General features: G+C 35.4%; 4 protein-coding genes across 4 annotated transcripts in view; 1 reads left to right on the top strand and 3 right to left on the bottom strand.

Annotated features, from left to right (window-relative positions):
• LOC132551616 (uncharacterized) overlaps nt 1–59 on the bottom strand; it is a 24,323-nt gene extending 24,264 nt beyond the window's left edge. Inside the window, exon 1 of the mRNA XM_060215793.1 lies at nt 1–59. This exon is cut by the window's left edge and continues 1 nt beyond it. The gene's annotated coding sequence lies outside the window, so the exon portion shown is untranslated.
• A 25,468-nt stretch (nt 60–25,527) lies between these two features.
• LOC132551612 (interferon regulatory factor 1-like) lies at nt 25,528–30,531 on the bottom strand. Its single transcript, XM_060215787.1, has 10 exons — nt 30,450–30,531; nt 29,295–29,537; nt 28,496–28,666; nt 28,203–28,357; nt 27,787–27,934; nt 27,394–27,444; nt 27,101–27,147; nt 26,833–26,923; nt 26,426–26,553; nt 25,528–26,241 (listed from the first exon to the last, which is right to left on the bottom strand). Exons 2-10 carry the CDS (start codon nt 29,521–29,523, stop codon nt 26,215–26,217), a joined length of 1,047 nt encoding a protein of 348 aa, XP_060071770.1. The 5' UTR covers nt 29,524–29,537; nt 30,450–30,531; the 3' UTR covers nt 25,528–26,214.
• A 27,846-nt stretch (nt 30,532–58,377) lies between these two features.
• LOC132551591 (E3 ubiquitin-protein ligase RBBP6-like) lies at nt 58,378–91,686 on the bottom strand. The gene is made up of 19 exons (XM_060215746.1): nt 91,623–91,686; nt 89,477–89,740; nt 88,994–89,093; nt 88,307–88,337; nt 74,568–74,618; nt 71,543–71,631; nt 71,120–71,222; nt 70,552–70,721; nt 70,057–70,226; nt 68,749–69,133; nt 68,133–68,211; nt 67,765–67,840; nt 67,340–67,376; nt 66,860–66,993; nt 66,479–66,680; nt 65,892–65,975; nt 64,237–64,968; nt 62,216–63,919; nt 58,378–61,897 (listed from the first exon to the last, which is right to left on the bottom strand). Exons 2-19 carry the CDS (start codon nt 89,640–89,642, stop codon nt 60,949–60,951), a joined length of 5,262 nt encoding a protein of 1,753 aa, XP_060071729.1. The 5' UTR covers nt 89,643–89,740; nt 91,623–91,686; the 3' UTR covers nt 58,378–60,948.
• A 7,366-nt stretch (nt 91,687–99,052) lies between these two features.
• On the top strand, nt 99,053–119,446 carry LOC132551664 (probable helicase with zinc finger domain). The gene is made up of 23 exons (XM_060215843.1): nt 99,053–99,160; nt 101,899–101,935; nt 102,266–102,387; nt 102,960–103,022; nt 103,297–103,498; nt 105,439–105,616; nt 106,045–106,243; nt 106,524–106,631; nt 106,995–107,174; nt 107,578–107,777; nt 108,216–108,392; nt 108,794–109,019; nt 109,175–109,285; nt 109,619–109,743; nt 110,234–110,443; nt 110,775–111,034; nt 111,651–111,769; nt 112,354–112,647; nt 113,223–113,333; nt 114,030–114,105; nt 115,421–115,616; nt 116,906–117,182; nt 117,962–119,446. Exons 1-23 carry the CDS (start codon nt 99,053–99,055, stop codon nt 119,444–119,446), a joined length of 5,064 nt encoding a protein of 1,687 aa, XP_060071826.1.
• The last annotated feature ends 8,037 nt before the right edge of the window (nt 119,447–127,483 follow it).

Here is a 127,483-nt window from a genome sequence, read left to right as displayed (position 1 = left end):
TGATCAGTATTGTTTCAGGTCGACTAATCACAAGAAATATTAGCTTCTGTATACGATAATGTATATTTTGTAGTCCAAAACCATCCCGCGTTTGGAGTTATCTCCCCTCTTCCGAGAAAACGTCTCTATTTTTAGATCTGCCAGCTTTCAAAATGCACCGTCGCTGATTTTTGTAAGCAGCTACGTTTACAGGAAGTGTCATCAATATACGCAGTCGGCTTTACGCATGGTGCCTTTGCGACATAATACAGACTGTTAATGACTGGAGGTTCCCGACGGGTTTGGAGACGAGACTTATTTTTTGTAAGACTAGAAACGGCCATATCTGTACTTCTTAATCATACTTGGATACTGGTTATTAGCTAACTAGAATAATAATAAATTAGTGTCCCGAGTCGGATAGGCCTATTCTTTGTATTAATGTGATCGATAAGGTAAGCTTTTTAGTAAGTATATCTAGACAATATTCATGTATGGATTGTCGTTACAAGGCCTTTATATGATATATCGGTTCACAACAAATTGCACTATTCTTATTGACATGTCATTCGGTGCGATAGGCCTACACGTATACAAAGTGGTTAAAACATGCATATAGTCTAACGGTTTAAAAAACAAAATGAATAACTTATTGCAAGTAAACCCACTCTCCTCAGTTCTATAATCTTAGAGTTATTAGTTGACAAAATGGTAACAATACATACTTATAATTTCATTTGTCGCGATGCATTTGTCTAGGAATTACCGTAGACAAAGCGCTTTTCTATTTCAATAACAATACAAACTTTACAGATTCTGAAGGGATTTTTTTGTGTGTGTGTTATTTTTAGAAGTCGTGTACAGAATCTTATCTTGGTACATTGTCGAGAAGAATTGCTGTCGCTGATGCTATGTAAAACATGGTTCTTGTTTAAATTCCTGTTCCATATGTAAATCTTTTTATAGTATATTAGTATTTGCATTCAGACATCGAAATTTATCAGCGAATAAAATTGTTTTAGGGGAACTGAATCCTCAGCTAATTTAATGTGTTATTAGTATGAATAAAGTCTTTTCCAGATAATATATTTAATATATTTGCATATTAGTGAGTGGGCCAATAGGTTATTGTCTTCGTTCAGGTCTCGATTTCTCGTTTTCTGCTTTTCTTCTAATTCCCGAAGTTTGTTTCGAAAATATTAAGTGTACTTACTCTAATGGCGATTAGTTAGTGAAGGAAAGATACTCATTTCTCTTCCCATTCAGTAACTTTTAAAGAGATGCATATCCTCTATTTCAGAGTTATTTGTAAAATTAACAGTGGACTGACTACAGGTTTAAAAAGTTTGAACCGAGCCAATGTTACGAGCTACACTTTGTATCTATACAATGGTAAGTGGAGCTACCACATAGTACATTTAAGTAGAACAGTAGCGAAATATTAGTTGTCATTCGTTAATAAGAATTTATCCTTAACAGAAGTACATTAAATGGAATACATAGATTCCTTATTCTTTCGGTTTAAAAATATTGCTGTGAACATTGGATGGTTGTATTATTGGTGAGATAAAGAGTTTAGAAAAACTACAGCTATCCCCGTACACAAGCAGTCAATCTCTTTATACGGAATGGGAACCCTTATCCCATCGAATAATTGGCTTCTTTTTCCGGACCCAAATCTTTCTAAACAGGAAAATGAATGAATTTTTCACCGGAGCTGTGGGCACACCCATTTCCAATAGCAATATCATATATATGGTAGTGGCAAGTGTTATCACTCCTCAACCCAACCTAAACTCTCCTGAAAAAAGTACTGTGTATACATCTTTTCTGAGGCGATAATTCCTATTGATTGGGGAAGATAAACAACGGTGTTGGTGAATGAAGTGAGGGATAAAAAAGGGATAAATTGTACATGTGAAGATGAAAAAATGGTTTAAAAATAATCAGATTTTTTTCGACAAACTGTCAGAATTTATCAATTTGTGCACATTTTTACTGGATCTTCAGCTGAAAATAAGTTTTGAAATGTATGAGAGAGTCACATTTTCAAATCCAGCCTAATGAATGTGTCCGTATCAAATTCAGTCAGAAGAATATTGTTGATTTATGGAGCGTTTTGTTCTTGATCTCCATTATTGAACGTTTTGTAAGGTATGTGACCGGGTTTTTGTACGGGAATTTTGAAGACTGAAGTATAAAAGAGATTTCTTTAAAGTTTCCAATAGTCTTTATTCTGGAGTGCTGCGTTCAGAGTGACGCAATAAAATATACACTTTAAATTACAATTTCGAATATACCTAAAATGCTAATAAATGTACATACATAAATGCATAACGCTTAGATGATATCGAACATAGATCTAGGATCGTTTTGCATGCGGCCCTTAGGCTAATACAAAGTTTACACGATCACTCCGATCACCAGCCAGTGGCTCGTTCTCGGGCGAACAACTGTGTAGTAATGATTGATAGTAAACATTATTTCGAATCATATACTCCCTTATAATTCAAAACGAGTATTTCTTGAGCTGTAAAAATAACACATTTGTATGTTTTCTTATAGTCGCGGCAATTGATCCGGAAGTAAAAGAAGTATATATAAAATTAAAACCAATTCCGGACATGATCGAGATTTCCGAATAGAGTGAGATAATAATGTTAGAAATTATATATGGGAATAGAAACGGAATAATCAAATTAAAAATACAATTTTAAATTTGACTTTCTTGATAATAAAACATTTACAATAACCCAAAAATCAATAATTATTTACATTATAATATATCAAAAATCAATAATTATTTACATAAACATACTGCATAAGTAGACTACAATCTATTTCGACTTGAGACTTCATAATAAGAAATATATGATTTTGCTAGAAAAATATCACAAGTAAACTTGACTCACCTGAAGTATAAAAGAGATTTCTTTAAAGTTTCCAATAGTCTTTATTCTGGAGTGCTGCGTTCAGAGTGACGCAGCTCTACCCTGGAAACTTGGTGAGCTGTTTGATTGACCAATCAAATTAAGATGTACGATACTTTAGCCTATAAAAAGTTACGTATCTGGTCAGGTATCAAGAACTAATATACTGCGCATGACAAGCGCCCCTTACATGTCATAAGTCGCTCTACGTTAAATCCTAGGTAAACGTACACAGCGTTGAACTAAATAGGTATAAGAACACTCTTGTAATTTTGAATAGAAACGAATTTTTGACGGGACATCTCAATTGACTTTTACCTGCCATGTCTTGTTCCAAAACTTGTAGTACAAGTTTGCAGCAAATTCTAACCAATTATAAGATTAGGATATTTTCTACTCTTCGTTAATGCTAAGTAATTTTAAGGTATATTTCTAAATTATAGTCTCATTTTGAACAAATAAATATTTTATATAAAGTTTCAAATTTTAATAAATTTGTTTACTTCATTATCGAAATAAGTTTAATAAAAGCCGTGATAGGTATACCGAGTGAAGAAATGATTCAGGGGTGATAGGATGCTCCGCTCTCGATGTTTACGTTAGAAGATTGTCGAGTTTTTAAGATACCTTCCATTCCTTGATGGTATTTGGGCAGGTTTGAAATTAATTTACAATGCGTTCCATCTTTTATTCTGGGTGTGTATATTATCAATCGTTTTATAGTTTGTGTAAAACGAAACGTAGGTCATATTACATAACGCTCAATCACCGACCTCGACTAAAATTCAGTTATCAGAAACAGAGAATCATTATCTCTTCCCGTCAATTTGAGATATCCTCTATCACATATTTTGTTATAATGTTGTTGTTTTTAATCTTTTAATCTTTCAATCGTGTGAATGATATTAATTACAAAGTTTACATCTTATAACAGGGCTTCAAAACACTTTCAGAGGCGTAGCTTCCATAGAAAGAAAAAGCCCGGGCTTACACATAAAAAAAATCCGTGCATAGAGTATGTCGGACAAAATTACAAAACTAAGGTTGAAAATAGATATCAGGGGTTGAAGTTTGTTGTTAGATAAATAAAAAAAAAAACTGTCTCAGAAAACGATTCAAAACATCTTTGAAATCATGAAATTCAGACCCCTCGCCTGGGCTTACACATTTCTGCTGGGCTTGCTACGCCCCTGACTTTACTGGTCAAGATATCTGAAATGTATTCAAAACGAAAACAAGTATGAAGCAATTTTCTTTTTCATTTTTCACATATTAGGCAAGAATTGTGTAAACAAGGTACTGATGACTAGCTTTGATCGGCCTCACCGATTGCCACACGCTTCATTGGCGATGTACGTATCGTGCCCCGATGATCAGCTTTACGGGTGTTTAATACTTCGATCATCGATAAATGCAAATGTAAACATTGTAAGAACACATTATAAACCAGGTATACTAACCCCGACATAGATACAACACACCTTTGTCGTATAACTTTCAACTTTAACAATTTACTTAATGCAAAGGATGATGTACACAGAAAACATACATGTGTATAGTGTATACAGCATTCAACAAATGAGGACAAATCATAAGACATTTTTAAATACCAAACTTTATAAAAGTTTCATAGCTATATATGTACTATGGGAGATAACTTTATTAACTTTTTTTTTTTATTTTGTTTTTCAAGATTTTACAAAGGTATGCAACACACGATATATACTAGACTCACATACACATACACACCCTAGCACACATCACACTACACCCATGTACACTCACTCAAAACATGCACTCATTATTTCCTACTCTTTCCTCTTTGCTGACATGACATACAATGTGCTACTGTGTTTCATTCACACGCCCCAATAATAATACAAACTCAATGACTGCTGTCATCATCATCATCATCACCATCATCACATAGTTATCATCATGATCATCGTATCATCATCACTTCATTATCATGATCATCACCATATCATCATCATCATCACTATCATATCATCATCAGCAGTAACACATATTCAGCATTGTAATCATCATATCATCATCACCACTTCATCATCAACCTTTCATCCTCATTATCACATCATACACTGATCAACAACAGAGCTGTTTATTATTATTAGTGTTTTGCCTCATCATCATCTATTCACACCTAATCCCCAAACTTTATTCAAAATTATATGTTTTCAATAGTGTAATCCCAAACCAGAAGTGCAAGCATGGATTGGGAGTAGCGAGATACGCCCCACATAACAGCCTTTCCATGTTGCAACTTCTGCTTGTTTGATACAAAGTGTAATTCACGTTAAAAAAAAAACATAAAAAAATAATTGAGGTGTGAATAGCTGGTGATGATTCTTTATTATCTGCCCTTGTTGTCAAAGATTACACAGAGCATAGTACAGCCAGACTAAATGATGGTATAGAGGAAATATCAATAATTAACATTATACATATATTGCTCTCTCTCACTGAATCATTCTCTACAATTAAAGAAACAGACAAAGCGATGAAAACAGAAATAGGAAGATAGGGGATGGGGAGGGGGGAATGACATAAGAAGTCCATGGGATGTTGAAACAAATTTTTAGCTAAAGACAGTGAAACAAAGATATGACAGCACTGTCAAGGATAAAAAGTATTATAATTATTTAAATATTCAATTGGATAAGATTTTCCCATTTTTTCCAATCATTTGTGAAATTTTGTTTGTAAGACGTGTTTTTGATATTTGAAATATATTTTTGAACAGAATAGTGATTTTGTATAATCTTTACAATGGCGTTGATATTGAGAGTAGCATGGAGGCATCTTGTTTTATATATATAATGTTTAATCATAAGAATTACTTCATTGTCAACTCTAAAGCTAGGGCTATTGTTCCTTTTAATTCCAAGTATAAAAGACCTTTTGTTGACTGAGAATGGTATTAATAAAGAATCTGTTAGTGTTTCAAATGATTGTAAAAAGTTTTGCACTTCCTGACATTCCCAAAGGAGATGAGTGATCGATTCTCTTTCTGAGTTGCATAGATTACAAAGTGGACTGGACACAAGTTTTGCCTTAAAAAGCCTACTATTAGTTGTCAGAATGTGATGAGAGATCCTATACTGGAGCCATTGAAGTTTGGTGTTTTTTGTAATTTGAAATGGCATTTTGTAGAAAATTTCCCAATCACTATTTGTTAAATCAAACTGCTCTCCCCATTTAGCTTTACCAGTTGGCTCTGTCCGAGTTGTATTTAAAATATTATAAAATATTTTTGAACCTTTTAAATGCTCGAAAAACATCTTTATATAAAATGGTATTACAGGCCGTTGAGAGTCATTCTTCACAGGTGGATTATCTCTTAGGAATTTTTTAACTGCAGAAATGATACCTTGATAGTTCAAAAAGTTAGTTGTCACATTGTATATTCTCTGAAAGTCTTGAAAACTAAGATAATTATTAGTATTACCAGCTTCTAGTAAGTCTGCTATTGTTCTTATCCCTTTTCTATACCATTGCTTATAAAAAAATGATTTTCCAGATAGAGTGATATTTCTATTAAACCATATAGGTATTTCCAAAACTGATTTTTCCTTTCCTGTACACATTTCAATTGTTGTTTGTAGTTTGTACCATACTCTGAAAACATCTTTCCAAAATTTATTTTTGATTTCATTTTTGCAGTTTTGTATATACTCACCTCCAATATTCAGTAGGATGTCAATGTTTACATTAGTCTGTAATATTGCAGACCACTTACCTGCTCTATGATAAAGCCTCCTTACCCAACTTAGTTTTAATGCTTCTGCAAAAGCTCTTATATTTATCATTTTTAAACCACCATTTATAAGGTCTTGCATCACTACATTTCTCTTGATTTTGTCTATTTTACTACTCCACAAAAATTCAAATATGATAGATTCAATTGTCTTAAATGTTTTTTCATCAGGATTTGGTAAAGCTATAAAGAGGTGGTTGAGCTGAGAAATTAAAAGGGATTTTATTATGTGTATTTTACCTATTGGTGTAAGATTTCTTCTTTTCCATGTATTTATAAGTGCTTTTAGCTTTACTATTTTCTTGTCATAATTAATTTTTGGCATAGCATGAAGATTGACATCAAATTCTACTCCTAGAAGAGTAAACCGCTCTTGCTCCCATTGTAGATTCAAATGTGGTAAAAAAGTATCTTCACTATACTTCTTAGACCCTATCCATATAATCTGGGTCTTATCAATGTTTACTTTAAGACCTGAAATGCTAGCATATGTATTAAGTTCTTTTAAAGATTCTGATAATGATGGTTCAGATCCATCAAGTGTGAAAAAAGTGTCATCAGCGTATTGAGATAGCAAAATAGGAAGCTCACCTGCTTTGATGCCTTTAATTCTATGGTTATTTCTAATTCTAATCGCTAGAGCTTCAGCACAGAGGATGAAAATATAGGGTGCGAGCGGGTCGCCTTGTCTACAGCCCCTTCTAATATCAAAGAAAGCAGATAAGTTACCTCCCTGGTTAATTGAAGCTGATACATTTTTATGTAGCGTTTTACACCATACAATAATATCATTTTTGAATCCAAAATAGATTAAAACCTTTTCAATAAACTTCCAAGAGACAGAGTCAAACGCTTTTTCAAAGTCTACCATTAAAATCATACCTGGTACATCATTTTCTTCTGTATATTGCATTAAATCATATAGTAGTCTAGTGTTTTCTCCTATATAGCGTCCCAATATAAAACCAGTTTGATCCATATTAATTAGCTTGTCTAAAACTGACTTAATTCTATTAGAAATAACCCCTGATGCTATTTTGTATGTAACATTTAATAAGGATATTGGATGCCAGTTTTTAATAAAATGTCTAGGCTTATTCCCTTTAGGAAGGCAGGTGATCACTGCTTGTCTCTGAGTAACTCTGAGAAAGTTCTCTATGTGAATACCCATAATTTAAATACCTGACAACATAAACACCTATCTTATTCCAAAAAAATTTTAAAAATTCTGCAGTGAACCCATCTGACCCAGGACTTTTGTTGTTTTTCATATTCCTTAAACATTTACTGGCTTCTTCTAATGTGATTAAACCTTCTAAATTTTCAGCTTCTGTTTCAGAGAGTTTAGGAATACTGTTAAAATTTAGATATTAATTTAAATTAATGTCTGTAATATTTCCTTCTTCATATAGATTCTCATAAAACAATTTTACTGTTTCTAAAATCTCTTCCTGTTTTATAATTATGTCTCCTTCATCTGTCTGAACTTTCGGAATTATTTTTGATGTAAAGTTTCTATTTTCTAATCCAAAAAAATAGCTTGTTGGTTTTTCCCCTTCCTCTATCCATTGTGCTCCAGATCTCACTAAACTGCCTTTCATTCGAAGTATTCTAATCTGCTCTAATTCTCTTTTCTTAGATTCTATCTGGTTTATATCAATATTATCCTCATTTTCTAAAACCTGTATGCTATCTTTTAATTCATTTTCTCTCATATTTCTCTGTTTTTTCCTGTATAATGAATAGGAAATACTCTTACCTCTTATATTCAGTAAAAGAACCTCTAAAAACAGTTGGTCATTTATAAGTAGTTGCAAATCTGTATCTGAAATAAATTCTAAATTTTCAAGATTATAAATTGGTACACAGTATTCTTTTTTTGTTTCTAAAATGACATTCTTAACCAGTTCTGCATATTCTTGATCATATAGCAATGAGTTGTTAAATTTCCATAGCCCTTTACCTTTTTTAAAATCATTGAACTGAAGAGAAATGTTCGGAAAGGAGTGGTCAGACCTGTAACCTGGTTCGATAGTTGCCCTTTTTATACTAGTTAAAAGGGAGTCTGAAATAAGAAAGAAGTCTAGTCTAGACTGCTTCAGTGGGTTTTTCTTTCTCCAAGTATATCGTCTTTGATTGGGGTAGTACTGTCTGTAAATATCAATAAGGTTTTTGTGCTCTATCATGGGTGACAGACAACATTAAAGTTCTAGGAATTTATATGGGGTACAATATAGATAAAAAACGGGTATGGGAAAATAAAATAAAAAAAAATAGAAAGCATAATTAAAACATGGAGACCAAGACATTTGACACTAGAAGGAAAAACCCTTATAATTAAGTCACTGTTGTGTTCACAGTTGACATATGAATTAGCACAAAACACAATACCAAATGAATATAAGCGTAGAATAAATATATTAATCTATGAATTTCTGTGGGGAAGTAAAATAAACAAAGTTTCAAAAGAAGCTGTTTATCTAGAAAAGAAAGAAGGAGGCTTGAACATGGTAGACCTAGATGTCATTATTGCAATAAACAGAATTAAATTAATATACCGTCTTATTCACTGTGATATCCAATCTTGGAACATAATTGGGAAAAATATGTTGCAAAAATATGATGCAGTATATCATGCAAATTATTTTTTTATGCAGATGTAGTAACATTAAGAATTTAGAAATTAGCAAAATCTCAGAAATATATTTAGAAGGGCTGTTCTATTGGCAAAAGTTGCTGAGAACCACTTCTATTTCCACTTCAGATGATGTACTCAACTAGAACTTATTTGGAAACCACAATCTACTATTTAAAAACAGTCCTATATTTTATAAAGGGTGGGCAAGTAGTGGGATTACCAAGGTTCAAGATATTTGGGATACGGAACAGCATGACTTTATTACATCAGGAGAATTACTTAGAAAATTAAGATTAAAGAATAATTGGATATCAGAGTATACAACTATAAGAAAAGCCTTCTCTTTGGAATGGAAAAATATGCTACAAAATAACAATGGAAACAATAGAGCTAAATTCAAAATTACAGAAGATTTATATTTCATTTATGGTAAAAATTTGCTGGCACTAAATAAACTATTTAATAAAGCTATTAAAAATGTATTGTTTCAAACAGCAAATCAGATAAAATCTATTCAGAAATGGGATACAGACTACAATCTAGAGTGGAAAGCAGTTTGGCATTCATTAAACAGCAGTAGACTAGAAAAAAAAGTAAAAGATTTTCAGTGGAGAAGTATACACAGAATTATAACCACTGAACACAAATTGAAAGAAATGAAGAAATCAAATGGTCTTTGTAATTTTTGTAAGGAAGAACAAGAAACACAACAACATCTCTTTAGTGAGTGCAGATTGAGTGAAGAGGTATGGCTACAAATTGAAAGGTTATTGAATGAGTGTCTCTTTAATGTTTCAGTAGATTATCAGTATATTGTTTTAACTGATAAAGAAAGGATTTTTGGTATATCAGAATATCCAGAGAACATCAACAAACTCTGTAACATTGTAATTTTTCATTCTAAGTGGTTAATCTGGAAGGCCAGAAATTCAAAGAAATTTGAAAATGAAATACAAAATCCACTATCTCTAATTGGTAAGATAAGAAATGAGTTGAGAGACAGAATAGATATGATAATAAGGACAAATAGAGAAGATTTCAGATTCTATCAGTTGTTACATGCATTAAAAATACAGTTATAAATGTTTGTCAACTATGTTATATCCTAGGTGCTGATTCTGTTTCAGAGCAAATTAAATGTGTTTTTACACATGTGCCCTGAAGTAATGATATATGAAAATATATATATATATATAAATCATATTTCTGTACCAGGTACTGAAATATTATGTGTAATAGGTATTATGATAAAGACAAGTGTTGTGAATGGGAAATACAAATATCTGTAATACATTGTACTGTATGAATTGCTAATGGAAATAAAAAATTAGAGAGAAAAAAAAAGGTTTTTGTGCTCTATTATTTCTAAAAGTTTATCTCGTGCTTGGGGATTATGAGTGTTTTTGTAAGTCTTATCATAGTCAATCTCAGGATTTAGAACTAAATTAAAATCACCGCATACCACTATTTTCTCATTACCAAAATACTCTATAGTTTCTAACAAGTTATTGAAAAAATCTGGGTTGTCTGAATTAGTGCCGTATAAGGTAATTAAAGTAAAAGTTACTGACTCATCGTCTACTTCAATTGCCAAGAAGTTTCCATTTACATCTCTTTTTTCTTTCTTGACTTTAAATTCGAAATTGTTATTGAACAGGATAGCAACACCCCTCGAGTTTGACTTATACGAACTAAAAAAGCACTCATATCCCCATTCATTCCTAATTATGTTTTCTTGCGCTTCTACGAAGTGTGTGTCTTGTAAACAAAAAATATTGTATTTCTTTTCTCGGAAAAATGAGAAAACATCTTTCCGTTTAAATTTGTCACCTAAACCTTGACAGTTTACCGACAGAATAGTGATGTCATCCAAACCCATTGCTATACAAGTACTTCAAAACTGAGTCTTTTAAATAATGTTCAACATCCCATGGAGAAAGAGAGAAGATAAGAGAGATACAAAAGAAAGGAAAACATTTTAAAATGGACATGTGAGGTCAAAATCGTTCACAACCACTAACTTTCACACCGTCATCTTGTCTTGTTCCATGACGCCCAAGTGCAACCGGAAGTAGAAACAAAATATGGAAGTAGTATAAGAAAAGAAGATCCGGTAGCCGGACATCAAAGTCCGGAAACTATTACAAAGAGGGATATTTTCGGTATAATATAATCGCAATTAATTTCGTAGCGTGTAACTCTTTTAAGAAATATTAATAAACAAATAAATAGATAGATAAATAAATAATGCACTGTGCTGTGCATCTGCTAACAGAAATAGAGAACGGGAAAAACATAATGCTTTAGCATACGTAACATAACGTTTAAAAATCAGTGATCACGGAAGTGTAACCTTACCTGAGTACAAGAATTCACACCAGTTGCCGTTGCACATACACGTAATCCTCTGAAAACACACATTTATTCTTCAGAAAACACACATACACAATACACAAAAACACTGAGGATATGTCAGGATAAGATATAATTTCTCGACATCCGGGCTCAATGGTCCCGGTTAGTCCAATGCCGAGCTATCATTCAGATCTATTCTAGCCAGCGTATTTGAAATTTGTGTCATTCAGAAGATGTTCTTCGGTGAGTGGCGTATCATAGAATAATCTCCTAATTTTATTCTTGTCTCTGTTGTTTTTCACTTTAAGTACAGCGAACAGTTTTCCGTCCACACTAAAAGTGTTCTTTACACATTCCAGTCCGTATGCTTTACGTAGTCTCTCCTGGTTATATTTCGTTAGGTCCTCTGATACAGAATATTGCGAGTCCTTCAACACCTTCCTGGCACTCAGAATGGCATGTTTTTTCCTCCTTTGGGTAAACTTGACGATTACACTCCTCCTTTTACTAACCTGAAATCTACCTAATCTGTGCGCGATGTCGATATCGTCACTGTGAAGCGGCACTTTCAACTTCGATTTCACGAATTTCACTACCTTTTCCACACATTCTTCCACTGTTTCACCTTCTTTAGGGTCTTCCAGTCCATAAATTCTAATAGAGTTTTTTCTTCCTTGCTGTTCAAGGTCATTATACTTTATTTCGCTTTCTTTTTGCTTTGTTGAAGTTCTGATACTTCATTCTCTAGGAATCCAATAGTTCCTCGAAGACTCTCATTCTCTTCTTCTAACTCGGTAATTCTGTCCTGTAAGGATTCCACTAGTTCCTTATTTTCATGCCGGGTATCTTCTCTAAGTTCTTCTTTGAGATGTAACAGTTTCTTATCAAGAATATCATTAGTGACCATGTTGGTTAGAATTCTAGTAATATCATCCAACCGTTGAGTAATAGATTGCTCACTATTTTTCGCTGAAGAAGTTGAGGTTCTAGTAGGTGGAGCCATCGTGTACTAACATGTAAATCTACTTCACGCGCACCACAGGTATATACCACAGGTAATTCTATATGTGTGTCCGTTAGCAGTTGTCACCGCGTATTGTCCCTAAACCATTGTGTATTTTCAACGTCCAAAGCTCACTTTTCTTCCAGTTTCGTAACCTTCTGGTAAGATATGTTGAATTTTGAAGTTGTTAACCAAGCATTGTCGAAATCTTGTTGTTTTCCGAATTATAAAAAATGCAAAAATTAGGTCTTTTACCGGAGCCAAAATAAGGTGGACGCTATCGGTCCGCGTGACCTTGACCTTTTCAACTTTGTTAACTTAATGTATCGTTGCAACGGTGATGCTGCGGGATCACGTGACTAATTTGTTCCCGCGAATAAAATCATCACGGAAGCATGTGCTGTATTATCTCCTAGGTAAGTGCCATTTAATTTAAAAGTTTTATTTGGTCGATTGTTGGTATTATTATTAGAAAGATTTTGTGATCATGAAAAATGTTTGTGCTTTGAAGTATTTGTTATCTAGCGAGATAGGAGCAGGCGGGGGCCTTTACCACTTGCCCACCCGCGCCAGCGGCCCAGGTGCCCAAGTGAAAATAGATTATTCTGTTTAAAGAAAAATCATTGTTTTACAGACTATTATAGTTATTACGCTTGATAATACATTTGTTCTGTGTATTTCAGGACTCCGATACCATTTAGAAAAAGTAAAACGGTCAAGCATGTAAGCTATAAATAGTGATTGTGTACCCATAATACGGGCGCGACGATTTACCCAAATACACCCAAATATACCCAAATACACCCAAACCTTTCACAAATATACCCAAATAAAGCCAAATCTTACCCAATTATACCCCAATCTACCCAAATATACCCAAATCTTACCCAAATATACCCAATATCTACCCAAATATACCCAAAATCTACCCAAGTATACCCAAATATACTCAAATAAAGCCAAATCGTACCCAAATATACAAAAATCTACACCAAATATCAAATCTACCGCATACCGTCCACTCATCTGAGTTACGATTGTCATCACGGGAGATAAAACGGCCCGACGACTGACAGGAACGGGCCGTAACGGGCCCTGTATTATCAGGGACGTAAATCTGTTATATATACGTTTCTGGTATTATATTTTATGACTAATGAACCGATATACACGTGATCAAATAGATTATCTTTGTCTAATTTTAGCTTCCATTTACTAAGGCAATTCATATAAATTCCGTAATACCATTTGTGTTAGCACGGTAACCCAGCTCAGAGACTACAGCTTGTTATTTGTTGTACATGTCTTATAAACAAAAAACAACAACAGTGAAAAGAAATGTTGTCAAATGGTCATTTATTAAATGACAGGAACATTTCAAATACAACCATAATATCAATCACTGTTGTTATATAATATATAGATCTGAATGACATTAACTTCAGTCTATATGTACAACAAAAAGATGGGGTACAAATTATCGGCATACAAACATAAGTTTGAATTTTATAAAAAAAAAAAAAAAACATGGATATATAAGCTGGCTCAAGACAAAATGTGGGAGTGTGGTATGGGTGGGACTTCGAAAGATATTAAACGTAATCACAGCAGCAGAAAAATTATGAGGAGTAATGAAGATATGACGCGGTCAAAATCACGAAGAGGTGAGCGCCTCGCTGATTGGTCAATCCAGGCCCTGACCGCCTAGCATCACGGCTACTGCCGCTGGTCACGTGAACAGCCCCTCTGACTGGTCAAGCTAAAACCGTGACCGCATAGCGAGTTGCCCTACACGACCCTCTTAGCTAACACGTGCGCACACATAACATCCAAATAACAAGAGATACAAACTACATAGGGTAACAGATGGTCACCAGGTGGTCAGAGTTCAAGATCTTACTCCAAATAACAAAATCATGCAAGAGCCAACTTACATAACATTATAATGTGAAGAACATCTGTAGGATTATGACAATTATACATATATATATACATGAATATATAAAGTAACCATCTAACACAAATGTATTTATTTCATGAAATAAATTTTATATAGGCTAACGTACAAAAATGAAGCGGGAACGGGCGCTCCGTTATAAACTGTGAAATACACTTCTACGCTTTGTTATACGGTGTATATATTGTTGATATATAACATGAAATTATATTGGTTATATGCATCTTTCGTTTTAAGCAAATGACAAACGCAAATCCTATAATGTGTTTAATTATTTACTGTATCAATTTACATATATTTTTTCTAAAGCAGTATCATGGTCCCATTTGCACGAAACCTTCTAAAAATTCTGAATTCTCAGACAAAGTATGCAAGGCATATTCTCCAAAAAGATCGTGAAAGTTGGTGGCATGGATGAAAAAAAGACAACGAGAACAATAGAAAATCCAACGTTTTAATATTTCTGAAAAAGGACACTCAACAATGGATAATATTTTCATCTTACATAATTTGACATCGTTATTCTTGTCTTTCATGAATTTCTTTGTCTTTGTTCATATTTTGAAAGTCGTTGTTTTTGCACTTTTAGTGCGCCTTCTTTGCCCTGGCTTTTTCCCACATGTTTGTTTGGGCTTCGGACAGAGAAAGCACCTATTCGAAGCCCGAACAAACTTGCCCACCGGTTTTGTCTTTTTGCTTTCTAAAAACTTTCTAAAAAAGGTGTCTTTGTCAGCTGGTACTTTATCGTTCCATGACTTCTGTAATTTCCTGTACCATGCAACGCCCGTCGTAAATCTAACATTTGAATCTGTGAAACAAGAAACATTTTTTCTACTAGTTCAGGAAGTTTGTGCTGTTTCCATTCTGCAACCTGTTTGAGTCTGTTATTCATTGACTCCGCGTTGTTATTTGTCCAAAGAGATTTAACAATGTTTTTTTGGATGGGATGAATTACAAATTTTGTCAGTTTTGAGTCCAAATACCTATCCCAGTACTGTCTAAATTTTTGATTCCCTTCCAAATACGGTGCCAAATTCTCCATTCTAGTGCGATACTCAACGTCATTTTGACTAAAGACTATTCCATCTTCAGCAAAAATGATGTTGCGAATCTGATGTCTTGTTTTTATTGGTGTCCCGGATTTTTCAAGGAAGCGATTCAAATTATCTTTGATGTGTTTAGTGCACAATAAGAAGGTTGCATCATGGAAACAGTCATGTAGTGGATCGGTCATGGCTCGTTCTTCATCAGTCCCTATTGTGTATCTATGTGTTCCTATCTTAGTCCTTACATGTGAAAAAAAATATTGATACTTCCCATTTCCCCATCCCAATGGAGTAATAATGGTCCAAGCATAAGAGGGTTTTCATTGGTTGAACGATGAACTACTCCTTGGTGTTTGTAGGTGAATGCAGTTACATAGCATTTCCCAAGATTGAATGTTCTATCGATACCCAGTACACTACCACCCTCCCCTGCACAGTTTGAAATTAAGTCTGAAATTTGTTCGTTTGTGTATACAATAATGTTAGGAAGTTTGTTTTTGCCTATTTCAACCTTCTGAATAACTGGACTGGAATGGACTTGCGATATGATATTGAGTACCTCATCTAAAATAGCGATTAGAAGGCTCTTAGTCTTTTCGATATTTCAGCCATTGAGAAGGCCAGGATCGGTAAATTTTGTCTGAAAGGCCGTCGCAATAGGCTATGCGTACTTTCGTAATGTCATTGTGATGCAACTGATTTTATGATAAAACGTGTATTTCTTTCTATAATTGATAATATTGAACCTTTTATGTTTCGTAATATATTTGCAACGTATGTAAAACTATGTTATGTGATATAATAATATTGTAGAAAGTGTATTTTTAATTTCATAAAATGCTGTTGTTCATGCATTGCAATGGCATATTCGGTATTATAAATTACTTTTCTGTCTACTTCATGCAAATGATTATGCAATTGATTGCAGGGTACGTATAATGTCTAAGATCAATATTTACATGTATGTGAAATCTGTAAAATTTAAATAATCAAAAACAATTATATAATATATTAAATACTGTGACTAATTTTACAAATTAATCTTTAGTGATGTAATTAATGCAATGTCGTGTGATATATGTATATATATATATATATATGGATACCTTGTGCTTACAAGTGAATATTGATGTAAATGCAATGAATCCATGAAGGAAATCGAACAATCCATCATCAGTACGACGAAGTTTGCATATATATGATTCCGGATTCCGAGTGAATTTTTCAAAGTTGGTATCTTCTACATTTTCGCAGGCAGAGTGATACCATTTGTCACAAGATTCGCATAGAAGACTTTGCATGTTATGTGTATCGTTTTGGCAAGAGCCACATGGCCATTTCCTATTGCGACCCATGGTGGATTGAATAATGGCTGTTAACATATATAATTTATATCTACTTGTATACTAACAAATGAATTTCATTGGTAAATTTCGTCTAATTCCTTGTCATATTTGATTGGATACTTGCTAGGAAAACACATTTTGCCTAATTTTAATAAATTATCTAACCGTGTTGTGTCAAGATTGATTCCCGTGCGAAGGTCAGTTAGGCAGGGTGGAATTATCTCCACGTTTATGTACCTTGTTCACATAAACGACCTTCTGAACGATCTAGAATCTACGAATGTCGGCGCTCGTGTTATCTCTGTGAAGTGTTGTTGTCCATGTTTGGCAGATGATATTGCCTTAGTAACCACAAGTTCAAAGGCATTGCAAACTCTTTTAAATGTCGCTAATAATTACTCTGTAAGATGGAAGTTTAACTTTAATTCATCAAAATGCTCTGTACTTACCTTTGGTTTTCGTAGAGATGGCTGCGTCTTCCCATGGCAGCTGAACAGTTCACAGCTAGAAATAGCGGAATCGGAAACGCATTTAGGCGTAACGGTGTCCTCGGACTTGAAATGCTCGACCGCTATAGAGAATGCGTGTAGGAAAGGTCGGAATATGCTTCACGCCATTACACGATTAGGTGCTGGCTGTCATTGTCCAGAAGAATGAATGCTGACCGTGACATTTTACGATTTAAGGATATACATTCTTCTTATTGTAAACCTTACACAGTTTTACGTCAACCAGATATTCCAAATTCAACGAAACTGTTTTTATGTAAGATGCTGACATGTATACCTAGTGAGCATTATCAAACTTGTAGGATTTGTGAACGGCCCATGTGTGACGTCATCAGGCACTTTGTGTCTTATTGTACTATTACTTTTATCCTAAGAGATACTTTTATGTCAAAAGTAGTAGACTATTACGGCGTCCACGCATACGTCATCCTTTCTGGATTGCCGGAGAAGAGTTTGTGAAGACTCTTTTCAGAGGACAGAACACGTTGCTTTCTTATGATAATGAGACGATGGACACGGAATTTATTTCCGACTGTGCATTCTATCTAAGAACATGTGCAAAACTATATTTCAGTGCCGTCAGTGCGATTAACTGAGCCAATTTCCGAGATATGAAATAATGCTAAACTCCTGATTATTTTCACTTTGTAAATTAACTTTATTTATTTATTTTTTTGTACTCTCGTTTATATGAGGAATAAAGATTGATGATGATGATGATGATGATGATGATGATGATGATGCTAGGAAAACACATTTTGCCTAATTTTAATAACCACCTATGATCTTTGTGTTCACAAAGATTAACACCCGATCCGTTAACTACTAGACAAATTAAAACAAAATGTGTAGTAATTAATCGGAGCGTGTATACATGTATTGTACCCATCAGCTTGGTTTAAACTAACAGTGGTCGGCAACAAGAACAGTAAACCAATATAATTGGGTGTGTAATTATCGACACGTGTACAGGTGTGACGACTATCAGGGTGGATTAAAATAACACACGTCAGCCATGACGAAAGGATAAGAAACCAAATGGGGGTAATTACTCAGTAAGTGTGTACAGGTGTGAAATTTTAATTAAGATATGGTTTCCAAATTGATTTCGTAGTTTGAAACTGATCACAAATAAACAATATCCATTGGAAAGATTGTCGATACTGTTCCTTTTCTACCCTTGACAACTGGTTTTGTCTTAACAATACAACGGTAACGGAACATTTCACATGACAAATTTCTTGATTTTTTCCGTTTCTTTCTAAAAAAAATTCTCGAAACCTATTGCTTTGGTGATAAAGAAATAAGGATCAAGGGGTGACAAATTTGGAGGCTCATCCAGGATCCAACAGCACTTGTCATGGACAACATTCAGATATGGAGACTGATGACAACTACATGGACGACAGCAAGAAAACCTCTCTAGGGAAGAGATGCTATTGCTACTTGAAGAGATCCTTGAGATTGTACCTAAGCGGCCGATGGTGGATTGGTTATTTTAACTATATATCCTGAATGAGTTATGAAAACCTGAGAGCTGGATACCCATAAAGGAAGAGGTAGCTGACCCTGAAATAGAGTCCAAGGACACTAAGGTCACATGGAGGAATCAAACTTTTAAAAAAATCAGAAGTTGGTGATACACCAAATTGTATCAGCATTGTAAGCTTGATGAGGCAGATCCAGGTGGGCCAAGAGAAAAAAATACCTGTAGTCTGAAATATTAGAAGGTGTTATCAGGGCAATCCAGCCCTCGTCGAAACAAGTTATCTGGAGGGGAGAGGTGACTTAATTCTCTCAAGATTTGAGTTGTATTGTGAGGGCATTCTACAAAGAACAAACTTCCACAGAACTGTGTAAACTAATGTAAAGACTCAAGGAACCATTTCAAGAATTTCTGTACAGAGCATTGGATTTGAGACAGAAAATAATATTCATTTCGTCTGGTAATAATCCAAAGTATGACCCAGAATTGGTAGAGACTCCATTCTGTCTTGCACTCCTGGACTCCAGGATGATGTGTTGAAACTGGAAGTGGTTTCACTGATCTGGAAATACATGGCTGATATTGACTGATACAAAGTTTGAATACAATCTAACCAACACAGTGAGTGGACACCTAAGTTACAAGGTGCTAGTGCTAGTAGCTTGAAAACCGTGTGGATTCAACTTTGGTTAGTGAAGTTAAAGCATTGAGGGTAGAGATACAGGAAATGCACATGCAAACAAGAGCTTGGTGAGCCGAGAGAGACCAACAAAAATATTCGGTGTGTAGAATGTGCAAAGACTGGGAAACTCTTTATTCACTGATTTAAATGTGAGAGCAGTGGACATTTCCAGAGACAGTGTCAAGCCAGTCAACTACAGGAAAACGGACAGAGGTCTCATCTTGGGGACAAGATGTGGCCTAGGAAACAGAGAGTCCCATAATCTGTATACATTGTAAGAAAGCAACGCTTAGAAAATGTAATGGTTGTCATGTAACTCGTTATTGTTCTTACCGGTGTCAAAGGAAAAGAAAAAATCTGAAAAGATGCAATGACAACTTAATACAAATTGCTGTTAAAGTATTGATGGTTACAATGTAGGAGCAAAAGCAGTCAGTAGTAGTACATTTAGAGTACATATATACAGTATTCATGAAGCATTGCACAAGTCACAGATTCTGGTAGAGGGCATGAATTGTTTTCAAGATTGTGGTAGACAACCTCAGTGAAAGGGATGTGGTAATCCATCGAAGAACAGATTTAGGGTATGTTAAACCACTTTGGGAAAGCTGAAGTTATGTTACCAATGATATTGAAAATTCAAAGTCTAACCCATGTCAAGGTGAGGACCATGGGATTGTCCATGTGGACCCAGACATTGACGTAAACAGCTGTGAGTTGACAAGAGAGCAGCAGTATACAGGGCTAGCTCTGGCTCTAAATTTTGATTCTCCAAAATCTGAATTTTCAGAAAACTAGTTATGGTTTCACACGACACAATTGCCGATTGATTCTTTATTTATATCCTGAGCACTATGCATGTGGTACAATAAGTTTTGATTGGTACAGGACAGTGTGATCAACGTGTCATTTTTATGATTTTATGATAGTCATCATGCTTCATCCGTCGGCCATGTGTAAACTTTGACATTTCAAACTAAAGTTCCACCAGTGGGATTGAGATCAAACTTTTATGAAATGATCCTGAGGTGGTCCTGACCAAGTGTTGTTTTCGGGTTTGTCTGGAATCCAAGATAGCTTTAGATTTTTTTCTTGTGTCTGTGTCGTTTCAGAAACATAGTGACTTGTAGCGGGGGTCGAGTGCTGCCTCATACACAAGCAGTAAAAAAATCACTTCTCTGGTGAGAATCAGTGATGTCAAATTTGGACCGTTCTGCTGTAGGAACTCGCTTATGAACAAAACTATATATATATATATAGGAATTCTTAGCTCTTAACAACTTTTCAATCATGAAAAAATTGGAGTTCCACCTTGTTTGTACATCTTGTACAACATTCAGTTGGAACCTCCCGTTCTTAATATGTTCCTATTTCAGCACCTCTGTGGCAATAAATCAGTGATTGAAATGGCCAACAACACTTTTGGCAGCACTGACAATAATTGCAATAGTTTGTAATTTCAGACTATCATTGATAACCGATTGTAGGGTATGTGCAAAACACCCGGCATGGTCAAATCCAATTTCAGTAGCTGCTTTTGTCATTTCGGACGCATTGTCTGTTACGAGTACCGACACTTCTTTTATTTCAAACTCAGAAGTTATGTGGTGTAGTACTTTGGCAATATTGATGCCTGTGTTCGGTCTTCTATGACACCTGTCGCCATCAGTGTATTAGACAGTGCCAAATTTTTATTCAGATCCTGTGCTATGAGACACAAGTACCATCTGTGGACAGCGATGTCCATATGTTGGTTGTCAAGACAACTGAATTAGTAACTGCTCGTCAATCGGCCCTCTATCTCGTCATAGAGTTTGTCTATGTACTCCATCAAAGTTGTCGTGGAAAGAACTTGTGTAAAGAGGTAACAAAGTTAAGGAATCCTTGATCTGCAATTATGTTTATGGGTTGAAATCCATAGTGCACATAAATGCTTTGAGTTTTTTAAATGAAATTTGGTATATGGCTTCTTGTTGATAGGTTACAGATTAAGATCGATTACTGGCTGACTGTAACCCTTCTTGGCAGAGTTATGCCCCTTTGAACTTAGAAAATTCTCTGTGATTATTGTATTCTGGACTTTCTTTGGTTACGCTTTGAGTTATAGAAATTAAATTTAGGTATATGGCTTCTTGTTGGAAGGGTACAGATTAGTTTTGACATCCAGTTCGATTTCTGGGTGACCGTGACAGTTTATGCAGGTGACACATACAGTTCAGAGGAGCTCTTCTTGTTTACAGTAATAATGAAATGTTTATCCGTTCAAGGTGTCTCAAGGTGTATTGTATGTATACCTTGTGAATATTGAGGAATCCCGATTGTTAGGTTAAAGCTGTTGCATATTTCTTGGCAGGAGAATCTGTCAAGTGTCAACCAAAGTAAAACAATGTAGGCGTTAAACAACATATATATATGTTTTCCTGCATAATAAACATTGTTTCTTATCAACAGAAAGCCTACAAGAGTACATAGGTACTTGAAAACCTCTTTGCAATAGCACAAGATAATACTGACTCAGGTAACAAGGTACACATTTTCCAACCCGGGTTGGGATCAAAACTGACCCGAAACGGGTGGTTCGGTTACTCATTACAGCCCCAATGTTATTGATGTGTTTCAAAAACTTGAAATGGCAGTTACCAAACTCACTTGGCTTGGGAGCCTTCAAAGATTGTCTATGCACAGATATAGGGCCTGATATTACGTATGGTTTACTCAACAATATCTCCATCGGTGTCTGTACTGTTAAAAATTAGGCCCTAGCATGCCGACAAAATTCTTATAGTCCCATGTTATTTCTTTTTAATAACATAAATCCATTCTTATCATAAAAAAGCATGGCAGTCATTCTAGAATTTGACCTGATGACCTATAAATGCACTATCAAGGAATTGCCAAAGTCAATCATACTGTAGTCTGAAATGGAATTACATATTAGTTATTAAAAAGCTATTATTCATAACTCCGATTTTGGATTAACGATAGTGGATTATGTCATTGAATAATTTTCAACAAATAAATTCATACATGGGAATTGTTTAATTGACTCAGTAAGTCATAATAGTATGGACTTGTTTAGTGTTGTGGAAATTATCTTTTTAAAGTTTGAATCAAATGAAAATGCAGGTAGCTACATTAAAGGTTACTAAAAGTTACCATAAGTTACAAACATTGAATCCTAAAATTACTTTATTGAATCACTCAGTGGTTATTTATATTTTGTATACTAGTAGAATAAAAAAGTTTTAAGTTCAGATTCAAACCTGCTTTTTAGGCATTCAATCCTTTTAACATTGCTTTCAGACAAAACATCTTTTGTAAAAAAAAAACATATAAGTACAAACAAAAGAGATAGATTTTTCGCTCGTCTGAATCCAATATCACTCATTTTATGCTCAATCCTTTTAAGATGATTTTTGTCTGTGAATAAAGAGTACTACTTAAGGCAGGATCTGTAGAGAACAAACAGCAGAGGTTAGGTGTTTCTGTCATTATTCTTTGTGGCCAGGGCATGAAGTACCAAATTATAGGGTCACTATAATCTGGTACAATTTTACATACATACCTCAATGTAAATAAACTTTTTTTTTTCATCTAGTTATCTTTATTCATTCCATGTTACATTTTTTTTTTATATTTCTTTTATTTTTCAAAAAGATCATATAGAGCATGACATCATCATCATCATCATCAACATCATCATCATCATCATCATCATCATCATCATCATCATCATCATCATCATCATCATCATCCATATTCAAACATCAACCACAATCACCAGTCATCAGCATCATCATCATCATCATCATCATCATCATCATCATCATCATCATCATCATCCATATTCAAACATCATCATCAACCACAATCACCAGTCATCATCATCATCATCATCATCATCATCATCATCATCATCATCCATATTCAAACATCATCATCAACCACAATCACCAGTTATCAGCATCGTCATCATCATCATCATCATCATCATCATCATCATCATCCATATTCTAAAATCATCATCAACCACAATCACCAGTCATCAGCATCGTCATCATCATCATCATCGTCATCATCATCATCCATATTCAAACATCATCATCAACCACAATCAACAGTCATCATCATCATCACTGTCGTCGTCATCATCATTCATTCCGAAATCATCATCATCCAATATCATCAACAATCATCATCATCATGTTAATAATTGATACTCATCATTTATCATCATCAATCATTCAAACATCTTCATCCACAATCCTCAACAGTCATCATCAACATCATCATCATCATCATCAACACCAACATCGTAGTCATCCATCATTCCATCATCATCATCATTATCAACATTATCGTCATCATCATTATCAATAGCGTCATCATTAACAACATCATCATACTCTTCAATTTATACTTGTCAATCAATATAATCATAATTTTTCATCAATCATATCCTCACACATACATCTTTCACACCCTCACTTCCTCATACACTTTCTCAGCATTAATAAATAAACTTTAGAGTTACAAATTGAATACAATATTTCATGTCCCTGGCAGCCACAGTAACAAGATCTATGAATAAAGTTACCCCCAAAAAGAAGGAAAGAAAGAAAATGTAATTCCAAAACACTCTCCTCTTTTAAATTTTTTACTAATATGATTAAGCATTTCAATTTTACACTATAGCTAGGCTATGATCTGACTATTTACAATTTTGACCACTTCCGGTGTGTGACGGGGAAGGATGCGTGGGTGTGACGTATTTCCACCCAAGGGGGATTACAGTAACAGATGTATATTATATAGCTAGTACACCCCATTAAATAGAAATATCAAGAAAAATGATAATTTTATCGAAAAAAGTTTCAAGAAATGCTTTCAATAACCAATTAACATGCCAACATTAAAGTAAAAATGTCATTACCTTTAGAGGAGAACAAACAGCAGAGGATAGGTTTTTTGGTCTTCATTCCTTGCGGTCAGCACATGAAGTGACCCTAACCCATGTGACACACTCCTATTGACACTGTTTAATCCTTTACTCAGGGGCCGAGTACGCATGTTTCGCGTACGTAATACCTTAAACGATAAGTGTGGACATGCTTGTGGATAAAAAGGAAAGCTCACAACTCCTAAGTCCATTTGTTTCCAAGAGGACTGCCTAATACAGCTTTTGTTACCATATGATACATCTATTATGGATTTGGAAATAACCAATTACTTTCTGATAAAAGGTTTTTTTGTTCTTCATGCCTTAAAATAATGTTTCACATCAGAAAAACAAAATGGCTGACCGATGGCCATTATGGATTTTGACTTTGAAAAGTTTGTTATCATTACTTCTTATGATGTACTGGGCAGATCTTTCTCAATTTTCACATGTATATCCCATTGGTTCCTTATGCCCTTTAGATTTGGGTACGATCAGAACAAAAGAATGGCTGATAGGTGGCAATCTTGGATTTTAACAATGCAAGCTTGTTATTGATATTCCTTGGGAGAAGTGAATAGACCTTTTCAATTTTCACATGTATATTTCCTTTGGTCCCTAGTTGTGCCATTCAGATTTTCAGACTAACCAGTGAAAGAAAACTGCCTACAGCCAACCATCTTGAGTTTGACAATTGAAAAATATTACCAATATCACTGTAGAGGAATTTTCAAATTTCATATAAACAAGAGCAAAAATAGAGGAAAGGAAAGAATGAATAAGATGAAACTTTTGAAGGCACAGATACAATGATGGGGGCACCAAGGTTCCTCTGGGATCTTATGTTAAACATGAAATAACAACACATAACCTCATAACCATGTTTTGTTGTTTATTTTGCAGTTAATCACAATATCAATAACCATATATACAACAAATAAACAATGCACAGGTCCCTGTAAATTGGTACTGTAAATATTGGCTACATCGGACAAACACTGAATATTTATATAATGACTAGTTTGTCCATATCATCATGGTCAGATTTCTCACACATTTGATTGAAATTCTGACTTTTTTAAGTAGATGTAGATGCAATCTTCCAACTAGAAAATAAAACACCAGTGCTACTAAAAAATTAAATGACACATGTTTTACTTATGTTATTGCACCGGTAACAGCATCAGAGATGGAATTCATAATCCACACTTCCACTTAGTCCAGAATTTCCAGGTAACTGATGTAGCACTGTACCCATAAAAAAGGTACTTGTGGTTTACCGGTAATGCACTTTTACGGAAAGTCACGTGATTTATGATTATCGGTTTAGCACTTAAAACGAAAGTATGGTGATCGATCCTTACTGTTTCATCATCTAAACCAGAAGTAAGAGATGACTATCTGTTAATGTTTCAGCACATTAATCGGAAGTAAGTGCCGTTTTAATTGACTTGCCATATCACAAATGAAGGGCTACTAGACCAATGTTTCACCTTGTACTCGGCACAACCAATGAAGTTACCAGGTCAGTTTTGGGACGGGAGCAATGAGGAAAAGCAATGTTGATTATAAGTTCATTATGCTCGTGTACACCTGGAAAATAAAGAAATGGAATTGTGATCGTCTATATAAGTGATTAAAGCTGAATATTATTAACATATTAGGTGTAGCTTTATATAAAAAGGCAACTTGAAACACAGTTTTAGGTGTCTCCTAGCGAGACGACATTTCAAATTTCTTCGCAGTGAATTCCGATTTTTATAAACTTATTACTTACGGTTTCCTGTTGTATCCCAATTGGAATCTGTTCTGTTCTCACAGCGTCGGTCTCGCACACAACCTGGAACTCCATAAGCGATGGGCTGGAGTTTTGGAGGATGGTGTATGTAGTTTCTACGTCTTGTTCTGAGAGGTAAATGTCACACAGTTAATGAGTTTTCATTAAAATGGACATAAAATAACTCTACGTCTTGTTAGCATGTTTTTTAAAACCTCTCTGAAACAGATTTGCAAGCAATACAACATTTAGGTATTGATGAAATAGATTTATTTTGAGAGGGAGCGTGTAATGACTAAGAAATAAAAACACATTTTCAAAGTCTACCACCTTGCCATAAAAAAACTTAAAAGTTTGTGAATTTAGAGTTTGTTCCAAAAATTATTTTCATTTGTAGATAATCTTACCCATGGCAATGTCAGGAACGATTCCAGTCGTCCACAGATTTTCGTTGCATGCTATCTCCTCAGGCTTAATGACATCTTCAAGTAACAGCATCTGATGGAAACAATGAATTGTTTTAAAGATAGGTATCATTCCTGTCAAATACTGTAGAAAAATTGTGTTTTATTTTGGTCAATATTCTTCTGTAACGGTGACAGGTAAAAGTATATTTTTTGTCAAAATTTATATTCTTTTGTTGTAATTGTGCAAATTGAGGGAAAAAATACCTACCTGTACCACTTCTTCGTCTGTTAGTGTGCTGCTTGTGGTTGATGCAGCTGCAAAATTAAAACAAAAGACATTGAGTATCGCGCATCATTACTGTGTTTGATTCACATGGAAAAAGCTATGCAATTAACAGTAACAGAATACACAATGGCCATGATAATGCATTATATATGAGGTGATGTGGAGAACCACACAGAATTTTATAGGACAGTCTAGACTAGTGCTGTATCCATTTTCAGTAGCTTGATTATGTTTGTTTGTTTTTTTCTCAAACAACATTCATGATTTAAACTTACAATCATCTGTTGATTGTTGTGTCTCGAGTCTGACTTTTAGTGGGTCAATTTCTGAAAACAGAACAAACTAATTAACATCGATATCATGCATTATATATCAGATGAACAGGCTATACTCGAGATATGCATTTACCGATGAAATATTGAAAAACAAAATAAAAAACATTGTATTCATTAATTTTTTAAGCAAACGGTCTATATTTGTGAGAGGTCTTTTTCTTACTTTTCCATGCACATTTTGAAAGTTTTGTCATTTATCCCCTGCCGTTCACAAAAAATTGCCCCAAACGCAACAATAAAGCGAGCATTTTCGGTATTCTCCCCCATCTTTGTGTCTAGTTGGAAACCTAGAGACTTAATAACATTACTTTAAAACCCAACGCTTACACCTACCTATGTGGTAGTCTGGGCAAATTTTGTCAAAGTTGGGGAAGTCGCGATGTTCCGATTCCAGTCTGGCTTCCGGAAGTGACTCGGCATCGGATGATGAACATGTAGTTTCGTCACCACCATCAGATCTTACAGAAATAGGCGAGGCAATCTGTCAAACGACAATGAGGGAAACCGGGGTTAGCTCTTTGTAAAACACCACCAGAAGCATCAAAATAATCAATGAGACACAAGTATCGTTTATAGATTCTAAAACTTTTGCCCTTTTCTATTGCAATAAACACTGATGCGGGGAATCATTTTAGAATCGCTTCTGTATAGTTTTAACCGTCACTTTTTTAGTTACACGTTACGAGGCAGTTGTTGTAACAAGTTGTAGCAGAAGGTAACATGTCTACATAATGTATCGCGGACCTTACCCCGCAGGAGGAGGCATCATCGAGAAAGTCCACACTGTCCGCATCACTGTCACTGTCGGAGAAGGTGTACCTCCTGTTGGGGATACGTGTGCGTTGTGGTCTAGAAGACTGTCGGACAGGGGACTTTGTTGTCACCTCAATTTCCTCAATCGGTTCTATTGGTGAAGAAATCAAGTTTTATAATTTAACATACATACAATAAAATAAGGGACATGCGCGATGTTTTTTTCTCTCTCAAATTTTGTGCGGTTTTTTTTTTTCTCAAACTGGTTTAAAATTGTAGATGCACTTACTTATAAATTTAGATTTTTTCTCCTCTAGAAAGCGGTATACTTTGAAGGCGTTTTGGCCTTTACGAACGCCCTGATCCTTGACCTCGGTAACATCAGGAAGGCTGTTCAATGCACACCGGAAGTTGGCTTTCCATCTTTTTGGATCGGGGACGTCGTTGTCCATGTGCTTACCTAAGTTAAGTACATTAAATTTACTATCTTCCTCGTTTATTTCAGGGTGTTTACACATTTAGTGCGACATGAAATTTGTATAACGTTGTATACAGTACGCTTTAGTTCCCCTGTGTTTACATGGGAAACATACCATTTTATGGAGAGGCGATGGGATTTGTTGGTGTTCTCTATTAATGCGATGTTATCGAATTGTAGACAAATTTAATTTTCTTTACTACAATTTATTTTAATTTCCCTTTAGGAGCCTCTTTGAGATCACTTTAATGCTGGCGTAGTACACCTAGATCAGTATCTGTTCTATATAATTACCCTTTGTACTATAATCATAGGACGATTATTTTGAAGTTGAATCGACCATGCGCTGTTTTACAATGACAAAAAAAAATCTGGAAACTCTTTTTGAACTGAAAGAGGGGTATAATGTTTATAGCACTTGTCTTGTTTACGTTGTCGATTGACATATTGCATGCAGTGCAGTCACAACCCACATTTCGACCGAAAATAACTACCTCCAACATGATAATTTCATACTTATCTTCAATTATTTGATAATTGATATTTACGTTGTATTGATTATGTTTTTGACATTTTTTTTTTGTCTGCGTCCACAAACAAAAATACTTACCTGTATGTCTGGCCCATTTCTCGAACAGATCGGCGTCCTTATCGGGGTTCCAGCCCTGTCGAGCAGCATGTCTCCAAGATATCCGGAAAGTCCTTTCTCTCTTGGACAACCAAGATAGACCAGTCACGTTTTCGTGGAGCAACAAATTCATCAACCATGGCCTCATTTTTTGGCGTTCAATGGGGCGAATCGGCTTTCTCATAACAGGGCTTTTCTTGGACACAACCATTTTAATTCACCACCCTTAAATAAATCATTAAATCTCACGTTAGTCAGATGTAATCTACACTGTCAACTGTGTGAAGTATCTATCTTGACCAAGTACACAAGCTGTTAAACCAGTGTTGTGTACAGAAAAGGGTCATCGCCTCCAATTCGACAAGGAAGTAAATTAGACCAAATACGGGTTAACACACATCGAGTATTGAATTGTCTGGCTATAAATAGTGTAGAGCGAATCCGATAACTGGTACACTATTGCTGTAGTGTGCAACTATCCGTAACATGTGTATTGCAGATAGGGCTGCAATGACATTTAAAACCTGCAGTGGAGTGGTTCAGGCAAGGTACAGGTGCCACAGAGAAAGCACGACATAAGGGTAGACTGGTTATGGAGAGAAACAGAGACATTTTGGCATCTTTTGATCAATCAACTTGATAAAAGCCCTACCAATGGCAACCCGGATTATGTGTCGACATGACGGCAAGCAAACTTGCCTGCGTACTAGGTCAGATAAAATATAGCGAACGTAAACAAGACAACAAATCTATATAATTTGTTTACAAGGAATGTCAACAAATACAGAAATAGTCTGTTAAAATGTCGAGAGGACGACTATGATATCAATAAATTTGTATCGGTGCACAAAAAATAAATACTAAAGAGTGTTTCCTTTCAAGATTTGTACAAACAATCGTGTCAACACAATAAGTACTTTCGTTTTACGTACTAATGTTTATAAACATTTTTTAAACAGAAGGTACTACTTGAACAGAAATAATCACAATCAGTGCGTTTACATAATTGATCAATAAATAAACAATAAAACGCCCATTAAAAGCACTTCGTTTGTTTGTAGTATACCTGCAATAAAGTAGCTGGTGTACGTTGTACACAAATATAGGTCTACCGCGTAACATAGCAAATTAACTCACCTATTTCCTCGGAAGAACTGTCGTCGTGAAATGATTTAATCCTAATTTGGAAACACAGTGAGTACTACCCGTTTCTCGCTGAGATAGGATACTAATTCTGTTGGCCGACGGTCACATCGAACGGTTATATACAACAGCTATGTCACATGACTTCGATTCTGGGAAGTACATTTCTTCTCAATACAACAAACCAGGAATAACCTGATCTATTTATAGACAGCGGAAATCCTTGCAGCTATGAATAGCTTATGACAAACGAGTCTGGAGATTTTGTAGTGTATTTTTGAACCACAAGCAATCCTTTGTCAGAGTATAGAGCTTGCTTATGATTCAGAGTCCTATAATTTTGAAAATTTCCTGCAATCTTAGCGTACACAAAGACTGCTGTGTTTCTAGGTCAGGCGTATCTGAAATAGAATGACACAACATTGTTTATTTATTTATGGTTATAATTATAAAGATTTTTTACTAAAATTGGCTTTTCTCCGATCTCGCATGTGTATCTTTTCGTGACGAGTAATTTTAAGTGTCAAATGGCTTTGCAGCCGGGGTACACATATAAACGTGCACATATCTAAATTGTTATCAGTCACAATGTTATTTATTTATGACATGATTGCGTTTGTTATCAGAAGCTTTAATGTGAACACCAGGTATATGTACCCATGTCAAATTGTTGACAAGGCGATATATCATTTGAATGAAGTTAAAATTGATAACTGGTGAGAAATCAAAACATGCCGGAATAGTGGAAACGGGTAGGGAAGTGGGAAATTGATGTAAATATTGAAACGAGTGGTGGGAGAAGAAGACATTGCAATGCTGGGGAGAGTTTCTGACTTGAAAGTAAGCGAGGGCAAAACGATAGGAGAAGAAAGGGACATTGTAAGAAGAGAGAGGGGGTACGTTCATTTACGATATTAAAAGGCATTGAGAAGGGAGAGGATGGACATATTAGAAGAAAAGAGACAAACCATGTGAGACTTTGAGCGATAAGGAGGAGACCATGGTAGAACAAGGAAACCAAAGATGAGACGGGAATGTGATAGAGAGAGAGCACGAGGACAGTACATAAGGAGGATGGGGGATTGAAGAGATTAAACGACGAGAGGGGACACATGGAGATGAAGGATATGGGGATATGACGGAGTGAATGTGCAAGAGGCGTCACTAGGTAAGGAAGGATGAGGAAACATAAAAGAATGAAGAGGTACAAAATGGGAGGAGAAAGGAACGAAGACAGAAGGAGGTAAGCGGAGGAAGGAGGGCCAGGGATGCGAGAGGCAGAGAGGAAGGACGAGTTGCTCCATATAGCAAAATTGTACATAAGTGATCAACAACAAGTGTACATAATTTATACGGGGTGGAATATTAATAAATTGCTATCTATCCGATTACCACGTAAGTAGATTAGCTAGATAGGGAATCATGAATCACAAAAGAAATATAAGTGTAATTTAGCGTGAATGTACAATTTTTCCCAATTTGTCTCGGTGTTGTTGATGCTGCTATTTACTGTGAATTTCGTTTACCTTATTTCACTGTTATAAGATATGTGCTTTACCGGTCTATGTATTATCACTATGTTATTATTGACATTGTGTATCGGTGACGCATAGTTCGGGACTTGCTGTCGACTTCTCTCGGTGTATACATACATACCGTGTCTATGCATACGTTTGTATTATGTAAACCTACACATATCTTACGTTTCTAAGAAAGCGAACAGTTCTCTAAATTTAGGAATTACTGAGAAACTCGTTTGCATACGACGTTGTTTACATTATACAAAACTTCAATCCACTGCGGATCTCGATCAGAGAACTGTCGATGGGGTATGCCCTCCCTAGACTGCACGTGCGCTATCATGTGAAATCGCACGGACCTAATAACTTCAGCGAGATCAACATGCTTGCCGTTCATGTAATGCAAGTGTCCTTTTGTCGTTTTTTGCCGATATGACTAATGCTTGTCCTTACAAACAAACCCTTCACTAAGTAATCGATAGCGAAACGTTTTTTTCTTTACATATTATCAATACACCTATATAAAGGAAATGGCCTTAACTAAAAGATGTTTCCGAGGCATTGCGTAATTAGAAACCTGACTGGGTCCAAAGTTCAAGGCTGCGCAAAAATGTGCTATAAATATATACTGCCAAATCCAACCATGTTGTAATGCTATTGAACTGAATTTGCCTTGTGTTAAAAACACCCGGTGTTGAATTCATCTGAAGGTGAATGAGTAGTGTGAATTTTAATCAGTATATAATTTCACTTCGTATACCTCGAAGAATGAGTTAAATAAAATCCACGTTCCACCATAAATATGTCGTGTAGATTGTTTACTATCACATACAAAAGCAGGTGGTTGAATCCCATAGTTGAAAAACTGTCCCAGTTAAGCCTATGTCAGTCCAGATCTGCCGGTAGCGCGACATAGCAGAAATTAACTTAACATGTCTAATCGGTGAAGACTTCCATGGAGATTTGTGTCTGCCCTCAAGATGGATGATAGCCACCCCTACCCAGTACTAAAGACCACTGTCAATTACATTCTGAACGAACCTACTCATATTTCAGGCGAACCGATATACGTAGATGAAACCCTGATATACGATATAAAATAAATAAATTTAGACGGTCAGTATAAGGATTCCCACACGACCAGCCAAAGTCGACGATGTGTAGCGACTTGTAAGTAAGATATTGTATTATTTATTTACTTAAAGCATTACAGCTTATTAACATACGAGTTATACATGACAATACAATGTACGTGTACAATATAACGACATTATAACACATGCTAAACATTTGCCTCGAAAACAAAGTTCTTTTCTATTATGTACCGTTAGTAATTGTACGAGTTTGAAAGACGACGAACGATTCCAAGAATCCATTTCAATACACTTATTACGAAAAGTTATATAGAAGGGACAAATCAAAATAAAATATAACTAAATTCTGGGTATAATGAATGCAAATCCTATGTTCCATTGGAATGTTTTGATATCTACTTTCTAGACGCAGCTGATGAGAAGATAAACGAAATTTAGATACAAGTCGAACATGATCATCTGAAATAAATTTCGATAAATAGTACTGTTAGGTAAACGAGTCTAACAAGAATTTGTACAAATAACATTTTGACGAATTTTAAATATTCTCATTCCGCAATTGAATACAATTATCGACAAGACGCTGTTTGAAAGAATGTAAAAATACTTTAACCAAAAGTCCCGAAAATCAGTTGATAGCAATAAATGTTTAAGTAAGGTAGTGTCTTAACGTGCACAGTGTATGGTGAAACTTATCGATTTTATCATTTATTTTAGTATCATATATATGAAGGGACATATGAAGTTGACCAGGCTATGTAAACTCGAAGTGCTCCATATTTAAACATATATACCTTCGAATGTCTGTTATGTTGGCATGCTTCCAGTATGTCTTGCTTTAGTTTGTATTGACGGTAATTCCATGACGTGTAGGACTTTACTAATCTGTTACATAAAGATTGTTAAACATTTGAAAATCAATCAAAACAGTTCTGTTGGCGTAAGGAATATTACTTAACACCGTCCTTGATATTAAATTCTCTTAAGAAATCAAATTCTATCAACGTACATTATCTAAAGACAGTTCTCTTGCAGTTAAAAAAAATCTACTCCTTTGATTTATGTTGTGAGAAAACACAGGAAATATATATTTGTGCATTCAATTACAATCGTCCGTGGGTGTTGGAACTGGTATAAATATAGTGCGCTAGCAGTGAGTATAAACTGCAAAGAAATAAAAGCACAGGATAATGTTATATACTGAGACTTTAACTTTGGAGGAGGGTAGTTTTTAGACTTTTTAAGGCATCGCGTCACTTAAATTTTTGCGACTTCCACAGGTGAACTTCAAATAGAAACATCTAACTTGGTTTCAGAAGTTTTAGTCCCTTAACATCACTGACGAGTCCTAGAAAAGCGAAATAGCTGTGTAACACAGTTTAATTCATTGTCTCACTCATCTGTGTCTAATTCTAAATTTATATTAAAAGATGCTACTATTTTGTGTGACTTCTATACAATCTTCGACATTGCAGAGTATAGACATTGTTGGCGGACTTTTTCATGGTCCGTTATAAATTCATTCCAGTAGTGGATTGTTTCAAAATGTACTCATGCACTTTACGTTCTTCTGAAATTATCGTAAGTAGAAAAGTGGGGTGAGGGAAATCGAATATATTAAATAGTGGAGTTAGTGCACCTCCCCATTCAGCTTCAACATATCTTTCGGTCACCTTTTACGTTACAGATTTTAGCCCGTCGCATCTCTAACGAGTCCAAGAAGAACGAAACAGCTGTATGATGTTTATATTATTATTATAATTCTAAATTTGTAGTAAAAGGCGCTATTATCTTGTGTCTTTTCAAAACAATTCCGTTTTTTCCTAACTATTAATTCTACTGTGTGTGAAATACCTCCCTGCCGGATCGTATCGGGTACATAACCTGAAAAATATCGTCATAGCTTTGTACATACACAAAGTTTTCGAGAGAGCTTACATCGTCAACGTGACCCCCCATCATTCCGTTCTGTAAGCTTCCTTACCTTATAAGCTCACATTGTTTTTATCTTTTCCTGTTTAATAAACACGACAAAAATGAAAATGTGAAAAAAATATGATAAGCTTACAAATTAATTAAAATTAGAGTATTCGGTCTATTGTTTGCGTTGACCAACTAATGTCACTAGATGTTTCCTGGCTGATGAACCTTATATCTAACGTGAGCAAGGATATTGAACAGCATTAACCATTTAATGTCAAAATCTAATCATCTTCGTTATAAGATACGTATTCACATCTAACATTGATTTCTGTATTATCTTGGTGTAACTGGTTTCATTTATTAAAGATAGCTAGCTGTGTTGATACCGTAAATATATTTGGCATATTTTACTTATTTATTTACCTATTTGGGCCAGAAATGGGGTGAGCTTATCGGCAAATGAACGTTTTACAAATAATCGACCGCAAATATGTTGATAAAATATATAGAACGCACTCTTAACATATTATCAAGTCTGCATGGACCTCGAACTTTGTTTAATCTTTAATAATGTTTGTCTGGGGTAGAAGTTAAAACGTTTATCATCATTGTCACCTAATCCATAGTGATGTTGTGTTTGCGACAGATGGCTTGTGATGTGCGAGATAAATATTTTGTGAAGTATGGTGTTTGTTTAGAAAATGGTGTGTAATGGCGTGTAATTGTGCTTGTTAGGGAGAGGCTTGTGTGTAATGTGTATGACCGTGATCATGTGTGAGATTATGCGGGAGATGATGTATGGTGTGCGACTAAGATGGTTTGTGTGGGAGATGTTATGTATGTAAGGGAGACGACTTGAGTGAAATGAATGTGTGTTTGGAAAGAGGAAAAACCGTTCTGTCTGTATTGAATTGAGGTAATCTCGATGTTTACCGACCTGTTATCAGTCGTAAGCACGTCTTTTTATAACCCAAAATACACACGGTCTCAATTACATAATAGTCATCGAAGTGCAATGCATGTATAAGTAAATTGATATACGCACCAACGCGACTGTTAAAAGTTAAAATGAAGTGTTCGGAAAATGGTCACTGATATTACGTTATGAGCGTCAGTGGAACATAAATAACAAGATAATGTGAAGAAAAATAATGTGAATAAATAAATATTGCAATATCTAAAGACTACAATAAATCACCGATATAAAGACTCTCATACAACATACTGCAGAACTGAAACGTCGCTGTAAAGACCCTCGTACAACATACTACAGAACTGAAACGTCGATGTTAAGACCCTCATACAACATACTGCAGAACTGAAACGTCGATGTAAAGACCCTCATATAACATACTGCAGAACTGAAACGTCGCTGTAAAGACCCTCGTACAACATACTACAGAACTGAAACGTCGATGTTAAGACCCTCATACAACATACTGCAGAACTGAAACGTCGATGTAAAGACCCTCATATAACATACTGCAGAACTGAAACGTCGCTGTAAAGACCCTCATACAACATACTGCAGAACTGAAACGTCGCTGTAAAGACCCTCGTACAACATACTACAGAACTGAAACGTCGATGTTAAGACCCTCATACAACATACTGCAGAACTGAAACGTCGATGTAAAGACCCTCATATAACATACTGCAGAACTGAAACGTCGCTGTAAAGACCATCGTACAACATACTACAGAACTGAAACGTCGATGTTAAGTCCCTCATACATCATACTACAGAACTGAAACGTCGCTGTAAAGACCCTCGTACAACATACTACAGAACTGAAACGTCGCTGTAAAGACCCTCGTACAACATACTGCAGAACTGAAACGTCGATGTAAAGACCCTCATACAACATACTGCAGAACTGAAACGTCGATGTTAAGACCCTCATACAACATACTGCAGAACTGAAACGTCGATGTAAAGACCCTCATACAACATACTGCAGAACTGAAACGTCGCTGTAAAGACCCTCGTACAACATACTGCAGAACTGAAACGTCGATGTAAAGACCCTCATATAACATACTGCAGAACTGAAACGTCGATGTAAAGACCCTCATACAACGTACTGCAGAACTAAAACGTCGATGTAAAGACCCTCATACAACATACTGCAGAACTGAAACGTCGATATAAAGACTCTCATACAACATACTACAGAATTGAAACGTCGCTGTAAAGACCCTCACACAACGTACTAAAATAACCTTGGCTATTAATAGGACGCAAAGCAACAATAAACCAAACCGTGTCCTCGATATACGGCCAAACCCTGGAAAGATTCAATATTCGCTACACAAAAATTTACACAGTGTACATGAATGTTATCAGATGGTGATTCAATCAGCATAAACAAACAGATGAAAGAAAATGATATAAAATCAAGGAGGCACATTCAAGCAGTTTAGAACTTCAAAAACATATAATTCTCTATTCAACCACATACGTATATGTATTATAGTACTGTAGTGATCAACTATTGACATGTAAGAGAGCACTACTACATACCAGCGATCATTGGTCTACATTTAATAAACCATTACACTTACACCTTAACATTTTACTGAAAAGATCTAAAAGTCCTTGTATAGTTATTTATTACACTAAAGTTCTGTCGTATTAAAGGTAAATATATAAATCCCTTTTTTTTTTTTTTTTTTGTGATTTACGGTATAAATAGTGTTGTGTGAATGTCCGTGCTATAACGTGTGTTAGATGTACGTCATTTACTGCAGAATCATCCCCATATAAAAACTAGTGTAAATATCGTTACCAATGAATATTTGACATGATTTATAAGAGACGGGCAGCTGTTATTGGATAAGTAAATGCGTGTACATTTCTCAGCATGTCGTATCAGAGCTGATCAGCAGAAATAGAATTTGATAATGCCATTGAAAAGTGATATATGTCATTACTTTGTAAAAATTTATTATCTTTTTCTTGAAGTCATGTGGGAAAGATTTGCTAATGTGAACTATGGATTGACACGTGTACTGTCTGAAGGTGTGATACTACAGTAATCTCGCAATTTCTATTATCTACCTGTATTGACACGTGTACTGTCTGAAGGTGTAATACTACAGTAATCTCGCTATTTCTATTATCTACCTATATTGACACGTGTACTGTCTGAAGGTTTAATACTACAGTAATCTAGCTATTTCTATTATCTACCTATATTGACACGTGTACTGTCTGAAGGTGTAATACTACAGTAATCTCGCTATTTCTATTATCTACCTATATTGACACGTGTACTGTCTGAAGGTGTAATACTACAGTAAGCTCGCAATTTCTATTATCTGTCTATATTGACACGTGTACTGTCTGAAGGTGTAATACTACAGTAAGCTCGCAATTTCTATTATCTGTCTATATTGACACGTGTACTGTCTGAAGGTGTAATACTACAGTGAACTCGCTATTTCTATTATCTACCTATATTGACACGTGTACTGTCTGAAGGTGAAATACTACAGTGAACTCGCTATTTCTATTATCTACCTATATTGACACGTGTACTGTCTGAAGGTGTAATACTACAGTAATCTCGCTATTTCTATTATCTGTCTATATTGACACGTGTACTGTCTGAAGGTGTAATACTACAGTAATCTCGCTATTTCTATTATCTGTCTATATTGACACGTGTACTGTCTGAAGGTGTAATACTACAGTAATCTCGCTATTTCTATTATCTGTCTATATTGACACGTGTACTGTCTGAAGGTGTAATACTACAGTAATCTCGCTATTTCTATTATCTGTCTATATTGACACGTGTACTGTCTGAAGATGTAATACTACAGTAATCTCGCTATTTCTATTATCTGTCTATATTGACACGTGTACTGTCTGAAGATGTAATACTACAGTAATCTCGCTATTTCTATTATCTCCCTATATTGACACGTGTACTGTCTGAAGGTGAAATACTACAGTAATCTCGCTATTTCTATTATCTACCTATATTGACACGTGTACTGTCTGAAGGTGTAATACTACAGTAATCTCGCTATTTCTATTATCTACCTATATTGACACGTGTACTGTCTGAAGGTGTAATACTACAGTAATCTCGCTATTTCTATTATCTACCTATATTGACACGTGTACTGTCTGAAGGTGTAATACTACAGTAAGCTCGCTATTTCTATTATCTACCTATATTGACACGTGTACTGTCTGAAGGTGAAATACTACAGTAAGCTCGCTATTTCTATTATCTACCTATATTGACACGTGTACTGTCTGAAGGTGTAATACTACAGTAAGCTCGCAATTTCTATTATCTGTCTATATTGACACGTGTACTGTCTGAAGGTGAAATACTACAGTAATCTCGCTATTTCTATTATCTACCTATATTGACACGTGTACTGTCTGAAGGTGTAATACTACAGTAAGCTCGCAATTTCTATTATCTACCTATATTGACACGTGTACTGTCTGAAGGTGTAATACTACAGTAGTCTCGCTATTTCTATTATCTACCTATATTGACACGTGTACTGTCTGAAGGTGTAATACTACAGTAATCTCGCTATTTCTATTATCTACCTATATTGACACGTGTACTGTCTGACGGTGTGATACTACAGTAATCTAGCTATTTCTATTATCTACCTATATTGACACGTGTACTGTCTGAAGGTGAAATACTACAGTAATCTCGCTATTTCTATTATCTGTCTATATTGACACGTGTACTGTCTGAAGGTGTAATACTACAGTAATCTCGCTACTGTTATTATCTACCTATATTGACACGTGTACTGTCTGAAGGTGTAATACTACAGTAATCTAGCTATTTCTATTATCTACCTATATTGACACGTGTACTGTCTGAAGGTGTAATACTACAGTAATCTCGCTATTTCTATTATCTGTCTATATTGACACGTGTACTGTCTGAAGGTGAAATACTACAGTAATCTCGCTATTTCTATTATCTACCTATATTGACACGTGTACTGTCTGAAGGTGTAATACTACAGTAAGCTCGCTATGTCTGTTATCTACCTATATTGACACGTGTACTGTCTGAAGGTGTAATACTACAGTAATCTCGCTATTTCTATTATCTGTCTATATTGACACGTGTACTGTCTGAAGGTGTAATACTACAGTAATCTCGCTATTTCTATTATCTGTCTATATTGACACGTGTACTGTCTGAAGGTGTAATACTACAGTAAGCTCGCTATTTCTATTATCTACCTATATTGACACGTGTACTGTCTGAAGGTGTAATACTACAGTAAGCTCGCTATTTCTATTATCTACCTATATTGACACGTGTACTGTCTGAAGGTGTGATACTACAGTAAGCTCGCTATGTCTGTTATCTACCTATATTGACACGTGTACTGTCTGAAGGTGTAATACTACAGTAAGCTCGCTATGTCTGTTATCTACCTATATTGACACGTGTACTGTCTGAAGGTGTAATACTACAGTAAGCTCGCTATGTCTGTTATCTACCTATATTGACACGTGTACTGTCTGAAGGTGTAATACTACAGTAAGCTCGCTATGTCTGTTATCTACCTATATTGACACGTGTACTGTCTGAAGGTGTAATACTACAGTAATCTCGCTATTTCTATTATCTACCTATATTGACACGTGTACTGTCTGAAGGTGTAATACTACAGTAGTCTCGCTATTTCTATTATCTACCTATATTGACACGTGTACTGTCTGAAGGTGTAATACTACAGTAAGCTCGCTACTGTTATTATCTACCTATATTGACACGTGTACTGTCTGAAGGTGTAATACTACAGTAATCTCGCTATTTCTATTATCTACCTATATTGACACGTGTACTGTCTGAAGGTGTAATACTACAGTAATCTCGCTATTTCTATTATCTACCTATATTGACACGTGTACTGTCTGAAGGTGTAATACTACAGTAATCTCGCTATTTCTATTATCTACCTATATTGACACGTGTACTGTCTGAAGGTGTAATACTACAGTAATCTCGCTATTTCTATTATCTACCTATATTGACACGTGTACTGTCTGAAGGTGTGATACTACAGTAATCTAGCTATTTCTATTATCTACCTATATTGACACGTGTACTGTCTGAAGGTGTAATACTACAGTAATCTCGCTATTTCTATTATCTACCTATATTGACACGTGTACTGTCTGAAGGTGTAATACTACAGTGAACTCGCTACTGTTATCATCTACCTATATTGACACGTGTACTGTCTGAAGGTGAAATACTACAGTGAACTCGCTATGTCTGTTATCTACCTATATTGACACGTGTACTGTCTGAAGGTGAAATACTACAGTGAACTCGCTATGTCTGTTATCTACCTATATTGACACGTGTACTGTCTGAAGGTGTAATACTACAGTAATCTCGCTATTTCTATTATCTACCTATATTGACACGTGTACTGTCTGAAGGTGTAATACTACAGTGAACTCGCTACTGTTATCATCTACCTATATTGACACGTGTACTGTCTGAAGGTGTAATACTACAGTGAACTCGCTACTGTTATCATCTACCTATATTGACACGTGTACTGTCTGAAGGTGTAATACTACAGTAAGCTCGCTATGTCTGTTATCTACCTATATTGACACGTGTACTGTCTGAAGGTGAAATACTACAGTGAACTCGCTATGTCTGTTATCTACCTATATTGACACGTGTACTGTCTGAAGGTGAAATACTACAGTGAACTCGCTATTTCTATTATCTACCTATATTGACACGTGTACTGTCTGAAGGTGAAATACTACAGTGAACTCGCTACTGTTATCATCTACCTATATTGACACGTGTACTGTCTGAAGGTGTAATACTACAGTAATCTCGCTATTTCTATTATCTACCTATATTGACACGTGTACTGTCTGAAGGTGTAATACTACAGTAATCTCGCTATTTCTATTATCTACCTATATTGACACGTGTACTGTCTGAAGGTGTAATACTACAGTAATCTCGCTATTTCTATTATCTACCTATATTGACACGTGTACTGTCTGAAGGTGTAATACTACAGTAATCTCGCTATTTCTATTATCTACCTATATTGACACGTGTACTGTCTGAAGGTGTAATACTACAGTAATCTCGCTATTTCTATTATCTACCTATATTGACACGTGTACTGTCTGAAGGTGAAATACTACAGTAATCTCGCTATTTCTATTATCTACCTATATTGACACGTGTACTGTCTGAAGGTGTAATACTACAGTAAGCTCGCAATTTCTATTATCTACCTATATTGACACGTGTACTGTCTGAAGGTGTAATACTACAGTGAACTCGCTATGTCTGTTATCTACCTATATTGACACGTGTACTGTCTGAAGGTGAAATACTACAGTGAACTCGCTATGTCTGTTATCTACCTATATTGACACGTGTACTGTCTGAAGGTGTAATACTACAGTAATCTCGCTATTTCTATTATCTACCTATATTGACACGTGTACTGTCTGAAGGTGTAATACTACAGTAATCTCGCTATTTCTATTATCTACCTATATTGACACGTGTACTGTCTGAAGGTGTAATACTACAGTAGTCTCGCTATTTCTATTATCTACCTATATTGACACGTGTACTGTCTGAAGATGTAATACTACAGTGAACTCGCTACTGTTATTATTAACCTATATTGACACGTGTACTGTCTGAAGGTGTAATACTACAGTAATCTAGCTATTTCTATTATCTACCTATATTGACACGTGTACTGTCTGAAGGTGTAATACTACAGTAGTCTCGCTATTTCTATTATCTACCTATATTGACACGTGTACTGTCTGAAGATGTAATACTACAGTGAACTCGCTACTGTTATTATTAACCTATATTGACACGTGTACTGTCTGAAGGTGTAATACTACAGTAATCTCGCTATTTCTATTATCTACCTATATTGACACGTGTACTGTCTGAAGGTGTAATACTACAGTGAACTCGCTATTTCTATTATCTACCTATATTGGCACGTTTACTGTCTGAAGGTGTAATACTAGAGTAAGCTTGCTATTTCTATTATCTACCTATATTGACACGTGTACTGTCTGAAGGTGTAATACTACAGTAATCTCGCTATTTCTATTATCTACCTATATTTGCACGTTTACTGTCTGAAGGTGTAATACTACAGTGAACTCGCTATTTCTATTATCTACCTATATTGACACGTGTACTGTCTGAAGGTGTAAAACTACAGTAATCTCGCTATTTCTATTATCTACCTGTATTGACACGTGTACTGTCTGAAGGTGTAATACTACAGTAATCTCGCTATTTCTATTATCTACCTATATTGACACGTGTACTGTCTGAAGGTGAAATACTACAGTGAACTCGCTATTTCTATTATCTACCTATATTGGCACGTGTACTGTCTGAAGGTGTAATACCACAGTGAACTCGCTATTTCTATTATCTACCTATATTTGCATGTTTACTGTCTGAAGGTGTAATACACCAGAAATTAAAACTAAAGGAAATACCTACATCTCTCAGGCGTCTTCTGCGACGACCGCCACCATGTAAATCTTGGTGAATGAAGTAAACAACGCTACCACTGGACATACTCACTAGCATTGTACACGTTTGGACTAGAAGAAGAATAAAGTTGCATATCTAAAACCCGAGTATTGTGACAGTTGGCGACATCTTGATAGGAAATATCTATTCTTGAAGCAAACCCTGAAAAACCGAATTAGCTGCGTCGGGTAAACATCATTGGTTGAGGATACAAGGAGTTGTTATCCAGTAATGGGAAATTAACAATAGGGATTTTGAAATCAACACACTTATCATTTAACTTCTTATGTCGGTATCGTTGTAGGAAATGCCGAGGTGACCGGCTGATGTAGAAAAGCATCACTTACAAATTCTGGGAGGACGAATGATTCATTCATTTGACTGCTCTATCTAGATCTTAATTTGTTATATGAAATGTGCTATTTGCTCTTTTTTTATACTTTTTCTGAACTTGACTTTCTCGTTGTAAGTATCTTTTCCGATCTGAACCTATTTCGTGTGCTTATTTAATATACACGTACACATAGATGGTAAACAGGTTATTTAAAGTGCACACGTTTATAATGCACAGGTAATATTTGCAAGCTTGAAATCATACAGCTGATTCATGCGTGCCTGTTCCTCGGTTACACGAAACGACAAAAACATTACCTGGAAAAATGCTATATACAAAGCATGTAAGCAGACACTCTAGCAGGATTGTTAAAAATACATATGTTTTGGTAATTATTTTGTCAGATGTCCAAATACGTCTTGATAATCTTTTGTTTTGGAAGGTATTTTGAAACATTATTGTGAATTTTGCCCCAGACAAACATTATATAAACAGACTTTAGAGTTAATGAGTTACAGGTACTCGTAGAGCTATCATTATGTGCTATTTCAGGTATGTAATTCACATTGACGATTATTGTAAATGATATTTAACTCCTCACCACTAAAATAAAACAGGTAGCAAGGTCGAGCAAAACAAAAAGGAAAGCTGATTATAGGTCGAAGGTGACTATAAAACAAAGGAAAGCTGACAACACGACGTAGTAGGTTACTGTAAAACAAAGGAAAGCTGACAACACGACGTAGTAGGTTACTGTAAAACAAAGGAAAGCTGACAACACGGCGTAGGAGGTTGCTGTAAAACAAAGAAAAGCTGACAACACGGCGTAGGAGGTTGCTGTAAAACAAAGGAAAGCTGACAACACGGCGTAAGTTACTGTAAAACAAAGGAAAGCTGACAACACGGCGTAAGAGGTTGCTGTAAAACAAAGGAAAGTTGACAACACGACGTAGGAGATTGCTGTAAAACAAAGGGAGGGTGTTAACGGGAACTTTGGGATATAGTAAAACAAAGAATTCTGACAGTAAGAACTTAAAAGGAATATATACCTTCAATTAATCGTCCCATTCATTTAGATATCGTCTTGTGATGATTAAATGTAAGTTGTTTTATCACAAGGAACAAACATTACTGGTGTTATGAATTACAGCTTTGAGTTGTATTTCTTTTAAGAGGAGCTGTGACAAATTTCAGTGTTGCCTAACATAACACCAAGCTTGATATTTATAGAACCTCGGACAGAACTTGAATATGTGTGTTCTTTAAGTTCTTCATTACCTTGATTCGTGTGACTCATTGGTTAAAGCAAACAACACATAGACGATTTACAAACATAACAATACAACACAACACCAACCCGGAGAGAGTAAACTAGGCTATCAATTACGGTTTTCTCTTAAAATGTAGGCTGCCTTAATATATTTAGACAAGTTTGTTATTTCTTTTGTATTGTTTGCATTTAAGAATTCTATCAATTTAAACATACTAGGTTTTTTTATAATAGTATCTTTTCAAAAAATTTTCTTCTGAGGTTCGAATAACAGGGACATTTCAATATAAAATGGAATTCGTCTTCGATATCATTCAAATCACAATTAGAACATATTCTTAAATTTCTTGATATATTTTGATATCGGCCTTTTTCTACTTTTAGATTATGAGAAGATAGTCTTATTTTTGTAATTTCTCTCAACAATTCCCTAGGTATTGATTTTTTCAGATAGCTTTGTAAATCATTATCATGATAAAGATGAGTATAAATTTGTCCTTTCGAGGAAGTTCTGATTTTTTCTTTACAATCTTGTCTAAACATATCAAGCATTCTTTCTCTGATTATATTATAATGAACATCCGTATTATTTTCTGACTCCCAAATATAACCTAAACCTAGATGATACAGCTCATTTTTTATATTTAAAACCCATTTGTCTTTCTTCTCCAACATGTCATCGTAGCATGATTTCAATATACAATTTTCGGTCTTTTTCAATTTCATCCAGTACTTAATTATACGCAATTTTCTAGATACCATCAGTGGGAACCTACCAAGTTCCAAATTGGGTTTCAATATTAAAATAATTTTTACGACATATTTCTGTAACTGCAAATAAAGCTTTGCGTCCTTGCTCTGCAGTTTTTTGTTGTGTTTTTCTAAAAGTTCCATTGTAATTGATTAACAGACCCAAATAGGTAAATTCATTTACAATTTCTAATTGACAACCGTCATAGTTCCAAATCTCGTCATTTCTCAGAATGCCACCATTTCTAAAAACCATGATTTTTGTTTTACTTGTATTAACAGTTCAATCCCATTTTTTTGTATACGTATTTAAAAAATTAAGCATATCTTGTAACCCTTTCGGCGTCTCCGAAAAAATCATCATGTCATCTGCATACATTAATAGAAATAAATTTAAGGTCTGTATTTCAATGGAAGGACAGTTGTCAGTTAAAAAATGCATTTCGCAATTATTTACATAAAGAGAAAACAATATAGGTGATAAGATTTCCCCTTGGAACAATCCGTTTTCACAATCAAAGTAATTAGATAATGAGCCATTATGCTTCACACAACATTTAACTCTACTATACAACGATCTTATTAACTTTAATAATTTTCCATCAATGCCTTCCTTTATTAATTTATACCAAAGATTCTGACGATTAACGAAATCAAACGCTTTAATATAATCTACAAAGCAGCAGTACAATCTTTTCTTATTTCTCAAAGTACGATTAATTATTGATTGTAATGCAAAAATAGCGTCAACAGTGGAGTGATTCTGCTTGAAGCCAAATTGAGCATCGGTAATTTTACTATGTTTTAAGTCAAACGTCACCAGCCTATTATTAATTATAGACGTAAATAGTTTCCCCAGACAACTGACAATAGTAATTCCCCTATAATTATTTACATCATTAGCATCTCCCTTTTTGAATACAAGAACAATATTACCTTTTGACCAACTTTCTGGAAAATGTCCATATTTAAGTATACTGTTGAATAAACTGATAAAGCAAGGCATTAGCACGGATTTACAATTGATTAAAAATTCATTCAAAATCCCATCTGGACCACATGCCTTATTCGTATTTAATTTTCTAATTGCACTTAATATTTCACACGCTGTTATATCTAAATCCAACTCTTCAAATAATACACTAGGAACCATATCGTCATGATCTTGTATAAAGTCTATAACGCCCTCATTCATACTTGGTACAGTTGAGGCCAATGTCTGAAAATGAGTAAAAAAATCTAGTTCACTTAAATCACAGTTAGTAATTTTATTACGTTTTCTGAAATGTGTATAAAAACTCTTTGGATTATGCTTTCTCATATAATTCAACATGTTACCCTGGTGGCATTTGTATTCCTTTTTGAGTTTATACTCTTGCTTTTTATACCTCTTTTTCTTTATAATTAAACTTTGTCGATTCTCGTCGTTCTTATTATTATTAAAAACATGCAAAGCATTTTTATAATCTCTGTGCAATCTTTTACATGTATCATTAAACCATGGTTTGTCTTCTTTCAATAAAAAATTATTTACATCACTAGGATTTTTACTGTGTGAATATATACACAAAGATTTAAAGAGAATTTTCATCATACCTCTTACAAAATGACATCTGGCGAGATTTATAAAGTAACGATAATTTTCAAAATAGAAAATTAAATCAGTCACTGAGCACCAAGAGGTTAAGTTTTACAGGTAAATTTACCTGTTGGAACTGATAGACCTTTAAGGGAACAGACTATAATTATTATCAAAATAAAGTGTCCTGCATGGATATTAGAAATGTTGGCATTCAGAGATACACCTGTACACTGTATCTAGATTCCAACTTGATTAAGGTATAGGTTATATCTGGTAAGTTGCTTATTGTCAATGCAAAATTCAAAATTATTTTTTCGGAATGTGGCCAGACTGGCAAAAATCTCCTTGTGTATAAGGTATAAGTGGTACACAGTAGTTAACATTATGTAAGTACGAAGTAAGATGATTGGAAAATATATTTACCCTACATGAATATGCACTGAAGTGTCTCGTGTTAATGTACAAAGTGAGGCGTTTTGGAAGCAACTGAACTGTCTAAATATTTTCGTGGTTTGCAAAATAAAACGAAGAAAAAATAAGCCAAAGTATACAAAAAGCAGACGTGTTACGAATTGCTCTACAATATAGAAAGACGCTTGTACGTTTTTTTATGGGCGTAGGTAGAGCCTGTGTAATAGGTTAACACCTTTCATAACATTTTGCTGCAACTATATACAACTGTAGTATCTCCTGCACAAGATATTGATATAAAAAACTTCTCGTGGTTGGTAGTTGGCTATCATGCCCTGCATACCATATACTGATAAAAGAAACAAATATATCACTTTAGACTGGGTGATAGCCATGACACTCGTGACCAATAGCCTTATAGATAGTTAAATTGTCTGTTACAACTACTGTAAATGTCAATTTCAATGAAAAATTACGATGGTTTTTACCTTACGTAAACAGCGTTATTTTTGACGAATAGTTACATCGTCTCTATTCTATAATGGATATTATACTTCTTAATGTGATTGAAGATGGACGTGTTCGATAGTTGTAAGTTAACCTGTTGTTTCTGTTGATGTGACCTTGTTCTCATTTGAGAACGTGACATTACTTACTTGGATTGACCAAGGTTTACATGATGGGTGTCGTCAGGAACACTTGGTCTTATCATCCTTGTACTCTTTCGGGAGTCTACGTGTAAATATTTGTTTTGTTTATAGTTTGCCCCTATTTATTAAATTTGAGCGAGGATTGTGATTGTGTTGACATTTTGGCATTTTCTTGTTGTTTCCTACTGTAAATAGTATTATCGTTTGATAATTACTTCGACTGATACCTACTTTAAATGATATCATTTTCGATTTTTTTATGCTATTTCCGAGCATCAAATAAATCCACGGAAGAAATATTCGATAATACATAGCCCGTTTGGTGACTCCCATGATTCAGGTCATTGGTAAAACCACAAAAACTTCTACAAAAACAAAGACACACTCTTTTACAGCATCCGAATAAAGCAGGTAATTAGACAAAGATGTTCATAGCGATGGTCGACTTCAAGTGCGAAGCAACGCTAACGAACAAGCGTGACTCATTCCAGCTTTGTCACAATACATCCATGATTATGTGGGCGAGTTAATTCTGTGTAACAGACAAGGTCAGCATACATACCAAGGTTGTGAGAAATCTTTCTCTGGGACACCAACATTTCCAAGAAAAGAAGTTCACGGAATAGGCCCCGTTGATTATGAATCATTCTACTGCGTTAGAGCCCGTGGAACGATCGTGAATTATATTTCAAAATCACTACAGAAGCAGGTGGGTATATGTAAGGAACTGGGCTGCTTTGTACAGAGTTAATGTCTCCAAAGTTCTGGGAAGTGATTGAGTTCGAGGAAATCACTGACATTACACAAACCACTGCTGTACTTTGTATCTGTAACCTGATACTGCGTTTATGTGCCTTATATCTACCAGGTTTTAAAAGATGCACAAATCAATACTTAAAATCGATTATGTAATTACTCCACATGTACACTGTATCAGTGGCTAGGTTATGAAATAATCAGCAATGAAAATGTAACTTCTTGTTCCATTTCACCAGGTGATTTCTATATACTAAACATTCAGAAACAATGCTTATTACATATATTTTTTTAAATTATGTGATATATAATAATATTATAGAAACATATTTTTACAGTGTGCATCAGTAAAATAATTATAGGAAATTTATTTCTATATTTCAAGATTTTAAGATATTGTCATTCTTTTGGATCCGACTCTCTCCTTTTACCTTATGGTATCACTTTCACTCCCAGAGTTGAGAATTATTATTACATGTGTAAGGTCTGTCGTTCCAAGACCGACGTACACTACAGTCTTAAACTAGAAAAGAAAAATCGTAAACGATGAAAAACATGTCATGTAACTGGAAAAGCTATATTTAGCTTTACGATAGCTGAGAACTCTTGTACCGCCTGCATGTTACGTAGATACGATAACCGATACAGGCTGAACCAGTCTAAACCTGGTATAAATTATATAATAAGAGTGTACAGTTTTGTACACAAGTTTAATCGCGAGTTGCTCTTTCGTACCCGGATAAACTTATATTTTGAACACAACACACACTCTTTTCATATTGTACACGTGACACGACTTCGCGTTTAGTAGAAGTCGTTTATCACTACCACTGTAGGGCGGTCGATACAGCCACTTATTGATAGTTAAAACCACGCCATTATTCAGATATTGTCACCTTACAAAGTGTTTTTTCTTCTGAATGTCGTACAAACAAGATTCCTCTCTCTAAATATCTGTCGGTAGGCATTGTTTTGGAGTTGTCTATACAATAGGAGCTATATCTACATACAGTAAATACCCGAGGATTGGACAGAAATTTCTCAAATTTTATAGAACAACAGATCCTCGCGTCCAACAAATCGAGACTAAAACAAAGAATTGTTTCGAACTTTCAATGTATGAAACCATGATAAAGGACAAAAGGAAAAAAATTAATGGATCCCATTTAAAGGATTCAATGCGAATATGTCAAGTTGATACAGCTAATGCAAGTAATATTAATATGACGTTCTCAAAGTGGTAACCGCTGTAGTCATGTTGTAACAGGGTCAACTGGCTTCACGCAAGAAATGAATATTTAGCAGTAGTAAAACAGTGGGTGACCAAAAGACCAATTTCATCTACTTGCATCTGATGAACTGTTCAGATCTTTGTAAAGATTATGTAATATGTCGCCTTTTACGCCACCCTCAAAGAGCCTTGAGACGTATTGTAGCCAATGGAATTTCAAAGATGACAAAAAGTGAGATATATCATCCGTATTCCTGATTTCTATTATTCGCTCATGCTGAATACAGTGGGGCGTTATATGCTTCGTAGGGCCGTACAGCTGTTCCCTACACCTATACAAGCATTGATTAGTGTTTGTCGTAACTCTATCTAGGTATGTAGACATAGAAGTAGGGCTGAAATATACTTTGGTATATAGTGAAGTTTTTTTAGAGTGCAGCTTAAGGAATGCATGGTGTCGGTTAAATATTAACTTTGCCATGCGTTTTATTTCTCAGAATCGAAATCAAGAATTTATTGATAAGTACCTAGCAGCTATCGACATATTACCGAGAACCTGATTTCTTTAGATAAATCATGTGTTAGATCCGCATGTTTTTGTCAGCTTTACGTAATATATTGACATTTCTAGCTGTGATATATTTCAAATTTCCCCTTTATCTTTTACATTTTATTTTTCTCGTGGTGGTTGTTTTCATGATCCTAAGAAACCTTTTTTTACTATTTTTATGAATAATTATATGATATCGATGTGATATTTTTCTCTCCTAAAGATAACTTTTAGCTCGGTAAACAGGCATATACCATAGTATGATATTGGTGTATCTGATATGTCAAAATACACCACACAGGTAAATTCTGTAGTGATCAAGCCGGTTTTTTTCCGCGTCACTGAATACCGCTGTAGCGTAAATAAACACGTGACCCCGACAGGGTTAAAAACAAACACACGTAAGCTACATTAGTAGAGTACTTCAAATGAAAAAATAGATCTATTCAAAACAGCATTCAGAACAGGTATGGTCTGAAAATAAATATACCTAACGTAACTCACATTTTCGCCATTTCAGATTTTGTATTGTGTTCTTTTAGCATAATTTGCATTACATGAAAACACGAGGGTTCAGTTCAGAATTCCTGAATACTGTGGCCATTTTAAACCATATTAAGATTAAGTTGGGATTCAAATTAAACTGTTATATTTATACGTAATATATACAAAATACAAATACAAAAGGTTATTTTAATGATTTTTATGCCGCGAGTGTGCGTTACCGGAGAGGGTATGCAATTTAAACAACAAAAATGCCATTTTCGAAAATCATATCAAGAGGATCGTCTTCTGTTCAGAAGATAACGATCGCATAAAGGATTGATCACATAAAGGATTGATCAAAACAAAAGTCTTCTTGGTTGAAAAAGGTATTGCATTAACTTAAGAAATAAATAAGACTTGAAATACTTCGTAAAAGATTCGCTCTAATAAATATAATTGCGTATGTTGTAATTTTGTTCATCCAGTTAGTGGTTAAAGACATAGCTATTTCCAGATCCCTGAAATGAATAATAAAGAAAAACCGTTGTTGCTATTAATAGAGACAGCGACATGTGTACAAGCACTTGTAGTGTGGAAATTCCCAGACAAAGTTATTTATAGCCGACAGCTGCATAAGCATACTCTGCATCTGGTCCAGCGTGATCAAAAACTAATTTTAACAACATCATTTTTTTTAAAGAAAATGGTATTTCCACACAATGAAACACTAGCACGTGCCTGAAAAGAATATTAGTAAAGTGCAGAGATATTTTTTATCTGTTTGTGTAAAAAATTGTGAAAACCCAATAATATTCAATGACTCGCCATACCTAACCTATGTCCAGATGAGATTGGTCCCGAACACGCCAATCGGTTTTATGGGCAACATTGATCACGACCAATGATCATGATCCACTGTGTGATAAGCCAGTTTTAACGGCTCCACTTTATACATAAAGTTTAGTAAATTTTACACAACAAAGCGCACGTTGTATGCTAATATTGTGTAGCAACATGCATCACCCAATATCCGTCCTTAAAAGTTACTAATCTCTAGAGAAGTAGTAGAAATAGCATTCTCAATGTATCAGTCCTTGGTCCCTAGTCGTGAATGGTTATTTTCGGTTTTGAGACTGAGTTTCCCTTCGTCCTCAGTTGTGCATTGTCCATCTTGAGACTGATCGAAAACAAATGGCTGACAGTCGGTCATGTTAGATTTTGCCAGTAATGTTTTGTTATCGCGTTATCTTCAATATTGAATGGATCTTTCTCAAATTAAATATGAAGACTCCAGCTGGCCCCTAGCTATGCATTATCCATTTTGTGACTGATCGGAGAAACAAAATGGCCGACAAACGATTATCTTAAATTTTGAAAGTAATGATTCGATATCATAATTTCTTAAGAAGCATTGGATGAAAAAATCAGTTTTCCTATGAAGGTACGAAATTTCTGGTTTTGAGTTTTGGAAATGGTCCATGAAAAGTGCCTGACAGGCGGACACCTTGGTTTTTGACTGTTATGGTTTGGTTATCATGATATCCTGGGAGGTATTGGTTTTATAACTGCCAGGATTTTATGCATGAATGATCCCTTGGTCCTTTAGTCGACCAGTATTTGTTATTGGGCTGGTAGAAAAAACAAAATGGGCGACAGGCGACTATCTTGGATTTCGACTATTAAATTTAACACCTCATGTAATGGATTGATGTTTTCACAGAAATAGTATATTATCGCAATTTCTGGAGAATTACTGACTGGATTATTTTCAGATTTCATACTTAAGTCCTTGATCCCTAGTTTTGCATGCAATATTTGGCACCATTTGCAAAGAAGAGAAAAGAACGGAGACGACTCAATTCTTTCTTGGATCTCTTGTTATCCATAATAAATATTATTTTTGTACGTGTTTATCAAATCAAGTGACGTAAGAATACTAAAACGTATTTTATTTTGTATGCACTATTTGCAAATGTCGTCTATTCAGAATCAGAGATCAAACTAATCGGGGTTTATTAGAAGAAAAAGATAACGTACGGCTCAGCATAGGAAAATATTCTAACCGTGACTCCGAGAAAAAGTTTCTAAAACTCATTAGTCTAATAAAACGATATAACATTCCTAAATGACCCTTCAATATGACGTGACAAACGTGCACTATATTTGTATAAACATATCATCCTTCCATTCTAAAGTTTGGTTTAAACCGTCAATGTTAACTGGTCAGAGGCTGAACTTGACCACCTATGAAAATCGCTAACACAATATTCTGATGAATGGACGCGATAGTTCTTCTCAAATTCTAATTCACTTTCAGCATTCAACCATTCGTCCTAGAATTTAACATTAAATGTACCGAAATTTAATTGGGGTGGTTTTTTTTTTAACAAATGGAAGGTGTTGTTGGAAACAATGACAATGTCAATTACATACGATTTCATAAATTCTGTCTTTCTACCTGTACTTCACACAAAACATTTCTTCATATTTGGTGAATGATAGTTTTAAAAACATTGAATTGTTGTCTAATCTTACACACAATAAAAAACATCACTGGTCACCCCACTTATAAAAGTCAATGACTTTTGCATTGGTAATGACAGTAGTGATCATGTGTTACTAAAATGTTCCTGCAGAACGACCGAAATGGCGACTCTGATATTACAAGGATGGTCAATTCCCGATCAAACTGTTGCGACACGAATGCCCCCCACCTGCAACCATTAAGGACTGAGGAGTATTTGTTAGCCCAACATCATCTGTTGGCCCGGTAGACGGTTAGGACCATCTCGCATTCTCGCAACTTGAGGTCGAAACAGCGAGATCGCGACAACGCCACGGCTGTTCCTATTACTGTTCGTCCGCCGTCCGGCCGTTCTTAAATAATTCTTGTCCTCGCTATTTCTTGAGAAGTACCGTATGGATCTTTTCCTTCACAAATATCATATAAGCAGATATGGCCATCTTGGATTTTGACAGTTACCAAATGTTATCGCTACATTCTCCACTTGCTCCCTAGTTCTGTATTGTTCATTTTTGGGCTGTTCGCATAGAGGAAATGACCGACATGCAGCAAACCTTATGATAATAATGATTTGTTATCGGTATTTCTGAAGAAATACTGGATGGATAATACTCGTTTATATGAACATTCCATTTAATCCCTAGTTGAGTATTGTTTATTTTTGGAAGTGATTGGAAAACAAACTAGCCATCAGGCGGCCATTTTGGATTTTGACAGAAATAGCATTATTATCTGCATGCAGATATTTAAGGTAAAGACATTGAAATGAACTAGAGACCGCAACAAAACTGGTCGACTGAAACAATACTGCGGAATCTGAAATAAACTAGGGGTATGTCGACAGAATCATTTGTACTGAATCTGAAATAAAACAAGGGTATGTCGGCAGAACCAATTGTACGGAATCTGAAATAAAACAAGGGTATGTCGGCAGAACCAATTGTACGAATCTGAAATAAAACTGGGAGTATGTCGGCAGAACCAATTGTACGGAATCTGAAATAAAACAAGGGTATGTCGGCAGAACCAATTGTACGGAATCTGAAAAAAAAACAAGGGTATGTCGGCAGAACCAATTGTACTGAATCTGAAATAAAACCGGGAGTATGTCGGCAGAACCAATTGTACTGAATCTGAAATAAAACTGGGAGTATGTCGGCAGAACCAATTGTACTGAATCTGAAATAAAACAAGGGTATGTCGGCAGAACCAATTGTACGGAATCTGAAATAAAACAAGGGTATGTCGGCAGAACCAATTGTACTGAATCTGAAATAAAACCGGGAGTATGTCGGCAGAACCAATTGTACGGAATCTGAAATAAAACAAGGGTATGTCGGCAGAACCAATTGTATTGGATCTGAAATAAAACAAGGGTATGTCGACAGAATCAAGTGTACTGAATCTGAAATAAAACAAGGGTATGTCGGCAGAACCAATTGTACTGAATCTGAAATAAAACAAGAGTATGTCGGCAGAACCAATTGTACTGAATCTGAAATAAAACTGGGAGTATGTCGGCAGAACCAATTGTACGGAATCTGAAATAAAACAAGGGTATGTCGGCAGAACCAATTGTATTGGATCTGAAATAAAACAAGGGTATGTCGACAGAATCAAGTGTACTGAATCTGAAATAAAACAAGGGTATGTCGGCAGAACCAATTGTACTGAATCTGAAATAAAACAAGAGTATGTCGGCAGAACCAATTGTACTGAATCTGAAATAAAACTAGGAGTATGTCGGCAGAACCAATTGTACGAATCTGAAATAAAACTGGGAGTATGTCGGCAGAACCAATTGTACTGAATCTGAAATAAAACAAGGGTATGTCGGCAGAACCAATTGTACGGAATCTGAAATAAAACAAGAGTATGTCGGCAGAACCAATTGTACTGAATCTGAAATAAAACTGGGAGTATGTCGGCAGAACCAATTGTACTGAATCTGAAATAAAACAAGGGTATGTCGGCAGAACCAATTGTACTGAATCTGAAATAAAACTAGGGTATGTCGGCAGAACCAATTGTACGGAATCTGAAATAAAACAAGGGTATGTCGGCAGAACCAATTGTACTGAATCTGAAATAAAACAAGGGTATGTCGGCAGAACCAATTGTACTGAATCTGAAATAAAGCAAGGGTATGTCGGCAGAACCAATTGTACTGAATCTGAAATAAAACAAGGTTATGTCGGCAGAACCAATTGTACTGAATCAGCCCATTATCTCTGTATTGAATAATTGGAAACAAATTATGACGACTACAGACAACAGTTGTTTTTAAAATTTATTTTTGTATAGCACAACCAATTAAGACTAATGTTTGTTGTGTGTACTTCGGTTCGGTAAAAGAAGAGAAGATATTATGAAAATGTTTAAAACCTATAAATGAATGTGCTTGATCCCGGAGTTTGTGAGACCGCGTCGTGATATATATCATGTCTATATATAGTATAAGGATCAACGTAAATAAACTATCTACATGTAACTGACTTCAGTCCTATACGTACTATCATAACATCGACCCTGCAAACAACAACGATTTGCATGCAATACTAAATTCACACAAGCACTAAAGTAATTTCCGTATTGGGTTCCATCACTCATTCAAATTACTTACTAGTAAATGCAACCTTTGGCAATAAAGAATTCACATTTTCCCCACATCTCTGACGTTAGATTTCTGGTTGTTCCTTTCAACTAAGTTTGTTTCAAACCAAATCGAGACAGAATCAAGGCATTCCTACAATAGAAAGAGTTTAGAAAATTTCCTCTATTTCCGCTATTTGGCTTCTCTACAAAGACCCGTTATCTATACAACATCTATTCCTCTTTACACCAGAATGCTTCAGACCAAATTTGGGCAATGCCAATTTATTTCCACTGGAGGGGTAGGCTTAAAAATACTTATTTTTTTGGCCCTGCCCCTCTTGCCCCTGGGAACCAATATTTATACACCCACCCCACCCCCCCCCCCCCCAAGACCAACTAAATTGATTCCCCTTCACCCACGAATGTTTCAAACTATATTTGGAAAAAATCCTATGATTCCTACAGGAGGAGTATGATTTCAAAGAATTTGCTCCATTTCTCCTATTGGGCCCCAGCTCTCAGGCCCCAGATGGCTGGGACTCATTCTTTGTATAAAAATTTCCATTTCCCCCAAGGATTCTTCTGACCAAATTTGGCCAAAATCTATTCAGTCGTTCATGACTATTAGAAATTTGTATAAAAAATGAATGGACCGACGGACAGAAACGGCCAACCGCGGTATGGCATAAGCTCACTGGTCTTTAGGACAGCTCAGAATGTAAGAAGGTATGTTATCATTTTGTTTGGTTTAGATATGTGCCGTTATTGTCTTAACAGAGTTATCTACCTTCAATAAGCTATTGATGACTTCACAATACCACTTATGGGTTATAAGGTCATGATTCTGTCGTTGTTAGTGATGTCTCTATATACATATTTATAGGTAGAACAATCCTATGTGCCCACAAATTTCCTTATTATGGCTTAGAAATAAAAAATATTCTACAATTTTATCCTGAAGAAGCCCACATAGTTCGAACGAAGCCGGTCAACATATGAATAAATAAAAACACTATGTATCTCTGGCTTGTTGCGATTGAAAACCAACTCCTATCGCCCTGCATATTGATATGTATCACAGCAAGGGATAAAAGAAACCAACCACCTCTTAAATTGAAGGCGTTGACTTTATCTTGGTGTCGAATTTGATTATATTGTACAACAGACTTTAATATAGCAATATCTGCTATATCTGTGTTATTATTTCAAGAAAATGTGAACATAATTCATCAGTACATAACCATAATGAATGGTTCTGTATTATCTAATACGATAGCATTTTCACAATGAAACGGGCAAGTTGGCATCAATACACAGTCTGTGGAGTAGCATTGTTGTGACATCATCAACCTCTCTCCTCCTAGTCCAAATTATTCTGATGTTCTATGGACTTTTATCAGAGGTCACAACAGTTTATTTTTGGAAAAAAAAACTTCCTGGAGTTTGCACAGACTATTGCAGATAAGTATATTAATACAAAATGTGCTAATGTCGTGGTTATTTCATGTCTGTTTTGTAGTATCTGTCCATACAACACAAAGGTTCACAACACTAAACATTTATATCTACATCCCACCATCAAAAAAAGAGAGATAAAAACATTTCAAAACAGCCAATCAAAAGGTTTTCTCCTCTCTATTTATAAATTTACAATACAAACAGAAACTAAAGAATGATTTTAATTACTTTTATTCACAAAACTGTACTTCTACAATTGCACATATTTACAAATTGCATGTCACACTAATCTGCTCTATCCAACAGAACATACACTCACAGATGTCTTACTCACTCACACTTTCAGCAAAAAACATTCTCAAATGACCAGCATCTCACTCTCACAAAATTTCAATCAAATTTCATGTAACAATAAAAATGTGCGCAAAAAATGCAGACATGATTGACCAAAAGTTTCGTAATGCACCAAAATTTTGATATTTTTTTTGTCAGAATTTTTATAAGGACTTGGTACAATCAGCAGTCATGAATCTGTCAGCACTTTCTGTTGAACAATATAAAAACTGCAGGAATCTGTTGTTTTATTAAACAAACATAAGAAGTTCTAGAGTTTGATACTTACTCTGCTATAGTAATGAACATGTAGTATAATTAGCTGACATTTAGATTGTACACTGTCATGCAACCTGTTTCTTACGACTAATTAATATTTTTCTAGTGTCTGGGTCACCGTCACCTGTACTTTCATGTGACCGCTCAATTTGCACATTTTGGAGGGAAATTCTCAAACGGCATAACCAAATTACTGTGATACTTAACAGGTAGTTCTAGCATTCTGTTTAATCATTATCACAATATATCATGTAAACTTGTAGTTCAGGAAAGAAATAAAATCAAAAAAGAAAAAAAAAAGGTATTCATCTAGAAAATTTTAGTAATAGAAGGATTATTTCATTAATGTTCTTTTACTAAACAAAACTTTAGGTAAAACTTAGAACTAACACAAAAAAGTTAAATATCTAATGAAATAAATGCTTTCATGCTTACAGTCCAAAATGATGGATTTTGAAATGTGCCATTCCAGTCGATATTTAATAATATTGTGTGTGTCCTAATAAACAATAAGAAATTATTATTGCTTTAATTAACATCAGAGATCAAGATATAGGTTACCATAACCTACTTCTGGTGAGTGACACTTGGTGTTTCCTATCAATGCAAAATGAACAGAAATAAAGCCACTAGGAAGGTAGGCCTTTATCAATATACCCAGTAACAGTCAGTGAGAATGATGTGACAGTACTGTTCAAGTTGGCAACAAATGCCCAAAGCATTACTGCATTATATATCATTATACACTAAACTGAAGAAGAAAATAATCCCTCACTTACTTCCTCCTTATTGCGGCTACAATCCAAACATTATCAAACTCTGGTGTCCATTGCAAATTATTAAAAGAAAACTCTGGAAAAATACTTCTTATGAAAATTAAAATATTAAGAAAAATAGGGAATACGTCACTGGTCTTCTTATCAAAAATACATGTTTATACAGAAATTTGTTTCTAAAATATTGTGAGACCAGATTCCGTTGTGAAATTTCCAGTGAAAGCTCCTGGCATTTAGGCATGTGAACATTATAGGAAAAGTCTCCTAAAGTAGTAAAAACAACTGAGAAAATTTGGCAATCTCTTCGAGCTACATCACTAGAATTAAAAAGATCATTTCTTGTTAACTGCCTACTCGATCACCAAGCTGACCTGTAGGGTCTTCAGAGAAAAAATATAAACCATGGAAAATACAGAGAGCAGACCATGATTTAATTTACACTATTGGAGGTTCAAAAAATAGCACTTTTAAAGCAGCAATGTCATAGTTTGTCTCTTTACATTACAGATATATGTCTAATGAGAAAAAAAACATGGTTACTAGACAGACATTGTCAACAGTAACAATGCTTGAAGTTATCTTGTGGCAATTAGTTACTATAGTAATTTGTTCCATTGATAAAAATAAGTTGACTGAAAATGTCAACAAGGCTTGAAAATGATGCTGATAACCCTGCAATGTTTACATCAAAATTTTCTTTAGACAGACATATGAATGGCACACAATATCCTCCATCCCAATCCCTCGATTCTTTCATTCAACATACTAAGACACAAAACATTTATTTCTTGGACTAGTTTGCTACACACATACTGGAACATGATAATCAATGCTAATACTAGCAGAAGCATAACTTGTGTATCACCCTTTAATGCCAATTTGCTTCAACACACCATATTGAGTTTTGAACTTTTCCCTTATCTACAACATGTCTATTTATAACAAAATATACATATGAAAACCAAACCAATTCATTTTTTTTTTTTGTTCCTGGATTTTTAGAGAACACATGTATTTAAGTTTTAATTTCATTCTTTCATGTATGAAGTTTTCATGACATGTTCACCAATGAAATGCATTGTAACTTAGTATATAATGAGTAGAAAAAAAAAAAAAAAAAATCAAGAAATCAAACATTTTGAAATAAGGAAAATATACTTTCAAAATAATGCCCAAAAATGATTACCCAGCCTCTTGTCAAATGAAATTCAGCATAAAAGTAAACATTACATATAATTTTTTTTTCATGTCTGATTATTTTCTAACACAATCAATAGACCACGAACTCTATAAATAAAAATTAGACTTGGTCAGGCCTATATATTCAAAGCACTAGCAATGATACATACAGTCATCACAAAAATCACCCCTAATATCAGAAATCTGTGCCCTCCACATTCACTCTTTGGATTCTTTCTCCTCCTTGTTCTTTTTGTGTTTCTTTTTTTTATGTTTATGTTTATGTTTTTTATTCTTTTTGTGTTTACCTTTCTTGTGTTTGTGTTTTTTCGATTTTTTATCACTGTCCTCATCCTCTTCTTCCTCCTCATCCTCCTCATCGTCATCAGCTTCTCCTTCCTCTGCAGAACTTGTTTTAGCTATGTCACCTTCCTCTGCTTCCTCCTCTGCTGAACTTTCCTCATTATAATCAGGCTCAAATGTAGCCTCGTCAATCAATGATTCCTTTCGGTATTTGATTTTAGCCACTTCATCTGGCTTAATTTCTTCTTTCTTAACATCCAGTTTGGGTGTTTTCTCTTTTGAAACCTTCTGACTAGCAGAGGAATTAGACTTAGAACTGACATGTTTCTTACTGTCTGAATCTTTATGAGAGACTTTGTCCTCAATAGAGGAGCGTTCAGTGTCTCTCCTGTCCTCACGGTGCTTGCTACTCTTCCCTCCACCAGATACACTTTCATCCCTATGTGAATCATCCTTGTAGGATCTCATTGTTCCCTCCTTATCTTCCTTAAGTCTGGCTTTCCTATTAGAAAGTTTCTCTCGCAGATCCTCATGGGGTTTTTCTCTCAAGTCCTCAGAACTTGACAATTTTTCTCGTAAATCTTCCGATTCTGAGAACTTGCGTTTGTCCGGTGCAGATATAGTGATCTGCATAGACCTCTGCCTGTTCAAAACTTTTCTGTCATCACGCCGGCTATCGTCATGTTTGCTGTCATCGCGTCGACTGCTGTCCCTCTCCTTACTGCGCGAGGCTCCCTCCTCCCTGTCTCTATCTACAAACACTCGTCGTGAGTTTTTGTTAGGTGGTGATAGCACCACAGCTGATGCAACTGTGCTCTTCACCTGCTTTTGTGAAATGGCCTTTTCAGCACTTTCTATAACTGACCTACAAAAGAAATATCATATGTTAAATCTCAGAAAACGCAAAAGAATTCTGTTACTGTTGGAAATTCCATTCCTATAATTTGATCAATGAAACAAAATTATGAACACTTTTTATTGACAAGTATGAAGTACATTGTACTTTGTAAATGAGCAATGAAAAATTAGATCTATTATATCTGACAACTCAAGTAAGAATTTGATTTGCATAGTCAATGCTCTCTTACTCTATCGAATATAAAATGAAGAAGTCTGTTTCAGTAACTGCATTAGAGACATTATATTAGAAATTAAAATGAAATCAATACAGAAGTAAATTTACCTGGGAAGTGACTGTTTCTCATGTTGATATTTGTGTTTTCTGCGTGGTTCAGGGGAGTGATCACTGGAGAAGTCATCTCTCTCCCACTTAGAGAGTTCTGGGGGTGACAGCATGAGTTCATCATCTCTCGACACCCGCAGTTTACTTTCAACAACTGACTTTGGGCCAGAAAAGTCATCTCGTGACATACGAGACTTGACACTTTCAAGTTTGGATATCTGATGATCTTTACGAGATCCCTGGGATTTCAGTCCTGTTGTTTCATCCAACTGACTGTCCCAAGCCCTTCGAGATTTCTTACTTTCTTTAGGGGATCTTGACCCTTCCTCTCTGGGCACTGACGATTTCCGTTCTGAAGATTTCTCCTGTGAAGTTCGAGATTTCCTACCCTCCAACTTAGATATAAGCCTGTTTTCCTGAACTTGTTTATGTCTCTGTTTTTCAGATCTGCTTGGTTTCTCATAATCCATCTCCTGTTCATAATCCCTCCTTTGCCTCTTGGCTGGGCTCTCATCGTCCTCTGCATCTTCATTGCCGTTTTTCTCTATCTCTGATACTCGTTTTGTTTTCATTTTACGACGGATCTTTTCACTTTCTGGAGCAGAATCGCTTTGCGTAGCATCAGACTCAGAGTTTTTTGCTTTCAATCTTTTTAAAAGAGGCCTTTCCTTTTGAAGTTCATCATGAGCATAAGATTTTTCCTTCTTAACTTGTTTTAGCTGATCTTGATTGCCCGTCTCTTTCTCTTTGAAGTCTTTAAATTTTTCCTTTCTTATCTTTTTCCGCAGTTCATCATCATCCTCATAAAACCTTTCTCTCACTTTTTTTACCTTTTCAGCTGGATTTTCAGCATCTGAATCATCTTTGGGTTCCTGTTTCACCTGTGCCTTTTTAAATGTTTTTTGTGTTGAAACATTTCTCACCTCTTCTTTTACATCCTCGTCATTTTTATCCTTCTGTCTGTCTTTGATTTTTTTCTTTGCAGGCACTTTATTTTCTTTACTAATTGGTGGTTCTTGAGTTGAAGATTTCACTTTTTCCCTATCCTCAATAGTGTCCCTCTGCATTTTTTTCACAGCTGTCTCTCTCTTTTCTATATCAGATTTTTCACTCACTGTGTCAGAATGTTTTTCTCGCTGAGTTTTTTTGTTCAGTTTTTCATCACTCCTTTCTGGCTTTGATTTTTTCACCCCATCTCCGACAGTCTTACCTTGAATGGATTTCTTTGACATTGTTGTTAAGCCTACTCCAGACGATTTTTTCACACCTGTCACCACCTCTATTTTCTGTCCAATCTCCTTTATTTTTTTGGCCTTGACTGGTTTTTCTTTCTTTGGGTCGACACTTTTATTTTTGACTTTTTTATCCTCTTGCTCCTTGTATGTTTTAGATTTGTCTTGAGATTTTTTCTGCTCTTTCTTTTTATCTTCCTTTTCATCTTTATTCTTATTTTCTTGCTTGCTCTCATTCTTGCCAGGTTTATTGAGTGGTTTATTGTTGTCCCATTTTGGTCTATCTAACTGTCCTCTCCCCTGACCCCTACCCCTGGGGGATCTGCCTCTTGATTCCATACGGCCCCTGGGTGACTTTGATCTTGGTCTGTACTGTTGCTTGCCGTAATAGGGAATGTCATACTGCCCTGGCCCTGGGGGTGGGAGTGGTGGTGGGTAGCCATAATAATCTGTGTAGTACTGTTCATAGGCTCTGTGAAAACAAGCAATAGTTCAAATATCATGCTGTCATTTTTAAATGTCCCCTCCCCCTCCATTTCATATTTTTTTTTTATCAAAGGTGAAATTTGGCCACTTATCCCTGTAGTATATACAACTAGTATATCAACACAGTTCCCTTAACATTCTGTAATGGCTGCAGTAATGTTATATACAAAACCTGAATAGATTTTTTAAAACTCTAGTTGTTAATGGTGTTTCAACTTCCATTTACAAAACTGACAATTGAGATACAAGCAGGCCAGAAGCTAGTTAAATCAGTGAAGTAGACAAGTTTAAATTCATCCATACCTGTAATGATCATCTGGCCTCTGACCGTAGTAAGGTGGTGGTGGACCAGGGAATCTTGGTGGAGAGAAAGTTTGTCTTCCCTGGGGTGGAGATCTGTAGCCTTTGGGGGGCGGGGACCAGTTTCCAGGTGGCCGATAATAGTCATCCCTGTAATATGGTGGTGGAGATCGTTGATAGCGAGGGAGTGGTGACCTTGACCTTCTGGGAGGGAGGTAACCTGGAGAGTTACGTCTGTATCTAGGGCTGCGAGATCGTGATCGAGACCAACTGTACCTTGGTAGAGGTGATCTTGAACGTGAACGAGACCTTCGTCTTGGTGTTAGACTTCTTGACCTTGTTCGATATTTTGGAGGTGGTCTTGATCGTGACCTTGACCTACTTCGTGTCCGATATCTAGGTGGGGTCTTGGAACGGTATCTTGACCTAGATCGTGTCCGGGATCTTGTACGGGATCTAAGTCGTCTTGGTTTGGAGATGGAACGTGACCTTGATCGCGATCTTGACCTCAATCTTGATCTGGATCTTGATCTTGAACGAGATCTTGATCGAATACGACGAGGGGCTGGACTGCGTGAATACTTTAGTCGTGAACGGGATCTAGAACGGGTTCTTGATCTAGTTCTAGTGCGTGTTCTGGATCGTGTGCGTCTTCGTAAAGGTGGGGTTCTTGATCTGTACCTCGATCGACTTCGACTTCTGTTTCTTGAGAGTGACCTTCTAGGAGACAGCGATCTGGCAGAAAGATCAAGTGACTTTCATTAATTTTATTTAATAAAAGATATGATAAAGTAAATATAGCCTTCAGTGTACTTAATCCAACGACAATTATAACATGACAAACTAGTTACAATAGAAATATAAATCTTCATAGCTAAACATTTTCTTATTCTCGTCACCATAAAGAAAATTGTAATTTAGAGGATTGTAACACTCAGATGATATGCTTTAAGCCCCTGGGGGTTAGTCAGGGTTAATATATGCATGCCAATCACAGTGTCATCCTATACTTATAATCTAAACAAAGTTAAAAAAAAATTAAATTAACATTCATTTTCAAAAATTGTAAATTTTCTATATAAATAGTAAAATTTATCCTCTCTCTCAGGGAAAATGAGAGACCATGCGGTCACGAAATTCAGTTATGGTAAGCATCTTAAGATCCTTCCCTCCATGAAGGTATTTGATTCAACCATTTTTGGGTATTGAGAAGACTTTTGAAAATTGAGTCAATTTGACCACTTTTAGTCCCATACCTTAGACCCCCAGGTAGAAGGGACCATGAAATTAACAATTTTGGTTCATGTATTAGCCAGGGAAAGTTTCTAGCAATTTTTATTGAAATCATCAGTTCAGGGATTTTGAGAAGAAGTTAAAAAAAAATTAAAAGATGCACAACACCAGACAAAAGGCAGTCACAATAGGTCACCACTGCACTTTGTCTAAAATGACTTTAAAAACTTTTTCTCAATATAAATTATATTTGGTGAAATTTTGAAATACAGAAAGATGAATTTTTTTTGTTACAATTTTAAGAAATTTTTCTAAACAAGATAAATCTTGGAATTGAAAGCAGTCAAAATCAGAAATCAGGAAGGTTTGGCCTCCTTTTACTTTAATATTTTGGACATTTCCTGTCTTATTTTGAATAGACATACCTTGATCGGGAGCGTCGCTTTCTCTGATCGAGTTTATACTCCATCATCTTAAGGCGGTAGTCAACCATGACCTCTGGATTCAAACTGCAACACCAACAACTATCCTTATAGACATTTGTGAAAGACAGAAGCTAAACAACATCAAATACAAAATCTGTCATGCTGAAAATCCTTGATATCAAATGTCACAGTCCAATTTTTTGTCTATAAAAATTAAAACAATCCAATATTGTTGATAACAAGACGACGTTTTTCAAAATAAATTCGTCTCGTGAATATGCAAATATCTTTAACAATTTTGAGAAATGAAAGATCAGTCAATATTAGAAATAACCCCTGTAATTCGAGCTAGAGAAGTTTGTAAACATGTTCATCAGACCACTTACAGGCAGCAACCCTCACTGTGTAGCCCTAGTTACAATACCATGTGTAACCAATGACAAGGAGATTACAAGTTTGCTGATGAGATAACAAAACACAGATATTTATGTATCTGTAATCTGTTTAACATGTAAACAAAAATTTTAATATTTGGTCAGTAATATAGAGATGGAATACAGCTTTAAGAATTTTACACTGTGACTTACTCGTCTCTCAACATTTCCTGTTTGGTTCTGTAAAATTCCTCTTTGGTCATTGGCTGTGGACCTCCCATAGGTAAAGGGTATGGAACTCTAGGGGGTGGAAATGGCAGTGGTGCACCCCCTGGTACCCCAGGGTGAGGAGGAAATGGCATTCCTCCAGGCATGGGTAAACGTGGTGGAGGTAAGGCTGTATTTAGTACTGGCACTGAAATGAAAACGAAATGCACTTTTCATTTTGTCTCCCTTAATCATGATAAAACCATAACACACTTCATTTATGAAATATTCTGCCAGACAGTGAGTGTAAACTGAAAGAAACATGAAGAGAAAAAGCAAACAAACAAAATTTCATTTTTGCAATTTCATATTTCCTTCATAACTCACCTGTTGAAGGTGTAACACCTGGAGGTGGGAAAGCTGGAGGATGTCTGACAGGTCCATTTTGCATGGCAGGATGTCTGAAGCTAGGAGCTGTCGGAATACTCGGGTGAAGCCCGCCTTCTGATTCCTGTAGGGGTCTATCAATATCAAAGAATTATGACCTCAGTCAAAAAAACTTGACAATCTGAAGGAGTTGAATATTTTCTGAATTGCTTTAAATCATTTCTATGTCTTAGAGATCAACCCAGAACTCGGATTTAAAATGCCAGTTGGCTGTAGATGCTCTTTAAAAATGTTAATATTTAACTTTGCCAAATTGTGGATATGGGAACAGAATAATCTAATTATATGTCATGATGAAATGTTTTAGGATTTGCATTTACTTTATTTTGTTTCCAGTATAAACATATTAAATTAATTGTTAAGAATTTTTTTTCTAAATTTCATTGTGATTTATTGATAGTGCAATAATGAAATACTTACCCTTTGTTATGAGGGGATGCTCCAGAGGCATGTACAGCTGAAATGCAATTAGAAACTTTAATATTTAATGTTTTCCTCGCTTTTTTTCTAATGGGAGACATATTTACCTCCCTTGGACCATAAGAGACTTCCTAATTAAATCATTAGGTCATGAAAACATGGATTTTTTTTAACAAACATTTATTCTTGAAACTGAATTCAATGTATACACTTATTACAAATGTTGCCGATTCCTATCAGATTACAGAATTACCTCCCCTTAACAAGGAGTAAAACTTCATTGTGGTTGTAGCCCTCCATTGTATCCCCTTATCCAAGATGTGTCTACCTGATTGTCTCTCTTCATCACAGTACTGACTTCCTGATGGCTTTAATTATCAGAAGACTAATTGCCTTAACCAAGATATCCAAGACTAAATACTCACATATGGGTTCAGTAGCTGGTGGTGGAGTGTTTCGGTTTGGCTTACTCGGAACCTTTTGTCCAATCACAGGCACAGTCTAAAGTGAGAAACAAAAATTAAAGAAGGCTCCTAGAGTTACTATTAAACTTAAATCAATGAAGACAAATTTTCCAATCCTCAAAATGTTTTTACCACCCTGCAAAAAGAAATCTTGATAGTCAACTATGATTTTGTAAAGTAAGGTATTTAAAGCATATGGTGATAATTCAGTTAATACAAACTAAATAATCATCATTTTCAGTGAAAAAATATTTTTGCTATATTTATAATTCATATCTTCTACTTAAAGAATGAGGTATATAACTTATATCTTAAAAGTAATTACTGACCTTGGGCTGCTCATCAACTGGCCAATGTGGTTCTCTCTCATCCTTGACTGGTGTTGATGTTGTTGGAGTGACAGGCTTACTACAACACAAAAATCACACATCTGATGGTAAACATTACATGTAATAATAAAAGTATATCTATTTAATCATTTCTTTATTTATTTATTCAGTTATTTTACAACAATAAAAAATAAAGTTATTTCAACTTATATTTATCACTCTTTTAGACCTGGATGAAATAGGCAAAAGGTCTAACACTAGGAAGAAAATCTATGCAGGGAAAACCCCAATGGTTGGGCAGATGTAGAAGAATACCCTTGCGTGCCATCATAAAAGGTTGAGTTAACAATCCTTTCCGATCTTTCAGATCTTGTTTAGTTCAAAATCAGATCTATAACAAATATAAAAATTCCTATTTGGCCTGACAAAGGTGCACTAAATGATGATTTCAAATACTTTGTACTGGGAATTTTTTCATAGTTTTCACTGCGGCATCAAATGAATATTCTTCACTATGCAATATGTTTTCATAAATGTGACCCAACTGAAATATTTCTGAAACTTCTTTATTTCTGAAAGTGTTGTACATTTTCTTCCTGAATAAATGATGACTTACCTGGAGTTAATGGTAACCTCTGGTACTGATGATGTTTTCACACTGATACGAGCAGTGGTCGTTGTTCGGGGTGGAGGTGGAGGAGGTGGAGAGTCCATCCTTGACCTTGGTTTGGTTGCTTGTTGCTCCTCTTGCCTCTTCTTTTGGAGTTGTTGTTGCTTAGCTTGTTCTTGAAGATGATGTTCTCGTTGTTGTTGTTGCTTCATCTGTTCCATTTTAGCTTCCATGTGTCTCCTTTTCACAGTTGTGTATCCTGTCTCATTCAGGAAATTAGTGACGGCCGTCCGCAGGGAATTATTAGCAATGAGCCTATCTGGTGACGAGTCCATCTCATGGCAAGATGGACAGCAGTGATTGTCATCCTCAAGCAGGGCATCACGGATACCTGGACAAGCATTTCACATTACAATCAGTACATCTTTACAACATTTTCAAAACTCAGAAAAACAGTTTTCAGTCATTGTTTGTTTTCAAGATAAACATCTTCTCAAAATATATCTATACCTAAATGATGAATCTTATCCCCAGCAGTACAGTGACACAGTGTAGTTTTTAACAGGTTGTGTTCTATAGATATCAATTCTTACTATTAGATATTTGTGTACTGTGTTTGTAAAAAATAGGTCATGCCTCAGTAATTATAGGACTTATTCTAATCTATTAACCAGGGTAAGAATAGGACTTATTCTATTCTATTAACCAGGGTAAGAATAGGACTTATTCTAATCTATTAACCAGGGTAAGAATAGGAGTTATTCTATTCTATTAACCAGGGTAAGAATAGGAGTTAATTCTATTCTATTAACCAGGTTAAGAATAGGACTTATTCTATTCTATTAACCAGGGTAAGAATAGGACTTATTCTAATCTATTAACCAGGGTAAGAATAGGACTTATTCTATTCTATTAACCAGGGTAAGAATAGGAGTTAATTCTATTCTATTAACCAGGTTAAGAATAGGACTTATTATAATATATTAACCTGGGTAGGAATAGGACTTCATTCTATTCTATTAACCAGGGTAAGTATATGACTTATTCTATTCTATTAACCATGGTAAGTATAGGACTTATTCTAATATATTAACCTGGGTAGGAATAGGACTTAATTCTATTCTATTAACCAGGGTAAGTATATGACTTATTCTATTCTATTAACCATGGTAAGTATAGGACTTATTTTAATCTTATCAACATCTTATTGGCAATATTATAATTGTTTATTTTGTGGAAGTACTCCTACACAAAACATGATAATGAGGCTGAGTATAAATAGAAAAGGTCATAATTCACCAATATCCAACTTACATTCATCACAATAGCTGTTTCCACAGCAGGGAATCACCACAGCTTCCCTTAAAAGGTCACGACATAGAGGGCAAATGAGCTCGTTAGGTACAGGAGAGACTTCCTGTTTTTCAACTGATGGGGTTGGCATGAATGGTGGTCTTTCCTTCTTCCCCTTTTGGAAAGCCTCCCTGTCAAGGATGGAAAACACATAAGATCACATCAGCATATGTATCCAGATGGCAACACCAAGCCTGAATTTGGTTCCAACATCCCTCCCATAATTTCAGTTCTGATTTTATTTCAAAATACCTTAAATAATGAAGCTAATCATCAAGGAATACAGTTTAAAAGATTTTTGCATCACATGAAGTTTTTATCACATATCATAAACAAACAATCCCAGTAGTGTAACAAATAGGCCTAATTGTTGTCTAAGATATATTCTTCAATCCTAGGATAGAGAGAGATGCAGGAGAACAAAAGTCTTAAATCATGAGAAAGAGAGTGACTTACTTGTCAATAATCGGGACGGCATACTGTCCTGATGACATAAGGAGAGCCCCAGGAGAATTCTTGTCATCACAAGGGGTAAGAAAACTTGTAGGAATCCCTGTGGAGCGTTTGACTCTATTTGGGTTGACAACTTCCTGTTGTTTACCAGTGATGTCATCCAGATCATTTTCCTATTAACAGTCAAAAACGTAACTTTGCAATACACCCAATCATTTTTTTTATAATTTCTTTACCATCAAGTTTTTTTAAACTTCAAAACATATATTTCATTCTTTTTAAAGAACAGTGGAGAAGCTGTATAGTTGTTAAATTTTGAAGTGTTAATATTTCACAGTTGTCCTTGTAAGTTTGAGAGGATGTTATCTTATATGTAGACCAATGTGTAAGTCTACATGTTGGTATCTGTGTATTAGGACATGACATAAAGTTCCTTATATTTTGTTAAAATGTTTGCTAGCTATTTATTTTTGAAGCTATCATCTTTGAGGACTGGAAAAACAGGGAAATCAATTCCCCTTAACATATACCAACTGTACAGTACATACTTCTAGGACGCTCTGGAACTTACCGGTTTGTTTGGACAGTTATGTATATAGTGTCCAGGCTTGCCACACTTGAAGCAGAGGTAGGAAGTGGACGGCTTTCCAGCAGGATACTTGGACTTCATATAGCTGGGTAAGTAGACACATTAAATCATCAAAGCTTTATAATGTTTATTTCTGTTTTAAAGAAATGGCAGCAATGGTGATGATGTTGGCTGAGATTTTTTAGATATTTCTTTATTGGGTTCTTGTTCAATATCACAATATAAAAATTTTGAATAATTTAAGAAGTTTTCAAATTGGATATATGTTGCTTCAATTTAATATATTCTTTAATAATATTGAATTACAATGTAAAGATATATTGTGTGTATTAACAAAATCAATATGAGAAGACATTTGAGAAGCATCATACAGTTCAATCTCATTTTTAATTCTATTATACTGACTTTGCTGGATCGAAGTCTTTACTAGCTTGGTACATCATTGCTTTTATCTTATCTTCCTCTGAGATATTAGCGTTGACCAGGTCTACAGTCTGAAGAGTAAAAATTAAAACCATTTGTATATCTGTGTAATAGAAATGTCTACAAGACATGAATGCTCCTACTCCTATGTAAACAAGAACGTAATGACAGGGTAGAACTTGATGTTATGATACTGCGGTATGAACTAAATCTGTTGAGAGGTTCTCAATCTATGACATTTGTATCTATGAAAGCAATTATCTCCCTAAATCAGTCATCCCTTACCCGATTCCTTCCTCCCCCTAAATTAGTCATCCCTTACCCCATTCCTTCCTTACCCTTAATCTGTCACCCCTTACCCCATCCCTTCCTTACCCTAAATCAGTCACCTCTTAACCCCATCATTTCCTTACCTGAAATCCGTCATCCCTTACCCAACCCCTTCCTTCTCCTAAATCTGTCACCCCTTACCCCATCACTTCCTTACCCTATATCTGTCATCCTTTACCCTATCCCTTCCTCACCCTAAATCTGTCATCCTTTACCCCACCCCTTCCTTACTCTAAATGCGTCATTCCTTACCCCAACCCTACCTTACCCTATATCTGTCATCCCTTACCCCATCCCTACCTTACCGTAAATTAGTTATCCCTTACCCAACCCCTTCCTTACCCTAAATCTGTCATCCCTTACCCCACCTCTTCCTTACCATAAATCTGTCATCCCTTACCCCACCCCTTCCTTACCATAAATCCGTTATTTCTTACCTCATTCCTTCCTTACCCTAAATCTGTCATCCCTTACCCCACTCCTTCCTCACCCTAAATCTGTCATCCCTTACCCCACCCCTTCCTTACCATAAATCCATAATTTCTTACCTCATTCCTTCCTTACCCTAAATCTGTCATCCCTTACCCCACCCCTTCCTTACCATAAATCCGTCATTTCTTACCTCATTCCTTCCTTACCCTAAATCTGTCATCCCTTACCCCACTCCTTCCTCACCCTAAATCTGTCATCCCTTACCCCACCCCTTCCTTACCATAAATCCGTCATTTCTTACCTCATTCCTTCCTCACCCTAAATCTGTCATCCCTTACCCCACCCCTTCCTTACCATAAACCCGTCATTTCTTACCTCATTCCTTCCTTACCCTAAATCTGTCATCCCTTACTCCACCCCTTCCTTACCCTATAGCTGTCATCCCTTACCCCATCCCTTCCTCACCCTAAATCTGTCATCCCTTATCCCATCCCACCCCTTCCTTACTCTAAATCTGTCATCCCTTACCCCATCCCTTCCTTACCCTATATCTGTCATCCCTTACCCTATCCCTTCCTTACCCTAAATCTGTCATCCCTTACCCCCATCCCTTCCTTCTTCTATATCTGTCATGCCTTAGCCCCATTCCTTCCTTACCCTAAATCTGTCACCCCTTTGGCCCCATTCCTTCCTTCTCCTAAATCCGTCATCCCTTACCCCACCCCTTCCTTACCCTAAATCTGTCATTCCTTACCCCACCCATTTCTTACTCTATATCTGTCATCCTTTACCCTATCCCTTCCTCACCTTAAATCTGTCATCCCTTACCCCATCCCTTCCTTCTTCTATATCTGTAACCCCTTACCCTATATCTGTCATCCCTTGGCCCATTCCTTCCTTCTCCTAAATCTGGCATCCCTTACCCCATCCCTTCCTTACCCTAAATCTGTCATCTCTTACCTCATCCCTTCCTTCTCCTAAATCTGTCATCCCTTACCCCATCCCTTCCTTCTTCTATATCTGTAACCCCTTACCCTATATCTGTCATCCCTTGGCCCATTCCTTCCTTCTCCTAAATCTGGCATCCCTTAGCCCCATTCTTTTCTTACCCTTAATCTGTCCCTTACCCCATCCCTTCCTTCTTCTAAATCTGTCATCCCTTACCCCATCCCTTCCTTACCCTAAATCTGACATCCCTTACCTCATCCCTACCTTACCCTAAATCTGTCATCCCTTACCCCACTCCTTCCTCACCCTAAATCTGTCATCCCTTACCCCACCCCTTCCTTACCATAAATCCGTCATTTCTTACCTCATTCCTTCCTTACCCTAAATCTGTCATCCCTTACCCCACCTCTTCCTTACCATAAATCCGTCATTTCTTACCTCATTCCTTCCTTACTCTAAATCTGTCATCCCTTACCCCACTCTTTCCTCACCCTAAATCTGTCATCCCTTACCCCACCCCTTCCTTACCATAAATCCGTCATTTCTTACCTCATTCCTTCCTTACCCTAAATCTGTCATCCCTTAGCCCCATTCTTTCCTTACCCTAAATCTGTCATCCCTTACCCCCATCCCTTCCTTCTTCTATATCTGTCATGCCTTAGCCCCATTCCTTCCTTACCCTAAATCTGTCATTCCTTACCCCATCCATTTCTTACTCTATATCTGTCATCCTTTACCCTATCCCTTCCTCACCTTAAATCTGTCATCCCTTACCCCATCCCTTCCTTCTTCTATATCTGTAACCCCTTACCCTATATCTGTCATCCCTTGGCCCATCCCTTCCTTCTTCTAAATCTGTCATCCCTTACCCCATCCCTTCCTTACCCTAAATCTGTCATCTCTTACCTCATCCCTTCCTTCTCCTAAATCTGTCATCCCTTACCCCATCCCTTCCTTCTTCTATATCTGTCACCCCTTAGCCCCATTCCTTCCTTACCATAAATCCGTCATCCCTTACCCCATCCCTTCCTTCCCTCCTCCTTCCTTCTTTCCTTCCTTCCTTTCTCTATATCAGTCATCCACTGATCCATTGACAGTTCTGATGGTTGTGAATTTAACTTACCATAAATTGGTAAAAGGATGATATAACAAAACTTGGAAATTAAGAACCTTATTTCCTTAAAGCTCAAATTCTCCTTTGTTCTCTTTGCTTTATTTTATAATAACATTGTTCAATCATAATCCAAGTTTAGTTTATGTGTAACACAACTGCTTGGTAAACTTATGTCAAACAAACCTCGTTTTTCCATTCTTGGGCTCCAACTTCTGGCATTGGTGCGACTGGTTTCTGTGTGGTAAAAGAACAAAGAGATTACAAAAAACACGATCAACTGATTCCGTTCCAAAAACTGATTTTTTCCAATCTGTTTGATGTCTATTTTAGCAACATGACAAAATTGATATATTTTGTTTTGTTTTGTTTATGCTGACCCTTGAACAATGGCAGTGTTCAAGATGGATAAGTCAAAAGTAAATAAAATGACATTTCAAACAAGAGTAGAGGTACAAAACAATTAATGATAGTAAAATGCTGAAGTGTAATACATTTTTATTCCCAAATGATAAAGAAAATTAAGGGAAATGTCCACTTTTGCAGCTACAAAATTCTGTGAATCACCATATCATTTGCACTTAATAGTTCTCAGAAAATGCAGATTTAATTTAGTCCTGTAAATGTGCTCAAGCTTATGAATGCTCCGATGCTATCGCATGAAAATAGAAGTATAATTCCTTCTCTGTCTTTTTCAGTTGACTAAATCATTTTTTAATAAATTCTTCATAAAATTATTGATATAATTTCTTTAGTTAAACATCAGATAGATAAATTCTAAAACTGAAACACTATTATTTAAATCATGGTACACATTCATATGGCCACCATCTACATGCAGCCATATGTGATCTTTTTTTTAGCTGAAAAATATCTTTTTGTTATTTTTTCCGTCGATTTTCAGAGGAATCCACAGTAAGATTGATTACTTGTTGAACTGAAAATGCTTGGCACCATAACTGACGATATATGGTTGATAGTCCAATGACCCTAACTCATGCCGTCAGGAATCCAACTGGAGACTCCACATGATGTCATCACCTTCCCATCAAGTACACTCATACTCAAGTTCCATCAGCTTATCACTGTGTTTAGTGCCTCTCATGATTTCTTCTATTAGATACAGTGAAGCTTGACTTTATAGACACTTGTGGCTGAAGACTATATCATAGCCAATCTTCAATGAGATGACTGAGTTATTTTCTCTGCAAGAAATTCTCACTCTTTGCTTTAATGAAGCCAGATTTCACCATATTCAAATATAGGTTACCATAGGTTCAATGCAATTTTTCTGTTGAAAAAATGCATGGTAATTCTTCTGGATTACTTAAATTGGTAGATTACCACACATACAACATCTGTGAAGTAATTTATGGTATAAGCGATGAATAAATCAACTTTATTCATTTTTTATCAATTGCGAAACAAGTTTTTCCAGCTTATATCAATCACTCTTGATGACCTTGATAGAAGCATGCAAGGTTCTTACTCTGGGAAGAAACCGCAGTATCTTAGCAAAAACCCACATGGTCTGGCAGTACCCCTTCTTAACATATCAATGTCACATGATCCAGGCATGGATATAGTAAACAGAAAAATATTGACCTCCTTAAAAGGCGTTGTCAAAGTAACTGATCATTACCTGATTGAAAAGATAATTAAATGTAGTTTCTTCAATATCAATCAAGCTTACTGAAAAGAGTTTAATTTAATGTAAGCTAATATTCCACCGTAGAAAACTCACAGGTCATTCAAATAACATCCAAAATGTCGTCAAATTAATGAAGTAAACAAGCACAGGTAACACCCCCCACAACACATTGATAAAACTAGTTATAACTAGGAATTGTTTTATGAGTTTATTTCTGCTTCCATTTCCAATGTGCCCATGTTTGAGGAAATCTTCAGTATCAAAATGTACATACAATGTACTAGTTTATTTAGGGGAGATAATCTAAAAGTCTCTGAAATTGATACCATATTTTACCCGACAAGTGCACCTACCCCTATATTGGTCTCAAATATATTTTCCGTGAATGAATAATATTGCATCTGATCAAGTCACTGTGAATTTTGAGTAGCTTATCAAAACTGTAACGTTATATTTGCCATTCAAATTCCAGCTGATATTCGCTAATATCACCGACCGATTACCAAGTATTTACCAAGCATCCATACAAGTGAAGTGAAACTCTATAACTAGAAAATGTTTGCAAACACAAACAAATATTATTATCAAAATAAAGAATGGAGCTTAACACAAAGTTTAATAACAAAACAAAGTTATAACAAAAGAAAAACTTGTGCCAAAATGGTCACCATCCTAAAGAAAATATTTACCCAGAAACAAAAAACAAATTTGAAGTCTTGGTAGACAGAAGAATGAACAGTTATGCTAGAATATGCTCCTGACAACTTCATGGTGAGGCAACCATGACTTGTGTTTTTAAGTCTTTAACTATCTCAAGATTATTGATGATATCAGAAAGATGTGTGAGAATACTTACTTCTAAATCTTAGAAAAAACATTAAATCAAGGTCATCTGCTTTTACAGTTGACACTTTGTGGCACTTAGTGCATTAAATTAATAGTCAAAATATCATAACATCCCCTGAAAAATATCTTAAACTTTACATAACATACTTGACTGCCTGGATTTTTCAATTTGCGCAGAAGACTTTTTAAAGGATTATTTCATGCTAGAGTCATATGACATGGATAAGTTCAAGAAATTTCTTTTCGAACATTTTTTAGCTGAAAATATTAATGTAAGTGATCTTTTTCATCTTAGAAAAAAAAACTGCACGGTGGTCAAGTTACTCTTGAAGCAAGAGTTTCAGTAGCACTTCAATCCTCTGGAGACAAAATATCCTAAGTTTAGTACAGTCTTTTTTCCAAACGAACCTGTGAAATTTAGTGATCAAGGCTGTTATATCTAAACTACAAGCTTTATTTTATGAATGTACTATATAGCTAATCAATTATCATGAACCTATATGATCCTAGTAAATTGATTCAAGTAAAATCTTACATCAATTCTAAAGGTAAGATAAGGTGAGCTTATATTTTTCTGTTTTCAATTTCAAAACACAATGTCATCATTTTTTCAGAGTGCCCTTGTTATATCAAAAGATACAATGTCAATAAAATTCACATTGTAACTATACCTCTAATCAGAATATAGAGTTTTTGTCCACTATAGCTAAGTTAGAAGAACTTTGGCCAAAAGCGACCTCTGATGAAGGTGAGAGTTAAATAGTTTGTATATGACCGGTAACAACTCTAATATCAAACAGCAATAATACAGGATTAAAACAAAATTCTATCTCCATGATTTCAATAATTTTAACAAATTATCAGCAAGTTTAGAAATGTTCAATATATGTAAAAATTTTGTCAGTTTTTTTTATTCTCTCTAGTAGAGTTGTCTATGACTCATTTTTTCCAGTATACAGTAATATCTTGTGATAACTTCTACATTTTGTATTTAAGTTCAACATATTAAACCATGACGTTCTGATAGCATTTCATTCTTTGATCATATATTTTTTCGTTAGACAAGCAACCCATCTTAATTTTCAATTTATATGGTTTGGTGCAGAACAAACATGATGTTCGAGTTGACTTTACCTCTGACTTATCAGCTTTAATAATTACTATATTCAGAGTACTTCATTGTTGCAAGGAACAGACAAACCACTCTAGAAATCATTAACATAGAGATCTAACCAACGAAGACCAACATGTGATAAATAAAGGGCCATAAGAGGGCCAAGGACAGGATTTAAACATAGGGGAACATCCTTAGAGGTGCTTGCCCTGTGAAGACCAACATGTGGTAAATAAAGGGCCATAAGAGGGCCAAGGACAGGATTTAAACATAGGGGAACATCCTTAGAGGTGCTTGCCCTGTGAAGACCAACATGTGGTAAATAAAGGGCCAAAAGAGGGCCAAGGACAGGATTTAAACATGCTGGAACATCCTTAGAGGTGCTTGCCCTGTGAAGACCAACATGTGGTAAATAAAGGGCCATAAGAGGGCCAAGGACAGGATTTAAACATAGGGGAACATCCTTAGAGGTGCTTGCCCTGTGAAGACCAACATGTGGTAAATAAAGGGCCATAAGAGGGCCAAGGACAGGATTTAAACATAGGGGAACATTCTTAGAGGTGGTTACCCTGTGAAGACGAACATGTGATAAATAAAGGGCCAAAAGAGGGCTAAGGACAGGATTTAAACATGCTGGAACATTCTTAGAGGTGGTTACCCTGTGAAGACCAACATGTGGTAAATAAAGGGCCATAAGAGGGCCAAGGACAGGATTTAAACATAGGGGAACATCCTTAGAGGTGCTTACCCTGTGAAGACCAACATGTGGTAAATAAAGGGCCAAAAGAGGGCCAAGGACAGGATTTAAATATAGGGGAACATCCTTAGAGGTGCTTACCCTGTGAAGACCAACATGTGATAAATAAAGGGCCAAAAGAGGGCCAAGGACAGGATTTAAACATGCTGGAACATCCTTAGAGGTGCTTACCCTGTGAAGACCAACATGTGATAAATAAAGGGCCATAAGAGGGCCAAGGACAGGATGTGAAGTTAAGACCAACATGTGGTAAATAAAGGGCCATAAGAGGGCCAAGGACAGGATTTAAACATGCTGGAACATCCTTAGAGGTGCTTACCCTGTGAAGACCAACATGTGATAAATAAAGGGCCATAAGAGGGCCAAGGACAGGATTTAAACATGCTGGAACATCCTTAGAGGTGCTTACCCTGTGAAGACCAACATGTGGTAAATAAAGGGCCATAAGAGGGCCAAGGACAGGATTTAAACATGCTGGAACATCCTTAGAGGTGCTTACCCTGTGAAGACCAACATGTGGTAAATAAAGGGCCATACAGGATTTAAACATGCTGTCCTTAGGTGCTTGAAGACCAACATGTGGTAAATAAAGGGCCATAAGAGGGCCAAGGACAAGATTTAAATATAGGGGAACATCCTTAGAGGTGCTTGCCCTGTGAAGACCAACATGTGGTAAATAAAGGGCCAAAAGAGGGCTAAGGACAGGATTTAAACATGCTGGAACATCCTTAAAGGTGCTTACCCTGTGAAGACCAACATGTGGTAAATAAAGGGCCATAAGAGGGCCAAGGACAAGATTTAAACATAGGGGAACATCCTTAGAGGTGCTTGCCCTGTGAAGACCAACATGTGGTAAATAAAGGGCCATAAGAGGGCCAAGGACATGATTTAAACATCCCTAGATGCCCTTACCCTGTGAAGCTGTAGGTCAAATTTTATTATATTAGCCATAGAGAAATTGACTTACACAAACCAAACATTGGACTGTAAAACCATTAAAACTGACAAGAATGTCTAGAAATTCCAAGGCATAGATGAACTAATAGCATGCTTTACGTTTTATTACACTAAGTGTCATTTAAGAAGGGGGTGGAGGTTTGTGGTACAGGGTATCTCCATCTCCATGTGAAAGATAGGGGCTACTTCTCTGAACATTACATGCTATCCAAAGCAAAACGGTGAAAGAGAAAAAAAGAACACAGAACAGTTTCTCGATCCCATGAAAAATTCATGTATCCTAAACACATCCAACAATTTTCAAATTTCAATGACATGAATCTGACAAAATTAGCTGTTGCCTTGATCTTACAATATATGAACTTTTGAGCAGCGTTCTGAACAAAAATATCATCCTTAACACTCCAGGGGTTATGCTCACTATTGCTATCTGCACTCCTAGAACATTTTATGACAAACTGAAGGGGTGTGGAGAGTGATAATGAGCTTAACCCCTGGAGTATCAAGGATGTCATGTTACATTCAGTTGAGCCATTTGCCAACAATCATTACAGTTAAAGATCCTAGTATGGACTCTGTATTCTACTTATGTGATCTGGACCCTTATTTGGATTAACAGACAAGTCCTATATGTTATTCAAACATGAACACAATGACAGGTTGACTTCAAATGTTTTGTTGTGTCATCTGCAAGACATTTCAAATTACAAAGAAGCCATAAATAAAGACAGTGGTGCAAGGATGACCCCAATTCTATTTATAGATGTGGTAGCTTCAGCAGATATGAAACGCTAATCACTATCCTATGGTTTAAATAAAACAAATACCAATTGTCAAAATAAAAAAAAAACCAAAATGTTATAACCTCTCATTTTTAGATAACTTTAAACAGTATCCCTTTTTCAACCCCTAGCAATGTGGAAGACCTTCTTGTGAAACCTTCTTTCCTTGACTAGATAAAAGGTCAAAATAATAGTCAGTGATCTCAAAGGTTATACCATAAAGTCAAACTATTTAAGCCTTATAAAGGTCAAAGTTCAAATACACAATATAGAAGTTACTGACCTACTTCTGGTATAAAAGTTAAGATTTTCCCCTCAGATCTACCCAAATACTAATCTTGAAAGTTATATGCAAAATATTTAATCCCTAAATAAGGATGAGAAAGCATATTTGGTTCAGAAGGGCAAATTTCTAAATATGGGTTGTAGCAGCCTTCTCAGCGTAAACAATCGATTCTGCAGAGATGACCACTAACAAATCTTGATCGATAAAACAGAGGATCAGAAATTGTTTTTTCCTGATGAATATCACCATACGCTTCAATGTCAGTGATCTACTTCTAATTTGAGGATTCCCAAAAAGTATAGCAGATATGCCTTAAAAGGTGTTTTTGTCCTATAAAAGTCAAAGGTGAAAACAAGAACACCGATGGACCCACTATCTGCCTGACAAAAATGCAAAATGAACAGAGAAAGCACTGTTTCAACTTTGAGATCAATTGACCTAGCACCTTTGAACCCAAAGGCAATCTCAACCAAGCACTTCTGTTCATTATTATGGCAACAGTAAATATCAAACAACCAGAAACCATTATTGTTGCCATAACTGGTAAGGAAATACATTTTATCAAGGAAATAATACGGTGTGATCAGTTACAGTAGGAATGAATTCCTAAATATGTTAATGAGTTTGCCATTTTCCTAAATTTCATGTTCGAGTTCCTAGTTACACTAGCAACCAAAAGTGCTAACAACAGGTTGATGATGTGAACATCTAGGAATAATGATTAATTTTTTAGTATTTGTCCAGAAACACTTCTAAGAAACTTAAGCAGTAATGAAAGTTCTGTTACAGAGACAGCCACTGTGGATATCAAAGGGCACTTACACTTTATCCATGATAAAGGTTGCAATGACCCAATTCCTGTACACGACACATGGTCTTCCTAAGACATACCAACATACCAACAACTACCTAGAATACTATGACAGGTTGTACAGATATGCTCTGGAAATTCCTTTGTTATGAAGATTGTCCAAATGTTTTTGATCATAAATACCTTCTTCCAGTACATGACCACTTAAACAGTTAATTCTCACATGCAAATCCAAAAAAATCCTACATAAAGTAAATATTGGTTGAATATTTTCTTCCATCAGGGTAAATGATCAGCCCATTCACCTGCTTTTGTTTCTGGAAGAATTTCCTTAACAAAGTACCAACATGCAAATCTCAAACTAAAAAGATGTGTTCTGTGAAGGTCAAAGGTTACAATACAGGGTCAAAGTGAAATTTTAACAATGACCCTTTATGGAACTGTTAAGATTTAGAAATATCAAAGATGGCCATTGTCAGATTTTTCTTTTTTTCTTTTTTGATCTACCAAAAATGGTTCATACACAACTCGGTAACAAGAGGTACATATCAGAGTTTGAGAATGACTCGGTCATTGCTTCTCTAGGAAGGAAAATAAACTAAAGCTGTCAAAATCCAATTGCTCTCTCGGCCATTTCTTATTTCCTATCTGACACAAAAATAGACAATGCACACGTGACCAAGGATAACAAACTATAACAACTTGTCAGTTATTTTGTATTTTCAATCTGTGAAAAAAAAAATTAGGACCAAGAGAGAACGATATAAGCAGTAATCACCAGAAATAGTGATAACAAACTTTAACTGTCAAAATTTAAGATGGCCACCAAGGAAGGCGAACCTTCATAGGAAGTTTGAAAATGATCCAACAAGTACTTCTCTAGAAATAGTGACAACAAGAATTGTTGTGGCCACAAATGCCCCACAGTAAATGGCCTTCGAACAAGCCACCATCTGATGTTGGGCTAAAAATGTCTTAAAACTTGTGACTTGTTAATTAGTTTTGTTTTGCTTAATTCAATTACCAATACTGGTAACAACTTTAACCATCCAACAGACACCAAAAAATATTTACATGTATTCTATGTACATTTTTCATGCAAATTCTGCCCACACTCTTCATCAAGAATTTTCTTACATTAACTGAATCTTTCACTTTCAAGGGATGAGACTGTCAAGAACACAACATAAGGGGATTTCAAAGGAAACAAACCTGTAACTTGACCAGTGTTTCACAACAATGTGCTGAATAATTATTTTTCAGACACACTTTGAAAAATCACACAAATTGATTTGACATCATTATTACTACATGGTTCACAATTCTATCCAATTAAATTTTTACCCAAGGGTAGGGAAAGACAGAAAAATCACACCACATCATCAATATGGTTCACAATTCTATCCTTGAGACATGAATCACTCATATAAAGCAGTTTGTTTGAATAAATTCAAAATAATCTGCTCAAATTGCTGTATGTTGATCTCCATTCTGTAATTGTTATGATATCTTGCCTTATGCTTGAACTAGAGACATCCTTGATCTCTAAGTTAATGCCCTCTGGACCGAAAGGTTTAAGGAAATACCGCCATACCCCTACACTTTACATTAAACTGGAATAATGACAAAATACAAAATTAAACCTTGACAGGTAAGATTAAAACCAACTCTTGGACACCTGACCACTGATCATTCAACAAATACAACTAAGTTTTATTCAACAATGTGTAAATACATCCAAAGCAGCTGTAAGTATGACACTTCAGCTCATAAGCTACTCAAATTTTTGCACTTCACTTTAGAAAAGGGCAAAAATGACAACAGTATTGCAGAGCAAAACAACATCCAATTTGAAATTATGATAACATCTTCGTTCAAAATTACAAAAATAAACAAATCATGAGGCCACATTAAAAAATCACATGTCAAAATCAAACAAATGCCAACAGATTCGTTGAAAATTTTAGATCCTTGGCGTCAAAACAACTTGAGAATGCACAACTTCATGGAGAGAGTGATAACTCCAAAGCTTACAGAAAATTATCAAGAAAGTGACTTTCAAAAGTCAATGAATGAAAATGAGATAAGCAAAGCAAAAAAGTGCCAGATCAGCTGAAAATTGAGAGGCAAGCACCTAATAACATAATGGCTTCAGCAGCAAATATTCTAAGATTACTCCTTCATAAAATGTCCAATTATTTCTTTCCAATTCATTGTTCGGAAATAGATCTATGTAATCTAAGCTGAATTCTCTTGAAGAAATTTAATGTCTGATCAAAATCAAATTGAGTGGAAAATCTATACATAAATTATTGTGTGAAGTTTCATAACAAAAATGTAAGCTTTTCATCAGAAACTGCTTCCGATGCAAAACGATAGTATGGCAACATAGAACTTCAGATCTCGTTAACAAGTTTGAAGATGTAAACAAATACAAACTTCTTTTTACAAAAATTGCTAAACAAGCTAATAGTCATGGATGTAAAGGCACATGGGGTCTTATTGTGGAAAAAATAGGAGTACCTGAGAAAACCCACAAGGTTGGGCAGGCGACCCCCAACCTTAACCAGCATTTTTGAGAAATTGAATCCTGGAATGCTGGGTGAAAGGCAAGTTATGTTACCACTGCATCATCCTCATACACAATTCTATAGAAAAATAATGCCATAAGAATTATCAAAAGGATGTTTTGTGGCAGTCTGATAATCCCTTCACATTCAGCCCAATGTTAATAATCAATGTAAGCTTATCTTGTTGTAAACTTTAAATCCATGTGACACATGATAGCTCACACCTTCACTGAACTGAAACTGAACTTGTTGAGCAGAAATCTGCAGGTAATGCCAAGAATATCAAAAGCACTCCTTGTAAAAATATGTGCCTACATTTTACTTTGGCATTATAGGTAAAACAAAGAGTCAAGCCACCTGTCAATCCCCAAGTCTTCACTATCCATGCATACATTCAATAGAATCTAATTTTTTCTCTGAAAAATTTCTATCTTATACAAAATATATATGGATATTAATCTGAAACATAGATAAAACACAAATTGACTCGTCAATGCTTTAAACATAATATTTATTCCAAGGTTAATCAAATAATGCACATGTCATAGCAACAGTATCATAACATATATGACTGTTTACCAGTCCAGTCAGAATATCATATATAGCAAACATATTACGAAGCAAATGGGGGGTATTTTGTCTAATCGGTCCTTTAAGATGTATAAGAAGCCATACATTTATTTGTCCAAATAAAATGTCATTTCTCAAGTCATGAGCAAGCATCTGAACAGAATGGAACTATTTCTTACAGTCCCATACAGGTTCATAATGCAATGTTTTTAGAAATAAGGAACACAATTTTATTGGACAAAAAATACTTATTCAAGTCTCTATACCAACCTGTTTGCAGACCCAAACAAAGAGTAAGTCATAATTGGTGTTCAGACAACTTACCGTCAGGAATCCATCTCAAATAGGTGATGATACATTTGTATAAGAGATCACAAGTACAAAGAGTTCTCAACAACCATACACAGCAACAGTACTGATAGCTGGGCTGGTACACCATATTTAAACAGTCAGATTATAACATAAATCACTTATTGTATTGCATCGACATGGAAACATGATATATCAAGTTTTTACTATTGCAAAGTTGAATAATATCAAATCTTAGTCAAAACCAGTAATATTCAGTTTGATACTATCACAAATAAATCTAGGTACAAACAATCTTCCTGACAAAAATATCATGAAATTATTTTAGGTAAACTGTTTATTAATTCTACCCAGTATGGTTATTTTTTTCTCATAAACAATAAACATTTTTCGAATTCCTTCTTTTTTCCATGATAAGGTTCTTTGTATTATTGCAGTTACTGCTTTTTATATATTACAAAGCAAAAACATCTTATTTATAACAAATTAGTTTCAGATCCTTACAAATGCAAAATCAGAATGGTGGAAAAATAAGCATGAATTCAGTTCAATTCCCTTTTCAAAGCACAGAGTAGAGTAGGAACATTATCCTACATCAATCCTTTCCCAGATTTTAAACAAGGGAGATAACTTTGTTCAACACGAAAGTGATGTACATATAACTTAACAAAAACCTCTAGAATGTTTCTTCTACCTTAACATATATTGATGCATTTGTATAAAAAATACAAATATCTAATTTAAACATGATCTCTACATTTAAATATGACTACAAATATAGACCTCATTAAATTATGTAAGTGTTACTTCAAACGAGTACAGATCATCCCAAAAACTGAATGGCTATTATCAACTGGTGAAAAAATACCTACACTCAAGATATACTTAATACAATAATTGTGATCTAGTTTTTTGAACATTTAGACTCTCTATGGCCCTATCTGTAAATCATCAGTTCATCAAAATATTACAATATTTATTAAAACTTTCAGCTAAAAAGGTATATGTTCCATAGCTTGAACAACAAAGGCAGGTTTAAGGCCACAATATAATAATAATACCAAGACAAGTATGAATGCGAGACTATCAGCTTGGCCTTTTGTGAAAATCAAGATTGAGCAGATTCTATGCGAACTAAATTTCAGATGGTGGTGTGGGCAAATTTAAGCAAAAATAGTTTCTTCTGTTGTTCAGATTGGCAATAAAAATGTTTTTTCTTTAAATTCTGATAAAAGGGTCATCTTAACCTTTCTATTCATAATGTTTATGGTAATCTTGAAAATTAGTTTATAACAGGTTTGTAATATGCCAATCAATGTTGTAAACTGTGTGATAGTCAAACACTAGTCATGGTCAGTAATTGTCAATCAATCTTAGTAGCCATTCAGCAAAATCATGTCATAAACTGTGCCAACATCACATACTCCATAAAATGTTCATACTTTAATGATGCAGATGATTTTCCAAAACAAAATCATTTATTTACCATAAGAATTGCAATATTTTCAAAGAGACATTCACATACATGTATGAGGTATATCATTTGCTAATGCATGTTTAATTGTCTTGATAATAGTAGTGTTCAATTTGAATTATCACTGGATGTATAAACATACGGATATAAATACATTTTTAAAAAATCCATCATATATAAAAACTATATAAAAATATAACAATATATTGCACATATAATGGTAAAAACAATTATGTGCTATCCAGTATAAAGCTATAATTCTAAAACATTAACATTTAAAAATGGTTTATAAGCACCAAAAAAAGACATGCTAGACCTGACAGCATGACTATCTATATTCTTTCCTGGTACACATTTATCTAACTCGTCAAGGACCTTTCACAATTAAAAACATTCCAAAAACCAATTAACTTTTTCTATAGTTTCATTCCCGAGGTCCAAAGTTAACAATACTGATTGTACAAATTGTTCAGGTTGTTTAACAACTTGTAGGCTTTAAAGCTTGTATAAACCTGCACTTTAGACAAAGAGCTCATCATCAAAATCCATTAAAACCATTTCTTTCTTTCAAATGTTTTTAATGGTTTTTATGAGGAATATGGATAATCCTTCTAGGCAATGATTAATCCTTTATGTAATTTCTCTCGTCATCTTTGCCTCCTTATTTACTACTAACTTTACTGAGGGACTTGCAGTGAGTGTACATTTTTTTTGTAAATTTCTCATTTTCATTATAAATATCAACATATTTTACCACTCCTGACAAAAAATATCTGTCTTGCTAGTTCCATTGTACACTAACTAATATTCATTTATTCATTTCTTTTCAAAAATTTAACATGAAAATCTTCACTAAAGATACATTATATGGTTAAGTCTTACACACTGCATCACAACAGCAGAATGGTAAACATCATAGTAATGAATTCATTATTAAATTTCTTCACACATTGGGTTTTGCTACAAACAGGTATTAAGATAATAAACGCTGATCAAAGAACACCTATGCAGTATTCTGTAACATTGAATGTCCATATTTTCCTGGTTTCCATGGCATGGAGTATCACGTATTTCGCGCACATCTTCTTCGCGGACACGAACCGTACGCGTATTTTGATCGGAATGTCTTTTTAAAATCTTCTTCGGTAATTTCAATTTCGAATTCTTCTTTTGACAACGCACTGGATTCTGTCTGCAACTTGAGTCTTCTTTTTCCGCAACAGATGAATTCATAATATGAGTAATATTCAATTCTTCTCTTGAAATTCAAAGACAACACTCAACATACAAGGTAAAAAGACACGTTAAAAGCAACACAATATCAACAAATCTTTTGCAAACAACCACCTGTATTCAACAATATATAATAAAATACATGACAATGTAAAAAATGCATTGTTTTGATTGACAATGAATCACAACCTATATCTCCATTGATAAAACATTCTGGAGAAGTACAATATAAGACACAATAGCTCAGATTAAAATAATCAATACAATCATGAAAACTGAATACTCTCGTAAATTTGTTTGGCTTCACATTGTATACAATCAATGCAAATATGTATGTAAATGTATGGCTTCAAGTGACTAGGACCTCTTAGAAAGAGTTATTGATGAATAAAATGTATGTTATTTCAAGACATGATTGTGATGTTTTATTTCACAGCAAGTGAACACAAAATGACAACCCCTGTAACAGGGAGAATTTTGGGTAGGGCAACATGTTGATATAACCATCAATTTTAGGTTTATAAACAATTTCATACTATACCAAACACAATATCATTGAACGTACTGATCTTGGTTCATCCTTGGGGTATGCATTTCTGAAACAGAAAACAAAAGTAGAGTTAGAGAGGAGATACATAAAAAATCAGATCTTTTACTTTTAAAATCTGCATTTTCCACATCTGCTATTAAATTTAATGACTTATATGCAAGAACTGCCATCAACAACACACTATTAATAAAAGTATACAAAGATCACAGTGTATCACATACATTTGATGGTCATACACAATAGACATTAGGATAGATATTGCATGTCACACATTTGCTTTGTTTAAATCTTGATTTTGAATCAATGTGATCAATTTCAGTCTTTAAACTAAGGTAATAATTGTTTCCAGTTTTAAAACTTGGCAACATAAATCAGGATGAAAAAAAGTCAAATGACTTTCCTATGATACTGCATTATCATAGTCACTACATGTGCATCAAGTGTTAAGTATCATATATTGGAGTAGGTGAAACGGGGGACCAGCCTTATTACTAAATTCCCTTCCCTACTTCAGGTTCACAATAAGCTTCTTCATTGTCTGGTATGAGGATGTCGTACCCAAAGCTTCGTAGTTACAAAACTTGACAATAGTTATCCATCATATGACAAATTTATTAAAGTTGAATATAGTAATTAGTACTCAAAAGCATTATCCACAGGGTCATTCAGATTTTAAATCAATGTCTTTGATCAGACACTTACAATGTCTTCGGTCCACTTGGCTTAACAGCATTGGCTAAAGGCATTCTAGCTACAATCACCGACGTATTCTTCGGAATCATCTCCTCTGTCTCCTGGTATGCTGTCAAACAAACAAAAAGGTATCTATTAGATGACAACCTCTACACGTGTGGGGAACTTACATTTGTGTTCCAAAGCAATACTATTAGAAAAGCTCATTGCTTGACATCACTGGAATTTATTTCACAATCATTTCAAAAGTGTCAGCCCTAATACTAATCAATTGCATGCACATGATTTCATGGATAATATTCTGATTTCCTGTAGCCAGCAAATCCATCTAGTTTCTCCTGCTTTATTTGATTGAATCACTTTATAACAGTTAAGTGGAACAAACTACCCTTATTATGACTTAAAATAAATTTTATTTCCGCTTTTTTTTTATTTACTGAACACAGAAATTCTGGTGTGTTTCTTATGAAATTTACTAATGCAAGTTCAAACCTTTCTTGGTAATGGCATTGACAATATGAAGATCCACATCAGTGTCCTTAAGCTTTTTCCTCTGCATAATGGCCTTCTTCAGGTCCCCAAGGGAAATGTGGAGTCCATCAAAGGTCACAGAGTCGTAGTCAAGACTGTTCTTGAACTTGAAATGTATACAAGCCATGGTTTAAAGGGTAGGTTACTTTCAATCCCAAACAAAGTCTTCAACTTCCAATCTTGATATTAGGGCCAATGGAGCTGGATGACAATTATGGTTTCCATCTGTAATGATAAATTTGTGTAAATAAGTCACACCAGATAAAAGACTTCTAAACTTGAACATATATGTAATTTGAGATTCTTCTCAGATAGCTTGTTTGACAAGATGAAGTAATTTATTGATCCCAGAACAGTAAGAGTCGTTTTGAGACGGTGTCTTTGAGTCAATATGAATATCATACTAAACTCAATTTTGGAAGCATGTCATATGCTATCTAGAGTAATTTGGTAAAAGAACAATTTTCCAAAGATTGCAATGGCACAGGACTGTCCAAGATCTCAACTTAGTGAGAAATACATATTGAACCTGACTCAATCTGCATTGATCCAGACAAATCTGCATTTCACCTGAACTTGCCAAATTTTATGTTCTGCCTACTGACCCATTGTGGGCCCCTCTTACATGGAAAGCCAAGTTTATGAATGCAATAGATGGTAAAAACATTATCATAACAGTATGTCTAATATTTGTTTTGCCCAAGTTTCATCTTGCCAACACGTACGATCATAGACATATTAATGATATGTTGATCGTGTATGAAATCATATATACAATTATCCAACACTGATTCTATAAATCTGCGATGAAAACAACTATCTCACATGACCACAAATAAGATATCTATTCACCCAAAAACACAATCTTTTCCACCATTATATTTAATTTTTGTCCAGTTGGATAATTCCATGTTTTGTTTTTGATAAGTGTGTTATTGCCCCTTTCCAGATATAAGTCAGTTAAATCTGTAGCTGAAGCCAGGAGAAACTAGAGCAACTCACAGGGAAACTATTATAAACAAACCAGCTAGTATTAAATAAACATTTAATTTTACTTTATTCAATCAATTAACCAAGTGATTGCAAAGACAGAAGTAATACTGGTATTCCTTGACCACATACTGTAAAGAGTAACAACAGTTTGCCATTAAAGATTGGAAGAATTCAACTTTTATCAAAGAAGTGAGCTATGACCAAAAATCAGGCATATATATTCTGATGTCATACCAACTTATCTATATCAGTCTGGAATCGATAAACATCTGAAATCTGGACATCAAAAAGAGAGAAATTACTATCTTAAGCTACCCATGCCTGGGTCAGCATTCAAAATACAAATGTTGAAAGATATTTCACAGAAATGGTACATAAAGATTAAAAGTGCTAATTTTTAACTTCAAGCCAATATCAATGACATTTTTCAAAGTTCAGTATAAACATTCAATTTACATCCTACCATACACTGTACCCAATAATTGCTCAAAATTGGTGTGCGAGAATGAAATTTTTTTGCTTACATCACTGTCTGAACTTCTGCACATGTGCATGACCCTAACAGTTCCATGGGTGATAAATCCGAATGAATAAACTGGTGACCGTGAGACTATAGAAGATGCTTGGCCAACACAAATGTAAAATAAAACAGTTAAAATTCTGGACATGGAAAATATCACTGTAAAATCTTGTTGATAAAGAAAAGTCTTTTTGATCTGTGGGTGAAAATGCGAATTTCTTGCATTTATTGTGTGGTAAGTGTATTCCGACAATGTCAGCGCCAGTTACGATTTTAATCATGGGAGATGCGAACAATGGGGCTTTTCAAGAATATTTTTATCCATGTCAAAACGGTTTAACCTAAAAGGTAGGCCATCCCCAACTGCATTTAAAGAACATTGCAGTGGCAAGTAAATAAATGTTTCCAGTTGATAATTACATATAATGCTGAATATATATAACACAGCAGCGAAATGAGTATCGTTGCTGTTAGGCGAGCATATGGTCACTTCGTCAAGAAAGGTCATTTTGTTTACATGCGTTTGAACAAATTGGGAAGTCAACAATTTTGCCATAATGGTGAAAAAAACATTTAAATGATCATATTATATACCTTAAATTATGTATTTACATAAAACTCATACAGTGACGCTGTTAAAGTGTGTTTTCTCTCCTTGCCGTTGCACCAGTTCCGTCTTGAATCATTCAATATGGCGTCCTGCGTGGTTGGAGAATCCACGTGACTCCCACGTCGGACGGGATTTTCCGATATTTTGATGATATCATAATGACATGGCGCAGGAAGTCAAAACAGGTGAGAATATGTGTGTTTTTTCCGTATGTTTGTTTACTATTTAGATTTGTTGATATTGACAATTTAAAGAGTATTTAATGGTAGGAGCGGTACACATCTAGTTTAAAATATATGCAGTTGACTTATGAATAATTTGAATATATGAAGTCGCAGTAGTTTTTGTCGACAAACTTGTTGGTGTTTTGGTTCATAAATAGAACACAGCTGATAGTTGCACTTACAAGGAGTAACAAACAAAGGCAAACTTTCTGCATCGTTATGAATTTAACGTTAGTGTATTCTATTTGACATACCATTTTCGAACAGTATTGTACTACTTCCAATTACATGTCATATCAAATACTTTGGTATGGATTTTTGTTACAGATTCTATGAAATAGTTTAAATTTTGGTGTTCAGTTCAAGGACTTGATGCAGTATGTCTGGTACAATAGAACAAGAAGGTGCTGTACAAAGAGTTAAAGTATTTCAATATCTCTTTATTTCATATTAGTTATCATTAGACAAAATCAGCATCTGTATTTTTTAACTCATAAGTTTTCATTGGTCATTTCAAACAGTTTCCTTCTGATAAAATGTAGGTCATGCCCTTAACATCACTGTTGCTTTATTTGCATTTGCATGATATGGTAAGTAAGATTACAAATAAGTAACATGCCTGAAATCAAAGGCATAAATCATGGCCTATCAATACATGTAAACAGATCAATATATGTGTGATCAACAGTAAAATATAACCTTATTTTAATGATATGGTGTATTGTTGCATTGACGATTGTCATTAGAAACATGAAAACAAGACTTTTAATGTTAGAGATTTCCAGTGACATTTTAAATAAGATATATTGATGGAAGAATGTTGGTTTTTTTCTAGTCGTTATAAGTGTTGTAGCTTTTAATTATAAGACACCTATATACAACTTGTCAGAGGCTTTGAGAGTATGCATATGGTAATGTAATGACAGTTTTAATACCCATTCAGTTAATTGTCTTAATTTGTCTGCCCTGTATTTAAGATAGACGTGAATACTTTAGAGTTATAACAGATATTTGAATTCATTTTCATTATCACCATTGAATATGAAAATAAAAATTTCCTGGGAGTTAATGATCACACATAATCGTGTCCATGGAAAGGAATTTTGAATTATAACCACATCTGAATGAATTTTTAATATATCCCTGCATCCATGGAGTTCAATTATTCTTTCTATACTCTTTTAAGTGTCATTATGTAATAGCTTAGTTATCTCCCTTTGTAGAAATTTCTCTAGTCTTAGCATAAGGAGAATATGGAATATAAAAGAATCTCTGTCTTTCTAAAGACAACTCAAGCTCATGGAGTATAATATATGACATTGCCATCTTAGGTTTGGCCCTGAATGCACAGTACTGTGATGATAAAAGTAAGTATTCCTCAAAAATTGATATATGGCGTGACTTTTCTGAGGGATATTCTACTGGTATATGTGGGTACTTCTCTAAACTCAGCATTATGTGGGAGTTGTGCCACATGCTCTATAGCACTGGTCTGTGTTGTTTCAGCTTTCTGAGAAAAACAAACTTCAAAGGTCCAAGCTATATGTTTCAAAGTTCCTACTTGATGCACAACAGAATCCCCCCTTTGGCTCTGTATTTGGAAACTATGCAAGGGGTACAGTTACTCCTAAAATTGTATTTGTAAAAGAGATTCTTTGAAAACTTGGATTGTTAGTCCTGAATTTCACCCTTTTGAGGGGTGTGTACCCTCATTCAGTGATATTTGGGAATACCTCATTGGTTTGTTTCTAAGGAAGTGGAAATCACAAATCATCCTGTACTGCCATGTTGGTGTCATTGGGCCTGGCAATTTAATCCAACTGCTTCTGGTATCATGCAGGTGGCCTACATGTTGTTCATTGAAATATCTAGCCACCAGCTACTACAAGGAGACCCTGCCTCCATATGACCCTAGCAGTTCACTATGAGATAAACCTGCCGAACAAATCCATTGAGGAAAGAATTCTTGAAAATATTTAGGACATCTCAGACTCACTCATTTCAATACCTTTTTGAATGCTTTTTATTTAAATCAGATTTTAGCTTTACATATAAGTGTAGTTGTTGGCTTCTAGCTTCCAATGCTAGACCGATGAAATACTGTGGCTTTTAGTTTCTGTGAAAGATGGTGTTCTTAATCAAAGCTAGAGTTTGGGATGAATATATAAATTAAGATAGAAATAAAGGAGAGATTAGTTACCATATCTACAGTGTATGTTTGCTTTAAAGTTTCATGCTAGATGGAATTTTTTAGTTTTGCTGCTAGTACTAGTAATAGATTAGTAGCTGCGGGGGGAGTGGGAGGGGGGGGGGGGGGGGTTGGCAACACAACTTTAGTCACTGGTAGGTAGAAGTTATGTAACAAGAAGAGTGGGAAGCTGAGAGTCAATGTTTTGTCTGGTCTCTTTCCTAAGGCACATTGTTGTTGACATTTTGCTTTGTAACAATTAATAATGAATCAACCTGTCATGCATATACCAGGGCCATTGCAAGAAGCAGATCAAATCTCAAGTGCTATTGTATCATAATAAATATAGAACTTGGTTGTTGGGTTTACTATCGCGACATCTTTGAAATCTAAATGGTAATGTTCTAAATGTGTAAAACAGAAATGCTTTTTCAAGCCCAGGTTGTGCCCCCCTAGGTTTTTAGTTGTGTCCTTTTGATGTTGGGACCAATCCAATGACTGAGAGACGGACATCCGTGATTTTGATGATGAAAAATTACTATCACAATTTCTTGAGAATTACTGGATTAGTTTTTATTAAATTTCATATGAAACACTCTTTGATACCTAGATAGTTGTACGTTTTCGATTTTATTTTTTTTTTATTTTGACTAGAAAAGTTGTTTCTTGGGAAGTTCTGGATGCATGTTCCTCAGATTTCATATGCCGGTTCTAGTTGGTCCTTAGTACTGCTCTACATTGGATAATTAAATATCATTACAACTATTTCTTCTGTGCTATTTTCAAATTTCAAAAACAAGGGAAAGAAAGGAACAGAAACAATCTAACTTTTAAACAACAAATAAAGATCAAACAACGGTGGGAACCAAGCTCACAGAGGGATTTCTTGTTTTGTCCAGAGATCTCAACTATATCAGTTTTCCACCAGTCTCTTTCAAACTTATTATATTTCATTACTATGGCATGAAGTTGTTGTTTCCTTAATGAAAGTTATTGCCCTTTATTTTTATCTGCCAACAATTCATACTTTTCCGTAGACCTCTTCCATCAGTTTTAACCAATTTCTTTGAAACTTTGTAGGCTTTATACTCATGAAATGAACTTGTGTTTAATTTGTTTGACTTGGATTTGGGTTTAACAAAATTAGAAAGATTAATAACCTATTTCTTTTTATCATGTTGTAATCTTGTCAAGAGACCTTTTCTTGAAATTTTAAACCCATCCCTTTAAAATTTGATGCACTTTATTATCAAAACATGCAGCACAGTTCTTGCTCATAACATTTCAATTCAACATATCCATTTCAATATTTACTAGATAAAAGGTGCTCCAACACTCCTAATTTAGAGCTTAGCTGTCGTGTCATTGGTTAGATCCGTGTGTGGTTTAATACAGTTTCTTTCTAAGAAAACATAATAAATTTTTAAAAAGTTAAATTAATAAAAAGGAAAGTTTGAGTTTTCCTTTTTATTTATTACATTTCCATCTTTGTATTTATGTTGGTGCAATATATAATGTAAATTTTTGAGTCGTTGACAAATGTAGTTTAGGCTAAAATGTTCTGCCTTGCAGTATTCTGCAGTAATCTTCTTTAAAAGAAGATTATATGCAATGAATTCAGGTACTCATCTATTTAGTACATTATTGCTTTCTACATGAAAACATGAGCCACTGATTTGATTACTATAAATGTACATACTTCATTGTGTTTTTATTTTAGGACACTGAAAGTATAGTGATTAGATTGGTTGCATGAATCACCATATCAGTATATTGTTTGTATATATATATGGTAATTATTACTGATGCACCATTGTATCATTGTACTAACTTGTAAAACATGAAAATGCTTGAAAATTTGATTGCACAACATTAAGTCCATTTACATTATACCTAAGTATTAATCATCAATGTCAACACTTTTAATATGTAAATGAAAACATTCATACCTTAATGAAAATTGGAACATACATTAATTTACGCCTACGTAAGACATTATGTCAAAAATGTTGTTTTTTTTTTATTAGTATTAATGTTTGTATGAAGGTCAAAAATAGAGTGACATTTTTTTTCAGAAGTACTGGTAAAAGAATTTAATGGATTTCTGATTAATGACATGTTTACAGGGAATCACTTTGTTAAGAATAAACCATTATGAAAAACAAGTCTAAAGACATGCACTAATAATATGACATGATTTGCACCTACTAGGTCTGTAATATCATTCAGATTGCAATATTTATTAAATCTACATTCATGTCATGAATGTATATATATATATGTGATATTTGTCAAATCGTGATGGACACCTGCACACAAATGTTATATTAGTATCACCCAAGGTTTAGATGGTAAGTCTGTACACTATTATACACTAAACATATCCAAGCCAAATATTGTGAAACAATATATATTGTTTATTTGAAATCTTTCATTAAAATTAAGGTCAAGGTCACCATTGCTATTTATAGCAATCATCAACCAGTGACATCAATCTAACATCTTAATTTCTTTAATGATTCTATTCAAGCTACTGGCATGTAAAGGTCATGTTTTAGACGGCTTTGTATGAGTTTGTATTGCAGGGTTTCACAGTCAAGGGCACCATTATTTTTTGTTGAAGAAAAATCAGCTAGTTGAGATTTTGATTTTTTCAATCTGCATGAACAAGTAATGTGTTGTCAATTAACTCAGGATAGAATCTTCCTTCTTTGTGGAGGTTTTCCCATGAAATGAAAAACAGAAATATGACAGCCTCAATTTACTCATTCTTTATGAATTAACCCCATATGTTATATCTTTTTGTTATTTACTGTTCCATAGAGGAACAACTACAATAGATATTTGATACGGAAATTGTATGCTTGATTGAATTCAAATTTGTTTATCAGTCACTGAAAAGAGACGATTCAGTAAGTCTGTGATAGTTTAAGTGTAGTAGCCAAAACACACTTAGTAAATAATTGCTTCAGTTATATTTCATAAAGGTGAAGACATAGTCAACAGGGTTGCTATACTCTTCAGTGTATATATGTACAGATCTCAAAGGAAGTCATTCTTGGATTTCCAACAATTCTTTCAACTATTAGAGCAGGCATGAATCAGTTTGATTCAGTATTTTAAAATGGTCAAATTAACTCTTACTGTTAAAAATAGACGACACTACATAATCATTATAATTACTTATTACCTACAGGAGAAAGAAGGAAGTCATTTCTTTTAACAAATTAGTTTTCTTAATTTTCAAAATTTCACTTAGTAGGTATACTTTTTATATCCCCTTATTTGTTATATCAGGAGAGGGATGGATGGAGGGGAATGTAATAATAAAAGAATCATGATATCTATTAAGTTCTATACCTAATCATATAATAAGGTGGTAATCATTAAGGTTAAAAAATCAAAGTTCAAAGGTCACATTTGATAGCCAATGATATTTACATGAGATGGAGTAGGGACATCTATGTTTAAAGCTGGTATATAGGTGTGAAAACCTTTGAAAAACTGCAGGTAGTCATGATCAGGTATCTGTAGGACATGGTATATGATATCAGGCTATTCATTGGTCTCTTAATGGAGAACTACACTGCACTTGATGACTTATTTACACTAAGATCCATAGTACATACTTATATATATATATGTACTTATATACATACATATATATATACATGCATGTCATTGTTACATATATCATCAACAATCAAAATGTATATGTTGTAAATGAAACATCATGCTATTAAATTGATCTTCATTGCAATACAAACAGATTTAAAGATGTACATTATTGTGTTTGTGGGTGTGCTTTTTTATTGTCTTATCTTGACAGGGAGGTTCTTTATAAGAAATTGATATAGGAGCCGTCAGATCTCTTATCATGCATAGTAAACACTGAAGGGTTGGTTTGAAGAGAAAATAGAGTAAACATTTTGTTGATCTTGCACATTAAATATCAGATTATGCTGTTCTTTCACACTTAATATATATCAGATTATCAGTTATGAAATAAGTAGGAATTAATTTCTACCTTCCCATAACTAATAACTTATACACATAAGTCACACAGTATATTTGGATAGGTGAGCATTGCATTTTTAAGTGGCTGATACAATATTGACAGGGGTCTGGAAAAATCTCTTAAACCACTGTAAGAGCACAGGAATGACAAATATTTCCATCGTTGAATCTGCACAAGGAGTAATATACCTACTAATTCTGGTTTACATGTTACCAAATTTGACCTTATAAACACACTTCTTACATAAGTTACAAAAAGTGAAATTGAATGTAATCATATTTAGGGAAAAATTTCCTTATTAGTGAATGAGGAATTGTGCAGGTGCACTGATAATAGGTTGAATACCATAATTCTGTAAATTGCAGTGATCGAAAATACAACACTGTACTAAAAAATGCGCATAAATTAATATTGCAAATAATTACACTAAACAATCCTGAATTATTAGTGATAATGTCTACATTTATATGGGTATATTCATGAGCGTTAGCTGGAAATTAAAAGAGCTCAGGGAATTATATAGATTACCAATAATTTTGATGATGTATTTCTCTGTCTTAAATGTATTGGTTTATACCAGTACAAGTATCACACTGTATTATGTGTGCCTGTATTTATGCCCACTGACAGTGTTGCATTAGCAGAATATTATAAATTTAGAGATGTGCATAATCTGCCTTCTGGAGATTGGGAGCATTTTTAACATTTTTTTATAGAAAAGCACATGTAAAAAAAATCTTGAATTCAGTTTAATACTGAAAGATATGTCTACTAAAGGAAGTTAATGTTTCACGAATAATCGACAGCATTTATACAATTGCTTGTATCAAGGACTGTAACAAAATATGTGATGTTAACTTCCTTATAGCTGTTTTATCTCAAGCATTGGATAAAGTATTGTTTCGTAATGATAGAATAACATATAATAATTGCTTCTACTTCCACTTTTAGCAGACCCCAATGTATATATGAGAGTGATGGGGCATGGATAAGGAGGCACAAAAAGATGATTATATGTCCAGAGAGACAGGTGCATCAACAGAGACAGATCTCCAGGATTATCTGACGAGGATTTCTTCACTTCTTAAACAGGTACAATTTAATATAGATCCTAGAGATGTCTCCATCTAGTCTGTATCATCACTTTTCTTTTAAGGTTAGCATTTTTTTTTGAGCATTCTAGAGGTTTAATATCTTGAGTGGTTTCAATCGAACTTAATGCAGTGACCATCTTAAATTGCATATTAGTGAAAGTTTAACTACGATTGGTATGCTTTATGATGCCTTAGCCTGTTACTTTATTATTGATCTTAGTTGTCTATATCATCATGTGGTCAATCAAGGTAGAATTTTGTAGATAACATTGTAGAGTGGCTGTGTGCATTGCTTATGCATTTATGTTCATACTTTATATGATATACATCAGAAATCCTGGAAGATTTTTCATCGATAATCATGGCGATGAATACTTTGATATTTGACATTCAGATGGGAATGGAAAATTCACTTGATCATATTGTTGGGAGAAATAGTAGGGAAAGCTAGGATTTTAGATGTACATTAATACTAACCAATACAACTGTACAAACGGTTTAGGGGGAAAATTCGGATGTTTGAAGGCACTTGTTGTATGATATATATACATGACAGCAGATTCAATCAATAGATCATATATTATTGATGAAAACAACACACTGAGCATAGCTACATTGGTTTGATAATGATTGGTGAGAAAATGGCGTGTATGGATGACAGGTGTCAACACCATGGAAGCATTCCAGGTGGGTCTAAGTTTGGATGAGTGGATACTTCAGTAGAAAGCAGTGGGGTGCAGAATGTAAGGGCAAAATGGGGAGGGTGGAGGATTCTTCATCAATGCTTTCGTTTGTTTAATGGAAAGTGTTAGAATGTTTATATTTTCCAATATTCCTGTTCTTTACCTTCATAGATGCTGTGCTTGTATGCAATTCAAACTAGAAATTCACAAACAACAATACACTGGTGTGCACATCTGTATTGATCATGGAGTTATTATGTCACCATGGAATACAAGTTATACTACACCAGTAATTCTTCTCTGTCTGTATGATGTTACACCTATATTATCTTGCTGGTCTCCTGTGGGTTATTGATTAGATTTTTCAATTTATATACTAGAATCAATTTTTAGTTGTCGTTGAAACATATCAATTGTTCATACAGCCATTGTAAGTGCTGCAATCCCAGATGTAATTTAGAAATGTAATGTATTTGGCTGTTTATATGTATGGAGATTGGTAAATCTATTGAAAAACCTGTTTACATACTTTATATCACTTCCATCTTGTGTGCATTGAAGAACAGCTTACTTTTAAAGGACAGGCATATTCACACTAAAGCTTTACTCCACCAAGTTCAGAATCTAAAAGGTTTGTGTGGCCTTCTGTCAAGGTTAAAGATCAAAGGTCATCCTTGACCAATTTTGAAATGAACAACTTATGTACATTAACCCCACAATAGATTTTCATAACAAAAAAAAAAAATGAAAGGGAAGGGATATGTCTATGTGGGCCCCTGCTGAATTTGTATATTTTTTATGTACTTTTATGCAATTGCAATAGCATGTACATTAATGAAGTATGATTATAAGTCAAATGTATCCATACATACTATTCCATCTTGAAAGATTGGATTACAAACTTGGTATTTTGTAACAAGGTCACCCTCTGAAAAATAGTAATACTGCTGTTCCACACATACTGCAAAAACAGGTCTGCATACTTTCTGTTGGTGTCAGTCTGTCGTGTGCCAATCTGTTTATCATATTATCTGTGGCATATCCCTTATATTCATGTACTCATCAAAACTTAATTTTTTTATTTATTTTGGCAAGATAATATATGAAGTGAGAAGTAACTTATTAGCTAGCCTTACAAAACAAGAACTAACTGAAAGCGTGCAATATTATTGGTTGTTTTGGTTGTAGTCATGCTTCAAAAATTTTCCAGGGAGCATATAGTTGCCTCTTTGACTGTCCTTCTGTCTGTCCATTTGTCCCTCCATCTGTCTGTCTTTCCATCTATCCTTTTGTGTCCAGAGTATACCTTTGCTCACAGTTAAGCATGGATTATTAAACTTGGTGTATACATTGGTCATACTGAGGGCCCTAGACTCCTCAGTTACAGTTACTGCCCTTTGTTAAAATTTTGTGTCTACAGCACAAATTTGCCCACAGTTAAACAAGGATCTTTAAACTGAGTGTGTACCCGTACATTGATCATAACTTTGCAGTGAAGCTAGGATAACGATATTGGTCTTTGCATTGATCATACAAAGACCATGTGCAGTGTACCAAATTCAGGGCTCTTGAGTTATTTCCTTTTATTAAACATTTCTTGTCTGGAGCATAACTTTGCATGCATTTAAGGTAGGATAATGAAACTTGGTGTATACATTGATCATATGAAGACAGTGTGTAGCATACCAATGTAAGGTTCACAACCCCTTAATTACAGAGTTATTGCCCTTCATTAAAATTTTGTGTCATGAACATAGCTTTACTTGCATTTAAACAAGGATCATAGTACATTGGTTATACTAAGAGAATATGCAGTATACCTGTTCTAAGTAGGACAACCCCTTAATTACATAATTATTGGCCTTTGTTAAAATTTTATGTCCAATAATGTTGTTTTTAGGGGCTTTCATCAGTTTCATTGATACGCTTGGTTTTTTTATACTTGTCAATGAGAGAAGAAGCTTGTAGTGCTCTGCATTGTTGTGGTTTTTCTGTTACTTCAGATTGACAGTTCTTGAAGACGCTTTACTATAAAACTTTATTTTCTTTTCAGAGAAACTTTCATGAAGCTTTAGATATATGTGACACTGGTAAGATCTAATGTTTATCACTTTGATAATAAATGGCTTGATTTTATCCGTAAAATCTAATAGTTGTAGTATCACAAAGACTGCCTGTAAAACAAGAATGCTTACCACTGTATTTCTGTTATTGTTGTTGTGATTGATATAACCTGGATTCCTGAATAATGTTAGCATATCCGAGTCCTGAACAACAGATCTTTAATTCCAAAGCATTTTAAAGAAACAAACATATTTGTGAAACATTGTCCGTGGACTTTTTCTTTACTATGATCTTTTTATGCTAGACAAAATCATTTTATTCCAATGCTAGTAATTTTGAATTATTTTTTTTTTCAGCCCTTAGAGAATATAAAAATGAAGAAAAATTACAAGAAAAGAAAATCAAAATTCTGTGCCACCAAGGAAGATTTGAAGAAGCTTACAATATTGCTAAGAAGTGGTCAGTAAGAGATCCAAAGGTGAGATGTTAAACATTTGTATAGGGTACTGTAGTTTATTTCACTATCTTGTCAGTACCATACACTCGGTAACACCTATTACATCAAACAAATTTTGTACTGACACTCCTTTACGTTACACCATTTGGAGCCCTTACTGTTTTGTACTAATTAAGAACATGTATATTGGGATGTTGGGAGATACAGTAGTAACACAATGGACTTTCACCTGAGCATTTGGGATTTGATTCCCTGGGCAGATGTGAAATGTTATCTTGTCACCCGTCCAGTCTTGGTAGGCTAGTTTCTTCCCATAGTAAAACCCACTCAGACTTCCTTCCATACCAATAAAAGTGATTAAAATAAATCAGATAACTTGTTTTTTGCATTTGTTGTAAATTATATGACGATTAGAAGTTTATATCTGTGTTATAGGTATAATTGATACTAGGGGTTCGTTGTAAGAGTAAGATATATTTTACTAGAAGTTTATACCTTATTAGGGATAAATCCTTAAACAATTAATTAGTGGAAATCTATATAACTTCAGAGAAGTAAATCATGATACATATTTCTTATTTCAAATATTACAGAACTTAACAGCACAAAAGGAACTGAAGAGACTAAAAATTGTAATACATGCTTTAAATGATCAGGTATGTTTGTTTGAGATCAATTGAATTATTTACAATTGTACCTCAAGATTCTTTTTAAAAATACAGTATGCCATATCCAAAAGGGAAACCTTTTAAAATACCTTCATATCAAATATTCCTCTTTGTGAATTATGTTTCCTTCATTAAGTGAAATCTTTCAGTAATGGTGACAAGTCAATGTAGTAAAAGCAGTATATTTGAATTTTAAATATCAGTATCTTGTTGTCTTTGCTCCATTGTGAAATTATTTTCATCAATTTTATCTGTATTAAAGGATGAGGAGAGTGAAGAGGAGGAGTCAGGTTCCCAGATAAAAGAAGACAATGAAACACAGGAGGAAAAAGATGATGACAGCAAGAGGTCATCACCTGAGGGCATGGAAACTAAGAACAGTCATAACTCTCTCAAACAGTCCATGCCAAATACCCATTCTGCCATCACCTCACAAACATTCAACCCACAAACAGTGGAATCAGGTATGTCAGTGGAGTTAGGTACACCACCCGCCATCACTGCACACACATACAGCCTACTCACAGTGGAGTTAGGTACACCACCCACCATCACAGTGGAGTTAGGTACACCACCCACCATCACTGCACACACATACAGTCTACTCACAGCGGAGTTAGGTACACCACCCACCATCACTGTACACACATACAGCCTACTCACAGTGGAGTTAGGTACACCACCCACCATCACTGCACACACATACAGTCTACTCACAGCGGAGTTAGGTACACCACCCACCATCACTGCACACACATACAGTCTACTCACAGTGGAGTTAGGTACACTACCCACCATCACTGCACACACATACAGTCTACTCACAGTGGAGTCAGGTACACCACCCACCATCACTGCACACACATACAGCCTACTCACAGTGGAGTTAGGTACACCACCCACCATCACTGCACACACATACAGCCTACTCACAGTGGAGTTAGGTACATCACCCACCATCACAGTGGAGTTAGGTACACCACCCACCATCACTGCACACACATACAGTCTACTCACAGCGGAGTTAGGTACACCACCCACCATCACTGCACACACATACAGCCTACTCACAGTGGAGTTAGGTACACCACCCACCATCACTGCACACACGTACAGTCTACTCACAGCGGAGTTAGGTACACCACCCACCATCACTGCACACACATACAGTCTACTCACAGTGGAGTTAGGTACACCACCCACCATCACTGCACACACATACAGTCTACTCACAGTGGAGTCAGGTACACCATCCACCATCACTGCACACACATACAGCCTACTCACAGTGGAGTTAGGTACACCACCCACCATCACTGCACACACATACAGCCTACTCACAGTGGAGTTAGGTACACCACCCACCATCACTGCACACACATACAGTCTACTCACAGTGGAGTCAGGTACACCATCCACCATCACTGCACACACATACAGCCTACTCACAGTGGAGTTAGGTACACCACCCACCATCACTGCACACACATACAGCCTACTCACAGTGGAGTTAGGTACACCACCCACCATCACTGCACACACATACAGCCTACTCACAGTGGAGTCAGGTACACCACCCACCATCACTGCACACACATACAGCCTACTCACAGTGGAGTCAGGTACACCACCCACCATCACTGCACACACATAAAGCCTACTCACAGTGGAGTCAGGTACACCACCCACCATCACTGCACACACATACAGCCTACTCACAGTGGAGTCAGGTACACCACCCACCATCACTGCACACACATACAGCCTACTGACTGTTGGGTCAGTTATGTCCCTCCACTATCACAATACACACATACATCCTACTGAATGTTGGGTCAGGTATGTCCCTCCACCATCACTGTAAACACATACATCCTACTGAGTGTTGGGTCAGGTATGTCCCTCCACCATCACAACACACACATACATCCTTCTGACCTTGAGTCAGATATGTCCCTCCACCATCACTGTACACACATCCATCCTATTGACTGTTGGGTCAGGTAGGTCACCCCGCCAACACTACACATACAAACGGCCCACAGATAGTTCAGTCAGATACATACCTCCACCATCACTACACACATATAGCCCACACACAAAGCAGTCAGTGAAGTCACTACACCTTCACCACACACAAACAGCCCTCAGATAGTTCAGTCAGGTACAAACCTCCACCATCACTACACACATATAGCCCACACACAAAGCAGTCAGTGAAGTCACTACACCTTCACCACACACTAACAGCCCACAGTCAGTGCAGTCAGGTAGGTCACCCAGCCATCACCACACACACCAACACATAAAGACACAAGTATAAACTTAAACAAACTTTGTGATTATTGTTTCAGTGTTGTTGATTAAAACTGTCTTTTACCAAACAGACTTAATATATTTACAGATAACAGGAAATATGTCTGCACCTTCTGTGACATTCGTTTCGACCAACAAGAAGAACTTGACACACACTGTAAAAGTGACTTGCATCGAAAAAAGATCACTGCTGACGACGACCAAAACTGGAAGTACAGGGAGCCACCTCGTGGCCTTTCAGCTGAAGAATATTCCTTGTGTAAAAGGTTAGTGTGCAGTGGTTTTGACCTGTACCTGTCCTCCTTCTGTTCTATGAACCTGGCTATTGCAAGGAGGTTAAACTCTGTATAAAGAAGTTTTCAGGTCATACCTCTGTTTTTTTAAATAAATCTTTTATTAACACCTATTCTATTGAGTTTTTCAGTTTTATTATAAATTGTTTGATATAAAGTCATTATCAATGATAAATAGCATCCATGTATATAGCCACATGCTAATTCCTTTTGTTTCAAATGGTTGATGCTTTCTTGTACATCTCTTTTCCAACTTACTGTCATAACATGATGATAAACTTGTATGATGACAGCCTGCTGAGGAAATCTATCCAATCTATTAACCAGAGAAGTAAAATAAAATATTCAAGTTGTGTAGAATTTTATATTTTATGTACTCCTACTACAATTAATGTTTCCAGTACTGAAGAGATTGGAAAGTGCTCCTTTGGTGACAAATGTACTGAAGCTCACTCTAAAGAAGAACTTGGCGAATGGAAGAAGCGTTTTAAATTTCGAAAACAGCTTATCAAAGCGGCACACGATAAACAACTGCATGGGAATACCTATGCTGAACAGCTAATGGAGAAACTTGTAACTTCAGAAAACCCTAAATCCCTTGTAAGTTGGAAGTGTGATAGTGGGTCCTGGGTTGCCACTCCTGTAGATGCGATGTTTGTGTCTATTTAGTGCGCTGTCGCTGATTTGACTTCCAGCCAATAGTTTGTCACTTTGTTAGATTGTGAGTTCCGTTCTTATTCTTTGCATTAGAATCAATTACTGTCATAATTGATTTGTGGAAAAGTTATTTAAATTTAGATTGATCTGAAATATAATTGTCTGAAGAGAATGTTTGATTATTGGTATATGAAGAAACATATACAGATTTTTTTTTTCACAGATGGTCTCAAGTGTGGATTACTCTAAAGTACATGTGAACTCTGACCTCAAAGTTAATATGACCTCAAAGAAATGTACAAGTGCCTGGACTTTCACCATAACAAGCAAGGTAATTGATAATATAAACTAGGAAGCCATTTCTGGAGGAACATGCCAAGGAAACCTATCAAGTTTTGAGGCGACATTGCAGCAGATTGTATGTTCATATTTGTGTCCAGATTTAAGGAACTATCTTCTGTGCTTCATGCCACAACAAATAATGTCAACATGGAACAGAATTATTAGGTCCTCCTGGACTTCTGGCATTTAGATTTTAGAATCTGTGTCTTAACCTTTATATCTTTTGCATATGACTTATATTTAAGCATGTGACTAAAAGGCTTAAAAAAGTTGTTAAATGTTGTTTTAGGGTACAGAACATTATAAAAATAAAACTTTTGGCTTTAATGTACTAATTTTTTTCATTTTTCAGAGAAGTCTTCACATAGTGGCTTTACTAGATGATACATACCGCACATATTTTCACATTGCAAGTATCTCTGTGGGGCCAAAGAAAACTCAGAAGTACCAGAACCTGGAAACACACTGCCAAGAGTGGGAGAATCCCGAGTATCCTAATATTTCACTGGGGGAATATGTGTACAGAATCAAGGTACTAACCACACCTGACACTAGTGTCTAATCCAAGGTCATGATTACTATTGTTGCTGTGAAAAGAAATCATTATCATTACTGTTCTGGTTATATTTTTGTGTGGTCTGTGTAAAATTCTATTCAATTATAAGTACACATGTACTGCTTAAAATTCATGTTTGATACTTAAAATGGTACCTGGTAAGAATTTTTTTACTTGATAACATTTTTGCTAAACTTTCAGATATTGATGATTGTAACATTATGATAGAAAAACACTAAATTTCCTTTGTCTTGGGACAGGTTTCCAAATACTATCGGTTCAAATGAGTTTGAAATGTCATGTTTCTGAACCTGAATCTTGTAAAGTCATGCTGAACAGTCCAACAGATATCTAATCTACATTTATTTTTTTATCACAGGTGGTCTTTAAGACGGATATTTACGGGACCTTTCGACAGACACTAGTCATGGATTTTGGGACTGATCCTGTCCTCAGTCGAGAGCTCCAAGTGGAATCTGCTCCTATCACTGACACAGAGAAGGTGTTCAATGACTTTCTTCAAGGCGATCAGGGCCGATGGAAGAAAAACAATGTTCGCCTGCTACCGTTTGAACCAAAGTAATTATACCACTGTCTATTGTTCTTATTACCTAGCAATGTCGCGAACTTCTCTTTAAAAATATGTCAAAAAGACGAGAAAAAAAACATGCATTCAAGTAAACTTCAATGGTTTTGTACATACATTAATGACTTATTTTATACCTATATCAAATTAGAATATTTGATGAGACATAAGGGACTTTTCTTTTCCATTGTTTTCTGTTCTACAATTGGGTCAGAGCTTGCTTTTCCTTGACCCAAATACCCCAAAAGTCTTAAAACTTCATGTATACTTATATCTGAGGAGATCTATACCTTAATCTTGTCAATAAATTTCATTTTTTCACTTCAGTAACTAGAGTTAGACTTTGCATTCAACAGCAACACAAGAACATTTTATCTTGAACAATGAAGATATTTTACAAACGTCTTTTAATTCATTTGTTTATGTTGTAGACCTATACCTAATACAGCCATAGAGGACAAGCTCCTGAGTAAATACTCCCTGCCTGATATAGAAAAGTTCCACTTTGAAGATCATCTTATGCATCCACCTAGGAAAGAAACATATCGCATCTGGATGCATGAAATGTTATATGTGGAAGAATGGTCACAACTTGACAGCATATCAAGGTAACAGCCAATCAGTAGAGAGAATATCAAGGCCATAAATATGTAACCTTTTTGCATGTGCCATTTTATTAGGGGCACGTAGTTTTCCCCAATTCCATCTTTCATCTCAAATCAATATCATCACTCTTGTGATTTCATTTCCCTTGTGATATTTTGTCATCGTTGATGAAAGTTCTCAGGCACAAGAATGTCTGGAATTTGTTTATGTTTCAGAATTCCAAGGTGTAGACTGCTGTTACTATTTATAGGAATTTGTCAAAGATGGGAGTGGGGACATTCATGCTTTTTTAGCATTTGGAATATTTGCATGTTTAGATTGAAAGCTTCACTGTAGTGGAGGATCATGCTCAAATTTCAAAGTAAAAATAAAAATAAGAAAATGCAAAATTGTACTTTTACAGATACAGTCTGAGCACTTCCCTGCAATTGGTGAACCGTTTTCTACTGGTACCAGGGATGATATCAGGAGCTAAATATGCTCAAGATGGAGAACTATTTGCACGTATGACCATGGAGGACCGTTTGTCTGAGGATTATGCTGGAGGTCGTCTCATCCTCAACTCCACGCTTGCTTGGCTTATACCACAGAACCAGATTAAGAAGGAACCCTCCTCTGATCTACCGAGGGTGAGTCTATGTAATAGTCACACATGAGTCTGATAATTGTGAAACCAGTCTGGAGAGAATTTTGATTTTTTGAAAATTTTATATAATCAAATTTATATTCAAGTACATATATGTGTATGTTGAAATACTATTCCTTTTTCTCATCCATTGTACAGGTTTATGAAGCAGTTATTGAGGATAAAGGTAAAAACTTCATCTTCCTTCGCCTGTCAAAGGAATGTGTAGAAGAACTTAATCTTACATGTGACCAGGAATTCCCAGTAGAGGTAAGGGGAGATAACTACATATATATATATATATGCATGGTGTAAAAGTTCTGAATTGTTTTTTGTTTATTGCTGTAGGAATTTGCTGTGTATTTTTGAATGCTTACTTCGCTGCAGCCTTTCTTGATTTGTTTTGTTCAGACAATGTTTTTCATATTGACTTTCACTAGTAAATATTTCATTTGGAGCCTGAATTTTAAGCTCTTCACAAATTTTTTTTTGCTTGTCGTCTGTCCCTTAAACTCATTTTGTATTTGATATTCAGCTTGAAGAAATCATAGGCTCACCACCAATTGTAAATTTTGTTTTAAAATTTTCTATCAATCATTACAGATTCAGTTCCAACTGAATCGTCTACCAAAGTGCGAGATGCATGCTGCCATTGATAGACTCCCAACACTTGATCTTGTATTCCCACCGCTGAACACGTTTCCCACCACTTCCTGGGTCAAGGGCAGGTAAGTTTGGAAGTTATCTGTAATCACAATGAATTAATTAAAAGAAAAAGTTGTTTTGATATTTTTATCATTAGAAATCATTCTTTTCTTTTTCTCAGAAATTTTAGAGACCTCTTTAGTACAATATCATCTTAAACAGATATAAGGGGGGGAAAACCTCTTTAATTTACAACAAAGTAAAGTACTTACTTTTATATTTGAAATGATACCTTAGGTAAATGCATATAGCAGTCAGATGTCTACAACAACTGTCCTTAAAAGTACCGTTTTAGTAATGTTCTTTGCCAACACATAAGAATTATAAAAGGCCAGAAATTGATAAGTCATTAAAGGCTTGTAAAACATACAAAAGCATTTATTTGTCATAGGAGAAACATTGTTTTGAAGAATAAAAAAGGACACGTGTAGCTGTTTTCTCTGTAAGTAACTAGCCAACTTCAAATATTTCAGTTAAAAAAATCCTTATACATTTCACTATTCATTGGTTTAGTCCTGAATTGAGTGAAGTCGTCAGTACAAAGTTGAATGAGAAACAAAAGGAGGCCATTTTAAAGATTACTGCAGAAGGCAAACTGCCCTTGCCTCCTATCCTTCTAGTTGGGCCGTATGGAACTGGGAAGACCTACACCTTGGCTCAGGCAGCTAAACAGATCCTACAGCAGGATGATACTCGTATTCTGATATGTACTCACTCCAACAGGTATCACAATTTCTGAATTTCTCACAGTAAATAGACTTATTTATCTGACAATAAGGCATAGTCAATGATAACCATTATCACATCTTTTGTAGTTTCAGTAGAAACATCAGTAGATGCTATATCATAGCCCTTTAGTACATTCGCCTTGCTACTTTGAATAAGACTGCATATGTTAGCCGCTTGAGCTAATCCAAATATAAAGACTATATATCTGTATTCATATCACAATCATCATATCAGGTTGTAATAAAGTATGTGATTATAATGTAACTATTGTTTTTTTATAGAATCAATAGTTTGTAAATGTAAATAATTCAATTCTAATTTCCAGTGCTGCTGATCTATACATCAAAGAGTTCCTCCATCCATTGGTCAAGGAGGGATACCTTGAGGCACGGCCACTCCGTCTGTACTATAGACACCGATGGATACAAACTGTCCCAGAGGTTGTTATCCAGTACTGCATTCGAGCTGCTGCTGGTTCATCAGGCATCTTCAGGTGTCCCGTCTTGGAGGATGTGGAGAAACACAGGATTGTTATAACTACACTGGGTACGGCTAGATACCTGTGTGATCTCAACTTGGAACCAGGTAAGTTGTTAGTCATCTTGATCTCAAATCTCATCATTTTAGCTCTCACGTTTTTACCCATTTAAGCATTAAAATACCAAAATTAAATTACCAAAATCTGGATGGCAATGTCCCATGTATAAATAATTATATATCAGTTTTGGGTTCAAATGGTTGTTATTTTGTTCCAACAAAGTATAAAGGCTGCATTTATTATGTGTCTGACGTAACCCTCCTCCATTACAATTCTGTGTGTACTGTTATTGAATTCAAATATCTTTATAGTTTGTTATGCTTTCCAGTTTTACATTTTGTAACACTTTTTCTTAAATTTAAAGTCATGGACCTCATTCACAAAGTAGTGAATAAGCCTGACCATTTAAAAGGGTCCTAAATCTATGGGGGCCCTGTAGTAGATACATCAGTGATTGCCAGCTGTCCATTTATCCATGCTTTTGTTTCCAGAAATTGCTTAAGAATAAAAAATGTTTAAGTCCCTGCATAATGAAGGTTACCAGGTATTCAGACTCAAAAGTTCAAGATTACTGTTTCTGAAAACAGAAGAGAAATGTATGTGTACCTTCCTGATTAGCCAGTCATTTTATGCTTTATATTCTTCATTACCGTTCAATTACAGGATTTTTCACCCACATATTTCTGGATGAGGCAGCACAGGCTATGGAATGTGATAGTCTCATTCCTCTGTCTCTGTGTGGACCATACACACGTGTCGTACTGGCAGGGGACCACATGCAGGTAAGCCTAAATACCTTTTCAGTTAATAAACCAGATCTACACTGAGAAGCTTTTCTATTGATAAATTATTTCACTGAAATTATGTTAAAAGATGCCATGGAAAAATGATCTTTTTTGGCACAATAATATTGCCACGTTTGGATCAGAAACTATCATATTAAATACAAGTAGAGGATCTTACATGAGTGTCAATGTAATATGGAATTTATTAAACAAGTTTAATAATTCAATATGTCTCTTGTAAAGGCTTGTGACATATCAAATTATTAAACAAGATTAATAAATTTCATATTACATTGGAACAAGTGTAAGATTCTATTTATCATATAATCTGTATTTTTGAAATTTAAGCAATAAATCTCTAATAAATGTCTCAAAAAGAAAGATTTATTTGATGTGGAAGATACATTTTTCACAAACGAAACAATCATGTGATGTCATCAAGACATGACTTATTCAAGGTGTCAAAATTGTGTGTGCCTTGCAATATTTAGGACATGCTCCTAGGACATGACACAACAGTCCAGGTATGTGATAGATATTTATTTTGATATAAATCAATGTTGTTTTTGTTCCAATTTCAGCTGAGCCCTGAGATATACTCTGACCTGGGGCGACAACAGGGATTCCACAAATCCATGTTGGAACGTCTACATGAGTTGTACCCAGATGATGTCCACTGTAAAGTTATGCTGTGTGAAAATTACAGATCACACTCTGCAATCATTGACTTCACCTCTGACTTGTTTTATGACAGTCAGCTAACAGCCAGCAGTGATCAGCCACGTCACCCACTGTACTATCCTCTCACGTTTTACTCTGCTCGTGGTGAGGAAGTTCAACATGAAAATAGTATTGGCTTTTACAACATTGCTGAGGTAAGATTGATGTTTAAATCATTAGAATACCAGGTACATACCTCATGCCTTTTCTTCTTAAAATAGACAATGAGAACTTGTGCTTTATCCTGAAGTATTAGCCTCGCACCAGTACTGTAGAATGCAGACATTAGCTTTTTGTTGGTCAGTTTACTTGTATAGTTCAGTATGCATAGCACTTGTCAGCAACGATTGCCCAGTATTTTTTCGTATGTGCAATACATTTCAAGTACTGATGTCTTGTGACCCACTAGGTGAAGTGTTTTGGCACCTAATTTATGTTGTATCCTTCTTTGTCGACAGCCAGACCTTATTTGCTGAGCAGTGTGACAAGTTGGACCAGAGTTGTTCGTTTATGAAACAATGACAGACTTACTGATTTATTATGCTTGGCCTGTATCATTATCTTCTGGTCAATGCAGAATTATATCTGAAGCATGTTGACAAACCTTTGTTTCTGCTTTTTCTCATAAAGTGAAAATAATTTTTAAAATTGTTCAAATTTTCTGTGTAAGCTAGCAGAATGTGAAAATTGTGTTGTCATGAAATTGATTTTGAAATGATTATATTTCTAGGTACATGAAGTGATAGACCGTGTGGACCATCTTGTTAGATACTGGCCAAGCTCTGAGTGGGGCGAGTTAGGGGAAGGATCAATAGGAGTCTTAACCCCCTATACTGACCAGGTAAGGTTTTAAACAGGTTATTTACTATCACAAAATCCTGTGTCAATGCTAGAACACTAGTAATGTAAATTTGACTGTGGAGATCCCGCAAACATGATTTTAAAGTATTTGCTTTACTTAAAGATGTGACAATACCTTGTTATGATATGGATATAGAAATATCACCTTGTTTCTTAGGTAATGTTAGGTATGGTTTGTTTTATTTATTTATTATGTTTACATTATTACATTATGTATTTGTACCTTTTTTATACCCTCACCATTTTATGGGAGCACTTTGCTACCCATGTCTATCCTTCCATTCCTTTTCTGAATCATTGTGCTTATCTTGATATACTCTAACAAATTTGGTTCATATTTACTCCCATTGTATCTTAAAATAATTTTTACACTTTATCATATTAAGGTGGTCATCTGTCAAGGATAAAGGGTCAAAGGTCACATTTGATATCTTTCGGAAATAAATCATACAGTGATATCTACTTGTTTGGGAGTGGGACATTCATGTTTTGATGACATTTTCTAGTGTCTTTCTGAATAAAAGTTAAATACCAAATAGGCTTTGTAAATTATTTTTACTTTTTAAAACAGTATGAAGATAATTTGAGGGAAAGGAATTTTACATTAAGAGCAAATTTCATCACAAAATAAAATGAGATATACATCTTTTATGTCAGGAAACAATTTCTTTTGCAGGTGTTCCATATACGATCAGAATTAAGGAAAAGGAAAATGTACAATATCAAAGTGGAACGTGTATTCAATGTACAAGGTAAACCTCAGTATTGAATTTCAACATAAGGAATGGTATCTGTATTCATGCTGCTATTGATCCCTAGGTGCCCTGAGAGTAAAGAAACAAGGAACGGCCACTTCTCGTTATTGCTTATGTATATATTTGATGTTCCTCTTGATCTATTATAACAGAAAGGTAGTAAAAGTGCACACTTCATGAGTTTGGTAGTCAGTCATGTATAGCTCTTATTTACAGATGCCATATTTTATTTGTTTACTCTCTGAGAATAATGTGTGTTTTGTACAGAAATCTGGCTGCATTCCCCACTTTATAAAGAATTATGGCTATTGTTAACCCCTCTCAAGGAATGTGGGAAAGGACATATAGATGTACTAGGTGGGGAAGTTCCTGAACGTAATATATGTAATGTATATAAATGTAAAAATTATCATTGTTAGCACTCTAATGGCTTCATTCCTTGAAAGATTTTTATCGTCTTGCACAAACTTTTAAAGGACTGTTACCTGGAATTTTGAATTTCAGGGTTATAGGGTCAAGGTCACTATAGCAGTTTGATTTTTCAAAGGATTTATCAAACTTCACACACTTATGTAGCGCCGTGATATTTTAAATATATTTGATTTTCATGGTTGTAGGGTCAAGGTCACTACTATTTAGAAAATGTTGTCAGTGCTATAGCAGCTTCATTTCTTTCGGGATTTTAATAAAAATTCACACACATGTATAAAGGTACACCATAACTGGTTTTAAGTTTCAGAGTTGGAGGGTCACGGATATGATCTGTGTTATTATTTTAGAAAATTTCATATTTTTAGGGATTTTCATCAAACTTGTCAGTGCTCGAGCAGCTTCATTTCATGAGGGATTTTAATCAAAATTCACACACTTATGAAAGACCATATTATCTCAGACAAGTAGAAGTTTCAGGGTTGTAGGGTGAAGGTCACTATTACTACTTTTAGTGAATCATTGTCAGAACTGTAGTGGTTTCATTTCTTGAGAAATTTCTATCAATCTTTACATTCATATAAAGGTCCATAGTGTCACAGACAAGTTCATGTTTCAGGAATGTAGGGTCAAGGTCAAGGCCACCATTATAATTTTTAACCTGTCCTGTCAGCATTCCAGTGGCTACATTCTTTTAGGAATTTTGATCAAGCTTCACATTTTTTGACAGCTTCTTTGTTGTACTTAAGTCTAGTTGGAACTGTGTGAGGATATGTATCATTAGCAATGCCTTGTTAATTTTTGTTCTGAAGTTTATTTCATCTAGAGCAGTGGCTATTGAATATAATGCTCTGCCTTGTTAAATCAAAATTAATATTCACAGGTAAACAGTTTCGGGTTGTCATCTTGTCTACGGTACGGACTCGCCATAGCTGTAGTGCAGACACAATACAGGATGATGTCGTCAATTATGGCTTCCTGTCTGATATCAAGCTTCTCAACACTGCCATCACCCGAGCTCAATCCCTTGTCCTTGTCATTGGTGATCCTGTCTCCCTCTGCCTAGTGGGCAAGAGTCGGTAAGTTTAAGCTTTAATCTGTGAAAGTCAGGGGTTCTTGTGTCTATGATACAGCATACAACTTATATGGGTAGATATTGTTTGGCAGCACTAGTCGGCAATATTTGGCAATATTTGGCAGCTCTGGTGGTGCAGTGGTAACACACTTGCCTTTAACCTAGATGTTGGTTGCCTAGTCAGATGTGAAATGATACATTGTCACTTACCTAACTGTACTCCGGTTTCCTGTCACACCCTTTACACACTTACTTCCAATACAGCAAATGTGATTATGATAAGTTGGTACAGCTTGTTTTGCACTTGTCATTGAACATTTAAGCTGTTTTGTAGGTATGACATGGATAGTAAATAGATACGTGGCCTAAGATTAAGTTACAGACAGCTGTATAAAATAAAGTTAAACACTAATTCTGGTATCGCAACATGTTCATCATTGTTTATGATATTTGTTGATTGTTGTCCAGAGTGCCTAAAAATTGGTTACAAGGGAGTCTCTTGTTAGGATAGCGGAGTGTACTGTTAATCACCAACTGTAGATTTCACAAGTACTTTATTTCACAAACTCACCTCTTTAAACATATTTTCAAATACAGGATTTCACAAATGCTGATCTAGAAAATACTTTGAATGTGTTAATCACGAGCAGTTAGAGACTTGGACTCTAAAAGACTCCTATATCTGTAACCGATAGCTTCAGTTTTGCTTGTTAGAGTCATGTAACTATACCTGAAAAGTTGTGTGATTCAGACAAGTGATACATGTTGTGTCCATACTGAATTGTATTTACCTGGTATGACAAATGAAACGAACATAAACGCTCCACATGCTTTTATGTTGGGAGAGTTAGATGAGTTGTTTTCAAGGTAAGATGACTGGACTTCAATAGGTCAGACATGTTTGTGCAGTGTTCAACGTCACACTTTGTATCTTGTTTATACTGATTATACAGTAGTCGTTCTAATGTGAACATCTTTGATGGGGTTTTTTTATCATTTATTTTGTAACTCACCAATTACGGTAAATTGAATTACGCAGAAAAATGATTGGAATTTTTTCTGTTTTAAATTGATGGTACCACATGTATTAAGTTTGGGAATGGAAATTATGTCACACGACCTGTATATCAAATCTTAAATAATATGAATGGTATATGGTTGACACGGTTCACATCAGCAGTCACTAATGTCACATTTTGCAAGAAAAGATGTTGGAGATCTGAGATCAGCTGACATCATAATGTGATAACATTGTAAAAAAGTACATTGTAAATTGTTTTGTCTCTTTAACAGAAAAATATGGGAGTACTATTTAGAAATTTGTCAAGACAACAACAGTTTATTTGGTACAACCTGGATGCAGCTGAAGGCCCAACTTACCTCAGCTGACATGCGCAAGACATTCATTCTTAACCCCCTCGCTCCAGAATTTGTACCAAATAGACTATTTCATGCCACCACACCAGATATTACCCAGCAGGCAGCATCAGGGTCTCCAGGAAACTACCATGGCATCACTCAGCATCCACAGTATTACATGGGCCCAAGGATGACATATCCTCATCCACAGGTATAAAGGAATTCTTTTCTTACTCTTCTCTCTGATGATGGCAGACTATTCAAATTGCCCCTCGTCTTTGGTCCATCATCCGTCTGTTCATCTGTTCATAATCAATTTTTGTTAACATTATTTCTTGAGAAGTACAGGATGGATTTCTCTTAAATTTCATATGTAGATTCCCCCTAGTCCCTAGTTGTGCCCGTTTGATTTTGGGAATGATCAGAAAAACAAAATGGCAGACTGACGGCCATCTTGGATTTCGCAAAGTGAATAATGTTATTGCTATTTCTTGAGATGTACTGGATAGTTCTCTCTCAAATTTTACATGTAGGTTCCCATGGTCCATCATTGTGCCCATTTTATTTTGGGACTGATCAGAAAAACAAAATGGCTTCCGGGTGACCATCTTTGATTTGGCAGTAAAAGATTATTATTGCTATTTCTGCAAAGGAATGTTCAAATTTCTTATCATTGAGAGCAAAAACAGAGAAGAGAAAAGATAGGGGAAAATACAACTTTTAAAGAGCAAATAAAGGTCAAACAATGATAGGCACCAATATCCCTCTTTGATCTCATATATATAATATATAAAAATGACATCTTTCTAGAAATGGAAAAAAGTATAGCAAATCATGTTATGCCATTTTAATTTTCGTTTATTCCTTGAGATACAATTGTTTTGAGGGAAACCTTAAAACTTTTCTATCAGATATAGTTTCCATTAATGCCCCATATAGATACAGGTAAAAGATACATATCCTTTAAACCTTTTTTTTTTTTCTTTTCAGATGTTTCCTCAGCCCTATATGCCAGTTCCCTATCCAGGTCTTGTTCCACATGTTGTATACAATAGACAGGGTGTCCCACACATCGTCGGCTCCCCAGCTCAGGGTAGAATACCTGCAAGAGGTTATCACCCACGTCATCCATCCCTTCTAGCCATCCCCAAGGTAAGGCCAGGTGATAAAGACAAGGTCAAGGTTGACTCATCCCAACCTGATGCAATGCTACCTGGAAAGAAAATGTCATCAGTGGCCCCACGTGGACGCCAGATTATGTACATGCCTCCACGTATGTCAGCAGCCTACCAACAGATGTATTACTATCCACATCACTTCGGGGGATACTACTACATGCAGGATGACCCCAGAGTTCTAATGAATCAGCAGCACCCTCGGGGACCACTGTTACACCAGCTAGGGCCACAACATCCTAGTCAGTTTTACCCAATCCTACGTCCACATTATGCCGCGGTAGGGCCAGAGGATGTGGAGGACAAACGATCACAGACATCTTCTCCTGCATCTTCTCAAGGTCGTTCAGGGTCACCAGTTACATCCCCAGGATCATCAGTTGCAAGTCAGCAGATTCAGCTCCTTCCCAACGTACGTCATGTGCCAATTCACCTGTTCCCACGAACAGCAACCTCAGCAAGCAGTTCCCGTTCAAGTACACCACAGCGAACAGAATCACCACACATCCCACAAGATATTGCTACTGTCATTGATCCCCAAGCTTCACAAAAAATTGAAGCAGGTTACCTGAAATCCTCAAGTCCTGCATTGGAGCATCAGGAGAGAAGAGGATCAGCAAATAGCCCTCTTGCAAGGGTCATTGCATCAGCACAGAGGCAAGCACCAACAAACACTGACAGTGGACTGGTGCTCTCCACTCCTTATAGTAGTGGTTTTGGGGATATGATTGTGCCTGGTCAAAATGGAGACGTGAATGACATGGTGAAAAAGGATAAAGCAAAGCGAACCCCTGTAGGACTTCGTCTAGAGACAGGATTCAGCCGTCAGTTCAGTGAAGATTTGGAAACCCCCACGGAAATCACAGACTTGGTGAAGATGATTGACGAGACAATTGAAGAGGGACATGAATCAGCAGAGGAGGAAGAGGAATGGAACAAACAGATGTCTGAGAGCAGCAAATCTTTCCGTTCCCATGCTTCTTCTCTGACTGCTTCACGTAAACTTCACCTGAAAATTCCTCAACAGTCCTCAACAGAAACTTCAGAATCATCAGGATCACCCCCAACTAGCCCTCCTGGTTCGGATCAAAAGCCAACATATGCTGGCATGCTACGTCGTCGACTTCCACCAGCTTCAAATGACATTGATCCCAATCTTCTGGAACCTCAGACGCCTCACACTCCAGCTGGTTTCATCTCTCCTGGAACAGACATCGATACAGACCCACTGGGTATTCTAAGGAATCTGAACATCAACGCCTCAACTGAGAAACAGAGAACTTACAAATACTTCTCATAGATATGCCAAGAAAAAGTTCAAATATTTCTGAAAAATATTTGGAGCTTTTCTACAAAACTTCACTTCAATATGAAAAGCAAATCTACTTATGTTGACAGAAAAGTTGAATTACATGTACGTAGATCAACAAGTTGACCATTAGAATGTTCATATATGCAGTTACATTTAAGGCTACCAGAGAAAGCATGTCACAGTCTTGTTTAAGTCAATGAAGCTATATTTTGGAAGAGAAAGAAAAAATAAGAAGATTGAATTACTTAACTGACTTGTGTCACGGTTTATTTTTATAAATTAACTGGTAAACATATAAAACAGGTTGTATATTAATCCCTATTGCTTGTTACTGGCTGTAGGTTTTTCTGCTGTAACAAAGTTTCAACTTTAGGTCAGCTTCTATGGCTCTTCATTGTCAATCTGTTGTGAAGTAGGTTTTAGGAAAGAATTGTTATAGCTTAACCACATATTCTTGCTGATTCTTTGCTAGAAATCTTTACATTTACTTCACGTTATTCTCAGGATGCAAAATTCAGGTTTTTGATGATGGCCTTTCTTGAATATTGACAAAATGGTGTTATTTTTTGGTAAAGATAACACAGTGGTTGACTAGGTTCTACACTTGAAATGTATAATGCATTTTGTACTGTAGCCAGGCTTGGTAGAGAAATATAATGTAGACACTATTGGTTAATAACTTTTGTAAAATAGTCTTGAAAAATTTTGCTTTCATCACTGAGTGAATTCTACGTTATAACTGAATGTTAGACCTACCTATTCTTACACTTCTGATAGAAATGGGACAATTTCACAAACTCTTCGCATTTATTTGCATATTTCATTAGTTGATCACATCATACTGTATCTATACACTCTGTTATTGTTTTTTAATATAGGGCTACTGCCCTTCATTCATAGTGATTTTTATATTGGACAGCAGATGCATATTCCTTGTACAGTTACTAAGATACTTTTATGTGATCGATGTCTCTGAGTTGTCTGCCCTTCGGTCATGGAATTCGATATTATATAATAATCGAGTGATCATTTATTTCACCAGACTCCAGATAATTCACAGAGTACAGTGTTATATGATAGTTGTTGATGGCATAATTCATCAGACTTTGGAGATGTCTGCCTTTTATTCAAAAACTTAAGGTTCATATTATGAGTTGTTGATTGCTAATTTCACCTAATAACAGAGTTGCCTGCCCTTTGTCACTGGTTGACAAGGTTTGTAAATTTTGGGTACATTCATACATGTTTGTCGATCACTCAGGTGTTTTGTACATATTGTAATTAGCACTTCTTGGTTTTTATACTTAATTTAGAGAAGCTTAAACTGAGTGGTATTCTCACAAAGTGAAAATAAGATACACTGGAAATCTGCATTTTACTGTGACTTGCTGGTATATATTTTTTCAGACCAAGCATGATTCATGGTCAAGTGGTTTGTAGAAATTTTCATAGAAATAGCTTTATTTGACATGGCTTGAACTTTATCCCAGCAGTTGTAGTATGAACTGTCAGTTACTCTTTATTGACAATATAGATGTTTATGTACACCATAATCGTTAGCACAGCTTGTTATGTGTGGCAAGAATATATTAATGTATATATATATATATATCTTAATGTAAAAAGACTTACTTGATTAGTTTTAAATATTAAGTTATATCTCCTTACAAATTGACTGATTATTTTGTAGGTAATTGCTTTTTCTTAACTGATGAAGTACAGAGTACAAGCATCTCTGTTGGTGTTAGCACACTAGGGAGGCATAATCTGCTGTTTTATTTTCTTTTTTAAACAAAGAACACTGAACTTACAAGAGATTTTTTAAATATCAACCAACATTAAGTCAGTTAAGTTATGGGATAGCAATACATGATGAATGTATATTTTTGTATTAGCTGTTCGATCATTTGATAAATATTTTAGATATGGAAGTTAGTTTAAGCTTGATAGTATAAAACCTGTTTATTATTGGGGTGTCTAGGCCAAACAGGATGATTAATCTTGTGAAGTTGTAGTGACCAACTAAGTTATTGTAATAACAAAATCACGGGAGAGAAACTGTCAGTTGATTGGCCTGGTGATTCCAGAGGCTGTGCTTTTGCTTTCCTCCTGAGTTCTTATGTTCAGTTGTATCAATACTTTGTGCTATCATTTCTTTTCTTTTTTCCTTAAATAGTAAGGAGTAGAATAAGTATTGATCAATAGGTTTGAAGGAAAACCGTTGATGTGAACTTGACATTCATAAGGATGCTAGAGTAGGTGTGCATTTCCAGTAGAAAAGTGCTCTTTTTGTGTTAGTGTTGAGGGAATCAACATTGTCTAGAGTTTCTTATAAATTTCAGTTGAATCAGGCTATCTTCCTGTCTATGAAATATCTTTCATACTTAAGAAATACACTTTGGTCATGTACAGTTATTAGGTTTTATGACGGTAATATTTTCTGTATTTAGACATGAACTTGGGAAGAAAGAAAGGATATTTCCTTAGTGTATTTTCAAAAATCTTAAGGTGAAAACTGATTTTACATTTTCTGTTGAAGGAATGGTTACCTGGTAAAGGTTTTTTCACTAAAACATTGTTTGGAAGTTTTTTATGTTAAAGATTTGTTAACATATTTTTGTTTTAGCAATTACAATTTAAAGATTTTCAATTAATAAGATACCATGTTTACCTGTACATGACGTGACCTTGACCCTTTTTGTTTTGTAGGGTAGTATCAATACAGGGATCTATGAAATACAGCTTTTATGAAATAAGTTTACTTCTTATAGGAAGTAATCAAAATATATCGCAGATCCCTTCATACTGAAACTGACCTATGATTGTTGTATAACTATACAGATTAACTAACACATACACACACACAACCACACCCACACCCACACACACCCTCACTCAAACACACAGAGTATACATCCAGAGCTGGTCTCATGTGTATACAAGGGGAGAAATTGTTTACAGGATCTGGGTTTTTTTTTCATTTTACTTTAAATAAGAAGGTTGGATTAAGTTAAAAACAGCAGCATCTATGATCTTGTTACATTGTATCATAAGAAGACTTGATTTTTGTATGTTCAGTTGAAGAAAAAGTATGACATATTTAACTTCCTAGCCAAGTGTGACATTTCTTTAACAATTACTTTGTTTTGCATTTTATTATTTCAAAATTATTTACCATTTCTCTAAAAATTTACAGCAATTCAGATCTTTTGTGTTTTGTCTACTCAACTGTCAGAAACAATTTTTCAAGCAGTTTCTTAACCTATGTGGTTTTTAGAGATGAAATTCTTATTTGTGATCAGCATTGATAGTTTGAAGTTGGTGACATGATCATCTTCAGCATGCAAGAATCTAATTTGGTTGTACCTACAACATGTCTACTTTATCTACCTATAACATGACCTAGGCATATATTCCATGGGTGGAGACAATTTGTGTACAACATAAGTTGATCTCTTGCTTGTTTCAGATGAGATGCGAGAGAGATGTTTGATATAGATGTAAGTGCGAGCAGTTAGGTTTAATTTTTAAGCTGTTGTGTCTACTTTTCTGAATGACCAAAGTTCAGAACACAATTACAGAAAACAAACAGTTGGCATGGATTTTATTTCCTTGGGAAAGAGAAAGTCTGTTTGTGTTGATAGCATTTGCTATGGGCACATTGAAACCAACAGAAGGGGACAACATTAAGACCTCTCAGGCAAACCCTGTTTGTATAGAATTCAGATGACCTCTAGTTCAGTTTGTAGTTTCAGTGTCAGCAAGGTTTTATTGTAATGCTACTTAGAAAGTAACTCAAGGTTTGACATGGATTTACTCAGAGTTAGATCATAACTCCTACACCAGCAAGTGATTTTAAGGCTTATTTGTGTCAACCAAAAAACTTTGTGTTGAATGGCCTTGGAAATAGAAATTGCATTTGACTGTCAATATCTTCTCTACCTCACACATTGAATGATAAATACATTTTGATATTGATAAAATTGACCACTGTGAATTTAGATTGTTTTCTTAGCTTTTCATTTTGACCCCTATGAATTTGACTTGTTGTTTTGACATCTGTTACTGCCTGTCTTATTTGACCCTTGTGAATATATTCTGTCCTTTTTTTCTTCTAAGAATTTGAGGTGTTGTGTTAACTGGCCAGGTTTTACCTTGATGAGTTCACCTGGTATTGGGACTGTCCTGCAAATTGAACCCGACATATTTTAATTTTTATGATTCAAAATAAATGGATCCTTTTATATTTTACCTCTGTAAATCTTGACTGGTGGAATATGATCTCCATCAGATTTAACAACCATCTTCTTTTTATTTACTCTACTGAATGAAAGCTGTTGTAAATTTGTTTAAAGTTTCAGTTGAAATTATTTCTTTAATCCATATTTCAAAAATGAATACTTTTTTTTTTTCATTAATATATTAAATTTCTGTCAAACTGTGTTGACATATTTTGAATACCATATTAACAATTTTGTAATTTTTTGACAAGCCAAATTTCAGTTATCACATATTGATGTCATCTTGGTTAAAACAAGGCAAAATCTGAGTTCTGTACAGGTTGGAGAACTGTGGTTGTTGAAGTGTGTTACAATGGGTTCTCTGTTGTTTACTTTGTGTGGTTGTAATGTGTAGCCATTATGATTGTTACTGTGTAATCACACAGTGCTGTTACCAATATCCAATACCTCTTCTATAGAAATCTTAGTTAAATGTCATTCCTCTTACAACTCAATGCCATTTAGAATATCTGATAACCTCAGGAAAAAAAAACATCATTTAAGAATTTGAGAAACTACAAATGCCTGTTTCTATCTTTTTTTATTTCAGTCAGACTGAGCTACCCAAGTATTAGCCCTTCTGGGGCTCTAGTTCAGACCGAGTTACTAGACTAGCCAAGCTCTGGGTCACTAGTTCAGACCAAGTTACTAGCCTAGCCAAGCTCTGGGTCTCTAGTTCAGACTGAGTTATTAGCCTAGCCAAGCTCTGGGTCACTAGTTCAGACTGAGTAATTAGCCTAGCCAAGCTCTGGGTCACTAGTTCAACTGAGTTACTAGCCTAGCCAAGCTCTGGATCTGTAGTTCAGACTGAGTTACTAGCCTAGCCAAGCTCTGGGGCTCTAGTTCAGACCGAGTTATTAGCCTAGCCAAGCTCTGGATCTCTAGTTCAGACCTAGTTATTAGCCTAGCTAAGCTCTGGATCTCTAGTTCAGTCTGAGTTATTAGCCTAGCCATGCTCTGGGTCACTTGTTCAGACTGAGCTACTAGCCTAGCCTAGCCAAGCTCTGGATCACTAGTTCAGAACGAGTTATTAGCCTAGCCAAGCTCTGTATCTCTAGTTCAGATCGAGTTATTAGCCTAGCCAAGCTCTGGATCTCTAGTTCAGTCTGAGCTACTAGCCTAGCCAAGCTCTGGGTCACTAGTTCAGACTGAGTAATTAGCCTAGCCAAGCTCTGGGTCACATGTTCTGACTGAGTTACTAGCCTAGCCAAGCTCTGGATCTCTAGTTCAGTCTGAGCTACTAGCCTAGCCAAGCTCTGGGTCACTAGTTCAGACTGAGTAATTAGCCTAGCCAAGCTCTGGGTCACATGTTCTGACTGAGTTACTAGCCTAGCCAAGCTCTGGATCTCTAGTTCAGTCTGAGCTACTAGCCTAGCCAAGCTCTGGGTCACTAGTTCAGACTGAGTAATTAGCCTAGCCAAGCTCTGAGTCACTAGTTCAGACTGAGTTACTAACCTAGCCAAGCTCTGGATCCCTAGTTCAGTCTGAGCTACTAGCCTAGCCAAGCTCTGGGTCACTAGTTCAAACCGAGTTATTAGCCTAGCCAAGCTCTGTATCTCTAGTTCAGATCGAGTTATTAGCCTAGCCAAGCTCTGGATCTCTAGTTCAGTCTGAGCTACTAGCCTAGCCAAGCTCTGGGTCACTAGTTCAGACTGAGTAATTAGCCTAGCCAAGCTCTGGGTCACATGTTCTGACTGAGTTACTAGCCTAGCCAAGCTCTGGATCTCTAGTTCAGTCTGAGCTACTAGCCTAGCCAAGCTCTGGGTCACTAGTTCAGACTGAGTAATTAGCCTAGCCAAGCTCTGAGTCACTAGTTCAGACTGAGTTACTAACCTAGCCAAGCTCTGGATCCCTAGTTCAGTCTGAGCTACTAGCCTAGCCAAGCTCTGGGTCACTAGTTCAAACCGAGTTATTAGCCTAGCCAAGCTCTGTATCTCTAGTTCAGATCGAGTTATTAGCCTAGCCAAGCTCTGGATCTCTAGTTCAGATCGAGTTATTAGCCTAGCCAAGCTCTGGATCTCTAGTTCAGTCTGAGCTACTAGCCTAGCCAAGCTCTGGGTCACTAGTTCAGACTGAGTAATTAGCCTAGCCAAGCTCTGGGTCACATGTTCTGACTGAATTATTAGCCTAGCCAAGCTCTGGATCTCTAGTTCTGTCTTGGTATTTTGCCCAGCCAAGCTCTGGATCTCTAGTTCTGTCGGAGTTATTAGCCTAGCCAGCTTTGGGTCTAATTAGTATATAGCGTAGTCTTAATTTTCTGGTGAAGGAATTTTTCCCTATTTATTATCATTATAGAGTCTACTTTGATGGAAGTTCTTTTATTTCCTACTTCTAATCCCCTTAAATTTCATGTCCCATTTCTCAAGATATTATTTGCATGATGCTGGTGTAAGATTTGTAATGTTAGATTTATCCATGACAGTACTGTGGGTCAGAAATTAATGATTACTGAAGGGAGAAAATGGGAATTGCCTGTGAAATATTTGCTTCTGAATTTGGTATGTCTGTAACGTAAATATCTAAGATCATCAAAATGTGCTTGGAACAAGATGACACTGTAAATGTACATAATATATTGCTGATATCATCAGTATTAGCATTCTGGAGGGTTGGGATGTCATTTAGAGATTTATTTTTGTTGTATATTACTATGAAAAACTTGTAACATACAGTTTTAAGATAAATCTGGTATGGATTGTAAATTTTAAAGTTTGAATTTTTTTTTAGATTAATGTTCAGTTTTATGACTGTTATGTAGATATATTTCTCTTAATATACAAATTTACACTTCTGCCTTTGACCCTTTTTAGTATTAGGTGGAAATCAATTAAAAATTATTACTAACAGCAAGATCTTGTTCAATGATAAAATCATAAATTGAAAAAGGGAAATAAAAAAAAGAACCGAATATGATACCTGGTAATTTGCACTTTTTTGTTAAAAATGTTGATATTGTTTGAGGCCTTTTTATGAGGATGTGCAGGATTTTATCCAATGGCCTTGGTAATGATAAAAGCTTCAGCAATTTACATTTTGACTGGGAGAGACAGGAGATTGGAGAGGATGCTCCAGTTTGATTTGGGAACCTCATTGTGGCCTTTAAAATAAATCTAGACATATACAACAAACACCAGTAAGATTGTTTTCTTGTTTACTTTTAAAGAGCTGGTAGATTACAGCAAGAAATATTGAAGTATTTAACTGATATTGGAGTAAGCTTGAATATTTTTACCATATCTGACAGTGGGTTGGTGTGATTTTGTCACTAATGATGTGTAAACCTATGGTGATCACTATATATAAATATATATCAAGTTTGTTGAGTGTTATGTCAGAAATCTTATTAGTTTTACACACTGTTATTGCCTTTGTTATGGTCTCTGCTTTTCATTGTTATACACCATATACAATTTTCATAATTCAACCCAAGGAATTTATTCAAAATAAAAATGATATTGATGAAAATCAAAAAAGAAAAAATTGAGTCATCACCACATGACTGATTGATAAACAACTATCTCAAAAGGACATTTTAGTAAAATTTGTTAATTTTCACATACTTCAAAATTTCATTCATATTGCATCATTTTTTTTTTAATTCACAAAATTGAAATTAATGCTGATTTGGCTGTGATTGATTTCATGTGTACATATTATATCTTATTCCCTTGGGTGAAAAGAGTCCAGCTTTAAGCTAAGAGTGTATTGACGGCAGGTGGTAGGTGTTGTTTTGTTGTGTTTTGGT

This window comes from Ylistrum balloti, unplaced genomic scaffold (assembly GCF_031769215.1).
Source record: "Ylistrum balloti isolate Yb309-2 unplaced genomic scaffold, AGI_CSIRO_Ybal_v1 Utg370208, whole genome shotgun sequence".
NCBI lineage: Eukaryota > Metazoa > Mollusca > Bivalvia > Pectinida > Pectinidae > Ylistrum > Ylistrum balloti.
This window is presented reverse-complemented; position numbering and strand designations above follow the sequence as displayed.

Excerpts from the sequence above, each read along its gene's own strand:
- LOC132551612 (XM_060215787.1), bottom strand. The coding sequence starts at position 29,523 with ATGGTTGTGTCCAAGAAAAGCCCTGTTATGAGAAAGCCGATTCGCCCC. Across the intron at positions 28,358-28,495 it reads GAAAAAATCTAAATTTATAA|AACCGATTGAGGAAATTGAG; the intron begins GTAAGTGCATCT and ends CTTCACCAATAG. Across the intron at positions 27,935-28,202 it reads ATGATGCCTCCTCCTGCGGG|ATTGCCTCGCCTATTTCTGT; the intron begins GTAAGGTCCGCG and ends GTCGTTTGACAG.
- LOC132551591 (XM_060215746.1), bottom strand. The coding sequence starts at position 89,642 with ATGGCTTGTATACATTTCAAGTTCAAGAACAGTCTTGACTACGACTCT. Across the intron at positions 65,976-66,478 it reads CAGGAAATGTTGAGAGACGA|TTTGAATCCAGAGGTCATGG; the intron begins GTAAGTCACAGT and ends TTGGTGTTGCAG. Across the intron at positions 63,920-64,236 it reads AGGCCAGATGATCATTACAG|AGCCTATGAACAGTACTACA; the intron begins GTATGGATGAAT and ends TTGTTTTCACAG.
- LOC132551664 (XM_060215843.1), top strand. The coding sequence starts at position 99,053 with ATGGATAAGGAGGCACAAAAAGATGATTATATGTCCAGAGAGACAGGT. Across the intron at positions 111,770-112,353 it reads TGGCAGGGGACCACATGCAG|CTGAGCCCTGAGATATACTC; the intron begins GTAAGCCTAAAT and ends TTCCAATTTCAG. Across the intron at positions 112,648-113,222 it reads GCTTTTACAACATTGCTGAG|GTACATGAAGTGATAGACCG; the intron begins GTAAGATTGATG and ends TTATATTTCTAG.